The sequence below is a fragment of the Oncorhynchus tshawytscha genome, linkage group LG33 (genome assembly GCF_018296145.1).
Source record: "Oncorhynchus tshawytscha isolate Ot180627B linkage group LG33, Otsh_v2.0, whole genome shotgun sequence".
Classification (NCBI taxonomy): Eukaryota; Metazoa; Chordata; class Actinopteri; order Salmoniformes; family Salmonidae; genus Oncorhynchus; species Oncorhynchus tshawytscha.
In genome coordinates this window covers 28,901,478-29,027,416 of record NC_056461.1, presented here as the reverse complement: position 1 = coordinate 29,027,416, position 125,939 = coordinate 28,901,478, and the positions used below count along the sequence as shown (strand labels likewise).

Here is a 125,939-nt window from a genome sequence, read left to right as displayed (position 1 = left end):
TTAGGGGTTTGAGGAGCTCTGCACAGAGTGGGTTCAGGAGAGGAATGTCTGCCATTGATGCCCTGGTGACAGTACAGAGATAGCCAAGGCCCTGATAATAAAAGAGGTGATGAGTGTTGTGTATTTTGACATTGAGAAAGCTTACGATGCCATGTGGAGGGAAGAGTTGTTGATCAAGTTGAGTGCATTGGACATTGGAGGACATCTGTATAACTGGATCATGAACTTCGATCGAGTCATATGGGTGAGGGTGGGGTCAGAATTGTCAATGCAGTTTGAAGTGGATAATGTTACTCCTCAGGGAAGTGTGGTTAATCAGGTCTTGTTCACCCTGATGATAGATGACAGATGTCCTTGTATGCTGATGATGGGGCTGTATGGAAGAGAGGTGGGAATGTGAAATGTGTGATGAGGAAAATGCAAGTTGTGGGAGTTGTGGAAGATTGGTCTCTAACATGGGGGTTTAGGATGTCTGTGGCCAAGTCCTACTTTATGGTGTTTTCTAGGAGGAAGGTTAAAGATATTAGGCTGCCAATATACAGTATAGGCAGGGTGTCTGAGTTTAAGTATTTAGGTATGTGGTTTGATGAGTGGATTACATGGACATGTTGAGCATATTGAAAATAAGTGTAGGAAGGTGCTGAACCTCATGGAAACAGTGGCAGATATGATTGGGGGTCGGATAGACTAACACTGTTGTATATGTACAATGCATTGATCAGATCATTTTTGGATTGTGGGTGCTTTGTGTATGGATCGGCAGCCGAAACGGTGCTACAGTGCCTGGATAGGATACAGTCAAGGGCCCTGAGATTGTGTATGGGTGCCTTCAGGACAACGCCTGTTGAGGCATTGCAGGTGGATAGTGAGGAACTGCACTGAGGATAAGGCAGGATAAACTTGCATTAGCGTACTGGGCAAGGTTGAAAGGGAGTTCAGAAGGACCTCCTGCTGTCACGGCAACTGGGGAATGAACGGAGCGAGGAGGGCGTTAGCATAGGGCATACAGGTGGACAATCGAGCAGAAGGTGGTAGAATATGGACTTTGGGAGAGAGAGATAGGGCCAGCAATTGCATTGGGGAACATTCCTACATGGCTGTTTCCCGAAACCAAATGTCGATGTGGACATGCCTGAGGACAGGAGAGAATGGGGTGAGGACCTGAGAGGAGAGATATATAGATACTAATTTTTAGTTGTTTTTAAGGACAGATGGTTCAAAGGATCCAGTCAGTAGAAAGGTGGGGGCTGGGATGTATATCCCAGATTTCAATGACAGAGTATGTAAGCGGTTAACTGATTATGTGTCAGTGTATGTGGCAGAGTTGATGGCCATGATTATAGGTCTGAGATGGGTGGAGGAGGTGAAACCACTCAGAATGGTGATCTGCTCTGATTTGGCTGCAGTGTTGAGTAGTGTGAAGACAGGCAGGTTGGGTAGGGTAGACTTGTTTGTGGAGAGGTGTGGAGGGTAAGAGTACTGTGAGGAGAGAGGGGTAGATATGCAGGTCCCACTGGGCCCAAGGGAAGTCAAGTCCTGATCTGGGCAAAAGGGCTCGATCTTCGGCAAAGGGAGTGGGATGCTAGTAGTAAGGGGAGGCAATTTTATCATGTAGATCGGTCAATAAAGGAAGAGGTGAGGAGTATGGGATGTAGGACAGAGGAAGTTGTGTGGAGTAGATTACGGTTTGGGCACACAGGTATGAATACCATGTGGATTATTGGGGCAGCAGGGTAGCCTAGTGGTTAGAGCGTTGGACTAGTAACCGGAAGGTTGCAAGTTCAAACCCCCGAGCTGACAAGGTCGTTCTGCCCCTGAACAGGCAGTTAACCCACTGTTCCTAGGCTGTCATTGAAAATAAGAATTTGTTCTTAACTGACTTGCCTGGTTAAATAAAGGTAACATGAAACAGGTCTGAGTGTTTAGTGGTGGAGCATGTGTTGATATTTTGGGAATTGTATGATGTAGATAGGTAGAGATTATGTGAAAGGGCTAGAGAGGCTGGATGGGATTGGGGTTTGGGTGGTGTAGTGGGGGAGAGGAATTGATGTCTAGGGCTCTAGTTCACTTTCTTAGAGGAATAGGACTAATGAAGATAATTGAATGTACAATGAACAAAAATATAAACGCAACAGTGTTGGTCCCATGCTTCATGAGCTAAAACAAAAAATCCCAGAGATGTTACATATGCACAAATTGGTTTACATCCCTGTAAGTGAGTATTTCTCCTTTGCCAAGATAATCCATCCACCTGACAAGTGTGGCATATCAAGAAGCTGATTAAACAGCATGATCATTACACGGGTGCACCATGTGCTGGGGACAATAAAATGCCAGGGAGTGTACGATTGGCATGCTGACGGAAGGAATGCCCACAAGAGCTGTTGCCAGAGAATTGAATGTTAATTTCTCTAGCATAAACCAAATCCAACATTGTTTTAAAGAATTTGGCAGTACGTCCAACAGCCTCACAACCGCAAACCACGTGTATGGCATTGTGTGGGCGAGCGGTTTGCTGATGTCAACATTGTGAATAGAATGCACTATGGTGGAGTTGGGGTTATGGTATGGGCAGGCATAAACTGCTTCTTCCATGGTCTGCATACTCACCAGACATATCACCCGTTGAGCATGTCTGGGATGCTCTGGATCGACATGTATGACAGCGTGTTCCAGTTATCATCAATATCCAGCAACGTCGCACAGCCATTGAAGAGGAGTGGGACAACATTCCACAGGCCACAATCAACACTCTGAGGAACTCTACGCAAAGGAGATGTGTCGCACTACATGAAGCAAATGGTGGTCACACCAGATGATGACTGATTTTCTGATCCACACCCCTACCTTTTATTTTAAAGTATCTGTGACCAGAAGATGCATATCTGTGATCTGAAGATGCATATCTGTGATCTGAAGATGCATATCTGTATTCCCAGTCATGTGAAATCCATAGATTACATCCTAATGAATTCATTTCAATTGACTGATTTCCTTATATGAACTGTAACTCAGTAAAATCTTTGAAATCATTGCATGTTGCGTTCTTATTTTTGTTCAGTATAGTTAGGCTGTGACTGGCCTCACACTCCAGCACAGTAGGTGTCGATGTATGCGCATTGAAAGCTGGATCTGATCCACTAACCCAATCCTGAAGAAGAAGAACTAGTGATGACCAGTCCCGTTTTGTGTGCAGGAAACATGGCTTAAACCGACTGTGGAGTTTATTATACAGGGATATGTATTGGTTTGTAGGGACAGAAATGTGGTGGTGGGAGGGGTGCTAGGCAAGGTATTGAAGAGGAATATGTGGTGGTGGATGTTGAGGGGAGGGGTTCTAGTGAACTAATATAATCCTTGTCGGATATTGGACTTGGAAGTGCTGGAGAGGGTGTGATTGGCCAGGATAGAAGTATAGTATTGTGGTGTGGGGATTTTAATGCCCACAACATGCTCTGGGGGGAACAGATGGGTGGAAATTGTGATCTGATAGAAATGAAAGAGCTGGTGTACCTGAGTGATGGCCGAGGGACCAGGATTGATGTAGCCACAAGGAAAGAGTCTGCCTTGGACCTCAATCTGTCACGCCCTGATCTGTTTCACCTGTCCTTGTAATAGTCTCCACCCCCTCCAGGTGTCGCTTATTTCCCCAGTGTATTTATCCCTGTGTTTCCTGTCTCTCTGTGCTATTTTGTCTTGTATGTTCAAGTCAACCAGTGTGTTTTTCCCGTGCTTCTGCTTTTTCTATTCTCTTTTTACTAGTCCTCTTGGTTTTGACCCTTGCCTGTTTCTGGACTCTGTACCCGCCTGCCTGACCATTCTGCCTGCCTTGACCTCGAGTGTGCCTGCCACTCTGTACCTGCTGGACTCAGAACTGGTTTTGACCTTTTGCCTGTCCACGACCATTCTGTTGCCTACCCGTTTGGATTATAATAAATATCAAAGACTCAATCCATATGCCTCCTAGGTCTGCATCTGGGTCTCACCTTGTGCCCTTATACAATCTGGCATCCAGTACGATGGGAGGAATCAACAGTATTTTTTTAAATATTTTTTATTTTTTTATTTTAATTTTATTTAATTGACCCTTTATTTACCCAGGTAAACTAGTTGAGAACAAGTTCTCATTCACAACTGCGACCTGGCCAAAATAAAGCAAATCAGTGCGACACAAACAACACAGAGTTACACATGGAATAAACAAGCGTACAGTCAATAACACAGTAGAAAAAAAGAAAGTCTATACACAGTGTGTGCAAATGGCATGAGGTGGTAAGGCAATAAATTGGCCATAGTAGCAAAGTAATTACAATTTAGCAGATTAACACTGGAGTGATAGATGTGCAAGTAGTGATACTGGTGTGCAAAAGAGCAGAAAAGTAAATAAAAACAATATGGGGTTGAGGTACAGATGGACTATGTACAGAAGCAGCAATAGGTTAGCGGATGTTTAAAGTTAGTCAGGGAAATATAAGTCTCCAGCTTCAGCGATTTTTGTTATTCGTTCCAGTCACTGGCAGCAGAGAACTGGAAGGAAAGGCGGCCAAAAGAGGTGTTGGCTTTGGGGATGACCAGTGAGATATACCTGCTGGAGCGCGTGCTATGGGTGGGTGTTGTTATCGTGACCAGTGAGCTGAGATAAGGCGGGGCTTTACCTAGCATAGACTTATAGATGACCCTTAAGCCAGTGGGTCTGGCGACGAATATGTAGCGAGAGCCAGCCGACAAGAGCATACAGGTCACAGCGGTGGGTGGTTTAAGGGGCTTTGGTAACAAAACGGATGGCACTGTGATAGACTGCATCCAGTTTGCTGAGTAGAGTAATAGAAATAGAAAGACGATTCTAGATTGGAGATGTTTAATATGAGTCTGGAAGGAGAGTTTACAGTCTAGCCAGACTCCTAGGTATTTGTAGTTGTCCACATATTCTAGGTCAGAACCGTCCAGAGTAGTGATGCTAGTCGGGCGGGCAGGTGCGGGCAGCAAACGGTTGAAAAGCATGCATTTGGTTTTACTCGTGTTTAAGAGCCGTTGGAGGCCATGGAAGGAGTGTTGTATGGCATTGAAGCTCGTTTGGAGGTTAGTTAACACAGTGTCCAAAGAAGGGCTAGATGTATACAGAATGGTGTCGTCTGCGTAGAGGTGGATCAGGGAATCACCCGCAGCAAGCGCTACATTGTTGATATATACAGAGAAAAGAGTCGGCCCGAGTATTGAACCCTGTGGTACCCCCATAGAGACTGCCAGAGGTCCGGACAACATGCCCTCCGATTTGACACACTGAACTCTGTCTGCAAAGTAGTTGGTGAACCAGGCAAGGCAGTCATTAGAGAAACCAAGGCTATTTCCAATCTTTAGGGATCTCGGACGATACGAGAGGTTGAACAGACTGGTAATAAGGGTTGCAACAATGGTGGCAGATAATTTTTTAGAAAGAGAGGGTCCAGATTGTCTAGCCCAGCTGATTTGTACAGGTCCAGGTTTTGCAGCTCTTTCAGAACATCTGCAAGTAGCTGCGGGGGGTGTGGAGCTGTTGCCCAGGGTTGGGATAGCCAGGAGGAAAGCATGGCCAGCCGTAGAGAAATGCTTCTTGAAATGTTCGATTATCATGGATTTATCGGTGGTGACCGTGTTACCTAGCCTCAGTGCAGTTGGCAGCTGGGAGGAGGTGCTCTTGTTCTCCATGGACTTTACAGTAGAGAGTGATCATTACCCCATAGTATGCACAGTAGACCGGAGGGAGGAGGAGGTGTCAGTGGATGGAATAGGCAGGTGAGCGTTTGGAAGGGCAAAGTGGGATGAGTTTCAGAAGCTAAGAGAGCAGGTGATGGCTCGGGTGGATATGAGAGGGGATGTGGATAGTATGAATAACTGGGTGAGAACAGCTTTAGTGGGGCAGCTACTGAGTCTATTGTTGTAACTCTAATGGCTTACAGAGTTAATGTTTAAAGTTTTATCTTTAGATACAGCTCAATTAATTTTCTTTACAGTTATTTACATAATTAATTGTGTTGGAATTCGTGTGTTGGAGATTGAGAGAACTACATACATATTTCTGTTGTATTGGATTACGCTATTTTCTTTCCACCTTTATTTAACCAGGTAGGCTAGTTGAGAACAAGTTCTCATTTCAGCTGCGACCTGGCCAAGATAAAGCGTAGCAATTCGACACATACAACAACACAGAGTTACACATGGAATAAACAAAACATACAGTCAATAATACAGTAGAACAAAATAAAACAAAAAGTCTATAATACAGTGAGTGCAAATGAGGTAAGTTAAGGAAATAAATAGGCCATGGTGGCGAAGGAATTACAATATAGCAATTAAAACACTGGAATGGTAGATCGGCAGAAGATGAATGTGCAGGTAGAGATACTGGGGTGCAAAGGAGCAAAATAAATAAATAAATACCAGTATGGGGATGAGGTAGGTGGATAGATGGGCTGTTTACAGATAGGCTAAGTACAGGTGCAGTGATCTGTAAACTGCTCTGACAGCTGGTGCTTAAAGCTAGTGAGGGAGATGTGAGTCTCCAGCTTCAGAGATTTTTGCAATTCGTTCCAGTCATGGGTGGCAGAAAACTGTAAGGAAAGATGACCAAAGGAGGAATTGGCTTTGGGTGTGACCAGTGAGATATACCTGCTGGAGTGCGTGCTACGAGTGGGTGCTGCTATGGTGACCAGTGAGCTGAGATAAGGCGGGGCTATTGACTTCAAGTTCCAGAACGCCTTGCGAAAGGAGGTAGGGAGAGAGAGGAGAAGTGGTGTAGAGGGTAAAACATATGACATAATTAAATTAATGTATACTGGCAATATGCGCAGCATTAAAATTGGTAAGAAAATAACAAAATTCTTTAACCAGGGGCGGGGCCTTCGCCAGGGTTGCAATCTGAGCCCTGCACTCTTCAATAATTGCATTAACGAATTGGCCACTATTCTAGAAAAATCCTCAGCCCCTGGTGTTAGTCTCCACAATTCAGAAGTTAAATGCCTACTCTTCGCAGATGATCTATGCCTGCTGTCACCCACAGCACATGGCTTACAGCAGAGCCTGGACCTGCTAGAACAGTACTGCCAGACCTGGGCCCTGGCAGTAAACCCCAAAAATACTAAAATAATGATTTTCCAGAGAAGATCCAGATCTCAGGGAATTATACCAAAGTTCTCAATTGGTACAAAATATATAGAGTACTTGTCACGCCCTGGTCTTAGTATTTTGTGTTTTCTTTATTTATTTGGTCAGGCCAGGGTGTGACATGGGTTTATTTTGTGTTGTGTTTATGTATGGGGGTTTTTCGTAGGTTTTGGGATTGTGGCTTGGTGGGGTTTTCTAGCATAGTCTATGGTTGCCTGAGGCAGTTCTCAATCAGAGGCAGGTGATTCTCGTTGTCTCTGATTGGGAACCATATTTAGGCAGCCATATTCTTTGAGTGTTTCGTGGGTGATTGTTCCTGTCTCTGTGTTTGTTTTTCACCAGATAGGCTGTATAGGTTTTCACATTCTGTTTGTTGTTTTTGTATTGTTTGTGTTTCATCTTTATTAAACATGTATATTATTAACCATGCTGCATTTTGGTCTGACTCTCCTTCGACAGAAGAAAACAGTACTGTACACCCTGCAATTACTTAGGTTTAAAAATATGCTCAACTGGACACCTTAATGAGTGTGGAAGGAGAGATTGTTAATCAAGCTTGATATTATGGGGGTATGAGCAGTAGCGATGCGTAGGTAAAATCACTGGGGAAGCTAGGAAAAAAGCCATTTTACAACCTATGTGTTGTGATAATTCTGTTTTCTCTATAACTTGTTAGTTCATATGCCTTGCCACTGTGATTATAGGCCTAAAGGCAGAGACAATAAGAAGACAGTGGCAGAATAAATTCAACCAGTATACTGTCTAACACTCTGTCATAGAGTAAATGGTCTATCACTATGTCATGCAGTACACTGTCTATCACTCTGTTATACAGTACACAGTTTCATTTTTGTTGTCCTAGGCTACCTGGCTAAAATACTTGCTTGCTAGCCTAACTTCCTTTCATGCGCAACACTAGCTAGTTAACATTAGCCTACTACATCTAGCTACATATTGAACTTCCATCCTCTCAGGCAAGTAGCACAACAATGTATGAATCAATGGTTGGATCAGAATCACCGTTAGAATCATTGCCAGTATGTAAAATCACAAGTCCATATCCCTATTTTCATTCTTGGCTAATTAATTGAAAGGGACAATTTTAACTAGTTCGCTAGCCACCGAGGACAACAACACAACCACAACGAGATGCAACAACTCAAGTTGTTTCTGCCAATGACATATGCCCTCAATGCGATTTGATAGGAGTGATGCCAAATCCAAATGGGCTACCCTAGATAATTTTTTTGGGTGCGCCAAGACCATTCACAGTTGAGCTCAATCAGTTTAGCTCAATGCTGATTGGCTATTATGTTATACTTTTTTTATCAAGGGAGGCCAAATGCTCGCTGGCTTCCCTTGCAATCAATGCTACGGGCGGCAACAATGTCATACTCTTTTGGACCAGACAGCATCAGATAGTTGTTGTCAATCATGATCAGTGACGTTTACTCTCAGACATTGGGCGGTCATTATTTGCAGATGATGGGGCCTTATGGGAGAGGGGAAGAACTGCCGTACATAGTCAGGAAGGTACAGGAAGTAATTGATGAGGTAGAGCTGTGGGGATTCAGGTTCTCTGCCGAGAAAACTCAGACAGTGTTCTCTACCAGGAGGAGGGTGTGAGATGAGGTACGCTTGAGGTTATATGGGAGAAACTTGTAGAAGGTGGGGTCCTTCAGGTTCCTTGGGGTATACTTTAACACTGGACTAAGTGGTGGGAAAGTGTAAGAAGGTGCTAAATGTGACGGGAAAGGAGTGGGGGGCTGGGCGTTCCTCATTGAGGACCATGCAAAGTGCATTCAGGAAAATATTCAGACCCCTTGACCTTTTCCACATTTTGTTACGTTACAGCCTTATTCTAAAATTGAATAAATTGTTTTTTCCCTCACCAATCTACACACAATACAGCATAATGATAAAGTATAAACATGTTTTTAGAAATGTTTGCTAATTTATCAAATTTAAAAAACTGAAATATCACATTTACAAAAGTATTCAGACCCTTTACTCAGTACTATGTTGAAGCTTCTTTGGCAGCGATTAAAGCAGTGAGTCTTCTTAGGTATGATGCTACAAGCTTGACACACCTGTATTTGGGGAGTTTCTCCCATTTTTCTCTGCAGATCCTCTCAAGCTCTGTCAGGTTGTATGGGGAGCGTTGCTGCACACTTATTTTCAGGTCTCTCCAGAAAATTTCCAGAAGTCCGGGCTTTGGCTTTGCCACTCAAGGATGTTCAGAGACTTGTCCTGAAGACACACCTGAGACTTTAAATGTGATAGGAAAGCATCCAACAGGAAAGTGTGATTATTTCCAGGAAACAGAGACTGTGGAGCATGTATTGCTACAGTGTGGGTAGTATCAGAGGGAAAGAGAGAGACTGAGATCTAGTATGAAAAAGAACGGGATACAGGAAATTAGTTTAAAGAGTATATTGAGTGGAACGTCGTTAGATATAGTCTCAAATATTGTATTATCTTTTTTAAGAGTAACGGGGCTGGCAGGTAGGATTCATTATCTCCCTGTCTTTGTCCCACACTCCAGTGCTATAGGTGGCGGTAATGCACCATAGCGTTGTATGCCAACTGCCGATAAACCCCCACATCGAACAAGAAGAAGACCGTCCCTTTCAGTTAGGTCCGCCTTCGTTTAAAACCAGGCCAGCTGCGCGTGCTTGAATAGAAAGAAGAACATTCTGTGAAGACCAGACATTGAAATGGCATCAGCAGCAGGTAAGGATTGCGAAACTGTATTAATTCGTCTACATATCAGTTTATCAATTTCAATATTAGGTATTAAACATGTAGGCAGCAGTTAAGTACGGTTGTGTGCAGTGCGAGCCATTTAGCTACATTACCTTGTATGGGGGAGGGGTTCTTTCGCTAGCTTTTAATGCTAGCTAACTAGCTATAACTGCTATTGCATTTTTGGAATTACATTTTCAAAACCCCAAGCCTATAACTGTTTTTGAACAGGTTGGGAGTTATTTTCCCGTGAAACTTGCATCTCATTCCTCTAGTTTGCTAGTTCTAACTATAGTATTGTCCGATTGCTCTTACTAGTTAACGTTAGCTAGCTAGCTTTTTCGTTAGCTGAGCGAATGCGCGCCTGTTCTAACGTTAGTTGGTATGGACACTGTAAAACAAGCTGATAAAAGGCGGCCATTTCTTGAATTGAGCTTTGTTTGTCAACTAATAGCCAGGTTTTGGAGACTGCATTTTCCACAAACAATTAGTAAGTTAGACATGGTAAAGAATTAAAGAAGCATGTTCATGATGCCATTTATTATCAAAATGGAACTGTCCTCATGGTTGTTGTATTTTGCAGACTACAGCTCCTATGGACAGGCAGGAGGCCAACCGGGGTAAGTGTATTCTTGCACTGAAAAACGAATGTATATAATTTAACTGTTTATCGCGTTGATAGTAGTCCCCGAACAGTTGTCTGACTCGACGACAATTGTTGTATTGACGAGTCAATGAAGATGGTGGGGGGTGGAGTAGAGCACTAAGGCTGTTTTATTTTTGTAGGTATGGCTCCTATGTGGCTCCGCCCTCTCAGGCTGGCTATGGACAAAACACACAGGTAGGCTACTTTTGTTCTGACCAAAGCCCCTTTCCTTAGCCCCTAGCTTTTTAGGGTTCAATGATCTGAACGGACTCAATGAATTAACACAATCTGAAGCTTCTCTCCTGAATTTGGGAGGGCAGTTTTCAGAAACAGTTTTTTTTCTGAAGAAACAACTGATCTGTAATGGTGTTGGATTATCAATAGTTGACATCTGTTGTTTTTCAGCCGAGTTATGGCCAACCGCAGGGATATGGGTCATACAGCCAGCCGACTGAGTCAACCTATCCCCAAGGTGGTAGCACCTCAAGTGGCTACGCTCAACAGGGTTACAGTCAGCAGCCACCCGCTGCAGGTGGTAACTTCTATCTATTCCAATAAAAACATGGTCCACTAACTGAAATGCATTGTATTCAAAAGCTATACAACTTTTTGTGAGCCCAGCACGCATTGAAATGTACAGTTCTATGCCACTAGCCAAGGGTTGGGCAACTCCAGTCCCCGAGGGCCTGGCTTTCTCCATCCCTAGCAAACACAGCTGATATTCAAATGGTATTCTAAACTGAAGGTCATGATTAGGTGATTTTTGGAGTCAGATGTGTTAGCTGGGGCAAAACTGACACCAATCAGGCCCTCGGACTGGAATTGCCCACCCCCTGCATTAGCCCCTAGTTTGTTGTGGGGCAGCTGGGGCTTGTGTACGCAGTTTAACACTGACTTTTGTTTTTCTCCTCTCAGCTGGTTATGCCACCACTCCTGCTGCCCCCCAGGGTTACAGCCAGCCAACCCAGGGGTATGGAGCTGCAGGGTATGCTGCAGCCCCTGCTGCTGCCACCACCGCCAGCAGCAGCCAGGGCTCTTATGGGGTCCAGGGTGGCTATGGAGCCCAGACTGCATACCAGGGATATGGGCAGCAGCCGGCCGCTGGAGCACCACCCAGGTGTGTCTTTGAGCCCTCAAATTTCACTCTTAAACATTTGCTTAACTGTCAGCTCAAGCTCCTTTATCATATTAACCAGTGTTCTGGTATGTGCCATTTGGCAGGTACTTTAATCCAAAGTAACTTAGTCACGCATGTACTGGGAATCTAACTTACGAGCCTTGGTAGTATCCCACCCATCAAATAAGATGCTATTGATCATACACATTTAGCAGATGTTATTACGAGTGAAGCCAAATGCCATGTATTTGCTAATCTGAGAAAGACCAAGCTGCATTATGCCATCTGGAGGTTTGACCCAATTTCTCTTGGCCTCATCTCTTGTCCCCACAGCTACAGCACCAGCAGCCAGCCACCCACCAGCTATGAGCAGAACTCCTACTCTCAGGCACCCCAGCAGGGCTCATACTCCCAGCCGCCACAAGGTGGTGGATACCAGAGCCAGCAGAGTGGCTACACCCAACAGGGTGCCGGTTACCAGGCACCTCAGGCCCCTCCACCCCAGCAACAGGCCCCACCTTCCAGCTATGCTCCCACATCCGGGGGGTCCTACAGTCAGCCACCTGCCAGCCAGTATGGACAACAGGGTGGACCAGGAGGCAGCTATGGTCAGCAGGGTGAATATAGAACACCTAGCCAGTACAGTAAGTCTTATGGCATTGTATGATTTTTATACTGGTTTATCTTCATAGTTCTTAATTGTGGTGGGTCCTAACTGTCTGCTCTCTCCCCAGGCAACTACAGGCAGGATCATTCCAACGGACGGGGCTACTCGGGGCCAGAGTCGGGTGGATATAGGGGCCGCGGTGAGGGCCGAGGCATGGGTGGGGGGGAGAGCCGGGGCCGCGGCCGTGGAGGGTTTGACCGCGGCGGGATGATGCGTGGTGCCGGCATGCGTGGTGGAATGAGCAGAGGCATGGGGTAAGTGCTCGCCCATCCTCTCACTTCATCAAATCTTTTCTCCTACAGGAGCAGAGTGAGGCCTGCACAGGGCTGAGAGTGGCACATCACCCCTCACTGGATAGGGCAGTTAGTCAAATTAAGCTCGGCAGAAAGGCATGATACACACGATTTCTGCAGTTGGAATTATGTGGGGAGTTGAGGCATAGGATAGGATGTAGGTTACATTTTATACTATACTGAACAAAAATATAAATGCTGCATGTAAAGTGATGGTCCCACATTTCATGAGTTACTATAAAAGATCCCAGAAATGTTCCATATGTACAAACAGCTTATTTCTTTCAAATGTGTGTACGTTTGTTAACATCCCTATTTAGCATTTCTCCATTGCCATGCAATTGGCTTGCTGACTGCAGGAATGTCCACGAGCTGTTGCCAAATAATTTAATGTTTATGTCCATGTTAAGAGTGCCCCATAATGGGGTGATGGTATGGGCAGGCATAAGCTGTGGACAACAAACACTAAGTTCTGAGACCAACAGATGCATATCTGTATTCCCAGTCATGTGAAATCCATACATTAGGGCTTAACACTTATTTCAATTGACTAATTTCCTTATGAACTGTAACTGCTTTTGACATTTGTGCGTGTTATTTTTATTCAGTATAGCTTGATGACCACATCCTTTAAAATATTATGTGAAATCAGTCATCACCCTTGTAGATGTATGTTGTGCCACTGCTTGCTGCTCTCAGCCCTCCTACTGTATGGCCAAAGGTAAGAAGGTATCCACGAGCTAAAGACTATCAGCAAATATCTCCCCTTTGGCCCCCTAGTCTAGGGGTGTCACTCATTCCACGGAGGACATAGTATCTGCTGGTTTTAATTTTTTCCTTCAATAAGACTGAGACAACCAGGTGAGGGGAGTTCCTTACTAATTGGTGACCTTAATTCTTCAATTGAGTTAAAAGGAGTGTAAATCCGCTGACACTCGGCCATCCGTGGAATTAGTTTGAGATGTGACCTAGACCCTCCCAACTGAACTTTGTCAAGCAAGTACCAGTTGGCCATCTTCTGGGTAGCCAATGTTGAGAGATTTTTCTGTGGAAATTATTTTCAATCACAGGAGCACACAAGAGCCAAAGTCAGTTGGGATAATAAGTGGCAGGCATGTTTATTCTACAAGGATGCCAGTAGGCCTTTTTGAATGAGGGCACTTCTGGTCACATTCAAATAAATGGTCATGAAGGAGTGCATTTTGGATAGGCTATTCAACCACATGTTATTATAATGGGACTATGAGTGAAATTAATTAAATCTTTCTGGTCTTTATTTTTTTGAATTCAGGAAATAATTTTCTATAGATTTATCCATTTCTCATTTTGAAGGTATTTAGTTTGTGTGTAGACTTGTGGCACTCCTTTAGGTATACCATGCTACAATTGTGTGAGCTGGACATGCACTTGGGAACTTATACAGTCGGGCAAAAAAGTATTTAGTCAGCCACCAATTGTGCAAGTTCTCCCACTTAATAAGATGAGAGAGAGGCCTGTAATTTTCATCATAGGTACACTTCAACTATGAGAGACATGATGAGAAAAATCCAGAAAATCACATTGTAGCATTTTTAATGAATTTATTTGCAAATTATGGTGGAAAATAAGTATTTGGTCACCTACAAACAAGCAAGATTTCTGGCTCTCACAGACCTGTGACTTCTTCTTTAAGAGGCTCCTCTGTCCTCCACTTGTTATCAGTATAAAAGACACCTGTCCACAACCTCAAACAGTCACACTCCAAACTCTACTATGGCCAAGACCAAAGAGCTGTCAAAGGACACCAGAAACAAAATTGTAGACCTGCACCAGGCTGGGAAGACTGAATCTGCAATAGGTAGGCAGCTTGGTTTGAAGAAATCAACTGTGGGAGCAATTATTAGGAAATGGAAGACATACAAGACCACTGATAATCTCCATCGATCTGGGGCTCCACGCAAGATCTCACCCCGTGGGGTCAAAATGATCACCTGAACGGTGCGCAAAAATCCCAGGTGAATGACCTGTAGAGAGCTGGGACCAAAGTAACAAGGTCTACCATCAGTAACACACTACGCCGCCAGGGACTCAAATCCTGCAGTGCCTGACGTGTCCCCCTGCTTAAGCCAGTACATGTCCAGGCCCGTCTGAAGTTTGCTAGAGAGCATTTGGATGATCCAGAAGAAAATTGGGAGAATGTCATATGGTCAGATGAAACCAAAATATAACTTTTTGGTAACTCAACTCGTTGTGTTTGGAGGACAAAGAATGCTGAGTTTCATCCAAAGAACACCATACCAACTGAAGCATGGGGGTGGAAACATCATGCTTTGGGGCTGTTTTTCTGCAAAGGGACCAGGGCTACTGATCTGTGTAAAGGAAAGAATTAATGGGGCCATGTATTGTGAGATTTTGAGTGAAAACCTCCTTCCATCAGCAAGGGCATTGAAGATGTAACGTGGCTGGGTCTTTCAGCATGACAATGATCCCAAACACACCGCCCGAGCAACGGAGTGGCGGCTTCGTAAGAAGCATTTCAAGGTCCTGGAGTGGCATAGCCAGTCTCCAGATCTCAACCCCGTAGAAAATCTTTGGAGGGAGTTGAAAGTCCGTGTTGCCCAGCAACAGCCCCAAAACATCATTGCCAACAAAGGGTACATAACAAAGTATTGAGAAACTTTTGTTATTGACCAAATACTTATTTTCCACCATAAATTGCAAATAAATTCATTAAAAATCCTACAATGTGATTTTTATGGAAAAAATTCTCATTTTGTCTCTTAGTTGCAGTGTACCTATGATGAAAATTACAGGCCTCATCTTTTTAAGTGGGAGAACTTGCACAATTGGTGGCTGACTAAATACTTTTTTGCCCCACTGTAGCTCAACCTGTATACATAAAGTACAGTTATGCATTTAGCCATGTTAGGTTTTGATGTTAGTCGTTCAGTATGTCAACATTTTAGTGAAATGGTCTAAAGCATACACCTCTGAATATTTGTTCAGAGTTGGTGTTGGGGGCGGGGGGGGTTGTATTTGTTTTAAAAAAAAAAAAAGGTGAATGCATTGCTTTGTCACGTCAAGGCTATCTATTTATATCACTATCGTCTACCAGTGCTTATTGTATTGGTCAAATCAAAAGGTTTAAAATCAGAGGCACCTTTACCTTAGTTTGCACTGAACATACTTAATGTTTAATTACCCCAATAATCACAAATGCAATTCATTCACCTTTCTTACACACAGGTAAGAAACAAATAAGTGTAAAAATGGTATAACTTCAAATGTATTGCTGAAGTGCACTTTTCTTTAACATGCTTTGTCGCATTTATATGCTACAGGTAACAAAGTGAGATCCATGTAAACACACCAATACTTTTACAGTACCACAACTCAGTTCTGGGTCTGTGCCAGCAGCCTTTTGAAAAGGGGACAATATCGGTGGTGTCAACAAGAGGTGGCCAAAAATGTCCCCCAAAAAAGTCAATGTCATCAAGGGGGGGAAAAACGTTTTTAGAAAGCAAAATGTTATTTAGTGACAATTATTGGTTGCATTTTTTTTGCTTTGTAATCAAAAAATATTGTGTAAAACAATGTGTTTATTGGCTGAAATTTTACTTGAAATGATTGAATGTACCATAAGTTATTTGTAACAATTGTCTCAGGTACAGCTCTGAATAGTAAAGGCTGAATAGTAAAGGCTCCCATGTTATGGAATTTTGTGAGGGGGGGGGGGTAGTTTTTATAATGACCTTATCCTCTAAGCCTGAAGTCTATGGTCAAATTATGGTTGTATAGTACTTTTCAAATCCAACTAGATCACTGGTCTGTAACTTGAGCTGCATCTGAAACAATTCAAATATATCCTGTTGTGTAAAATACAAGGGTTTTCTACCCCAGAGGTAATAAAGATTAAAGCCGCCCCATTATGCCAAACATTGATACTCGTAGAAAGTTATTGAGTTCATATATTGTATTCAGCAAGGGAACCCATAGATCACAAACGTTGTATAGACCCCTACCCCTGTCAAGATTCTATAGTTCCTTTAAAGATTCAAAGTGTCTTTTGGGGGGTTAATGGCTAAGTTAGTTTCTTGGGCATTTTATAAATAAGAGCTAGTCAGGACTGTGCCAAATCTCCCCCATCCCTATGTGGTACAAAGTGGCTGTTAAAGGGATATCGTCTTCATATCTCCGCTTATTCCCCCAGCATCACTGGAGACAGAGGTGGCTTCAGTAAGCCTGGTGGTAAGTTTAATGACAATTACAAGACGATAATACACTAGACCACCTAACACATGTATACATTTGTATCTACTTGTTGTGTTGTATTTTCTAGCCAAAGGGGAAAACAAAAAAATATATGGCTGGTTCATTAGGGTTTTTCTCACACACTGCTTTGAGGGTATTTTCAATATCAAGCGTCCACTTGATTACTATTTTTAAAGTGTTCCCACTGATATTTTTTTATATGCTGCCCCAAGCCAATGAAGCCATTAGGCTTTTCACCACTTTTCTAAATATTTATTTTGTGAATGTGGTCTTTTGATTATTTAACTTTCAAAGTAGGTTAATTTTCAGCCTTAGGTGTTTTGGGTGTTCAGTTCATTTGAAAACACTTTTTATATATTTGCCCAAATTTGGGTTTCAAGAATCTAATTTCTAAGGTTGCAACACCATGTTTATTTTTATACAAAGGGGAATGCTCAGAGGAGCATGTGTGCCAGGGTAAAGTCAACCTGCAGCATGTGGGATAGATCAGGCAAATGTGCTTACTAACGTTTGGTCTCTTGTCTTCTCTCTTTGTGGATGGGCAATAGGACCAGACTCAGACACAGGTGAGTTCATCATGCCATGTATCAAACCCAGCAATGTTTGTGTGCGTCAATTTATTAATGTTTCTTTTTAAACAGGCCTTACTCTGTCCACAGGACGCCCAGAGGAACAGGATGACTCTGAGAACAACACTATTTACATCACTGGCCTGACGGAGAATGCAACGCTGCCCGAAGTCGCTGACTTTTTCAAGCACAGTGGAATAATCAGGGTTGGTACTGGACTCTGTTGCAGTTTGGAGGCTTTTGAAAAGTATTGACTGAAGAATTGGGTGATATAACTTAACCCCATTTGGTAAAAGACCAATTCCATGTTATGGCAAGTTTTCCATCTTTCAGATCAACAAGCGCACAGGTCTGCCTGCTATCAACATTTACACCGACAAAGATTCAGGGAAACCAAAGGGTGATTGTACTTTGTCTTATGATGAGCCCCCATGTGCCAAAGCTGCAGTTGAGTGGTTTGATGGTGAGTGTCTTTTTGGGGGGGTACTAACTAATTGCCCTTTGGTAATTTTTAGGGCTTCATGCATAATCTTAGCAGAGTTCTTTCAGTAAATGTTGGTATTGAATATGTACCCCTCTTCCCCCTTCTACCTAGGCAAAGACTTTCAGGGGAAGAAGCTAAAGGTGTCGATGGCTCGCCGTAAGCCCATGATGGGGATGATGCGAGGAGGCATGTCCATGAGGGGTGACCGGGGAGGCATGATGAACCGTGGAGGTATGTTCTGCCAAATCCTGTTCCACACATCTGGAATGGACATCTCCAAATGGTTATGTATATGTTTCACTTGTAGCGTTTTAGGATATCTTTAGGGATGTAACGGTGATTGCCAAAAAGCAATCTGTTTTTATCTCAATGGACCATTCACGCGAATCATGCCTATGGACTGAGCACAAAGTTAAACGTGGTGAACTTATTACAAAAGTAGTTATTGATTAGTTTAAAAATGTAGGAAAATAATGCATCAGTGATTCATGTTTCCTGCCACTTTCAGAAGTAATACACATTTCTGTGCACCTGTGTTGTGTAGCCACTTAGCATGCCTAAACAGTAATTTTTAAAGGTTATTCCCAATAATCTTCCCTATGAAATATTGACTGCAAAGTAGGCCTACCTGGCAGAATGATATGATTTGTATCAATCGGGTGGGCATTTGCTTTACAAACTCTCCCATCACATGAAACACTGTTAGCCACCCTGGAAAAAATAATGGGGAAACTCAAAACCAGGAAACTAAAGATTATCTTAATGAACCTTAAACCCAGAACGAGCCTGACTTCCCCACCCCAGGGCACTATTTGCTGTTTGTGCTTTAGAAAGTTGGGAGTATTGAGATTAATCATGTTTAATATACTTGTTCTCTGAAAGTAGACTTTCTTGACTTGCTTTTCTGTTTCCGTGTGAATTGTTGGGCCCTTACCAATTTGCATCTTGGTAGATTGTTACACTGAGTTTTCTTTCTGAACACTGACTGTTTGTTATCCATTGGTCACTCTTAGGGCCAGGAATGATGAGCCATGGTGGTCCAATGGGACGTGGTGGGGAGCGTGGTGGATTTATCCCCAGGGGTGGTCCCCGTGGCATGGGCAGTCCTCATGGCATGGGTAGAGGTGGTCCCTCAGGGGGCAACATGCAGCAGAGAGCAGGAGACTGGGAGTGCCCTAAAGAGTGAGTACTAACAAAAAAGTACATTGTTCAGTCTTTAACTGCCTTTCTCTGTGGTTTGGGGTAGTCCTGACTGAGGCTTGTGATTGCAGGGGCTGCGGTAACCAGAACTTTGCCTGGAGAATGGAGTGTAACCAGTGCAAATCACCCAAACCAGAAGGCTTTGGACCACCTTTCTCCCCTTCAGGTAATGCTTTGCTTAAAAATATCTACTTCATGAAGTATACATTTTAGTAGGGGAAAGCTATACATAGTCTTCCTTCCAACCAACACATTGTCTTGTTTCTAGGTGGCGATCGTGGTAGGGGTGGCCCAGGCATGCGTGGGCGTGGAGGGATGGACCGTGGCGGTCCAGGGGGCCCTGGAGGCTTCCGTGGAGGCAGGGGTGGTGATCGTGGATTCAGAGGACGTGGTGGCATGGAAAGAGGAAGTTTCGGCGGCAGGGGCCGTGGTGGCCCTCCCATGGATGACATGGGGGGCCGAGGCAGGAGGGGTATGGGCCCCCCCGGCAAGATGATGGAAATGAAGTGAGTAAAGTATTATTCACATTCAGCCAGCTCCCATCAAACAAGCTTCTAATGCCCACTTGGGGTGCTCACATTTAAACCCCCACATAGTTTCACATTTTGGCAACAGAAGTTACTTGATTGCATTGTAAGCCTGAATTAATGGAAAGGGAAAGTCCAAAAGAAATTCCGAAGCTGTTTTGAATAAATCTGTCAAGGTTGTTTAACGGAAATGTTTATTCCCTCCAGGGGAGACCATCGCCAGGACCGCAGAGGTCGTCCCTACTGAAGGATACAACGCTTGAATAAATTCCCATGTTATACAGGATTTATTTTTAAATGAACATTTTAAACTTATCTCCATATTTATAAATGGTTAATGGTGGGAATTTGTGGTTCAATATTTGGCTTCGGTGACATTTTTAATTTTTATTTTTCCAGTGTTATTTTTTAATTTTTTTTGTTCCTGTCTGGTTGAACATTTGTGAACCTGTGGCAAACACATGCTGTTGTGTACAGATAAATTGTGAGATTGTATTTGTGAAACCTTGTGATAAGCAAAACATTTTTTTTTACCTATTCTGCCCTCTCTGACCATGTTGAATTAAAAAATGTGAAAATGTAGTCTCTTTTTCCTGTAAAAGGGGTTTGTCTACTGATTCAGTAATGGAATGATCATCGTTTCACTACAGATTTAAGGAAATGTTGACGTATCATTGTGGACGGCTGGATAGTTACGCAGACTGTCTAGCTTACCATGACATTCGAGAGATGGGGCCCAAGATGTATGCTTGCTCAAAGGAGTTGTACATATTGCTTATGCTTATCCTATGGTGACATCATGCTTCAAGTGATGGAATTACAATGCCCCTGGTTAATTTCACCAGTAAGCCTATGGGCTCATGAGTCTTCTCAAGTACAGAAGCTAGTGTGGTCAATTTCCTGCCAAGAAACCACTATTAAACACCAATAATAATAAGAGACATGCTTTGGCCAAGAAACACAAGTAGTTGACTGGTGGAAATATGTCCTTTGGTCTAAGCCAAAATTTGAGATTTTTGTCTTAGTGAGATGCAGAGTAGGAGAATGGATGATCTATGCGTGTGATTCCAACCATGAAGCATGGAGGTGTGACGGTGTGGGGATGCTTTGCTGGTGACGCTGATGTATTGAGAATTCAAGGCACACTTAACCAGCATGTACCACAGCATTCTGCAGTGATACGCCATCCCATCTGCTTTGTGCATAGTGGGATGATCATTTGTTTTTCAACAGAACAATGACCCAACACATCTCCAGGTTGTGTAAGGGCTATTTGACCAAGAAAGAGTGGAGTGCTGCATCAGATGACCTGGCCTCCACAATCACCAGACCACATCCCAATTGAGATGGTTTGGGATGAGTTGGACTGCAGAGTGAAGGAAAAGCAGCCAACAAGTGCTCAGCATGTGTGGGAGCTCCTTCAAGACTGCTGGAAAAGCATTCCAGGTGAAGCTGGTTGAGAGTGCAAAGCTGTTATCAAGGCAAAGGGAGGCAAATGATTAATCTAAAATAGAAAATATACACTACTGTTCAACTTTGGGATCACTTAGATGTCCTTTTCCATGAAAGCATACATGAAATTAGTTGCAAAACGAATAGGAAATATAGTCAAGACATTGACAAGGTTATAATGATTTTTAATTTAAATCCATTTGCAGCAGTTACAGCCTTGCAGACCTAATGCCTAAGCATTCTAGTTGTCAATTTGTTGAGGTAATCTGAAGAGATTTCACCCCATACATCCTGAAGCACCTCCCACAAATTGGATTGGCTTGATGGGCACTTCTTACGTACCATACCATACGGTCAAGCTGCTCCCACAACAACTCAATAGGGTTGCGATCCGGCGACTGTGCTGGCCACTCCATTATAGACGGAATACCAGCCGACTGCATCTTCCCTAAATAGTTATTGCATAGTTTAGAGCTGTGCTTTGGGACATTGTCCTGTTGTAGGAGAAAATTGGCTCCAATTAAGCACCATCCACAGGGTATGGCGTTGCAAAATGGAGTGATAGCCTTCTTTAAGATCCCTTTTACCCTGTACAAATCTCCCACTTTCCCACCACCAAAGCACTCCCGGACCATCACATTGCCTCCACCATGCTTGACAGATGGCGTCAAGCACTCCTCCAGCATCTTTTCATTTTTTCTGTGTCTCACAAATGTTCTTCTTTGTGATCCGAACACCTCAAACTTAGATTTGTCTGTCCATAACACTTTTTTCCAATCTTCCTCTGTCCAGTGTCTGTGTTCATTTGCCCATCTTCATCTTTTCTTTTTATTGACCAGTCTGAGATAGGGCTTTTTCTTTGCAACTCTGCCTAGAAGGCCAGCATCCCAGAGTCGCCTCTTCACTGTTGATGTTGAGACTGGTGTTTTGCGGTACTATTTAATGAAGCTGCCAGTTGAGGACTTGTGAGCCATCTGTTTCTCAAACTAGACACTAATGTACTTGTCCACTTGCTCAGTTGTGCACCGGGGCCTCCCACTCCTCTTTCTATTCTGGTTAGCGCCAGTTTGTGCTGTTCTGTGAAAAGAGTAGTACACAGCATTGTACGAGATCTTCAGTTTCTTGGCAATTTCTCTCATGGAATAGCCTTCATTTCTCAGAACAAGAATAGACTGACGAGTTTCAGAAGGAAGTTATTTGTTTCTGGTCATTTTGAGCCTGTAATCTAACCCACAAATGCTGATGCTCCAGATACTCAACTAGTCTAAAGAAGGCCATTTTTATTGCTTCTTTAATCGGGGCAACAGTTTTCAGCTGTGCTGATGTAACAGTATAGCTTCCGTCCCTCTCCTCGCTCCTACCTGGGCTCTAAACCAGGGACCCTTTTGCACACATAGACAACAACCATCCTCGAAGCATCATTACCCATCGCTCCACAAAAGCCGTGGCCCTTCAGAGCAAGGGGAACAACTACTTCAAGGTCTCAGAGTGAGTGACTTCACCGATTGAAACGCTATTAGCGCGCACCCCGCTAAGCATTTCACATCGGTTACACTGACATAATTGCAAAAGTGTTTTCTATTGATCAATTAGGTTTTTAAAATGATAAACTTGGATTAGCTACCACAACGTGCCATTGGAACACAGAAGTGATGGTTGCTGATAATGGGCCTCTGTACGCATATGTAGATATTCCATTAAAAATCAGCCATTTCCAGCTACAATAGTCATTTACAACATTAACAATGTCTACACTGTATTTCTGATACATTTTATGTCATCTTAGTGGACAAAAAACAAGCTTTCCTTTCAAAACAAGGACATTCCTTAAGTGACCCAAACTTTTAAACAGTAGTGGATTTTGATTTGTTAAACACTTTTTTTGGTTACTACATGATTTCATATGTGTTATTTCATAGTGTTGATGTCTTCACCATTATTTTACAATGTAGAAAAATAGCAAAAATGAAGAAAAACCCTTGAATGAGTAGGTTGTGTCCAAACCTTTGACTGGTACTGTATATATATTTTTTATCGTGCTAAAAAATGATTTTGCCTGACTTTCCTGAAAATGTAGCTTTGTTGTTTAAATTTGACACTTCGCGGCCACCATTGTTTGACAGGTGACTGCAGTTTGGATTGAATTGTGGGTCTTATCAACCCCACAAGTGATCAAAGTTCTTCACTCGCTCCCTCGAGCTAAATCAAAGGCCGAGGGGGTAACTTTATTTTTATTTTTTATTAACAATACATTAAGCACATGGGGGAACACAAGAATACATAGATTACAAACAATGGACAATCGAGCTAGGGGGTACAATATCACATTACAATTACACAAGGACCTTAAGGGACATATATATATACTTACAATTCTAACAGCTTTTTTGTTAGTAGAGCATTTAACCGTCTTAAAATAAAGTTAAATTTATTTTTGTAGGGTAAGAAAATGTGGTTTTCTGTTTGTAAATTTACATTTGTGTCTATGAAATTTGGCCAAAAGAATAATTAAATTAATTACATAAAAATGTTTCAGCTTATTTCTAACGTATGTTAAGAATCCAAACAGTACATCTCTCCACAATAGTGTAAAATCTTCATAAATGTGTTAAATTATAAACCTACTGATGTCTTGCCACAGTTTTCTTACATGCATACAATGCCAAAAAAAATGCAACACTGTTTCTGGGTGGTCATTACAAAAGGAGCAATTTGAGTTGATGTTTTCCTTAAACTTCTTCATATAGTGGTTGGCAGGATAATATTTATGAATAATTTTAAAGGAAACTTCCTTAATTTTGCTAACAAGTAGGTATGTGTGTGGCAACATCCAAACTTTTTTCCAACAGATATTATCAAAAAATCCATTCCAATAAGGCATGGCATAAGGTATAGATACAACATCCTGCTGAAACAAGGTTCGTATCACTCTGTTGTTGAATGGACCAAAAGAGAAACAAATCTTTCCTACTGATGAGTCAACAGGGTCAATAGAAGGTAGGCTCTGAGGGTCAGGTCTTGACACGTTCCTGAATAACATAGCAACACCTGAGGGAATGGCATCTAAAACAATTGCAAAATCTTTAGGTGTTACAGGGACCTTGTAAAGTGATAAGAATTCCTTATAACTGAGTAAAAGACCCTCTGCATTTACCAGTTGGCTCACCAATAGGATATTATTTCGGAACCAATATTCTAAAAACAAAGAAGTATTTTTATACAATATATCCCGATTATTCCATATATAATAACTGTGTGGAGAAAAATTGTGTTTATAAATTAAGGACCATGATAAGAAAACCTGCCGATGAAAAGCAGAAAGTTTCACTGGAACTTTGTCAATATTATAATTGAAAAACAACATGAAGTTAAGGCCACCAAAAGTAGAGAAGACATGATGAGGAATAACATTCCAGATAGAAGTGGGTCTTCTTAGGAATTGTTTTATCCAATTGATCTTAAAAGTATTATTTAAAGTAGTAAAGTCCAGAAAATTCAGTCCACCATTCTCATAAGTGTTCATTACAACAGTTTTCCTAATGTAATGGGTACGGTTTCTCCAAAGAAAGTTGAAAAGCATCTGGTCAATTTCCTTGCTTATTTTACTCTGAAGATATAAAGATAGAGCACCATATGTTAGTCTAGAGATACCTTCAGCCTTGGTTATTAGGACTCTACCTTTTAAAGATAAGTCCCTCTGTAGCCCTTGATTTAGCTTCTTCTGTGGTTTTTTAATAAGAGGGTTAATAATTTAGTAAGCCTCTAGACTTCTGATCCTTTTTAATGGTTATGCCTAAATATGTAAGTTCTTCTTTTACTGGAATACCGTAATATGAAGGTGTCACACAATCTTTGACAGCTATGAGTTCACATTTATTAATGTAAAGATATAGACCAGACGCTTTGGGGGTAACGTTCGTGAATTGGACCTCCACTTAAAATGGCAATTAAACTGCATCCGGTTTCGACGGGAATTCCCGGAGGGAAAGTGGCGAGTGTTGAGGGGTAAAAAATAACGTGTTTGGACCGCAGACTGATCTCGCTTCCTCCCATCTTTGAGGACATGTATTTCCTTTGCTAAATCGGTTACTCGAATATCTTGTCAATATAATAGACAGTCTTTGTCATAAACCAGTGTTGGACTTGGCCGAGCATCTACGCCACACACGTTTCTTCCCCTATTCGCACCAGGATCAGTGCTGAACGCTCCGCTCGGGAGAATCATCGAGCTAAACACGGCTTCCATTGCCGTGGTAGCCCCACTCCGTCTAGCTGAACTACTAGTAAATAACTACAGTGGGTTACCTCTTCGGCGTTACTTCATGGGTACGGTGTCGCGGTCGTTCATAGGCAAGCTAGCTAGCAGTATCATCCCTCCAGCGCTAGCTAGTAGCCTGCTAACGTTAGCAGCTCAGTGTTGATTCCTTTGACTCCATCTACCGCTGACACTGGTGCAAATGAGTGAACCGGGGAAGAGTTTGCTTTCTTCCCCTACTTCTTCAGGGGGGCAACCTGTGGGGTCTGACACCTACAAAGGCTGGCTGTATAAATGGACTAACTACTTGAAGGGCTACCAACGTCGGTGGTTTGTCCTTAGCAACGGCCTTCTGTCATATTACAGGTAATTGCTAGCAGCTAGCTATGCTACCCTTAGAAAGCTAGTTAGATAGCTAGCTGCGTTAATGCAAGCAAAGTCAAGTGCAGTTTAGAACCAATCCCATAGTGAATGTAATTTCAGATGAATCATGTAGTTGAGTCTATAGACTGCTTGGCGTGCATAATTAATACAAATGCAGCAACGTTAACAGGTGACTTTAGAACTGCTGTAGTTGGACCAATATTACTCACCAAAACAAGTCTGTTAAGATATTTGGCAATTGAGAATAGCATGCCATGATGAGCATCATCCCACAGTAAGGCGTTTCTCTAGTCAGTCAATGACTGGGCATAAATGCAGAATGTGTGGGAGATAATTAGGCAAAAGCAGAAAAAAATAAACGTATCAGACTCTAAATGAATGAATATACACTCAGTGGACAATTTATTAGGTACACCCATCTAGTACTTGGCCAAACCCCCCTTTGCCCCGAATAATTCAGGCTGTTATGGAGGCAATGTTCAGGTGCACTGTGACGTTCAAACGTTGCTCAATTGGTATCAAGGGACTCCCCCACACCATTACACCACCACCACCAGCCTGTACTGTTGACACTAGGCAGGATGGTGCCATCGACTCATGCTGCTAATTCCAAATCCTGACTCTACCATCAGCATGAGGCAGTAGGGACCGGGATTCGTCGGACCAGGCAATGTTTTTCCACTCCTCAATTGTCCAATGTTGGTGATCACATGCCCACTGGAGCCATGTCTTCTTGTTTTTAGCTGATAGGAGTGGAACTTGGTGTGGTCATCTGCTCCAATAACCCATCCATGATAAGGACCGACGAGTTGTGTGTTCCGAGATGCCGTTCTGCACACCAGTGTTGTACTGCGCCGTTATTTGCCTGTTTGTGGCCAGCCTATTAGCTTGCCCAATTCTTGCAATTCTTTCTCAACAGCTGTTTTCGCCCACAGGACTGCCGCTGACTGGATGACGTTTGTTTGTCGCACACTGCCGTGCGTGAAAAGCACAGGAGCCCGGCCATTTTTGAGATACTGGAATCAGCGCGCATGGCACCGACGATCATACCACGCTCTGTCGCTTAGGTCACTCGTTTTGCCCATTCTAGCCATACTGGTCAACAGGATGGTGTAACTAATAAACTGACCAATGAGTCTATATTTATGGTTGCATATATGATGACATTTGCACATTTCATGTAGATAATTGTTATAGATGAAGCTGTGAATAATATTTTAGGTGAGATTCATATTGGAATAGCTTTTTTTGTGGGTGGGGGGTTATTTTACAGGAATGATTGTCAGCGTGTACGACACTGCATATCTATGTAGCAACCTACGAGACCCACCTAGGTCGTTACATTTCTTTATGATGTATAAGATGTCTGACATGTTTTATCTGATGCTTTTAGAACGTGTGGTCCTCTAATTCAGTAACGGCCTTCACAGTTGTTAGGCACAGTTCCCTAAAACCAGTTAAGAGTGATGTCAGCCAGACTGTTATGCACTCATTGTGAGGTATTTGTCAGAGGTGTGTGTAGACACACTTGGACATCACCACTTTCCCCGGCTGCCCTACAGTGTTTGATGGGAATGCATGACTGCTCTGCCATGTGTGTTTGTCACTGAACTCTTGAGTACCAGCACAGAATAAAGAGTTAAATGCCCTGGCATAACCAACGCATGCTCATTGCACTGACATGCACACACAAATACACTGCCTAGCACTCACATCGGCTATGCTCAAGTAGGTGCAGGTGTAACAAACCATGAGATACTGTACTCCTATGAAATATAAATAATTGCATGTGTGTGTGGCTGGATTTGTGTGGTGTGCATGTGTGTGTGCCGTGTTGTGACATTTCTGTCTCTGTAGAACTAGATTTAGTCAGCAGACTCTTCCCTTGTCTCTGTGTGTGTACGTGTGTTGGTGTGTGTGCGTCTCTGTGCATTAGGACTCAGGCAGAGATGGCCCACACTTGCCGTGGCACCATCTCCCTGACCACGGCACACATTGAAGTGGGTGACGCGTGCCACCTGGTGCTAACCAGCGGAGGGCGGAGCTACCACCTGAAGGCCACCTCAGATGGGGAGAGTCAGCGCTGGGTCTCTGCCCTCCAACAGGCTAAGGCCAACGCCAGTCACATGATGCACCAATCAGGTGAGAGACAATGGAAAATTATATGTTTGAGTGGATTGGGATGTTTTTAAATGGTAGAGTGGGTGAAGAATGTTTAGCTTACATTCAAAATAAATTATGACAACACTGTATGATTTGTGGCTTTACTGCTGTACATGACACAGTGATTTGTGACCCTTTTGAAAGGAATTAGAATTTACATTATGAAAAAGTTATGCCGAAGTATTGAGACTAGGATATTTGACCTTTTACCTTACCTTTACCTTGTCTCATTGGAGGTGAAAATGTATATTGGGACATTAACTGCAGGTTCTGTTTTTGGAATTTAAGGTTAGGCACCCGAGGTAAACAAATCTTATAATGTAGCGTTCCGTGTCAAGGTTACCAGCATCATTCATGCAATCAACCACAAGGTGGCTTGCTCAATAAATGTTGACCGTTTGGGACAAGTGTTCCTGTTTTCTCAATTTTTTAATTTACCTTTATTTAACTAGGCAAGTCAGTTAAGAACAAATTCTTATTTTCAATGATGGCCTAGGAACAGTGGGTTAACTGCCTTGTTCAGGGGCAGAACAACAGATTTGTACCGCGTCAGCTCAGGGATTCGAACTTGCAACCTTTCAGTTACTACTACAACGCTCTAACCAACCACTAGGCTACCCTGCCGCCCCACTAGGCTACCTTGCCGCCCCACTAGGCTACCTTGCCGCCCCACTAGGCTACCCTGCCGTATAATGCAACATTTGAATATAATTATTGTGGTGGTTGGTTCTGTTCCATTAAAAACCTCCAATGGAGACTGTCACTTATCAGTCATTTCAACAAGCTATCGTGTGGCTTTTTTGCTAATTGCATTGCTAAGAGTGGGCACTGCTCTGGTGTCCTTGAGAATTAACTTTCTTGATTGAACTGTAGTTTTAAGCTGTCTCCACCGATTGCTGGTTTAAGTCCAGTTCTCTGATATGCACTTAGTGAGCTTGTGGGAAAGAGGGTGACTGCGAAGGATGGTGCAAGGGCACAGCTTGTAATGACATCTCTCTCTCTCTTTCTCTTCTCTCTCGGCTCTACATCTAATTTCTATCTTCCCTCACACACTTGCTCTCTCTTTCTCTCCATACCCCTCCCTTTTTGAGTATGACGACAGCCGGAGTTGAATGAAGTGACCTTCCAGCATTTATACTCCTCCTCCCACTGCTATGGGGAGAGAGATGCTTCATATTTCCATTAAGACTATTTTCTCTCTATCTGCACTGTAGAGAAAGAGATTCAGTGCAGCCTCCTAATGAGTTTTCCTCTGTAAGTATTTATTACCTGCAATAACTATATTGAGGAAATAATTGTCAAGTTAGCTATAGTGGAGGGGTTGGTGTGTGTATTTGTGAGTGGATTCATTCCCTGTGTGGTACTGTGTCCTCATGGTAATTCGCTTTGACAGTCAGTGGGGTAGACTTCATTTATCAGCTGCACACTGGAACAAATGTGAGTACCTGATTATTAAATGTTATTTGGCATCTTTAATGTGTCCGCTTCTCTTTGAGGCAATGCTCAGTCAGAGATCTATCTTTAGCTCCTTACTGATTTGAACTGACCTAGATATGACAGATGGTGGTAATACATGTAATGCACGTTTTTCTACAGATTGGATTTATGACTGATTTTCTCAGGGATCTGCATTCATTCATAGGAGAGGGGTTGTGCCTCGGCTTCGTTCCACAGTACTCTTAGCCTCTGAAGGGTTTGTCTGTGTATGCTTGTTTTTATGGACATGGGTTTAAACTTTAAAGTCATCTGTTTGTTTACTTAACCTTTATTTAATGGGTCAGTTAAGAACAAATTCTTACATCCTGGTGAGTCAGGGAAGTCAGTTGAGAAAATATTCTTATTTACAATAACAACCTGGCAAGTGGCTATGGTCAATGCGGCCAAACAGATGTAGCAAATGAAGCTACGCTAAGTCACTGAACAGCATTTGTAGGATCTGAACCCATTTAGATGATTCTCCATTTGCCCATGGCCCAGAAACTGCTGAAACTTCAGTAATATAGGACAATGGACACTTGTGGTGCAATAATAGTAAACATCATTCCTCTCGCATAGCTGTGGATTTTAATTGGATATTAGCCTCATGATCTCTGCTTTAATTCCCTGGTCACTGAGATTGGGCACCGTTGAAGAGTTGCCCCCATATTTAGGAGCTGTTATTGTTGTTGTGGTATTGTTTTGTACCAGGGGAAGTTAATCCGATTGGTGTTTACTGAAGGTGTGTGTGTGTGTGATCTGATGATTATAACAGAGGTCTTCACTAATTAGATTCTAGATGATGATAGATGGACACACCAGTTGTCTTAGATGATTGCAGCAGAGCAAGAGCTTTTGCTGGCAACTTTAACATGCCGCCAGGTTTTTGCCAACTTTCCTTTATATCTGAAAGGTATTGCCGGCAACAAAGCCTGTACTTTTATTTCCACCAACCGACCTGGTCATAATTTTGGTAAGATGTTTAAAAGTCCCGCCAACCCATCAATATAAAGTATTCATACCCCTTGATTTACAGTGCCTTCAGAAAGTATTCATACCCCTTGATTTATGCAAATCTATTAAATTAAATACAGATATCTAATTTACATAAGTATTCACACTGCTGAATCAATACTTTGTAGTAGCACCTTTGGCAGTGATTACAGCTCTGAGTCTTTTAGGGTAAGTCTCTTTCCACACCTGGATTGTGTAACATTTGCCAATTACTATTTTCAGATTTCTTCAAGCTCTGTCGAATTGGTTGTTGATCATTGCTACACTACCATTTTCAGGTCTTGCCATATATTTTCAATTAGATTCAGTGGTGGGAAAAGTACAGAATTGTCATATTGAGTAAAAGTAAAGATGCCTTTATAAGAAAATGACTCAAGTAAAAGTCACCCAGTAAAATACTACTTCAGTAAGTAATATACAAGTATTTGGATTTAAATATACTTAAGTATCAAAAGTAAAAGTAATTGCTAAACTATACTATAAGTATAAATAATTTCAAATGTCTTATATTAAGCAAACCAAACTATTCTATTTTTTAAAATGTATTTATGGATAGCCAGGGTCACACTCCAACGCTCAGACTATAGGTCGACCGATTAATCGGAATGGCCGATTTAATTAGGGCCAATTTCGGCCTCCCGGGTGGCGCAGTGGTCTAAGGCACTGTAGTGCTAGCTGTGCCACCAGAGACTCTGGGTTCGAGCCCAGGCTCTGTCGCAGCCGGCCACGACCGGGAGGTCCATGGGGCGACGCACAATTGGCCTAGCGTCGTCCGAGTTATAGAGGGTTTAGCCGGTAGGGATATCCTTGTCTCATCACGCACTAGCGACTCCTGTGGCGGGCCGGGTGCAGTGTACGCTGACCAGGTCGCTAGGGGCACGGTGTTTCCTCCGACACATTGGTGTGGCTGGCTTCCGGGCTGGATGTGCGCTGTGTTAAGAAGCAGTGCGGCATTTGTGTTTAGTGAGTCCGCAAGATCCGAGCCAGTAGAGATGACCAGGGATGTTCTCATGATAAGTGTGTGAATTGGACCATTTTCATGTCCTGCTAAGTCTTAAAAATGTACTTTTGGGTGTCAGGGATAATATTTGGAGTAAAAAGTAAATAATTGTCTTTAGAAAGTTGTCATAAATAGTAAAGTACAGATACAAAAACTATTTAAGTAGTACTTTTTGAAGTATTTTTACTTAAGTACTTTACAGCACTGAGTAAATTTAAGGCAGACCTATAACTCGGCCACTCAGGAACATTCACTGCCTTCTTGGTAAGCAACTCCAGTGTAGATTTGGCCTTATGTTTTAGGTTATTGTCCTGCTGAAAGGTGAATTAATCTCCCAGTGTCTGGTGGAAAGCATACTAAATCAGGTTTTCCTCTAGGATTTTGCCCGTGTTTAGCTCCATTCTGTTTCTTTTTTCATCCTGACAAACTCCCCAGTCCTTAATGATTACAAGCATACCCATAACATGATGCAGCCACCACTATGCTTGAAAATATGGAGACCCAAGGCGTCCTTCTTTTCACTCTGTCAATTAGGTTAGTATTGTGGAGTAACTACAATGTTGTTGATCCATCTTCAGTTTCCTCATCACAACCATTAAACTCTGTAACTGTTTTAAAATTACCATTGGCCTAATGGTGAAATCCCTGAGCAGTTTCCTTCTTCTCCTGAAACTGAGTTAGGAAGGACGCCTGACTGGGTGCGTTGATACACCATCCAAAGCCTAATTAATAACATTATGGGGTATTGTGTGTAGATCAATGATACAGAATCTCAATTTAATCCATTTGAAATTGAGGCTGTAACACAACAACATTTGGTAAAGTGAAGGGGTGGGAATACTTTCTGAAGGCACTGTAAGTGTCCACCCAAAACACCTTACAGTAGCTCACACCACCTGTCTCTCCTCTTTCCTTACTCCTTCTCCTGGCATCTTTCCTTTGCCCATCCCCATTGTGGTTTCCCTCTCCATCACCTGTAGGGGCGGATCACTGTCACACATGAGTCATTCAGATGTATGAGTCATGGCCATCTCTATCAATTATCTGCTGACATGTTTTCCTCTGACTCCCACACATGACAGATGATGATGTGTACTTAACGATCGCACAGACATACCATGCAGCCCTCCTCATCTCCTTCTACTGTGTAGCAGATATTACTCACAGTTAATTTAGACTACATTATCATAATCCATTTAGACTACATTATCACAGTGCATTTAGGCTACATTATCACAGACATTTCCTAGGATGGGTGTGCTTCTATTCAGAGTCACAGGTTTGGTGACTATGCTAAGACAATTGTGCACTGGTAGAGCAGCTGTCAGAGGAGAGAGAGAGATCTATCTCTCTCTCCTGGGTGCTCTTATCTGTCTCTCTCCCCATGTGTTGTATATGTTTCATCAGACCACTGCAGATGTCTGAAGGAGTTTTCACTCTCATTTTAATCTTCCCCTGAGAGCTCATAAATCCACTTTCCATTATTTTGTTTTTTCTCTAATAACAGCATGGGAGTCCTTCACTGTTGTCTGGCGCTCCAAGGATGCTCTGCCTGACACTGGCCTTGAGTCAGACAACCTGCCTGGGAGATGGTAGCTTATATATGCATGCATGTCACATGAAGCAGGCAAATGCAGAAGCTGATGGATTTGGCCCAGATCTGTGTTTTTACGGTAGGATCTATTGTAGGTATTTGTGATATTTACATGGTTTATTCTGACATTTACTTACAACCACTGGATTCACGCTACAGTAGTGTTTGAGTTTGGCAAAGTTCTGTCGATATGGAGATGAGTAGCCTAGCTTTTATTTCTAGACAGCAAGGGTTGTTTATAATTTGAGTTGTTCTGATTTGGGGCTTTTTGATGCCTCTGGCACCATGTAAAGTGTAAGGGTCTTACAATGTTGTTTTCTCTAGCGTTCCATCTTGTCCAATGTCCTAGACTACCAGTGAACAGTAGGATTCAAGTTATGAGGTGTCAATAATCTAGTCTACAGGGTAGTACTCCAGATTACTTTATTGTTGTAGGATGCAGATGGCAGAGTTGTGGAGATCTAGGTGACCGTGGCGGGTGTCTCAGACACCAGGCTCCAGCAGCTCTGAGATGTCTGTAACACTGCTGCTCTCACTGAGAGACTTGTCTGTCTGTTCCGCCTGTCCTTTCTCTCTGAGCTCATTAAAATCCACAATGATTGCACCCCAGGAATATGTCTGCCTCTGCTGGTACTGGTCGATTTATTTCCTCTTGCTGCCTGTGACTGATGGTACCAACACGGGGGAGGAGCGGAGGGAAGTGAAGTGCGTCATCGTTTTTCTCCCTCCACTGCTAAAAATAACTCAGTCCTCCAATTGCTTGGGCCTGTGTTTCCACAGCGACCATAGAAATGTAATTCATAGCTTCCTGTCGGGGGGGGGGGTCACAACGGTTGATCTCTCTTTCCGTCTCACACTCTCAATCTATTCCCATACATAACTTCACATCTCTGTAGAATCTCTCCATCTTTGTTTCCATATCTCTTTGTCAGTGATAAGTTATTTTATCTCTGCCTGCATCAAAACTATAATTGTCTACAGTATCTCTACCTCATCTTCTCGTCCATAATGGAAACTGTATGACAGTATGAAAGGAAAGAACACATTCCGCCCTTCAAATCAATCATCATGTCTTCTCCACTTGCAGATTTATAGAGTCAATGCTATTTTAAGAATATGGCTTTGTAAGCAAATGCCTGAATGAATGGAACAAATTCAGTGCTGCTCCCTCTAACCATCCCTACCACCCTCTGTCTGTACAGATGACTCTGGAGACGAGGCCCCTGTGCCCCAGCCTGACCGAGCCCTGACACAAGGGGCTCTGAAGACCCTTGCCAGTAAGCTGGACGACCTGAGCACCTGCAACGAGCTAATCGGCAAGCACGGCGCCGCCCTGCAGCGATCCCTCAGCGAGCTCGAGGACCTGCGCACGGCCACTGACGGCACCGACAAACTCAAGACTGTCAACGAGCGTGCCACACTCTTCCGCATCACCTCCAATGCTATGATCAATGTGAGGACCGACTCACTTTGCTAACACTTTGCCAACATTTCAGTACAGCACCTACTGGCTACTTCAATCGATTTTTCAGTATAACCAATGCTAGTAGTCATCCTACTGCTTTGATCAATGCAACAATAAGAACTCTTAATGCCATGATCAATAGGAGTGTTTATTATATTGGACTGTGTGTTGTACCTATGCTCTGTAACTTTAGAGGTGTCATTGATATATTGTCACCTCTGTGGCTGCCTTCTCCTCTGTATGGTCTCAGGCCTGTAGGGACTTCCTGGACGTAGCAGAGACACACAGCCGGAGGTGGCAGAGAGCCCTGCAGTATGAGAGAGAACAGCGCCACCACCTGGAGGAGACTATTGAACAGCTAGCCAAGCAGCACAACAGCCTGGAGAGGGCCTGGAGAGAGGCTCCCAGCACACACCCAGGTCAGAGGTGCGCGCACACACACACACACACCAGTCTGTTCTCTCATATTTGATTAAGATTAGAAAACACTCAATGGTTTAAGCTCCTACCGTGAAGGTAGTTTGGTGCAGTTTATTGCTTGGTATGGATTGGAATCTCACAAGAAACTGTCCCTCCTCTGGTCATCCCTGGCACTGCATTCATAGTGGGATGTCGCTGGTTTATCTTTCAGAATTTCATTTATTGTAGCATAAATGCACTCCGGTTTGAGAAATAAGATCTACACAAACAAAACACCCTAACTCAAACTGTAATTATCCTGTGTACCTGGCAGACGTAGGTGAGAGAACGCAGGAGGGTGACGCCAGTGATGAGAATGAAGACACAGAGTTCTTTGATGCCATGGAGGACTCCCCTGCCTTCATCACAGTGACCGCCTCTGACCACACCCAGCACAGGTCAGTCAGGGTCACTGGGATGAAACCCTGATGAAGGAAGCTTGCTGTTGAAACATTAGTTATTACATGTGTTGCATTGGATTCAGAACCAGTCCGGGTCACTGACCTGATCTCTACTGATCATGGGGCCAAGTAGAATTCATTCATATAGCTATGTAATACGACGATGCTAGCATAATTCATTAGGCTTTAAAATGTATAATGAATTCATTTGACTGTGTTTTGTGTATATGGTAGTTGTAGTGTGTTTGTGTTTCAGACGCTCCGGCAGTAACCAGAGTATCATGAGTGGAGGATTACCCAATAGTGAATGGAGCCACAATGAGAATGTGAGTCTGCAGTCTTATGCTTTACCACCTCTTTACATACAGAGGTTTAGTAAATCATAGGCAAGGTTATCTTACCTTAGGGCAGGGATCATCAACTAGATTCAGCTGCGGGCCAATTTGTTTTTCATGAGTATATGGTCGGGGGGCCGGAACCTAATTACAAATGATTTGTATTATTGTAAATTAACTGCAAATTAACCACAAGAAATGAAAACCTATTACATTTAAACCTTGCTTACATTTGTATACGGTCATGTGTCTCTATTATGTGTGGGAATACGTTTTTTTCTCAGAAAACTTGGGGGGCCAAATAAAAGTGCCCACCAGTTGGGGAACCCTGCCTCAGGGATTGTATGATACAATACTTTAGGGTGAAATAATATTTGTTGAGGTCTATCCTGTAATACCTCTGCTTACCTGATTAACTGTGGTTGACCATGCATGTGTTCCTCAGGACTCTGGCTCCAACAACGTCCAGCTGCGTAGAGTTAGACGGAGCCGCATCCCAAACAAACCCAACTACTCCCTTAACCTGTGGAGCATCATGAAGAACTGCATCGGCAAGGAGCTGTCCAAGATCCCCATGCCTGTAAGAGAAACGAGAAGTGATTATACGGTCTGTACTAGTGTTTGTGTATTAAACGCAGGACGCAACTCCAATGTGTGTCTGCCTGCAATTGTGACTTCAGGTAAACTTCAACGAGCCCCTGTCGATGCTGCAGCGTCTAACTGAGGATCTAGAGTACAGTGACCTGCTGGACCGGGCGTCTCGCTGCGAATCGTCCCTGGAGCAGATGTGCCTGGTGGCAGCCTTCTCTGTGTCCTCCTACTCCACCACCATCCACCGCACTGCCAAGCCCTTCAACCCCCTGCTGGGGGAGACCTACGAGCTGGACCGGCTGGATGACTTCGGCTACCGCTCCATCTGCGAACAGGTCAGACACAACGAACACCCCGGGCACGCTCTCGCTCTGAAGCATGTCTAAGATGCACAGAGACAAACAGAATGGCCCACGCACTACTGACAATGTCACCCTCCTCCTCCTGCTCTCTCAGGTCAGTCACCACCCCCCAGCCGCCGCCCACCATGTGACGTCACAACGAGGCTGGACCCTGTGGCAGGAGATCACTATCGACAGCAAGTTCAGAGGGAAATACATCTCTGTAATGCCATTAGGTGAGCCGTGCATACCCAGTATGTACATTGTCCTCCAATATGCACTAAATACTGGTTACATATACAGAATCATGTCACATAGCTATTTCAAATCCATATTAATTAAACATTTTGTATAACGTTGTTTATTTGAATTATCTTTCTCTCTAGGCTGCATCCACCTGCAGTTCCACTCCAGTGGGAATCACTATGTGTGGGGAAAAGTCACCTCCACGGTGCACAACATCATAGTGGGCAAACTGTGGATTGACCAGGTGAGTGTCTCACATATTTAATGTGTGTTTGTATATTTGTCTGTTTGTCCCTATTGTTTATATACAGATGTAGGATGAAAAATGAAGAAAAAAAAGACTATATTGTCACAGCTATGTAATCCTGCAGCAACAGGATTTGAACATTTAGTCCTTAATGGTGCTTGATTGGTGGTTGGGCTATTGGCTGGCCAAAAGTAAGTAGGCTGCATGAAAAGTGCAATACTCTTAATGTAACTGTGGGTCTTCAGTGAATTTATGTAAAACACAAAGTTGTTCTGCATTTCCTGCGGCGCATGACAATTTTCAGCAACAAAAGAGTGATCAAATGAAGTGCGGCACAGGAGGTTGAGGCAGCTTCATTGAGGAGGACGGGGTCACAGTAATGACTGGGGTGGAATGGTATCGAATACATCAAACAAATCAAATCAAATGTATTTATAAAGCCCTCCTTACATCAGCTGATGTCTCAAAGTGCTGTACAGAAACCCAGCCTAAAACCCCAAACAACAAGCAATGCAGGTCTAGAAGCACGGTGGCCGATCATAGCCGATCATCCAGAGTATCTCTACCGCACCTGCTGTCTCGAGAGAGTTGAACACAGCAGGTCTGGGACAGGTAGCACGTCCGGTGAACAGGTCAGTGTTCCATAGCCGCAGGCAGAACAGTTGAAACTGGAGCAGCAGCACGGCCAGGTGGACTGGGGACAGCAATGAGTCATCAGGCCAGGTAGTCCTGAGGCATGGTCCTAGGGCTCAGGTCCTCCGATAGAGAGAGAAAGCAAGAAAGAGAGAAAATTAGAGAGAGCATACTTAAATTCACACACGGCACTGGATAAGACAGGAGAAATACTCCAGATATTACAGACCGGCCCTAGCCCTCCGACACAAACTACTGCAGCATTAATTCTGGAGGCTGAGACCGGAGGGGTCGGGAGACACTGTGGCCCCATCCGATGATACCCCCGGACAGGGACAAACAGGCAGGATATAACCCCACCCACTTTGCCAAAGCACAGCCCCCACACCACTAGAGGGATATCTTCAACCACCAATTTACCATCCTGAGAAAGGCAGAGTATAGCCCACAAAGATCTCCGCCACGGCACAACCCAAGGGGGGGCACCAACCCAGACAGGAAGATCACGTCAGTGACTCAACCCACTCAAGTGACGCACCTCTCCTAGGGACGGCATGGAAGAGCACCAGTAAGCCAGTGACTCAGCCCCTGTAATAGGGTTAGAGGAAAATCATCCCAGTGGAGAGAGGGGAACCGGCCAGGCAGAGACAACGACATGGTTTCCATGTGTTTGATTCCATTTTCTTCATTCAGGAAATTATTATGAGCTGTCCTCCCCTCAGTAGCCTCCTGTGGTGGGTGGTGTTGTAGAGAATCTGCCTCACTCTGCTCTCTCTCATTATGTCTGCATGAATCATCAGGTCTCCATGTTTGCCAAAAACACAATCCAATCTGTTTTTTCCCATCTATCCATCCCTCCCTGTCCTGCTTTGCTGTCCTCACTCTCAACATTGTCTCTCATGATTAATGACACCAATAGTAATGATTTTGATATATTGCTAACATTGATAAACCAGAAGTATTTTGTAATAATATTGTTGACCATGTGTCGATAATGCTGAAGCTAATTTCCACCAGGAGAATCATCAGCCTGTGGCATGGGATAAATAGCCTGTGTTTTTCTCTTTGTAGTCTGGGGACATTGAAATAGTCAACCACAGGACCAAGGACACCTGCCACCTCAAGTTTGTCCCTTACAGTTATTTCTCCAGAGACCTCTCACGCAAGGTAAATCTATGGTTTTAGAAACAGAGGCAGTCCTTCCCACATCCTCAATGTCTCCTCCCTCCCTCTGATGTTGTGACTCCAGGTGACAGGTGTGGTAGCAGATAGCGAGGGCACGGCCCATCACATTATGTCTGGTACCTGGGACGACAAGATGGAGAGTGCCAAGATAGTGGAGAGTAGCCGGGGATGTGGAGGGTCAGAGGGCAAACAGAAGACCCTCTATCAGACCCTCCAGCCCAAAGTGCTGTGGAAGAAATACACTCTCCCGTAAGATCAGCCTGCCTGCATATTATCAAGTCAGCCTTAAGCACGTAAACCTATTCATACAACCATTTTGATTCCTCTCCTCTTGCATCCTTGCGACACTTCTTACTCCCACATCACTACCCGCCGCTCCTCGCCCTCTCACTCTCTGTCCATCCTATCTATCTGTTTCACCTCAGTATTTTCTCTCCACTCCCCAGGGAAAATTCTGAGAACATGCACTTCTTCTCCTCCCTGGCCCTGACACTGAACGAGCCTGAGGAGGGCGTGGCTCCGACTGACAGCCGCCTGAGGCCCGACCAACGGCTGATGGAGGCGGGGCTTTGGGACGAGGCCAACGCCCACAAACAGCGTCTGGAGGAACGACAAAGGCTGGAGAGGAGGAAGAGGGAGGCACAAGCAACACAGGTCCTGGAAGAAGGTGAGGAGGGTAGTGGAAGGACTTGATAAAGGACATCTCAAGAGAGATTACAGTATAGAAACTAGGAAGCAAAAGTGTGACAATTGCAATACAGTGTATGTCAGCAAGATGTTACCCATATTGAGTTACATATGTGTATGTTTGTGTCTCTGACTCCTTAGGCCAAGACATCGAGGGCTTCCAGCCACTGTGGTTTGAGAGGAGGACAGATGATTCAACGGGGGAGAGCACTTACGTGTACAGGGGTGGATACTGGGAGGCCAAAGACAAACAGGACTGGAGCCAATGCCCTGAGATCTTCTAAGGCTCCACCCCTGGGACTGTGACATCACTGGAGGGCAGAGCTGAGGGACTGATGGACAAGCAGAGGGAGGGGTCCACATGCTGCAAACACATTGACATGTGGCCAACTCTTTGTCCATGTGTGTGTATTTGTGTGTGTTCCAGAAAGACGGAGCCCTCCATGCCAAACTTCAAGAACATTCTCTGTCCCCATCACTGACCAGTGTGTTTCGCAAGCATGGCCTCGTGTGTGTGTGTGTGTGTGTGTGTGTGTGTGTGTGTGTGTGTGTGCGTGCGTGCGTGGCGCAACAGAGTAAGTTAGAGAGACAACCTATTTGAGATATTTTGATTAAGAGTTACAAAATAGAGCTATTGCATGGAAACCCATACTTATTTGAGGTGGTATGTCTAGTGGTGCCTGGTGCCCCATTGATCTGGTAATAAGGTAATAACTACCGTAAGTGTATAATATTATAGAATAATATTGGGACAATTGTATGGATAAGTAGGGGGGAAAGTGAAAGAGGTTGTGTTTTGGTTCTAGGATGTCCTGTTCCAGTCTGAGCAACTATCTCCAATATATACCAAGGGTACAAAACATTAGGAACACCTTCTTAATATTGAGTTGCACCACCTGCTGCCCTCAGAACAGCGTCAATTCGTTGGGGCATGGACTACAATGTGTCAAGCGTTCCGCAGGGATGCTGGCTCATGTTGACTCCAATGCTTCCCACAGTTAAGTCAAGTTGGCTGGATGTCCTTTGGGTGGTGGACCATTATTGATACACACAGGAAACTGTTAAGCATGAAAAACCCAGCAGCATTGCAGTTCTTGACACACGCAAACCGGTGTGACTGGCACCTACTACCATACCCTGTTCAAAGACGCTTACATATTTTGTCTTGCACAATCACCCTCTGAATGGCACACATACACAAACCGTGTCTCAAGGCTTGAAAAACCTGTCTCCTCTCTTCCAGCTACACTGATTTGAAGCAGATTTTTTTTAGGTGACAGCAATAAGGGATCAAAGCTTTCACCTGGATGCCGTGTCATAGAAAGAGCAGGTGTTCCTAATGTTTTGAATACTTTACATATCTATATGTAACTATGCATATCTATATGTAACTATGCATATCTATATGTAACATTGTGCAGTGCCAGTGTTTCCTTCCGTTGCAACAGCAAGGCACTCCCCAGATTTGTAACTTAACAGTGCATTTCTGCAGTGCATGAAAACACCCATGTAGTGGACGCTGATATCACTGAATACTTTTGATCTGTACAGACCTCATCTCAGAAACCAAGAACTAAAGTCTTTACAAGTTATGTTACATGCATCTTTCCATGAGCAATTAGTACAGACCAAAAACTGTAGGGGAATTTTGAGTATGTAAGAAGCTACCCATGATTATGATCATTCGTAAACGATATCGATTGTGTTCTAATGTCTTGATTTCTCAAATGTTGATGAGGGTGCATTATGAACAGACAAAATGTTAAATCTTAACAAATGATTCCACCCTGTGCAATGAAATGTTTCAATGTCTTATATATTTTTTTAAATATTAAGAAATCGTCTGAATTATACTATAGGACGTGTAATGTTGAGTTGCACAGTGCAAAGGAGGTGTGTACTCCAATTATTACACATCTTTGTGTTTGACTGCAGGCATTTAAACATGCACCATCAATGAACTCAGACCAGTGTTGTGGCACCACTTGTAGCTAATGCATGGTTTAATGTGCTCATGCACTGCTGCCTAGTATTAATTAGGCATTAGCCTCAATAGCTGTTTCTAGACTTCACTCACAGAAGAACATCGTGTGAATTCACCTCTTGTGCCCTAGGTCTTCGAAAATTGACTTTTTTTTGCTTGAACAAACAAACTGTCTCAATGTGGTCTTTGTAAACATCCACAGTGTTATCAGAAATGGTCTATAATGTAGTAACCAGCTTTGGTGTCATGCAGTTCTCAACTCAAGACATAGATGAAAAATAAATTGGACAAGTTGAAGACTCAAGCCAAGAGGAGATTTCCCCTGGGACAGTCTGTCTGATCTGGGCTAGCCGGTCTGATGGGGCTGCACACTCCACATTACTCGTTTGACGTTATCTTGACTCTAGCACACATGTATTCAAGGTACCACTCAATAAAAGCAATTCAATCTAATTATGTGCACTTTATTGGCTTGCCAGGTTTGTAATCATGATAAATGTTCGTCTTCAACAATACTTTTTCTGTTTTTAATGTTGCTGCAGTTGCACTTACATCCAGCAGGTGGCACTATAGCCTACATTTTTATATTGCTGATGTAATGCCATGTTCACTTAAAGTTTAAAAAAAGCTTCATTCTGACATCGGGCTTGAATTGTAAAATGCCATGTAAGTATTCAAGCATAGTATGGCTTGAAAGCTGATTGGTGTGGCTACAAGTGGTATTCAGGTGGTCTAATAATTCAAATACAATTGTTCATGTGTTAGGCTATAGATATGATTAGAAAAATGCAATTGCATTGCAAACAGTGAATAGGTAATTGCCTTGTTCACATGATACCATGATTTGAAATATCCTGGATGTACATACACAACCATAAGATGTTATATGCTTAATATGGCACAGAATTTAGGATTACATAACCTAGGATAACCTTAGAGAATGGAATATCCTAGTGTTCCTGTGTCTTCTTATAAAATATGATTTTGTAATTAAGCATTACAGTAATTATATCTGAACAAATGTGAAAGTTTGGACAGTTTGTTGCTGATCAGTCAACATAGTCCTTTTGGCTGTTTTAAGGCGGTGGTGTAGTGCTCACTGGCTAGATAACATCTGTATTGTATTCTACACTGAGAACAGAATGTTCCAAACTAAGGCAGAGTATCATGCATTCTGTTTTTCACATACAACTCCGCACTAGGGGTGGGAATGCAAGGTGGTGTGGTAAAGGGGGGAACAATCTCACTGCGATTTCTGTCCCATGTGCTATATTTGCATTGGTGGATTGTTTGTTTTTTAATACAGTCAGTAGATCAACATTTGTTCACTGTGCACATTGAGTGCTCTGTTTAGGTTCATTCATATTTGTGCAGATATGTTTTAAGTGTTATATAAAAACGCCTTTAGAGGAAGTGTGCTGTATATGCTGACACTGCATAATAAAGTGACGCTTCTTATTCCTCTCAGTTGCATTTCAGTATGTGTTTCACTCTGCAGCTCCTCCGTACTTCTCTATCGGCAGGTTTCTAGGTGAGGCCTATTTCTATCTAGACATGTAGCCATATGGCCATAGACTGATATTTTATACTGTTCAGGGACCATCGTGGGCAACGCATAAGTGTCAAAGATAGAAGTTGGATATCCCTAAGAGGCAAGCAAAGCAAGTAAGCTGTGAGTGTGTGATGTTTTCTGTAGTTTTTACTTAAGCTTAGCCCACTGTAAAAGTTATAGGCATGAGCTCTTGTCCCGAATCCGTTACGGTGTTTTAGGTGTCAAGCTTATGGTCATGTGGCAGCAGTGGGAGGAGGGAGATTCCTAGATGTGAGTGCAGGAGGACAGGAGACAAAGGAGTGTGTAGTATTGGTGGAAAATGTGTTTGTAAACTAGGGGTACCCATGGTACTGGAGATCAGAGGTGTCCAGTGAGAGAAAACCCTGTGAGTAGGTCAAGGCTAATAGAGAGTGATAGGAATAACATGTGCTTCATTAAGGTTGTTTTTTGGTGTTCATGGCCATGGTTGTCAATTGTACAGCAGGAATGGAACGTTAATCAGAGGATAGATGTTGTGGTGGCAGCTGCAGAGAAGTACTTGGGCATATGAGATTTTACTGCAAAATAGTTACCAGACATTTTGAACTATAGTGTCCCATCCTCCCAGGCTGCAGGCCTGGAGTAGGATCAGATAGGGCCAAAGTAGTGGAATAGTGGTGAGGTTGTAATGGGTGCAGGGGTAGTTGGTAGGGCAATTTTTTCACAAAGTGTAATGAATTCACACTACAGAATAGTAGGCTGATGCACAGTCAATACTGTAGGTGGCAGCAGAAGATTTTTTTTTTAACCTTTATTTAACAAGGCAAGTCAGTTAAGAACAAATTCGTATTTACAATGACGGCCTACCAAAAGGTAAAAAACCTCCTGCGGGTTGGGGGCTGGGATTAAAAATGTAAATATTGGACAAAATACACATCACGACAAGAGTTACTCCACAAAACTACATAAAGAGAAACCTAAGACAACAACATAGCATGGCAGCAACACATGACAACACAGCATGGTAGCAACACAACATGGCAGCAGCACAAGATAGTAGCAGCACAAAGCACAGACAACAGCACAAAGCAAGAAGGTAGAAATAACAATACATCACGCGAAGCAGCCACAACTGTCAGTAAGTGTCCAGGATTAAGTCTTTGAATGAAGAGATGGAGATAAAACTGTCCAGTTTGTGTTTTTTGCAGCTTGTTCCAGTCGCTAGCTGCAGCGAACTGAAAAGAGAATCGACCCAGGGATGTGTGTACTTTGGGGACCTTTAACAGAATGTGACTGGCAGAACAGGTGTTGTCTGTGGAGGATGAGGGCTGCAGTAGGTATCTCAGATAGGGGGAAGTGAGGCATACGTTTTTTTTAAATAAATAAGCATCAACCAGTGGGTCTTGTGACAGGTATACAGAGATGACCAGTTTACAGAGGAGTATAGAGTGCAGTGATGTGTCCTATAAGGAGCATTGGTGGCAAATCTGAAGGCCGAATGGTAAAGAACATCTAGCCGCTCGAGAGCACTTACCTGCCGATCTATAAATTACGTCTCCGTAATCTAGCATGGGTAGGATGGTCATCTGAATCAGGTTTAGTTTGGCAGCTGGGGTGAAAGAGGAGCGATTACGTTAGAGGAAACCAAGTCTAGATTTAACTTTAGCCTGCAGCTTTGATATGTGCTGAGAGAAGGAAAGTGTACCCTCTAGCCATACTCCCAAATACTTGCATGAGGTGACAACCTCAAGCTCTGAACCTTCAGAGGTAGTAATCACACCGGTGGGGAGAGGGACATTCTTCTTACCAAACCACATGACCTTTGTCTTGGAGGTGTTCAGAACAAGGTTAAGGGCAGAAAAAGCTTCTTGGACACTAAGAAAGCTTTGTTGTAGCGTTTAACACAAAACCCGGAGAAGGGCCAGCTGAGTATAAGACTGTATCATATGAATATAAATGGATAAGAGAGTGTCCTACTGCCTGAGCTATTGTTTATGTAAACTGAGAAGAGCGTGGGGACTAGGATCGAGCCTTGAAGTACTTCCTTGGTGACAGGCAGAGGCTGAGACAGCAGATGTTCTGACTATACACTGCACTCTTTCAGAGAGGTAATTAGCAAACCAGCTCAGACACCTCAGAAAAACCAATACTCATCAACCAGCCCACAAGAATGGAATGGTCTACCGTATCAAAAGCTTTGGCCAAAAGCTTTGGCCAAGTCAATAAAAATAGCAGCACCAGATTGCATACCAGAGAATACTAGACATCAAGAAAGCCAGTCAGTTGATTATTGAGAAGTTTTTCCAACACTTTTGATAATTAGGGCAAAATAAAAAATAATAATAATAAGAGGGTGATTGCAGCAGAAATACTTTTGAGGAGATGAGAAACTCCATTGGAATCGTATTTATGCCCGTCGTGTGTAAATTTGCCCATACGTATCAATTGGCCGCGCTGTGCATTCTGGGTGATTCCGGGACAGGGAGATCGCTCCATCAAGGAGTAAATGGGAGTTATTTGGGCGTTAGCTCAAAAAAACAACATTAGCATGACTTACGTGAACAAGAGGTACAACGTTACAAATCTTTTCCAATATATGTGATAATGAACTTGTTCTCTGCAATATCGTATAGCTTTGAAATCGTGACATTGCGTTCTTTCGAAGAAAATAAGCACGTTTCTCGACTCATACCCTGGCTTTTAGAAGGGATTGCTTGACGATTAGTTTAGCAACCGCGTGACACAGCATGGTAACGTGAACGCGATTGGTCAACAGTCTGCTGGGCGGAGCGTTATGTTTCTCCATTCATTTCCCGCAGGGATTCTTATCTCTTCCTTTAATTAAGAAATATATATGCAATTCAAGAGGCTTTATTGGCATGGTTTATATGTTAACATTGCCAAGGCAAGTGAAATTGATAAACAAAGTGAACAGTAAATATTACACTCACACAAGTTCCAAAAGAATAAAGACATTTCATATGTCATATTATGTCTATATACAGTGTTGTAATATCTCTGATTGCAGAGTTGTAACAATATCTATTGGTTGCAGTTAGAGAGCGGTGACGTGAGCGGTACAGCTGATCGGGCGATAACGGGGCACTGAGGCAGACGAGCAGTCAGCTCAGCTCGTTCGCCTGGGATGTTTTTTGTGATGTTACCAAGACAAAGATACACAACTACAGAGGTAAATGTAACCAAAAGGCACAACTAATAGTCATTAATGCCGTTATGCTGCCGCGTGATGTTACATTTCGGGAACATGGTTCACGTTCGCTATTTTAGCTGGTCAATTGTTGCAGTGGGCAACATTAGCTGGCGATTCTGTGCTCGTTTATCAGGCCTTTCTGGTCTGACAAGTCCGATTCAAACGTACTGTTTAGGTATACGGGTAGTTTATATAATAAATTAAGCTGATAGAATAGGCACAGAGTTTCTAAACCCAGAGACGCAACATCGCGAGACTTCCTGGAACGCTTGTCAAGCAGACCAGACCGGGGTTTGAGAAGTTTAAAAATATATATCATTAGCTGTTCATTTTCGCAATCTAAAGGCACAACCTCGATTGGAGCCAATGTCTTAAGTAGTTGAACATGTTATTACTCCAACCTCGTGAAAGTTACACCTTTGTGTTGATGCCGTGCACATGCGCAGTTCGGCGCTAGACGACCGTTTGACCCGATGACTTATTTCTGCGCATGAGTTTAGCTAGCCAACATCGCCACGACATATTCGATATTTGGTGGATATTGATTTTCTCATCAATACCTATTGAACCAAGCATGCCATTGCTATGAAGATGGTATATTCTGAATCAGGGGTGGATGGAGAGAAATCATCACCTTTTTATTTACTTTTATTGTTATTTTTAAATAATACGATTTTGGATTTCAATCTTCAATACCTCTTACACCTAGTGTGCCATGACCATGATAATTATATATTTATTGTAAAAAGGTATTAGGAAAAAAATGTGTCCATCCTTCCCGGATTCAGAATATATCATTTTAATAGTCAGGGCACGCTTTGTGTAAGTGCTATTGAAGCTTGAAAGCAAATAAAAAATAAATACATTTCAACAACAACAATCGACGGTGGATTTTTTTTGTCCACTCCCTCACTCAGAATATATCATTTGAATTGTCATGGCACGCTTGGTGTAAGAGATGTTACATTGAAAGATATATATATATATACATATATAAAAAATACATTTTAAAAAGTGTGGATTTTCTCCATCCATCCTATTCAGAATATACCATCTTCATAGTCATCGCATGCTTTGACGAGAGAACCTAATATCCAGTATAAACTAGTTTTACCTCCGTACTTCACGGATGACGCAAAGCAAGTGAAATAGGGCGTCATGATGACGCTAGGTCCGTGCACTCATTTCGCTGTGTAGGACCTTGCCGGGCCCTCATCTTTTCAATGTGTGAACAATGTATGTATAGGAATTGTCGTAGTTCTGCTGATAGGACGAGACCCCTCGCATGAAGTAAGTTTCTATCTATGGGCATTACTTGCAACTGTAGCCGCTGCAAGAGCGAGTGACCGTTTGATTTCCGGGCCGGCGACGTAATTCATGGCAAACAACGGTAGGATAAATATAGCCAGCTGAATGTAGCCAATATAATACTATTTGAAAACTTTTCTGTGTCATCATTTGGGGATTTTAAATTGTAACCAATCACGGACGCACCAGTAGAGGATGTAGGAGAGTCCGCAGTTCTCCAAGGAAGAACAATCTCCTGCTACCCACCACTTCGCACTTGTCTTGCTCTCTAGCTAGCATCTGTCACTACTATTTGGTTACACAACCATCTCCTATGCAAAACAGTAACACGTGCCTCAGCGTGGTGTAAAAAAGCCGTGTTTACCTCAGCAAAACAACACAGAAAACTATGGATATGTAATCGACAGAATAGTCTCAAGTGAGTTAGTTAGCTAAGGTTAGATCTATTTTGTGAGACGATTATCAGGATGAGAGACATTTTATACAGCTGAAAACGGCTAGCTTAACGCCGACCATATCGAAAAGGGTTACGCAATCGGGACAGTTTGTGCAGACACGAATGTGATGTTCTTGCATTACGAAGTCAAGATGTGTTTGTCTTACAGAAAAGAGGATGAAAATAACATGATTAGCACCGATGGCCTCTCTAAATGCGAGGCGACACGGCGCAAGACGGGGAAAAGGCCACTGGGGGAGATGCTGCACCTTCTGTCCGCTGTCATTGTCTGGCTTGTGACGGGGACAACTATCTCCAGTCTTAACAAATGGATATTTGCAGTGTACAACTTCAGGTACCCCTTACTGCTATCGGCCCTGCACATGTTGACAGCAATAGTGGTGGACTTTTGGCTTATTAAACTTCGAATGCTCCAGCACAAAGGCGGTGTTGACAAGCATAAGGACCTTACCAACAGCGCCAAATGGAAGGTGTTTCTATTGAGCTTGACGTTTTGTGCCAGCATTGCGTTTGGCAACGTGGGTCTGAACTATGTCCAGCTGTCATTTGCCCAAATTATCTACACCACCACGCCAATCTTCACCCTGGCGATTTCCACCCTTATCTTGGGCAAGCAGCATCACATCCTCAAATACACGGCCATGATGCCCATCTGTCTGGGAGCCTCGTTCAGCATCATGGGCGAGGTCCAGTATGACCAGACCGGTTGCTTCTTCGTTTTCGCTGCGACAATGTTGAGAGGTGTCAAAACCATCCAGCAAAGTGAGTAAAGTCCCAGCTGCTACCTTTTTATTATGCTTTTATAATAGTTATTATGTTGCATTTCTGATGGGTGTTGACACATTGTCTGTATAACTGTGGTAGGCCTAAGCAATTAACGTATGGGTGTTATGTTGGAATAAAACAGAATGGCCCTGTGTACTTTAATAGTTTCCCTTCAAGAGAGTGGAAAATAATGCCCCTAACTGAAATACTCTATCAGTGTAGTTTTGGTGTTCCCTTCAATCCTATGTTTATATTAAACTTCCCACACTGCAGTTAGGATTGGAACATTTCACTGATTCTCTGAGTCACTCCTCAAGTGACACACCCAGTCTAGCTAGAGATGTTGTGTTGCCTGTTGCTAAGGAAACTTTCAAAACTACTGACAAGAGTTTACCCATGGAAAATGTATGAAAAAGGACTAGTCCCTGCCTGGTAAACCGGTTCGAGCCTATGTTTCCTCTAATTCTTTTCACCACTGAGCAAATTTCAGGTCTGCTGAGTGCAAACTTTCTGTGCAACTTCCGGCTCACGTTTACTGTGAACACTGAGGCTGTTCTCGCTTTAAGTTAGTTTTAACGGTGGTCAAGTAGTCTACTGTGGCTATTTGATCATAATGTAGGCCTACCATCAAAAACTATGGAGACATTAACATTTTAACATGGAAATAGCTGTTCTATCGTTCAACCTACAGTAGCAACCAATGTGTGGTGTTCAATGTAGGCCTACATTCCATGAGACTTTTGAAGAAAAAAACATGCAGGGCTTGACATTAACCTGTTTATCCACTTGTCCATCAGACAAGGAGGTGACTGAAAATGTTGTTGTGGTGTTTGATGCAAGAAACTACTTTACAAAATAAAATGTATAATTATTCCCATATAACTGCCCCTTTAGGACAAAACAAATCTATTTACCTGACTGGCTTTTCAAGGATGTCTAGAAATGCACAAGTTTGGTGCTCTTGTAGGAACCAATCACTCTCCCATTGCTGCCTACAAATGATCTATAACTGGGCTAATAACTTACTAACTAGCAAAGGATATAAACAACAGTTCAGGATATATGTAACAGTTCAGTAAGAGCACCTCCTCCCAGCTGCCCACTGCACTGAGGCTAGGAAACACTGTCACCACCAATAAATCCACGATAATTGAGAATTTCATTAAGCAATTCTCTGGCCATGCTTTCCACCTGGCTACCCCTATCCCGGTCAACAGCCCTGCACCCCGCAAACAACCCCCCCCATTTCTCCTTCACCCAAATCCAGATAGCTGATGTTTGTCGTGGAGAATCGTTACAAGATAGAACACTTACAAGAACTTGTGAATTCAATATAGGCTTTTAATACAAACATATCAGAAGCCTAGATGGTCTGCGGAACACACCCTTTTCCAGAGCACTGGCTCTGTATTTATACACATACAACATATGAGTCCATCCCACATGCAAATGAAGTTACTTCCCTCAGTCCATCTACCACCATTATCTTTCAATCTGTGCTTCCTGCTTGTTCACGCTCAATAACGCTCATATCTGCTTTCAGTTAAGTTATAATGGTGGCAGGACCTCTTCATATCCCCAAAATAATACATGCCCATCTTATCCTATGGGCCCCTTATGTTTAGCTTGGTGTGTTCTTTGGTATGTCTGTCCTTTATTAGGACTAGTAGACTATGTCTCTTCTCTTCATGTCCTAAAAATATATGTCCTATGTCTATAGTCCATCTGTTGGTCATTTGGCTGACCCCCTCCTTTGTGTGTCCCTCTGACCTTGGTATGTCCAGCTGTCCTATGCTCTCATGGCCTTACTTTGGTTTCCTGTCCTATACAATAGACAATGCATTTTACCCTAAACATTTATGCATTTTATGGCTTTGGCCATTACGTCTGTTATTTCTTGGTTTCCTGTTTTTACCAGAATGGCAAATGCACTCTAAGTGTATCTTCCTCATGTGGTCTAATGTACACCTTTGCTCTACAATATTATGTTTGTCCCTATATGTACAGCTTGCTTCCCCCACATGTTCTGAAAGAGCGGCAAAATCTGGACCCCTATAAATCAGCCGGGCTAGACAATCTGGGCCCTCTCTTTCTAAAATGCCCCTATTACTAGCATGTTCAACCTCTCTTTCGTATCGTCTGAGATCCCTAAAGATTGGAAAGCTGCCGCGGTTATCCCCCTCTTCAAAGGGGGAGATACTCTAGACCCAAACTGCTACAGACCTATATCTATCCTACCCTGCCTTTTCTAAGGTCTTCGAAAGTTAACAGATCACTGACCATTTCGAATCCCACCGTACCATCTCCGCTATGCAATCTGGTTTCCGAGCTGGTCATGGGTGCACCACAGCCACGCTCAAGGTCCTAAACGATATCATAACCGCCATCGATAAGAGCCGATACTGTGCAGCTTTATTCATCAACCTGGCCAAGGCTTTCGACTCTGTCAATCACTACATTCTTATCGCCAGACTCAACTGCCTTGGTTTCTCAAATGACTGCCTCGCCTGGTTCATCTACTTCTCAGACAGAGTTCAGTGTGTCAAATCAGAGGGCCTGTAGTCCGGACCTCTGGCAGTCTCTATGGGGGGTGCCACAGGGTTCAATTCTCGGGCCGACTCACTTCTCTGTATACATCAATAATGTTTCTCTTGCTGCTGGTGATTCTCTGATCCACCTCTATGCAGACGACACCATTCTGGATACTTCTGGCCCTTCTTTGGACACTGTGTTAACTAACCTCCAGATGAGCTTCAATGCCATACAACTCTCCTTCCGTGGCCTCCAACTGCTCTTAAATGCAAGTAAAACTAAATGCATGCTCTTCAACCGATCACTGCCCACGCCTTGCCGCCCGTCCAGTATCACTACTCTGGAAGGTTCTGACTTAGAATATGTGGACCACTACAAATACCTAGGTGTCTGGTTAGACTGTAAACTCTCCTTTCAGACTCACATTAAGCATCTCCAATCCAAAATCAAATCTAGACTTGGCTTCCTATTTCGCAACAAAGCATCCTTCACTCATGCTGCCAAACATACCCTCGTAAAACTGATTATTCTACCGATCCTTGACTTCGGCAATGTAATTTACAAAATAGCCTCCAACACTCTTCTCGGCAAAGTAGATGTAGTCTATCACAGTGCCATCCGTTTTGTCACCAAAGCCCCATATACTACCCACCACTGTGACCTGTATGCTCTTGTTGGCTGGGCCTCGCTTCATATTAATCGCCAAACCCACTGGCTCCAGGTCATCTAGAAGTCTTTGCTAGGTAAAGCCCTGCCTTATCTCAGCTCACTGGTCACCATAGCAGCACCCACCGGTAGCACACACTCCAGCAGGTATATTTCTCTTGTCACCCCCAAAGTCAATTCCCCCTTTGGCTGCCCTTCCTTCCAGTTTTCTGCTGCCAATGACTGGAACGAACTGCAAAAATCGCTGGAGCTGGAGACTCATACAGTGCCTTGTGAAAGTATTCGGCCCCCTTGAACTTTGCGACCTTTTGCCACATTTCAGGCTTCAAACATAAAGATATAAAACTGTATTTTTTTGTGAAGAATCAACAACAAGTGGGACACAATCATGAAGTGGAACGACATTTATTGGATATTTCAAACTTTTTTAACAAATCAAAAACTGAAAGATTGGGCGTGCAAAATTATTCAGCCCCCTTAAGTTAATACTTTGTAGCGCCACCTTTTGCTGCGATTACAGCTGTAAGTCGCTTGGGGTATGTCTCTATCAGTTTTGCACATCGAGAGACTGAAATGTTTTCCCATTCCTCCTTTCAAAACAGCTCGGGCTCAGTGAGGTTGGATGGAGAGCATTTGTGAACAGCAGTTTTCAGTTCTTTCCACAGATTCTCGATTGGATTCAGGTCTGGACTTTGACTTGGCCATTCTAACACCTGGATATGTTTATTTTTGAACCATTCCATTGTAGATTTTGCTTTATGTTTTGGATCATTGTCTTGTTGGAAGACACATCTCCGTCCCAGTCTCAGGTCTTTTGCAGACTCCATCAGGTTTTCTTCCAGAATGGTCCTGTATTTGGCTCCATCCATCTTCCCATCAATTTGAACCATCTTCCCTGTCCCTGCTGAAGAAAAGCAGGCCCAAACCATGATGCTGCCACCACCATGTTTGACAGTGGGGATGGTGTGTTCAGGGTGATGAGCTGTGTTGCTTTTACGCCAAACATAACGTTTTGCATTGTTGCCAAAAAGTTCAATTTTGGTTTCATCTGACCAGAGAACCTTCTTCCACATGTTTGGTGTGTCTCCCAGGTGGCTTGTGGCAAACTTTAAACAACACTTTTTATGGATATCTTTAAGAAATGGCTTTCTTCTTGCCACTCTTCCATAAAGGCCAGATTTGTGCAATATACGACTGATTGTTGTCCTATGGACAGAGTCTCCCACCTCAGCTGTAGATCTCTGCAGTTCATCCAGAGTGATCATGGGCCTCTTGGCTGCATCTCTGATCAGTCTTCTCCTTGTATGAGCTGAAAGTTTAGAGGGACGGCCAGGTCTTGGTAGATTTGCAGTGGTCTGATACTCCTTCCATTTCAATATTATCGCTTGCACAGTGCTCCTTGGGATGTTTAAAGCTTGGAAAATCTTTTTGTATCCAAATCCGGCTTTGAACTTCTTCACAACAGTATCTCGGACCTGCCTGGTGTGTTCCTTGTTCTTCATGATGCTCTCTGCGCTTTTAACGGACCTCTGAGACTATCACAGTGCAGGTGCATTTATACGGAGACTTGATTACACACAGGTGGATTGTATTTATCATCATTAGTCATTTAGGTCAACATTGGATCATTCAGAGATCCTCACTGAACTTCTGGAGAGAGTTTGCTGCACTGAAAGTAAAGGGGCTGAATAATTTTGCACGCCCTATTTTTCAGTTTTTGATTTGTTAAAAAAGTTTGAAATATCCAATAAATGTCGTTCCACTTCATGATTGTGTCCCACTTGTTGTTGATTCTTCACAAAAAAATACAGTTTTATATCTTTATGTTTGAAGCCTGAAATGTGGCAAAAGGTCGCAAAGTTCAAGGGGGCCAAATACTTTCGCAAGGCACTGTATCTCCCTCACTAACTTTAAGCACCAGCTGTCAGAGCAGCTCACAGATCACTGCACCTGTACACAGCCCATCTGTAAATAGCCCATCCAACGAACTCATCCCCATAATGTATTTATTTATTTTGCTCCTTTGCACCCCAGTATCTCTACTTGCACATTCATCTTCTGCACATATCACTCCAGTGTTCAATTGCTATATTGTAATTATTTCGCCACTATGGCCTATTTATTGCCTCAACTCTCTTATCCTACCTCATTTGCACACACTGTATATATATACTTTTTTTCTATTGTATTATTGACTGTATGTTTGTTTATTCCATGTGTAACTAACTCTGTGTTGCTGTTTGTGTCGCTTTGCTTTATCTTGGCCAGGTCGCAGTTGTAAATGAGAAATTGTTCTCAACTAGCCTACCTGGTTAAATAAAGGTGAAATTAATTTTAAAAAATAAGTGAATGGCACAGATCTATATATGGTCTGTTTTGGATATAGGCCTACTACAGCTCTGATTGCTTATGGTGCACCGGTCTGTGTAGAATACGGGCCTGAGTACTGCCTGTCAATCGAATAGTCCTACTCCAATGCATTCTGCCTACAACAAAATCTCTTTCATAGTTATTTTTGCATGCTAAGTACTGCATAGTTCATTTTGTATTGGCCTGTTGCATTGAAAGTGGCTAGTATTGCATTGATTCGATCACAATTCCCACAGTAAAGTGAAACGTTGATAGTGTTAACAGGGGAAACTCTAGCTTCTCTCCGCGCGCTTATTTCTTCTGTGCGCAGTCCTGGGGGTAGCTGCACACACACTCGCAGGCCCGCAACTTAGAGGGAACATTGGTTGGAGCACTCAAAAAAACAGGCAGAGAGCTCTAACCTGTTTACTGTAATTAAGTCCTATCACTACATTACACACTGTCAAGTGCAGAATGTCCATCCACTTATGAATACCAAACGTAGGTAAGGAATCATGGATGTGTTCTGTTTCCCCTAGGAATTGATGTCAGCTGGAGGTTTATGTTGGCTTAAGTGGTGTCCTAGTTAAAATCATCTGACCAATGTGTCATTTGAATCCTGGTTCTGTATTTGACCAGTATGAACTTGTTCATATATTTGCTGTTGACCTACTTGTTTTGTCAGTGTACAGCGTGTACTGTACAGAGCTGTAATGATAATGAGCTTGCTCGTCTCATGATGTCAAATCCACTCCCGAGTTAACAAACCTTTGACATTTTGATGTTCTGAACATGGCAGATGTGGCAGACTTTGCATTTGACCACTGCGTGTTAAGCCTACTTTTGTGTGTGTGTTCTGTCTCTATGTAGGTTATATTTAAATGGTTTTCTTTGTGTGTCTCTCTCTCAGGTATCTTGCTCCAGGAGGAGAAGATCAACTCTGTGTTCCTGCTCTACCTGATGTCCATCCCCAGTTTCTGCATCCTGGCCGTAGCTGCTCTGGCCCTGGAGAACTGGGCCGTGCTAGAGTCTCCAATGCATTATGACCACAACTTGTGGCTCTTCATCCTGCTCAGCTGCCTGGGCTCTGTCATGTACAACCTGGCCAGCTGCTGCGTCATAACCCTCACCTCCGCCGTCACCCTGCACATCCTCGGCAACCTGAGCGTGGTGGGCAACCTGCTGCTCTCCCAGCTGCTGTTCGGCAACGAGATGTCAGCGCTCAGCTGCGTCGGCGTGGCACTCACACTCTCCGGCATGCTCATCTACCAGAACTCTGAATTTATCTCAGACTACATGAACGCACGGCGAGACAAAGCCAGGGCGCTCATTCGTGGGAGGGAGGAGGACATCGCTGGCCCATCACAACCCCCCCAAGACCAGCAGGGAAGCAGGGATGCCGATGGCAAGCGAGAGGACAAGATAGACTGAGAGAGAAGGAGGATAGGAGTTGGACTGTTTACAGCAACCCTGTTGCTTAGTTAGTTAAGTCAGGTGGTTCTGTGGAGAGGATCAGGAGATGGGCTTCAACCTCATGAGGTCATAGTTGGTGATGACATGAGTGACAGAACTTGTTTGTTGGGTTGTTTTTACCTCTTCACTGTGCCAATGTATTTATTTCTGCCATGGTCTCATTGAATGAGAAGTCAGTCTAGGCCAGCTGACAAAAAAATCTGATGCCTTTCTGAAAGTGACAGTTGAGTTTTCACTGTTCTAATACCCATACGTGCACACATCCTGGTATATGCATGCATGAGCACACAATGTGATCTATCTCATGAGGTGTCGCTCTCACTACTCCACTGTGAAAATGTTCAACATGAGTGAGTGCTCAATGGGATGTTGGGAGGGAAGGATTAGGAACACCTCCTATAGATGGGCACAAATAAAATAAAAATAAGCATGGTACTGTTACCTATCCTTCCCCTGGTCTTGTATCAGTGTGAATGAGGTTTCCTGGCAGCTTTTTATGTGGTGGATCTTAATATGGGGGGTGTAGCATTTGTTCTAGTGCTATAGCTTTTGTCTAGATGACGTTTACAATGGCGGAGACATGCAAGCTAACAGGGTCGGCATATCATTTCTGTTGGCTGTTTGTAGGCATGGAGGTCAGTGAGCCACACTGTTAATCTACTGCATGGCGAAGCGCAGATCTGAGGCGCGCACTTTGTCCTGCTCAGCGACCTCTTATTGCATTTCCTCTTAATAAAAGGAACCTATTATAATCAATTTAATAACCTCCAACCTGAACAGCAGTTCTCACTGCAGAAAACCTCTATTATTAGGCCCATTCACTCTAAGGAGTCTCACTCATCTTTAGTACAGTTCTTTTCTTCTGGGAGAGATCATAAAAAGGATTTCATGATCCTCCTTCCTGCCACTCCTGGGCCGAACAGAAATGTCTACTCTGCCAGGTTTCATGTCTCCACTCAGAGGGTGCCTCTATTTTTAACCTTTTACGTTTAGTCTCCCTTAACCTCTGCTGGACAGTGTTATTGTAACTCCCATTACAATACATTTGAATATTTATGAAGACATTTTAGTTTTATTGTTTATTTCTTCTGCTTTTTGAATTGGGTAAGGGACTGTTTATGGGTCTTAGAAAGGACAAAGGATGTTTTTGTTTTGCCATCTACGTTTAAAACAATATGTCATTGAAGTTTGAAAGCACTTATGGTATCTTGTCTATAGCAGGGTTTCCCAAGGTTGGTCCTGCCCCCCCCCCCGGGTGTACGGTTGATCTTTTTTATGCCTGTACCACTACACAGCTAATTCAAATAATCAAAGCTTGATGATGAGTTGGTTATTTGAATCAGCTGTGTAGTGCAAGTGCAAAAAAACAAAATGTGGGGGGGGAAGAGACAACAGAGTTTGGGAAACCCTGGTCTATAGCACTGACATATGACAGTGGTCACTCAGTAGCTGGAGGTCTAATCAACTGGTCTGTCACTTGGCAAACAGTCATGTGACTGGAGGTCTTGCATAACTCAGATCCAGGTGTAAAAATTGCATGTATGGTCTATGTACAGAAATGAGCTTATGAAGATGTTTCTAATCTTCCTTCCCCAGTCAACATAACCTTCCGGTGTGCCGAACATTGACTTCTTGGTTTAGCTTCAGTTCAGCCTCGGATAGACACTGGACAACAAAGTTGCTCTCTAATGGGAAATGGTTATATATCTTTTGTTACCCACCTGTTCTTTTTTCTCATATGTTGCCATATGCACAGCAGTAGACACAGAATGATTTGTTGCCAGCCTCGACCTGATAAATGAGACGTTGGAATGAAGATCAGATTCATGCCAGTCACCCATTTGTTTTAACATTCAGAGTTGTATCAAAAGGGTCTTGTTATTGATGTTAGTTTAAATACCTCAGTCTTCAACATGGCTTGTTAAAGACCATTTGTTTAATGACTTATGTAAGTTAGCAGTTGAAGAGAGATCAAGCAGCTGAAAGCATGTCTGCCCACAACCACGGTTTGTCAACTGTTTATAATCTGTTAAATTGCCTACTGTTTTTAAAAGCCAATTTGGTTTAGTACCTTTGGATTGACAATGGGGGCTTTTCAATCACACAGCCTATAGAATATATATATATATATATATATATGACTGTACCAGCTTCACAGATCGTGGTTTGATTTGTTCATACGGAGTTATCTTTGAGGGTGGGGCAAAGCTCATATTGCACTGACGAGTTTTGGAGATGCTGCCTTTACAGCATAGGGCTCATGTGTATGTACTGTTTTTGATGTCTGCAAAAGTTAAATCATTTTATTATATTTATGTATTTTACAATCATGGCTGGCTCAAATACATATACTGGTTCAAGAATATATGTCTCCTGTCTTATTTTAGATTAACAAAAAGCTAAAGGGCATGTCTAGGCACACTAAGCAAACACACAGAGTACAGTTTTAAAAAACTAACTGAAAACACTGGTAAAGTAGATGGCCACACTACTGGTATGGTGAAGGTAAGGGTAGGGATGTCCCAAGGTTCCCGGATAGCACTAACCTATGTACTACTCTGTATGTATTTAGTTGAGCTCACCACGTGGTGGAGGTATTTCCCAGTTACTGATATGTTTGACCTCAAAATCCCCCAGTCTCAACTCGGGCTGGGAGTTGCCAGTGAGCTCACGATACGATATTACCATGATACTTCGGTACCAACATGCGATATAGCGATTCAATGTTCCAAATGTATTGCTCACCAAATCTCTACTGTAGAGGGACATGGAAATAAAAGTGCTCCTTATTTAAGAGGATTTAGAACAAGCTATGAAGGAGAAATACTGGAGTTGTGGTGCAGGTACAGCTGACTAGCGCAAAAATAATATTGTGATATTGTCAAAACGATACAGTGCATTCAGAACGTGTTCAGGCCCCTTGACTTTAACATTTTGTTACGTTACAGCCTTATTCTAAATTTGATTTAAAAAATGATTTGTCCCTCAATCTACACACTAACTCATAATGACAAAGTAAAACAGGTTTTTAGACATTTTTGCAGATTGATCTCCTGCATTGTCTTGGCAGTGTGCTTAGTGTCATTGTCCTGTTGGAAGGTGAAACTTCGCCCCCGTGTCTGAGGTCCTGAGCGCTCTGGAGCAGGTTTTCATCAAGGATCTCTATACATTGTTCTGTTAATCTTTCCCTCTCCTGACTAGTCTCCCAGTCCCTGCCTCTGGAAAAACATCCACACAGTTTGATACTGCCACCACCATGCTTCAATGTAGGGATGTTGCCAGGTTTCCTCCAGATGTGATTCTTGGCATTCAGGCCAAAGACTTCAATCTTGGTTTTATTAGACCAGAGAATCTTGTTTCTCATGGTTTGAGAGTCCTTTAGGTGCCTTTTGGCAAACTCCAAGTGGGCTGTCATGCCTTTTACTGAGGAGTTGCTTCCATCTGGCCACTACCATAAAGGCCTGATTGGTGGAGTGCTGCAGAGATGGTTGTCTTTCTGGAAGTTTCTGCCATCTCCACAGAGGAACTCTTGAGCTCTGTTAGAGGGACCATTGTGTTCTTGGTCACAAACTTTTTCCATTTAAGAATGATGGAGGCCACTGTGTTCATGGAGACCTTCAACGCTGCAGAAATCTTTTGCAACCCTTCCTCAGATCTGTGCCTTGACATAACCCTTTCTCTGAGCTCGACGGACAATTCTTTGTCCTCGTGGCTTGGTTTTTTTCTGACATGCACTGTCACAGTGGGGCCTTATATAGACAGCTGTGTGCCAATCCAATTCATGTTCAATCAATTGAATTTACCACAGGTGGACTCCAATCAAGGATAATCAATGGAAACAGGATGCACCTGAGCTCAATTTTGAGTCTCATGGCAAAGGGTCTGAATACTTATGTAAATAAGGTATTTCTGTTTGTTTTTTAAAATACATTTGCTAAAATGTCTACAAACATGTTTTTGCTTTTCATTGTATGTAGATTGATGAGGATGTTTTTTTATTTCATCCATTTTAGAATAAGGCTGTAAAGTAACAATGTGGAAAAAGGGAAGGGGTCTGAATCATTTCCGAATGCACTGTTTATCGTCAAATATCTCTATGTAATTGTATCCCCCCCCCATCACCAGTCACTAGTCTCAACCTTAAGAAAATAACATAATGAGTGTAGATTGGATTTGCTATCCATCTTCTGCCAAATGTGTGTGTGTTCTTTCTTTCCATACAGGGATGTCTTGGCTCTCTGTAAACAGTGAACAGTCGCTTTTTTGCCTGAATAAGGCAGTGTTGTTGCTCCCCTTCTTCCCTTGTATTTAACCCTTTCACTTCCTTTCCAATTATTTGTATATAGGGCTCTCTAAACAACTCTTCACTCACCCGCTGAGTTGATTAAGAGCTTTTTGTCAAAATGGTGTCATTACAAAGACATGGTACTTTCTCTAGTTATGCCTCTTAAAGTTTTTGCATGACATAAGAGTCAATTGAGGAGAAGAGTTTTGAAGGAAGTAGTGAGGGCGGAGAGGACCGACAGTCCCATGATTCATTCTGTTCTTCCTCCTCCTCCATCCTGGTCCAACTCTGAGGCAGGGAGTGTGGTGTTAAAGGGCTGAGCACTCTCCTGTGCAAGTCTGCGGAAGAGGAGAAAGTGGGACAGGGGTACTGAACTGAACATCACGGTAAAACTGAAGTCTCCATCCCCTGTCGCAAACAGCTGCTGCGTTGTCCCCCAAGACACAGACAGAACCCACAAAACAGGTAGGTGTGTGACTATCACTCTGACTCTCCTGTTGTCTCAATTCCTATAAAAGCTTTTAGCTTCCTCTATATGAATTGATGTTACCCTTCATGTACTGTATGTTTAGTTACTGTGTGTGTAGTAATATCAGTCTGTCTGTCATCTGTCTTTCTATCCATCTATTGTCCTCTGTGCAAATTTCATGGATGATTGGTGTTACAATGTGCGAAGCTAGATTACTATATTTGTACATGTTTTATACTGTTTGTGTGCTGGTCTAGGCTGGTTGCAGAGAGAAATAAGGGCACTTCAGCGTTAACACAAACAGTTCTCTAGAGCAGCATGGTTTATGTCAGTTTAGACCCACTCACTGTTTATATTCAGATTACTGGACAGACTACAAGTCGAACAGATGGTGTTATGCGTTTACATTATGAGACGCTGCTATCTGCACATCACTGGGTGTTGAAACTTAAATCGAGAGTTTAGGACTATAAGGTTCCATTTGCAAAAAGATGATTCTTAGATAATTGTCTTTTAAATTTCCGAACCCTAATTGGTATGAATGGTGTCAGCAATTTGTTTTGTATCTAGTATTCTTTTGACCTTAATATAAATTGTGGTATTTCTAGTGCTATAGAGGTAGAGAGCCTTGAACAGAACAAGGCTACATCAATAACTTGATTTAGACAAAAGTGCAGATAGAACCTTATAGTCCCAAGCGCTCTAAATGTCAATGCTGCCTAACCCTGTTAGCTTTATGGACGTAATTATATAACTAGCTTAAATTAATGATGGTGTGTACTTATAATGATTCATGTAGACAGGGCTAGTCCTCTCAACTCCACACACCAAAAACATTATTTTATCTCTAGCACGCAAATACTGTACACACACACACACTTTATCCTCAACCTCTGACCACTTGTCTTGCTCTGTCAGTCTGCCTTTCTTCAGATGTCCCTCTGGTTCAGGGAAAAGAGAGAGATGGTTGAAGATGATCATATGTTTAATGTAGGCCTATGTGCAGGTAACTGCCAAAATAAATGAAACCCCAACATAGTGTCTTAATGGGGCATCAACAGGACGTTGGGTCTTGGCATAGATTCTACAAGTGTCTGGAGTGATGCGACACCAATTCTCCATCATTTGGTGTTTTGTTGGTGGTGGAGGAAAATGCTGTCTCAGGCACCGCTCCAGAATCTCCCATAAATGTTCAATAGTGAAGGTGCATAAAGACGGCGACCCCCATGTACTTACCACAAATGCCTCGTTTGCTAAATTCTACGTATGGTACATTGTCCTCCGTTACTCTTCTTTTGTATCGGCATTAACACAGTATACATGATCCCAATTCTAGTTCAATGACTGCGGCAATTAGACAAAACTAAAAAGTTGTTTGTGCTGATTTACTGGCACGTTGGACCATGTTGCGCGCCGTAGTTTAAGAACTCTGTGGGTAGTGCTAATAACAATGACGTCATATTTGAATTCTTCCACCTTTATGCACCTTCACCATTGGGTTAAGATCTGGTGAACGAGACACACACACTTTAAACCCCCTATGCACACTTGAGACCCCTCTTCAAATTCACTGAGATCTCTTCAAGCCATGGTAGCTAAAATAATGGGCAACTGGGCATTTTTATACATGTTGTTGCTTAGGGAATTAATGTTATTTATAATACGGGTTACATGGAGAAAATTGGACCTCTTTGAAATGAAAGTGGATGGCCCTCCCTTCAGCAAAGTATACTTTACCTAAACCCTCCCTGAACCCTTCACTATACCCAAAAATATAATTACAACAAAGTGGATAGCAGAGAACATGTCTACCATTTACCCTCACTTCTTGGACAGACCAGAGCCTTAGATATGCAGTTATAGAAACTGTTCTTTGTCCTGTCAGCATTACATGGCAACTCGAATTTGCCTACTTTCAGCACAATGAGCTTCCATTTCTGATTGATTGTGCCGTGGCTGCTGCTTCAAGTTTCAGCACAACAATGTTACTCAAATCTGGTTTATTGTGAGGTCAATAACTCTGATAAATACATCATGGGAAAGAAACATATTGTTTTTAATAAATTAAATTACAGTAGTAGCAAGCTATCAAAGTTGACCTCTGGTCCTCTTTATCTTCACGCTCTCCTTCTCAAACTGAACAGAACACAGGCTATAGGCTAGTCCGTGCGTAAGATAAAGCATTTTTGGACTAGGCCTAATCCAAAACTATTTACAGAAGGAACCTTTGACTCTCCTCCTGAACTCCCACTGTAGGACTACACAGCAAAGCTATTGGTTAGGCAGTACACTAAAATGTTTTTGATCAGCAAGATCACAGAGCAGGCCGGGGCTCAGGGTTGGAATTTCCCTTGCAGTGTGCAATGCAGCCTAGATATATTTACACCATCCCTGCAGCTATCTTAGAAATATAACTTTGCTCTGTGCTTCTCTGAGCATGCACTTTATAGGCTATGGATAATTTGATTGAGACCACGCTAAATAGCCTATAGGCACACTTGATATAGCCCCAGCTGAGAATCAGAGATGAGGGGTGGCATCGGGCACACATCGATATATAGGCTAATAAGCAACTAATTATAAAACACTGAGAAATATTGAAATTTCATCCATTACAAATTACATGACCCTCCCCTGGACTAGATACAAAAAATGACTAAAACCTCCCCTTGACTGAAATTGAAAAAGCATGACCCTCCCCCATTTTCCTTCAGATACCCATTATGTAAATGTTGATCTGTCCCTTAATTAACTCAGGAACCACATCTGCGTGGAAGCACCAGCTTACAATATATTTCGTATCCCTCATTTAGTCAAGTGTTTCCTTTATTTTGGCAGTTACCTGTTTGTCTGCTAGCTATGCAACTGCTTGCCATGGATCCATCAACGACATATAATATTAAAATGCATGTCAATCTCTCCTTGCTCAAAGTAGAGGCGAGATTGCCTTCATCACTACTTGTATTTGTGAGAACTATTGATATGTTGAATGCACCGAGCTGTCTGTTCAAACTACTAGCACGCAGATCAGACACCATGCACACCCCACAAGACATGCCACCAGTATCTTCACAGTCCCCAGGTCAAAAACACACTATGGGAGGTGCACAGTACTACATAGAGCCATGACTACATGGAACTCTATTCCACATCAAGTAACTTGTGAAAGTGGTCAAATCTGATAAAAATACACCTTGGGGAACAGCAGGGACTGTGAAGGGTCACAGGCTCAGACACATGCATACACACCCACATGTACACATGGATGTTGTGTTGTAGATATGTGGTAGTAGAGTAGTGGCCTGAGGGCACACACTTAATGTGTTGTGAAATCTGTTTTGAAATGTAATAGTTTTAAATAATGTATATAACTGCCTTCATTTTGCTGGACCCCAGGAAGATGTCCTTGGCAGCAACTAATGGGGATCCATAATACATACAAATTCAAACTAATGATGTTATTTGTTCTGGCTCTTTGGATATTTGTGTAGGAGTTCTTGCCATTGGAGCCCCCTTATCTCTGTTCTTTACCTTATTTAGAAGTCCCATACAGTACGTTGGACATGGAGGCGGGACCTGATGAGGGAGTGGCGGGGGCTGTGTTTGCAAACGAGACCTCCGAGACGAACCCCAGTGACACACCGTCAGGCATACTGAACAGTCAGCAGTTATCTGCTATTGAGGATGAAGAAGTCCTGAATAAACTGGTGAGGCAGTAGTAGTGCATACTTCACATAAACTGTTTCCATTATCTTGTCCAATTACTTTTTTGTCGACGTTTATAAAATAGATGTGACAATTGCCTGCTAGGGTATGTTTCCATTTATCTTGGGTTGATAAAAACAGCTGGACGTAATGACATTACACACACACACACACACACACACACACACACACACACACACACACACACAGAGACATATATATACAGTGGGGAGAACAAGTATTTGATACACTGCCGATTTTGCAGCTTTTCCTACTTACAAAGCATGTAGAGGTCTGTATTTTTTTTAAATCATAGGTACACTTCAACTGTGAGAGACGGAATCTAAAACAAAAATCCAGAAAATCACATTGTATGATTTTTAAGTAATTAATTTGCATTTTATTACATGACATAAGTATTTGATACATCAGAAAAGCAGAACTTAATATTTTGGTACAGAAACATTTGTTTGCAATTATAGAGATCATACGTTTCCTGTCGTTCTTGACCAGGTTTGCACACACTGCAGCAGGGATTTTGGCCCACTCCTCCATACAGACCTTCTCTAGATCCTTCAGGTTTCGGGGCTGTCGCTGGGCAATACGGACTTTCAGCTCCCTCCAAAGATTTTCTATTGGGTTCAGGTCTGGAGACTGGCTAGGCCGCTCCAGGACCTTGAGATGCTTCTTACGGAGCCACTCCTTAGTTGCCCTGGCTGTGTGTTTCGGGTCGTTGTCATGCTGGAAGACCCAGCCACGACCCATCTTCAATGCTCTTACTGAGGGAAGGGGGGGAAGATCTTGCGATACATGGCCCCATCCATCCTCCCCTCAATACGGTGCAGTCGTCCTGTCCGCTTTGCAGAAAAGCTTTCCCAAAGAATGATGTTTCTACCTCCATGCTTCACAGTTGGGATGGTGTTCTTGGGGTTGTACTCATCCTTCTTCTTCCTCCAAACATGGCGAGTGGAGTTTAGACCAAAAAGCTCTATTTTTGTCTCATCAGACCACATGACCTTCTCCCATTCCTCCTCTGGATCCAGATGGTCATTGGCAAACTTCAGACAGGCCTGGACATGCGTTGGCTTGAGCAGGGGGACCTTGCGTGCGCTGCAGGATTTTAATGCATGACGGCGTAGTATGTTAGTTTTCTTTGAGACTGTGGTCCCAGCTCTCTTCAGGTCATTGACCAGGTCCTGCCGTGTAGTTCTGGGCTGATCCTTCACCTTCATCATGATCATTGATGCCCCACGAGGTGAGATCTTGCATGGAGCCCCAGACCGAGGGTGATTGACCGTCATCTTGAACTTCTTTCATTTTCTAATAATTGCGCCAACAGTTGTTGCCTTCTCACCAAGCTGCTTGCCTATTGTCATGTAGCCCATCCCAGCCTTGTGCAGGTCTACAATTTTATCCCTGATGTCCTTACACAGCTCTCTGGTCTTGGCCATTGTGGAGAGGTTGGAGTCTGTTTGATTGAGTGTGTGGACAGGTGTCTTTTATACAGGTAATGAGTGGAGAACAGGAGGGCTTCTTAAAGAAAAACTAACAGGTCTGTGAGAGCCGGAATTCTTACTGGTTGGTAGGTGATCAAATACTTATGTCATGCAATAAAATGCAAATGAATTACTTAAAAATCATACAATGTGATTTTCTGGATTTTTGTTTTAGATTCAGTCTCTTACAGTTGAAGTGTACCTATGATTAAAAAAATTACAGACCTCTACATGCTTTGTAAGTAGGAAAACCTGCAAAATCGGCAGTGTATCAAATACTTGTTTTCCCCACTGTATATACAGTCATGGGCAACATTTTTGAGAATGACACAAATATGAATTTTCAAGTCTGCTGCCTCAGTTTGTATGATGGCAATTTGCATATACTCCAGAATGTTATGAAGAGTGATCAGATGAATTGCAATTAATTGCAAAGTCCCTCTTTGCCATACCAAATGAACTGAATCCCCAAAAAACATTTCCACTGCATTTCAGCCCTGCCACAAAAGGACCAGCTGACATCATGTCAGTGATTCTCTCGTTAACACAGGTGTGAGTGATGACGAGGACAAGGCTGGAGATCACTCTGTCATGCTGATTGAGTTTGAATAACAAACTGAAGCTTCAAAAGGAGGATGGTGCTTGGAATCATTGTTCTTCCTCTGTCAACCATGGTTACCTGCAAGGAAACACGTGCCGTCATCATTGCTTTGCACAAAAAGTGCTTCATAGACAAGGATATTGCTGCCAGTAAGATTGCACCTAAATCAACCATTTATCGGATCATCAAGAACTTCAAGGAGAGCGGTTCAATTGTTGTGAAGAAGGCTTCAGGGCGACCAAGATAGTTCAGCAAGTCCAGGACCGTCTTCTAAAGTTGATTCAGCTGCGGGATCGGGGCACCACCAGTACAGAGCTTGCTCAGGAATGGCAGCAGGCAGGTGTGAGTGCATCTACATGCACAGTGAAGCGAAGACTTTTGGAGGATGGCCTGGTGTCAAGAAGGGCAGCAAAGAAGCCACTTCTCCAGGAAAAACATCAGGGACAGACTAATATTCTGCAAAGGGTACAGGGATTGGACTGCTGAGGACTGGGGTAAAGTCATTCTCTCTGATGAATCCCCTTTCCAATTGTTTGGGGCATCCAGAAAAAAGCTTGTCCAGAGAAGACAAGGTGAGTGCTACCATCAGTCCTGTGTCATGCCAACAGTAAAGCATCCTGAGACCATTTATGTGTGGGGTTGCTTCTCAGCCAAGGGAGTGGGCTCACTCACAATTTTGCCTAAGAACACAGCCATGAATAAAGAATGGTATCAACACATCCTCCGAGAACTTCTCCCAACCATCCAGGAACAGTTTGGTGACAAACAATGCCTTTCCCAGCATGATGGAGTACCTTGCCATAAGGCAAAAGTGATAATTAAGTGGCTCGGGGAACAAAACATTGATATTTTGTGTCCATGGCCAGGAAACTCCCCAGACCTTAATCCCATTGTGAACTTGTGGTCAATCCTCAAGAGGCGGGTGGACAAACAAAAACCCACAAATTCTGACAAACTCCGAGCATTGATTATGCAAGAATGGGCTGCCATCAGTCAGGATGTGGCCCAGAAGTTAATTGACAGCATGCCAGGGTGGATTGCAGAAGTCTTGAAAAAGAACGGTCAACACTGCAAATATTGACTCTTTGCATCAACTTCATGTAATTGTCAATAAATTTAATTGTCAATTGTCAATAAATTTGACACTTATGAAATGCTTGTAATTATACTTCAGTATTCCATAGTAACATCTGACAAAAATATCTAAAGACACTGAAGCAGCAAACTTTGTGGAAATTAATATTTGTGTCATTCTCAAAACTTCTGGCCACGACTGTACACTACCGTTCAAAAGTTTGGGGTCACTTAGAAATGTCCTTGTTTTTGAAAGAAAAGCAAATTTTTTGTCCATTAAAATAACATCAAATTGATCAGAAATACAGTGTAAACATTGTTAATGTTGTAAATGACTATTGTACCTGGAAACGGCAGATTTTTTTAATGAAATATCTACATAGGCGTACAGAGGCCCATTATCAGCAACCATCACTCCTGTGTTCTGATGGCACATTGTGTTAGCTCATCCAAGTTTAGAATTTGAAAAGGCTAATTGATCATTAGAAAACCCTTTTACAATTATGTTAGCACAGCTGAAAACTGTTGTCCTGATTAAAGAAGCAATACAACTGGCCTTCTTTAGACTAGTTGAGTATCTGGAGCATCAGCATTTGTGGGTTCGATTACAGGCTCAAAATGGCCAGAAACAAAGGACTTTCTTCTGAAACTCGTCAGTCTATTCTTGTTCTGAGAAATTAAGGCTATTCCTTTCAAGAAATTGCCAAGAAACTGAAGATCTCGTACAATGCTGTGTACTACTCCCTTCACAGAACAGCGCAAACTGGCTCAACAAGTCCTCAACTGGCAGCTTCATTAAATAGTACCTGCAAAACACCAGTCTCAATGTCAACAGTGAAGAGGCGACCGTGAAGATGCTGACCGTGAAGAGGCAACAGTGAAGATGCTGACCTTTTTGTGTATTTGCAAAAATCTACAGTGTCTTATAAAAATGTAGTGGTTGAAGTGTTTCCATTACCCTTTTAGGAAAATTGCGAATTAATAAATTGGCGAAAGCCTGTGTGCCCTTCCACCTATCTGTTTTATGTCTCAGGTGGCCCGCGCAAGCCAACATGGATAGAATACAATCATTTACTAATATTTGCCATATTCTAATAATTATCATGTGCCAATGTATCGCCACGGTCCGTGCCATGGTGAGACTTGCACTCCTGTAGATCTGTAATAATTGGATGGTGAAACTTGCATCCAGCCAACCAGAAAAGCAAGGTGAAACAATTCAGGCATTCTTGAAAGTCAGGGCAATCCTTGTCCTGCAAAGAAGCATTATTTGTTTATAGTTGAAAAAAAAAAATTGCAAGCAGTAGGCATTTAGAATGAAATGTGGAGTGAAGGGTATAGTAAGGCCACATGATGACATCACGTGCTCTGCATACCTGCAAGAGTATTCGCCAATGATTTCCTATTCGGAAAAACACTGTTTCCATCAACATTTGTCGTAATAAAGAAAATCCACTGTAGGCTATCTTTAGATAATTTATCCTATATCTGCCATTTCCATGACATATTTTGTAGAGTAAAGCTGGGTCAATGACACCTGCCAATAGACAGCAGGTGACCTTTTTTTGTTGTTTCGCACACCAAGTAAGGAGTTTTTAGTATGGAGGTTAATGAGTGTCGAATTTGGTCGACAACCCCTTTTCGAATATTCAATTCAAAGGATTACAATAACGAGATGTATCCTCCAATCCAAAGAAAGGTGAGAGATAGACAGCCTGCCATGCCGCTTTGTACACAACGACTCCCATTGTTAGGGCGGTGAGACATGTGTCTTGTCAGTATTTCCATAAACTTTGCTATAAATCTCGCCAGCTTGTAGTCCTAAAAATGGAAATGATTGACCTCTAGTTCGTTCAGCCATTCCGATGGGCAAAATGAATGGAGAAAGGATAGGCTTATGAGATCTTATACGTTTTGATCTACGAGATGATACGGTATCAGTCAGTTAACATGACCTTTATGAATTAGGAAGCCTGTATGTGCGTTATGGGTTTTTTAATGACATAAATGCTTCAAAATTCACAAAAAGTGACATTAGCTGATGTAATTGTATAAGATCTCCTATGCCTTGGTTTACCACAGACCTTATTTTCTGCATTTATCCAAAAACCCTACAAAAACCATGCTGAAGAGGAAGGAAACCGCTTAGGGATTTCACCATGAGGCCAATAGTGACTTTAAAACAGAGTTTAATGGCTGGGAGAGGAGAAAACTGAGGATGGGTCAACAACATTGTAGTTACTCCACAATACTAACATAATTGACAGGGTTAAAAGAAGGAAGCCTGTACAAAATATAAATATTCCAAAACATGTATCCTGTTTACTAAAGTAACACAGTGAAATATTTGGCAAAGCAATTCACTTTTTGTCCTGAATACAAAGTGGTATGTTTGGGGCAAATCCAATACAACACATTACTGAGTACCACTCTCCATATTTCAAGCATAATGGTGGCTGCATCATGCTATGGGTATGTTTGTAATTATTAAGGACTGGGGAGTTTTTCAGGATAAAAAAGAAACAAAGCTAATCACAGACAAAATCCTACAGGAAGACCTTGTTCAGTCTGCTTTCCAATAGACACTGGGAGATGAATTCACCTTTCAGCAGGACAATAAACTAAAACACAATCAATCATATTTCAATCAAATTTATTTATATTTACATCAGCCTATGTCACAAGGTGCTATACAGAAACCCAGCCTACAATCCCAAACAGCAAGCAATGCAGATGTAGAGGCATGGTGGCTAGGAACAACTCTCTAGAAAGGCCAGAACCTAGGAAGAAACCTAGAGAGGAACCAGGCTATGAGGGGTGGCCAGTCCTCTTCTGGCTGTGCCGGGTGGAGATTATAACAGTACATGGCCAAGATGTTCAAGCGTTCATAGATGACCAACAGGGTCAAATAATAATAATAATAATAATAATAATAATAAGCGGTTGTAGAGGGTGCAACAGGTCAGTACCTCAGGAGTAAATGTCAGTTGGCTTTTCATAGCCGAGCATTCAGAGTTATTCAAGGCTAAATCTACATTGGAGTTGCTTACCAAGCAGACAGTAAATGTTCCTGAGTGGCTCAGTTACAGTTTTGACCTAAATCTACTTGGAAATATATTGCAAGACCTGAAAATGGTTGTCTAGCAATGACCAACAGCCAATTTGACAGAGCTTGAAGAATTGTTTTAATAATAATGGCCAAATGTTGCACAATCCAGATGTGGAAAGCTCTTAAAGACTTATACAGAAAGACTCCCAGCTGTAATCGCTGGCAAAGGTGATTCTAAAAAGTATTGACTCAGGGGTGTGAATACTTATGTAAATAAGATATTTCTGTATTTATTTTCAATAAATTTGCTAACATTTTTAAAAACAACAATATTGAGGTACTGTATGTAGATGGGTGAGAAAATATATTTAATAATTTAGAATCCAGGCTATAACACAACAAACCATGGTGGAGTTATTGCCTACAAAAGACGCCATTACTATTGAGTTTGGCCTTGGTCTCCTCATCTTTTGGTTTCTACATGGGTTTATCTCTGACAGTTGGATAAAGCTGTGGATTTTGATGAAAGGCGAATGATCCGCGCTGCATTGAGGGACTTGCTCAAGAAGAAGAGAGGTAAGATCAGAGAGCTTCAACGTGAAATGTGACAGGATTGCATCTCTGCTATCACTCCTGACAACCCCTTTGAATGTCTACTCGCTGACCTACTTCCAATTTTAATACTACAATTCTCTTTTTCTCCCTCTACTACTCTCTAAAGAGAAGCGAGAGAAAGAGCGGGGGTCCAGGCAAGATGACCTGAGGCAGCAGGCTTTGAGTAAAGCAGGCACAGGACGGATGGGAATGAACAGAGGCCAGACCAGCAACCACCAGCAAAGATCCCACAGTTAGTATCATATCCCTGCGAAGGACACAACACACACATATTTTTACATTTTAGTCATTTGGTAGATGCTCTTAACTAGAGCGAATTACAGTTAGTGCATTCATCTGAAGATAGATAGGTGGGATAACCACATCACATATCAGGCATAGAAAGTAAAGTTTTTCCTCAATAAAGTAGCTATCAGTAGAGGCAGACCAAGTGCTGGTTCTCTCTCTCTCTCTCTCTCGCTCTCTCTCTCTCGCTCTCTCTCGCTCTCACACTCTCTATCTCTCTCCAAGCTTTCAAATCAAAGTGGGATTGTGAGAGATGACCTGCTTCCCTACTCAAAATCACTACATGCCCCCTTCTGTTTCTCTCCAGTGCACAGCCAACTCTCTGCATCAACCACCAACTCCTTCACTAAAACAACTGGCAGGTGAGTCATTGAGCTAACAGCCAGCCATGCTTCACGTGTGATTGATCAAATTCTGCATGTCTAAGTTGTGATACTAGGAGTGTGTTAAATAACGTGTTTATCCTCTCTCCCCAGCATGGCCAACCCAGCTATGGCACCAGCCCATCAGTGTTCCCCTGTCGTTGCAGAACCCAACATGAAAAATGTCAAGCAGATGTTACTGGATTGGTGCAGGGCCAAAACCGAACCATATGAGGTAAGCATTTGAGGACTCACTTTCTTATATCTACATGAATATGTTCTTGTTTTATACCCACAGTGTCCCCAGCATACCAATAACCTTACTTCACTTGATCAATGTCTTTGTAAATCCACTTCCTCTCCTCTCTCTCTTTGGTGTTCCCTTTTATGTCCCCTCCTCCCTTACCATGTGCAGGGGGTGGACATCCGCAACTTCTCCTCCAGTTGGAGTGATGGCATAGCATTCTGTGCACTGGTGCACAGGTTCTTCCCAGATGCATTTGAGTACTCCATACTCAACCCCAACGCACGCAAAGACAACTTTGAGCTGGCCTTCAGCACTGCAGAGTGAGTTTCCTATGTATTTATTCTAAACAAACATTGAAACACACACACACACACACACACACACACACACACACACACACACACCCTCAGCCACAGAAAGAAAACCTACTCTGACAAAATGCACTTTCTACTCATAGATGCACAAGAAGGCCCCAAGGGCTGTGCAGTGATCGATTGAACTTGACAAAAATACCTTCTCTCAGGAAGAGAAAAAAAAATCTGTATTGTCCACTAGCTCAGCTGCCAGTGGATCCTGCCTGGGGACAATGATTGTGATTGCTCAGGCATGTGTCTCTCTCCTCTCCTCTCTCTTGGCTGTAGAAGGCTGGCAGATTGCCCCCCTCTGCTGGACGTTGAAGACTTGCTGCGGATGCGTGAGCCTGACTGGAAGTGTGTGTACACATACATCCAGGAGTTCTACCGATGCCTGGTGGAGAAAGGCCTAGTTAAAACCAAAAAGAAACTCTAGAGACGGATGTTTCACAATATGGGGATGGGGAGGGCATATAAGAGTTTGTAGTTTGCTGCAGTGCCTTTTAAGCACATAGCTGGGATTTTGTATTAACTGTGTGTATCTTTGTATTGGTTTGTGTGTATTAGCTGACACTTTCTGTTTATGTGTTGAGAGGACAGCTGGCACGTAGGATCAGTACATTCCACTGAGATTACACATCTGATATAATTTCAGTCAGAGCCATGGAGAATCTGGGAATGGCTTTTTATGGTGCTGCTGTGCCCTGACTACAATGCCTTTTTGTGGGTAGGCTATGTATGGGTTAAAGATACATGAGGTCAAATGTAATGTGAATGGTGTGGTTTGATTTGTGAACATGTATTTTGTTCTGATCACATTATAGAGTACTACTACATTTATATTACGGGGAACCCACACCATTTTCAGCCTGAATGAGGATTGTTGCCAAGTCATTACTGTATTTGGTCACTATTTAAAAATGGAAAATATCCCTGAAGTCTACTCCATCAAAGTTTAGACCCAAAGGCATCTTGGTCCAGGGCAAATAAAATGCAGTGACTGGCTCGCAGTAACACTGACTTATTATTGGCTGAGCTACTCAGGACCACCATGTGCTCAGAGACAGACTATAATCATACTATATAAACACAGAGTTGCCATACCTTGTCCTGCATTTGTATTTTCATCTTGAATGGTTTGGACGTTTTTCCCTCCACTATTGATAGTGCACTATGTTAGTCACATAGCCTACATCATGTAGCCTAAATGCATACAGTTTGGAAGCGATTCTTCAAAATATTGGCACTCTACTCTAGCTCACCAGACTGTGAAGGCTAATGTATATCAGTGAATAACAGTTAAATAAACAAACCAAGCCTACTCATCCAATAGAGTGCACTGTATGTGTGTCAATTTGGACTGATAAATAGACAATAAAATAACATAACATAGCTTGCACCTCTGACAAGGTGGGGTGTCTTCTTCTTGCCCATGTGCATGATTGACAGATGGTCACATCATCAATCGATCAATCAATCAAATGCATGTATAAAGCCCTTTTTACATCAGCTGTGTCACAAAGTGCTATACAGAAACCGAGCCTAAAACCATTAATAGCAAGAAATGCAGATGTAGAAGCATTGTGGCTAGGAAAACTCCCTAGAAAGGCAGGAACCTAGGAAGAAACCTAGAGAGGAACCAGGCTCTGAGGGGTGGCCAGTCCTCTTCTGGCTGTGCTGGTGGAGATTATAACAGTACATGGCCAAGATGTTCAAACGTTCATAGACAATAATAATAATAATCACAGTGGTTGTCCAGGGTGCAACAGGTCAGCACCTTATGAGTAAACATCAGTTGGCTTTTCATAGCCAAGCATTCAGACTTAGAGACAGCAGGTGCGGGCATCTTTCACTACATTTTACGCTTTCAACGGACAATCATAGTTCGCATAACGGTTAAAGCAATAATTTCACAAGTAAGATAACTCTGACAGCAGAGATAACATCATTTAAATGCACTCAAGCGTAGTGGTCACGCGGGGCCCCAACTCCGGGTGCTCTTGCGCAGTGTCCTGTAGAATAACAGCTAGGCTATAGGCTACACGGCTGTGCACGTTAAGATAGCCTACCAGCCTGACATTTTCATTCTGCGCAGTTCATTTATAGAAACCTAGTCACAACGCCTGCTGAATTTGGAGGTTGTGATTTCTTGGGTGCATTTATTACGGTCTCACTCTGACTCTATTCTCAATCAGATATTATTAGGGCGCTGTGTGAGTGATGAGAGAGTGGGTTCCTCTCTAGGAAAACAGTTGCACCGGTCAGGCAGCAGGTAAGCAGGATCGAGACGCAGGCAGCTGTCCCGTTAACTGGGCAGTCTGCATCACACGTACAGATGCTCTTCTAGTAGCCTATTCATGTAAATGAGCTAAACACACATCTCAAGGATATGTTTACTGGAAATAAGGCTCTAGGTTACTGTGTTTTCACATTTTATGCCACTAAACTCGCGTACCGGGACCGGCGCCAGGTTTATTACCTTTGACAGCTCGCGCAAGCGTCACTGACTGCTGTCATTCTCCACGGTATGTACTTGTCTCTCTACGGTATCTATTTGTCATTCCCCGAGGCGTAGTATATATTTCAGACGCGTCGAAGAAAACCGTATACCGTGAAGTCCTGTCTTTTTGAGGATTGAAAGAAAGCGTAGATGTTTCTGTCCGTATCCTGGACCGATTCAATTGGATAAGTCTATTTTACCATGCCCTGCCTTGCGCCAGTTTGAGACCGATTCCTTGTACACCTTTCAGATAAAAGGTAATGTATTTGTCTGTGTGCGCAACCATACAGCAGGCATCTGTCTATAGGCTATGTGATTATTATTGTATGTTGGTTGATGATCATACATTCTTGTTTTGTATTTTCTATGATGTCAGTGTGCCCCAGCAGAGCGGTGCATGGCTGAGGAGAGCTGTATTAAGTGATGTTATAGATCTGTTATAAACTTTGATGTGTGACAGATGGGTAGAATAGAATCCCCAGGCCATTACACTCTTAATCCACCTATTTGACTCCACCTCTGCTGAAATAGCCATTATCAACAACATTTGTGGTGGCTTTTCACTTTCCAATATATTGATGTATTGACACACCTTCAATGACCACAACCACAATATATTATGTTTAGGCTACCCTTGCACAAGCAAGTGGTCACATGTGCCCTTCAATTTTCAGAGCCACTCTGAATGTCATAAATAAATTAAGGGGGTCAGGGCCAGCTCTAGCATTTTGGGGGCCCTAAGCGAGATTTGGTTGTGACTGTCAGTGACTGACAAAACAAAACAATTTTGCCTGGAACCGGCCCTGAGGAGGGTATTTTTTCTTCTTCTGTAGGTCAGAGGACAAACAATGTGGTTGGTAAGTGAGCTGTCACACCTGCCACTGGCCTATAGGCTACTTCTCATAGAGAGGGGGACTATGTAGACCACTATGTGGCTCATCTGTTGACATTTGTGTTGTGCGCTGTGTCCCTCTATATCTGCTGCTGCAGTGGGTTAGTGTTGCATCTCTAAACACACATTCTCGCTGCCACAGAACATGTGTGTGTTAGAGGTTATTAGAAAGAGACCTAGCTAGTTCTACCTGAGGCAGAGGAGCATGATATATTGGTTTCATGCACAGAAAGCCAATCTTCCCCCCTCCATCTCCAAAACATACAGTAGTTGAAAGGGAAGACACAAGGAGGGAATGGGGTAGAAAGGGGGTTGGGGGACTGAAATATGTTGCTAAGCAACAGGGAAGTAGACCAGGATGGGGGAGAAAGATGGTACCCACCAGCTTGCCTGTGGTTCAGTATGGTGATGTCAGCAGTGGTGTCGGAGGACTAGGGGGCAGGAGGTGGACAGGTACTCAATGTGAGCCAGCTCCCCCCACTCGATTCTGGCTCCATGCCAATCCCCCCTCTTCTCGGGCCACAGGGCTCTGTGATAGATGGAGAGATGGTCTGTGACCAGAGGGAGGACGAGGGAGGGGGTTGTGAAGGACAAACAAACACAGGTCACTCATCTTCTCATTCTACATTGGTATCAGTTACACAACAGAGGACTCTGGTGGGAGGAGCTATAGGAGGACAGGCTCATTGTAATGGCTGGAATGGATTCAATGGAACAGAGTTAAACACGTTGTTTCCATGTGTTGGATGTGTTTGGTACCATTCCATTGATTCATTTTCAGCCATTAAAATGAACCTGTCCTTCCATAGCTTGTCTCACCAGCCTCCTCTATTACACACCCAGCCCAGCAGACTGCACATTCCTCTCTCTATCTCACAATCGCTCTCCCATCCCTTCACCATGATTTGTGGTTACTAACCAGGTTGATGGATCAAATGCAGCATAAACAAAGCAGCACAGATCCAGCCAGACCTTCTGGACAACCTGGGAGGAATACTTTTCCAGCACCTGCTCTACCCCGGCGACCAACAGCTCAGGACACCTCTATCCCCAGTCCCACAGGGGGGTCTGGGAAACTCCCAGGACTGGCCTCAGGTGTACGTCAGATGCCAGACCAGGTGAGGCTGGAGCATGTACAACCTGGGTCCAGTCCTGCAGTTCCAGTCTATTTCAGCCGTCCCAGACCTACTGCACTAAATTCCTCCAGAGATTCAGAGGCTGATATGAAGGATAAGGCCTCTATTCTAAACCGCATTCCTGGACCACACAGCTCCATCTCCCTGTCCCAGTCCCCTACAGAGTCTTCCCTGTTGTCCCACAGCCCTCAGAGTCCTCACAGCACTCAGCCTTACACCGGCCAGCCTTACCTCAGCCCCCAGCCTAACCTGCCTCAGCCCTGCCTCACCCCACCATCCAGCCTCAGCCCAAAACCAGGCTCCAGTCCACAGTCCCAGAGGACCAGCTCCCCTCTGGGCGCTATGGAAAATCAGCCACAGACTGAAGGAGAAACGGATCACGGTTTCAGGTGAGACAGATCACGACTGATGATGCCAAGTACTATTTTAGTAGCATGCCCACTGTATGACATTTGTTCTAAAGTTTCTACTCCCTAACTAAATATAGTAACATGTTGTCTCCATGGAGATAGTTTTCTCTTTCTTGGCAGACCAGCTAGGCAGAACTCAGCCTCAGTGATTGAAGCCATTTGCAACATGATGGGTTGATTTGAGCCAGTGTGTCACATGAATCAAATGTCATACATCTCAGTAAGAGCTGTCTGAAGTGGACAGAATGGATGCAGGCTGTACATTTCCTTGACAGAGGTCCCAGAACCCCCACTGGTCACTGTACAGTATGGGTTCAACACTTAACATTGAGCTATACATTATTACATAATAATTACATTGTGACTACACAGTTATGATTGCAAATCACTGTAACGGGAAAGTAATGTATGTGTTTGCATAACTAGTGATAATGTAGGATGTGCATGCCCACCTGTGTTGTCCTCTAATAGGGTGCACATTGTCACATGGAATGTGGGCTCTGCTGTTCCCCCTGATGACGTCACATCTCTGTTTGGGCCGCATGCTGGCGATGGGAGTACAGACATGTTTATCATTGGGTGAGCTTCTGCTCCAATCACAACGGTGCCAGGGAGACAGCCTTGAATGTCTCTCCTCCATCATATCTCTATCACTGTTCTGATCTCTCCTCTACTACCTCATCTATCCATCCAAACATTTTCTCATTGCTCTTCTGCTCCCACTGAGTTATGAGTTGTTCTTCCTCTCTTCCTCCCCACTCAGGCTTCAGGAAATGAATTCTATGATCAACAAGCGGCTGAAGGACGCTCTCTTCCACGACCAGTGGAGTGAGCTTTGCATGGACACACTCAGTCGCTTTGGATATGTGCTGGTCAGTAAGGAGTTAGCGCGCTATGATGTCACTGTCTCAATCTCTATAGGGACAGTTACTCACGACAGTCGTGACAGACAGAGTATAATGTCAAACATCTTATCTAATGGTTTGTCTTCTTAATGTAAGATTATTTCTTCTTTCTCCTCTCTCTTTATCTCTCTATCTCTCTCTTTATCTCTCTCTCTCTCTCTCTCTCTCTCTCTCTCTCTCTCTCTACCCTTCTCTTCTCATCCTCCTTAATCACTATAGGTGGCGTCCCAGCGTATGCAGGGGGTTCTGTTGCTGGTGTTCTCTAAATTCTGCCATCTTCCATTCCTGAGGGGGGTGCAGACAGAGAAAACACGCACAGGCCTCGGGGGCTACTGGGTGAGTGTCACCCATGGCAACCCCTGCTCTAAAATAGGAGCTTGTCAGTAAATGCACAGTCCAAAAACCCTTGTACACAAATAGTTTTTAGATTGCATAAAAATATGTTAATATGCCAGGGAGAGAGAGTGTGTGTGTGTGTGTGTGTGTGTGTGTGTGTGTGTGTGTGTGTGTGTGTGTGTGTGTGTGTGTGTGTGTGTGTGTGTGTGTGTGTGTGTGTGTGTGTGTGTGTGTGTGTGTGTGTGTGTGTGTTCCTGTGCATGTTGATGTCAGCATGACTACTGGCTGCTGGTGCAGTCTCCTTTTATCTGAGGTCAGTGCAGCAGGACTGTCAGGCTGTCTGGTTCTCTGATACCATGCCATCTGTCCTTTCATGCTTATCACAGTGGATGTTTGATTACAGAGACCTGGAGAGCATCCATGTTTAATCCATCAATGTGTGTGACATTTTCACATTCTCTCTCTATCGCTCTCTTCCCTGCCCCCAGGGTAATAAAGGGGGTGTAAGTGCGAGGATGACGATGTTCGGCCACCCGGTGTGTTTCCTGAACTGTCACCTGCCGGCTCACATGCGGAACCTGGAGCAGCGCATGGAGGACTTTGAGAGCATCCTGCAGCAACAGCAGTTTGATGGCGCGACCGCCTCGGGTGTGCTGGACCACGAGTGGGTCATTTGGATGGGGGAGGGCTGATGTAAACAGTATGTGTAGGGCCACAAGTTTTTCCCACCTGTCCACCGGGCGGCAGTTAGCCTAGTGGTTAGATCCTTGGACCAGTAACCGAAAGTTTGCTAGTTCGAATCCCTGAACCGACTAAGTAAAACAAAACTGTCGCTCGGTACTTGATAAAGGCACTTAACCCTAATTTCTCCCGGGTTGCTGTCAATAATGGCTGATACCATGCCGTGACTCCACTCTCTGAGGTAGTTGGGATATGTAAAAAACACAATTCCATTTCACCACACATGTACATGTGTGAAACATAACAAATATAAGACCCCCTTATTTGACCTTTGGGAGTTTTTCCTTGGTCATATGGTCACGAAATACTCCTAATTATGTGGTCTAATGATCAGTCGTTGGCTCATGGAGTGGTCGATGAAATGGTTATTTGTTCTTCTCCCAGCGTGGTGTTCTGGTTTGGGGATCTTAACTTCCGCATCGAGAACTATGACATCCATGTGGTGAAGAGTGCCATTGACAGCAATAAGCTCCCTTTGCTGTGGGAGCGAGACCAGGTGAGAAAGCTGTAGAATCTACTTATTTGACATTAAAAAAAGTCCAAATGGAATTTTCTGGAAGTCATGATTAACTTTGGAAACAAAGACTGTTGATTCATTACCAATAGAGGGAGCTATAGCACCACAAAAATTAACCTACGCCCAATAATATTTATTCACTCAGTGACTACATCAAGTCAAACGAGCTACTTTGATGATTCATTGGTATATATATATTTTTTTCTCTCTCTCTCCCTTTCTCTCTCTATTTCCATCTCTCTCTCTTTTCTCTTTCTCTCTCTCATTTGTTTTGCAGCTCAACATAGCTAAAAACAGTGAGTCCATCTTAGATGGCTTCTTAGAAGGCCCTCTAAAATTCCCCCCCACATATAAGTTTGATGTGGGGACACACACATACGACACCAGGTATGTGATTCTGTGTAGAGAAATACACGGTTTGTGATTGATGTGATGCTCCCTCCATTAACTGATTCACTGACCTCCAGTTCCCACTATTATCTCTCTCTTTGTACCTCTCACAGCAGTAAAAAGCGAAAGCCAGCATGGACAGACCGTATCTTGTGGCGTCTGCGTTGTACGGGCTCTCCTGTTCCTACCCACAATGCCGCTCTGCAGCGTGGCCTAACCTCGTGGCTGGGTGGGGCAACCAAGGTGGTGCAACACTCCTACCGCAGTCACATGGGCTACACCTGCAGTGACCACAAACCGGTCTCTGCTGTCTTCTCATTACATGTAAGTCCAACCTCCCTGTGACCCCTGAACTCTCACCCCAGCAGTCACACTGTTTGATGTTTATCCAGATATGGTGAAAACCTTCACAGTTACTGACACATTATAACACTAGTATGACCTCACATCGTTAGAATCAGCCTCAGAAACGATCTTCCTTTCCATCTGTCTCTGTGTCTGTTTTCACTATCATACTTTCTCCCCCAGTTCCCATTCAAAGTGGACCTTCCTCTTGTAACGTTAGAGTATGAGAAGGAGTGGACTAAAGTTTCTGACGCTACAGTCAGATTCACTGTGAGGTCCAACTTCCAGCGCAGCTCATGGGACTGGGTTGCAATATACAAGGTAACTGTGACTTCAACTTTAAACCAGTGAGAGTTCATATTTGCTCTCACACATACCTACAGTACATTGCCTTCAGAAAGTATTCACACTTTACTTTTTCAAACAATGTTATAGCCTGAATTTTTTGGTTGATAAAATATCGATTTTTTTTATCACTGGCTTCCACAATATACCCCAAAATGCCAAAATGGAATTGTGTTTTTAGAGATTTTTATAAATTAATCAAAAAAAATGAAAAGCTGAAATGTCTTGAGTCAGTAAGGAAAAGAGAAAGGGGATACCTAGTCAGTTGTACAACTAAATGCTTTCAACTGAAATGTGTCTTCTGCGTTTAACCCAACCCCTCTGAATCAGAGAGGTGCGGGGGGTTGCCTTAATCGATATCCACGTCTTCGGCACCCGAGGAACAGTGGGTTAACTGCTTTGCTCAGGGGCAGAATGACAGATTTTTACCTTGTCAGCTCTGGGATTTTATCCGGCATCCTTTCGATTACGTGCCAAATCAGTATTCAACGCCTTTGTTATAGTAAGCCTAAATAAATTCAGGAGTAAAAAGGTGCTGAACAAGTCACATAATAAGTTGCATGGACTCACATGAGTACTCTGTGTGCAATAATAACAATAACATAATTTTTAAATCTACCTCATCTCTGTACCCCACACATACAATCTCTGTACCCCACACATACAATTATCTGTATGGTCCCTGAGACCATGGAGATTTTCCAATGCCTTGTAAAGAAGGGCAACTATTGGTAGTTGAGTAAAAAAAATTAAAAGCAGACATTGAATATTCCTTTGAGCATGGTGAAGTTATTAATTATACTTTGGATGGTGTGTCAATACACCCAGTCACTACAAAGATGCAGGCGTCCTTCCTAACTCAGTTGTCGGAGAGGAAGGAAACCGCTCATGGATTTCACCATAAGGCCAATGGTGACTTTAAAACAGAGTTTAATGGCTGGGATTTCACCATAAGGCCAATGGTGACTTTAAAACAGTAACAGAGTTTAATGGCTGGGAGAGGAGAAAACTGAGGATGGGTCAACAACATTGTAGTTACTCCACAATACTAACAGAATTGACAGGGTTAAAAGAAGGAAACCTGTTCAGAATAAAAAATATTAGAAAACATGCATCCATTTGGCAAAGCAATTCACTTTTTGTCCTGAATGCAAGGTGTTATGTTTGGGGCAAATCCAATACAACACATTACTGAGTACCACTCTCCATATTTTCAAGCATAGTGGTAACTGTATCATGGTATGGGTATGGGACTGGGGAGTTTTTCAGGATAAAAAAGAAACGTAAAGGAGCTAATCACAGGCAAAAACCTTGTTCAGTCTGCCCTCCACCAGACACTGGGAGATGAATTCACCTTTCAGCAGGACTGTAACCTAAAACAGGCCAAATCTACACTGGAGTTGCTTACCAAGAAGACTGTGAATGTTCCTGAGTGGCTGAGTTACAGTTTTGACTTAAATCTACTTGAAAATCTAAGACCTGAAAACAGTTGTCAAGCAATGAACAACAGCCAATTTGACAGAGCTTGAAACATTTTGAAAAGAATAATGGCCAAATGTTGCACAATCCAGATGTGGAAAGCTCTTAAAGACTTATACAGAAAGACTCCCAGCTGTAATCGCTGTCAAAGGTGCTTCTACAAATTATTGACTCAGGGGTGTGAATACTTATGGAAATTAGATATTTGTGTATTTCAGTTTCAATACATTTCTAACATTTCTAAAAACATGGTTCCACTTTGTCAATATGGGCTTAATTGATATCTGTGGTTTTTCTTCACAGGTTGGGTTCAAACATCACAAGGACTATGTAGCATATGTGTGGGCCAAGGCAGATCATGGGTCACAGGTATGATACAAAGCCTGACAAACATACTCTCACAACCAACCTCAAGAGATCCATTGAGATAATAACATTACACACACACACACACACACTCACTTGCTATCTTTCCATTTTCTCTATTTTGTTCTTCTCTCTCTTTTTCCTTTTCTCTTCTCAGGTGACATTTACAGAGGAGGATTTACCCAGGGATGCAGGGGAATACATTTTGGGTTTCTATAGCAACAACATGAATACTATTATCGGAGTGACATTGCCCTTTCAGGTCAGGACCCTTCCTGCAGTTTTCATTCCTGTGTTGTTCAATGAACAGAGAATAAAGCAACTGCTTCCCACCCTTTCCTCTACTCTCTTCAACAACCCTCCATCTCCCATAGATCCATGTTCCTGTGCGCAGCCCGACAGCCCCACCAGTATGCCGCTCAGACAGTTCTGACGTCAGCTCGGAGGATGACAGCACACTGGTCCTGCTGGCACCTGCTAGCTCCCGCAGCCCAAGCCCTGGAAAAAGCAAACACCACCATCGTCACCGCCGCAGCCGCAGTCCTGCTCACTCCAACACCCCCATGCCCTCCCTGCAGGGCCTCAGCTTGCACCCTCGTCCCCTAGAGGGCCTACCAAGCAGCCGCTCGCCCTGCTCTGCAGCTAAGAAGGAGCGCCTGGTCTCCCCCCAGGACACACTGCCGTCGCCCATCAGCCCACTCACGCCCCGCAGCCCTGTGTCACCCGGGGGTGGGGTCTCAGCCCCAGAGGCTCTGATTGCTGCCATCCTGGGGGAACACAGGCCAACTCAGGTCACCCCGACAGGGGGCAGGTCACCAGGCAAGACTGGAGAGACAAGTTTATGAGAAGCCCAAGCAACAATCTCTGTGGGGTCATGAATGTGCACAAACATTAAGATAAGACTGTTGAAATGAGGCCAGTAAAGACTATATGATAGAATCTAGGGCTGATATGGTCCATTATTCTGATGCTGATCTGACCCCACACTGTCACTGCGCTCATAAAAGCAGTGCATTGTATGACTTGTAGTTTGCAACATTCCACATGGTAGTGAACCAGTTGTCTCTGTTTCTTAATCTACTTATCAGTGACTTCATCCCATACATACACTGTGTGTCCTTTGGAGTCAGGAGCTAGTCCAAACCGATAACAGTCTAAGTCTTACCCCAAGAAGTGCTTTTGCAGACTCATATCGATACTCTATGTACACAATAAATGTAAAGCCAAAGCAAGAGTAAATCTGCAATGTACAGTACTGTTGTTGTTATGGTAAGTTTAAAGGATGTCTATATGCCCTACCCATATGGGCCGGATCACTTGGTGTGGTAATGATATCCATCTTTCCATGCCCCTAAGCGCCAACTGATATTAAACCACTTCAACCGGTTTCTGAATCTCCCCATCTTGTGTATATGTGTGTAGAATTGTACATGTTTGAGAGAAAAAAACATTCCTGTCTTATTTTCAGAGTGATAAGGATTCTAATGATTTTGTGGTTTGTTTTGGTTGTGGACATATTGGTTGTGTGTGGAAAATAAAATGATAATCCTGAGAAAAATACTTTTGATTTTTGATATCATGCACAGAACATTCAATGGGACAGCTCGTAATTAAAACGTGCAGAGTCCACACAGGCTAATGACCAATCCTCAAACAGGGCTTTAGTTTTTTGAGATATCCCTACCCAAGTTAGAACAAAACATAGCCATGTTTTTTCACATCTCTTGTCTCCATTTATGAAATGGATGGGTGTGTAAAAATATTTTACTGCAAAAGCAGTTAAATTGATAGAAAAAATGACACACATCCTAAACTCCAAAAGTGCAGAATAATGCCGGGCTGGAGAGGGGATCGGCTGCATAAGTTCACAGAACCCAATATTGCACGTTTTAATACTGATAAAATGTGGAATACACATAGTCTGTTCGCTGCCCTACATACACAAACATCATAAGGATATCTTGAAGCATTTTGGAAGTATAGACCTTTAAACATTACCAACTAAAAATATTTATGATGAATGGAAGCTTTAGTTTTTGGGTAGCTGATTAATAGACAACTTTCCAAGTAAAATAAGCTCTTATTCAGTTCTATATGGTCCTGCCTGAAAGAAATATATGAAGTGCCTTCATAAAGTATTCATACCTCTTGGCTTGTTCCACATTTTGTTGTGTTACAGCCTAAATTCAAAACAGATTAATTGAAAGTAAAAACATATTTTTAGAATTTCTTTCAATTCCCCCCCAAAAGAAATATCACACCATTGGCAGCGATTACAGCTTTGAGTCTTTCTGGGTAAGACTCTAAGAGCTTTGCACATCTGGATTGTACAATATTTGCACATGATTATTTTGTACAATTCTTCAAGTCTTGCTGTAGATTTTACAGCCGATTTAAGTCAAAACTCTAACTAGGCCACTCAGGAACATCCAATGTCATCTTGGTTGGCAACTCCAGTGTGAATTTGGCCTTGTGTTTCAGGTAATTGCCCTGCTGAAAGCTAAATTTGTGTGTTGTGAAGCAGACTAAACCAGGTTTTTGTCTAGGATTTTGCTTGTGCTTAGCTTTATTCAGTTTCTGCATTATCCTAAAAAACGCCCTAGTCCTTGCCGATGACAAGCACACCCATAACATGACTGTCACGTCCTGACCATAGAGAGTCCTTATTTTCTATGGTGGAGTAGGTCAGGGCGTGACTGGGGGGTTAGTCTAGTTTATTAATTCTATGTGGGTGTTCTAGTTTTCATGTTTCTATGTTGGTGATTTGTATGATTCCCAATTAGAGCTGGTAATCGTTGTCTCTAATTGGGGATCATATTTAAGTAGTGTTTGTTCCCACCTGTGTTTGTGGGATATTGTATTTTGAGTAAGTGTATGTAGCACCTCTGTAGTCACAGTTCGTTGTTAGTTAATTGTTTTTATTAATAAATGATGTGGAACTCAACATTCGCTGCGCCTTGGTCCGTTTCTACAAATGATTGTGACAATGACGCAGTCACCACCATGCTTGAAAATATGAAGAGTGGTACTCAGTGATGTGTTGTGTTGTATTTGCCCCAAACATAACGCTTTCTATTCAGGACATAAAGTTACTTTCTTTGTCAAATTTTTACTTTAGTGCCTTATTGCAAACAGAATGCATGTTTCTTTTCACTGTCATTTAGGTTAGCATTAGAATGTTGGAGTAACTAGAATGTTGTGGATCCATCCTCAGTTTTCTCCTATCACAGCCAATAAACTCTGTAACTGTTTTAAAGTCACCATTGGCTTCATGGTGAAATCCCTGAGCGGTTTCCTTCCTTTCCTGCAACTGAGTTAGGAAGGACGCCTGCATCTTTGTAGTGACTGGGTGTACTGATAAACCACCCAAAGTGTAATTAATAACACCATGCTCAAAGGGATATTCAATGCCTACTTTTTTATTTTTACCTATCTAACAATAGGTGCCCTTCTTTGCGAGGCATTGGAAAACCTCCCTGGTCTTGTGGTTGACTGTGTTTGAAATTCACTGCTTAACTGAGGAATCTTACAGATAATTGCATGTGTGGGGTACAGAGACGAGGTAGTGATTTAAAAATAATGTTTTATTATACACAGAATGAGTCCATGCAATTTATTATGTGACTTGTTAAGCAAATGTGTACTCCTACACTTATTTAGTGTAGGAGTACACATTTGGTCATTCAGTCATTGAGGATCAATGAGACAACTCAGAGGGTCCAACGAAAGGAAAGAGAATCCAACTCTGGACTCTTGACACCCTCTCCCTAACTTGCCATAACAAAGGGGTTGAATACTTATTGATTCAAGACATTTCAGCTTTTCATTTTTTTAATTAAGAATGTCTAAAAACTGAATTCCACTTTGACATTGTGGGGTATTGTGTGTAGGCCAGTGACACAAAATCTCAATGTAATCCATTTTAAATTCAGGCTGTAACACAACAACATGTGGGAGAAGTCAACAGGTGTGAATACTTTCTGAAGGCCCTGTACAGTTTACATGTTTCTTTTTTTCAAATGTTGTGGCTATTGTAATCTGCTCTGAAGAAAACACCCCTTGAACTCAAAAAGTGCTGAATAATTCCACATAAGCTCATGTAACTCAATATTGAAGCTCTGATGTTGCTAGACCTTGATATACACGTAGTCAGTTGTCTGCGCTACATACACAAATAAACAGCGTCAGGATATCTTCATGCATCTTGGAATTACAGTCCTGTAGACACAGAGAGACAATAGGTAGAAATGTCAACTATGAATATTTATGATGAATGCAAGCTTTACTTTTTGGTAGCTGATTAATAGACAACTTTCCAAGTCAAATGTGCTCTCATTCAGTGCTGTATGGTCCTGTCTGACAAGAATACATACAGTTACATATGTTTTTTGATGTTGTGGCTATTGTAATCTAATCGGCTCTAAGACAAACAAGTTGGGTCAGACACTAAAAAACAGTTTCCTCTGTGGATTTTGTTTGTTCAACCCCTACTCTTGCAATTACATTAGGAGGCCCAACTAAATTTGACTCTAAATCCAATATGGCATCCAAAATCCGACACGGCTGCCACAATACCATTAAATTGTGGTTAAATCACATGTAAATCTTTCAGATGTGTGTACTTGAAAAAGCGCCCCTGGCCTTTTCTACAGTACTGTTCTTATGACCTGTACTCAATACTATTTTTGTGCAATTCAACTTTGTTCCAATATACCTGCCATAATTACATTTGTCTGGATATAGAAAAGGCAGCAGACTGCTTGACATGGCAACACTAAGTAGTCATTGAGGATCAATGAGACAACTCAGAGGGTCCAACGAAAGGAAAGAGAATCTAACTCTGGACTCTTGACACCCTCTCCCTAACTCTACATCTTGCACTCACTGTGGTATAACTTGTGCCTCCGGGATTGGGCTCTTAAGTCACCTTGCTATCATTTAGAAATTAACTTTGTTTCATGGCTAGTCCAATACGACTACCAACATGACCTTCCTCTGGCTCACTAAATTGTGATGCGCATTGGGATATTCCGGTGAACTCCTATGCTGTTCAGGTTGAGCTAACACTACTTTTTCCATAAAACCATGTCTACCATCCTGGCTGTCTGTCCTGGAGATCCCATAGATGTTGACTTGGTGACATGATGGTGTATGGGTAGGATGCAACCACACATAATTACAAGCGCATAAGGCAGGTATGTGTTCACTACAATGAACCAACACAACCTGACAATCATTGACAAGAAATGCCATCAACTTACTGGGCCTTCGCATATGATAAGAATTTAACCTCTCCAATGTCAATGCCATCCCGAATCTCCCAGAACTGTCCTCAATAGGCCCAATCCGACCATCAGTCCTCCACTCGGGCAGTTACTACAACCAGAGACATTTTAAAACTGGACTGCCACAGGTCAGAGGGCCATTCAACAGCCAAAATACCATCTAGAAAGTGCTGGCGTGCGTTGCCCTCTTATGTACCTATTTTGCTACCAACCATAGCTGGCCAACCCATGTGAAACCTGAACTGGACTCACATGTAAATAATGACTTCTCATGTTGGGGTGACTCATGCATTGGTCTGGGGAACTGTGCAGTAATCCCTTTAATAAATGGATCACTAGTCACTTAAAAAAATGGCACTTTAATAATGTTTACATATCTTACATTACTCATCTCATATGTATACTGTATTTTATACCATCTATTGCATCTTGCCCATGCCGCTCGGCCATTGCTCATCCATATATTCATATGTACATATTCTTATTCCATCACTTTACATGTGCGTGTATTAGGTAGTTGTTGTGAAATTGTTAGATTTCTTGTTAGATATTGCTGCACTGTGGTAACTAGACTGGGAGACCAGTCAGGATCGAGAGAAAGCTGAACAGAGCAAAGTACAGACAAGAAAATCTGCTCCAGTGCTCATGACCTCAGACTGGGGCGAAGGTTCACCTTCCAACAGGACAATGACCCTAAGCACACAGCAAAGACAACACAGGAGTGGCTTCAGGACAAATCTCTGAATGTCTTTGAATGGCCCAGCCAGAACCTGGACTTGAACCCGATCGAACATCTCTAGAGAGACCTGAAATAGCTGTGCAGCTACGCACCCCTTCCAACCTGATAGAGCTGAGAGGATCTGCAGAGAATAATGTGAGAAACTCCCCAAATACAGGTGTGCCAAGCTTGTAGCGTCATACCCAAGAAGACTCGAGGCTGTAATCGCTGCCAGAGGTGCTTCAACAAAGTACTTTTGACGTAAAATATTTTTACACAACTATTTCTTTCATGAATGGTAGACATTATGAATGTGAAACAACATGGTTGTGTTTGTTCTACCTCGGGTAGAGTTATCTAAAAAATGTGGGGGCCTTGCCACTAGCTTAACAGGTTTTGTAACAAAGATGTGCACATACCTGACATTTCCCCTCAAGGAGGCCATTAAATATTTACATATTGTGTATATTGGTACTTGTAGTATGGTGATTGGACTGTTTTGAGATTACCTGCTTGTTATAGTGATGAAGACAGGACTAGAACAAGAGAATCAAGCGCACCTGAGGCCTAACAGAAAGCCATGGAATTTATGCTATGTGGATTACAAGATGTAGTTTGCTACATGGATGATGTTGTTGTCTTCGCTGAAAGAGAAAGTGAACCAAAAATTCCAAGACAGAGGGCTGACACTTAACAACATCCTTGGACTAAAGCAGATTGAAATCATTGAACTTGTAGTCACAGTAAAAGGGATAAAACCAGACACACAGAGTGGTTGAGTTGAGTGATCGAGTGGTTCTCAATCAGAGGCAGCTGTCTATCGTTGTCTCTGATTGAGAACCATACTTAGGTAGCCCTTTCCTACCTGTGTTTTGTGGGTAGTTATTTTCTGTTTTGTGTGTCTGCACTAGACAGAACTGTTTTGTTTGTTCCTCTTTGTTATGTTTTGTTCTGGTGTTCAGTTTTATTAAAAATCATGAACACGTACTACGCTGCACCTTGGTCCTCTTCTTTAAACAGCTGTTACACAGCCTGAATTCAAAATGGGAAAAAAATATTTGTTTTCTCATCAACACACAATAACTCCATAATGACAAAGTTAAAACATGTTTTTAGAAAAGTTTGCTAATGTTTTGAAAATGAAATATAGAAATAAGTATTCACACTCCTGAGTCAATACTTTGTAGAAGTAGCTTTGGCAGTGACTACAGCTGTGAGTCTTTCTGGGTATGTCTCTTAGAGCTTTCCACAGCTGGACTGTGCAACATTTGACTACTATTTAAAAATTATTCAAGCTCTGTCAAATTGGATGTTGGTCATTGATAGACAACCATTTGCAGGTCTTGCCATCAATTTCAAAGTAGATTTAAGTCAAAACTGTAACTTGGCCACTCAGGAACAGTCGATGTCTTCTTGGTAAGCAACTCCAGTGTAGATTTGGGATTTTCTTGGTGCTTAGCTCCATTCTGTTTATTTTTTATCATGAAAAAGTCCCTAGTCCTTAACGATACAAGCATCCCCATAACATGATGTAGCCACCACAGAGTGATACTCAGTAATGTGTTGTTCTGGATTTGCCCCAAACATAACACTTTGTATTCAGGACAAAAAGTTCATTGCTTTTCCACATTTTTTGCAGTATTACTTCAGTGCCTTGTTGCAACCAGGATGCATGTTTTGGAATATTTGTATTATGTACAGTCTTCATTTTTTTCACTCTGTCAAATAGGTTGTCAAATAGGTTAGTATTGTGGAGTAACTACAATGTTGATCCACAGCCATTAAACTTGGTAACTGTTTTAAATTCACCATCGGCCTCATGGTGAAATCCCTGAGAGGTTTCCTTCCTTTCTGGCAACTGAGTTAGGAAGGACACCTGTATCTTTGTAGTGACTGGGTGTATTGATACACCATCCAAAGTGTAATTAATAACTTCACTATGCTCAAAAGGATATTTAATGTCTGCTTTATTAAAATGTTTTGCCTATCTACCAATAGGTGCCCTTTTTTGCGAGGCATTGGAAAACCTCCCTGGTCTTTGTGGTTCAATCTGTGTTTGAAATTCAATGATCGACTAAGGGACCTTAAAGATACTTGTATGTGTGGGGTACAGAGATGAGTTAGTAAATGATTTTTTTTTAAACATTACTATTGCACAAAGACTGAGTCCATGCAACTTATTGTGTGAGTTGTTAAGCACATTTTTACTCCTGGACGTATTTAGGCTTGCTATAACAAAAGTGTTGAATACTTATTGACTCAAGACATTTCAGCTTTTCATGTCTAATTCATTAGTAAAAAAAATTGACATTATGGGGTATTGTATGTAGGCCAGTGACCAAAGAAATCTAAATTTAATCCATTTTAAATTCAGGCTGTAACACAACAAAATGTGGGAAAAGTCAAGGGTTGAAAATACTTTCTGAAGGCTCTGTATGTTAAAAATTGTTCAAAAGTTATTTGGATTTATCGGGTGCCTTATCTCCTTGCCTGCGTCATGAGTAATACTTGGACTTATAAGTATCAAGTTTGACTCTGTCTCCATCCTGGGAGTTTTGTGCATTGTGTGCATCTCATGGTCTTGAATCATCTTATAAAACAATGAAAGAAACTGGTGTCTGTCAACTCAAATGAATAAAACTAAAGAATGGAATCAAGAACTGTGATAGAGAACAATAGAACTGGGGAAAAACACCAAATATTTCATTTAGATCAGTAGCCTTTACGTGTCACTCGGTTCAAGTCACTGTATCCAATTGAATGATTTGTTTCAATTATAAGAGGATTGCCTTTTGTATCTGTCTAATGCTGTTAGACACATATACATGTATACGTGTGTGTGTGTGTGTGTGTGCGTGCATTGAGAGTGTTGTGAGGCAAGGAAAGGGGTATTTAGATCTGTCAGTGAGAGGGGGCTTTGAGACAGAGGCTAATGGAAAGCAGCTTATCCTGTCGTAAATCCCTGAATATGCTGAGAAGTCTCCTCACACAAACACACACACTTTCTCCCAATACAAAAGCTACTGTAGGCAGCACAGTCACACCTTGGCATGGCAGACACTCAAAATGAATCTGACAGTTGATTTAAGCAGCCCCAGCTGTTGTGGTGTAGCAAAGATAGGAGTCACTGCCATGACTTCATGACTGAGAGAAACATGCACACATGTTGTGTGGTAGCTGTAGTCTCCCCTGTTCTTTAGCAATCAGAATAATTACTCTAAGGATTAGAAAGGGGATAATCTGAGACTAAAGCTCTGTAGCAGCATGAGACATCACAGGGTGTACAGTACAGAGTCACATGGGGTACCACAACTTGAGGAATTTGTGTGTTTGTGTGACTTTTCAAGTGTTTGCCCATAAGCTCATCTTGGTTTGTGTGTGTGTGTGTGTGTGTGTGTGTGTGTGTGTGTGTGTGTGAGAGAGAGAGAGAGAGAGAGGAGATAGAGAAGGGGAGAAGAAGAGAGCTATTTAGCCTACATTTTGTTACATTTACAAAGTAAAGCATTATTGATATATAAAGATGTGATAAAACACATTTTCATACTCTGATGTTACAAACCTCACTATAGATTAGTACTGGATTATAAATCCTGTCCTGGGCAACTACAGTATAACATTGTAAAACAATGTTTCTGTAAAAATGACATTGGTTTTAATTTTATAAGTAAAAAATACAAAACATATCTAAATATATTCATAGCTACAGTCGTTGTCGGAAGTTTACATGCACTTAGGTTGGAGTCATTAAAACTCGTTTTTCAACCACTCCACAAATGTCTTGTTAACAAACTCTAGTTTTGGCAATTCTGTTAGGACATCTACTTTTTGCATGACACAAGTCATTTTGTTTACAGACAGATTGTTTACAGACAGATTATTTCACTTATAATTCACTGTATCACAATTCCAGTGGGTCAGAAGTTTACATACACTAAGTTGACTGTGCTTATAAACAGCTTGGAAAATTCCAGAAAATGATGTCATGGCTTTAGAAGCTTCCAATGGGCTAATTGACATAATTTGAGTCAACTGGAGGTGTACCTGTGGATGTATTTCAAGGCCTACCTTCAAACCCACTGCCGCTTTGCTTGACATCATGGGAATATCAAAAGAACTCAGCCAAGACTTCAGAAAAAAATTGCAGACCTCCACAAGTCTGGTTCATCCTTGGGAGCAATTTCCAAATGCCTGAAGGTACCACGTTCATCTGTACAAACAATCGTACGCAAGTATAAACACCATGGGACCATGCAGCCGTCATACCACTCAGGAAGGAAACACATTCTGTCTCCAAGAGATGAACATACTTTGGTGAGAAACGTGCAAATCAATCGCAGAACAACAACAGAGGACCTTGTGAAGATACTGGAGGAAACAGGTACAAAGGTATCTATATCCACAGTAAAACGAGTCCTATATCGACATAACCTGAAAGGCCGCTCAGCAAGGAAGAAGCCATTGCTCCAAAACCACCATAAAAAAAGCCAGACTATTGTTTGCAACTGCACATGGGGACAAAGATCGTACTTTTTGGAGAAATGTCCTCTGGTCTGATGAAACAAAAATAGAATTGTTTGGACATAATGACCATCGTTATGATTGGAGGAAAAAGGGGGAGGCTTGCAAGCCAAAGAACACCATCCCAACCATGAAGCACGGGGGTGGCAGCATCATTTTGTGGAGGTGCTTTGCTGCAGGAGGGACTGGTACACTTCACAAAATTGATGGCATTATGAGGCAGGAAAAGTATGTGGATATACTGAAGCAACATCTCAAGACATCAGTCAGGAAGTTAGAGCTTGGTCGCAAATGGGTCTTCCAAATGGACAATGACTCGAAGCATACTTCCAAAGTTGTGGCAAAATGGCTTAAAGACAACAAAGTCAAGGTATTGGAGTGGCCATCACAAAGCCCTGACCTCAATCTAATAGAAAATTTGTGGGCAGAACTGAAAAAGCGTGTGCGAGCAAGGAGGCCTACAAACCTTGCTCAGTTACACCAGCTCTGTCATGAGGAATGGGCCAAAAGTCACCCTACTTATCGTGGGAAGGTTGTGGAAGGCTACCTGAAATGTTTGACCCAAGTTAAACAATTTAAAGGCAATGCTACCAAATACTAAATACCAAATACTTGAGTGTATGTAAACTTCTGACCCACTGGGAATGTGATGAATGTGACATTTCACATTCTTAAAATAAAGTGGTGATCCTAACTGACCTAAGACAGGGAAGTTTTAGTAGGATTAAATGTCAGGAATTGTGAAAAACTGAGTTGAAATGTATTTGGCTCAGGTGTATGTAAACTTCCGACTTCAACTGTATATAATCTTTAAAATGGTCTGCTACAAAAATAAGCACATTCTTCAGTATAAATAGAGCATGAACAGTATGTCCTCAAACTCTAAATATTTATAGTGCCACTAGATTTGATTTGAGGCCAAGCCTGTTCTTGAATGCAGGCCAGAACTACACTATATGTACAAAAGTATGTTGACACCACTTCAAATGAGTGGATTCCTCTATTTTGAGCAACAACAAAAAAAATAGAGCACACAGCCATGCAATCTCCATAGACAAACAGTGGCAGTAGAATTGCCTTAGTGAAAAGCTCAGTGACTTTCAAAGTGGCACCGTCATAGGATGCCACCTTTCCAACAAGTCAGTTAGTCATATTTCTTCCCTGCTAAAGCTGCCCTAATCAACTGTAAGTGCTATTATTGTGAAGTGGAAAGGTGTAGGAGCAAAAAGTGGTAGGCCACACAAGCTCACAGAACGGGACCGCCGAGTGCTGAAGAGCAACACTCACTACCGAGTTCTAAACTGCTTCTGGAAGCAATGTCAGCACAATAACTGTTCGTCGGGAGCTTCATTAAATGGGTTTCCATGGCCCCACACAAGCCTAAGATCACCATGCGCAATGCCAAGCATTGGCTGGAGTGGTGTAAACCTCGCCGCCATTGGACTCTGGAGCAGTGGAAATACGTTCTCTGGAGTGATGAATCACACTTCACAATCTGGCAGTCCGACAGAAGAATCTGGGTTTGGCAGATGCCAGAAGAACACTACCTGCCCCAATTGATAGTGCCAACTGTAAAGTGTGGTGGAGGAGGAATCATGGTTTGGGGCTGTTTTTCATGGTTCAGGCTAGGATCCTTAGCTCCAGTGAAGGGAAATCTTAACGCTACAGCATACAACGACATTCTAGACGATTCCGTGCTTCCAACTTTGTGGCAACAGTTTGGGGAAGGCCCTTTCCTGTTTCAGCATGATAATGCCCCTGTGCATAATGCGAGGTCCATACAGAAATGGTTTGTTGAGATCGGTGTGGAAAAACTTGACTTGTCTGCACAGAGCCCTGACCTCAACCCCATCTTTGGGTTGAATTGGAACTCCGACTGCAAGCCAGGACTAATCGCCCAACATCAGTGCCCGACCTCATTAATTCTCTTGTGGCTGAATGGAATCAAGTCCCTGTAGCAATGTTCCAAAATCTAGTGGAAAGCCTTCCCCGACGAGCGGAGGCTGTTATAGCAGCAATGTTTTAACATCTAGTGGAAAGCCTTCCTAGAAGACTGGAGGCCTTTATAGCAGCACAGGGGGGACCAACTCCATATTAATGCCCCTGATTTTGGCATGAGATTTTCGACGAGCAGGTGTCCACATACTTTTGGTCATGTATTGTATTGTATGTTTGACTAAATACATGAAAGCCTCTGTTTCTCCATGCCACAGCAATCTTCTGAGTGTGCGCCAGACAGTGGAATTAACGGCAACACACTGCGGCATTAGTTTGTTGTCATCTTATAAAATGCCCTCCCTGGCACTCAATGACCTCTTTCATTCTTTTTTTTATTTGCATGTATTGTTAGGTATTACTGCACTGTTGGAGCTAGGAGCATAAGCACGTCGCTACACCCACAATAACATCTGTGTATGCGACCAATACAATTTTATTTGGCTAGCACAGTAAACATCTTAAAGGAAGGGCATCAGAAGATATTGATGAAAACAGGATGATTGATTATGACGCACAATAACAAAGGTTATGGAGGACTAGGCAAAACAACACCACAGTTTTATGTAGGCCTTCTACCCCAGCCAATTGGTGTCTGGACTCTGGACTTTTATAGCACAGGACAGGAGGTAGTGCTCCCTCTCATTCAGTGCATTAGAGGCTTTCCTCAATTGGCCTAGACAAGGCTGCATGTAACTGGTTTAAAAATGACTTGACAGATAGAATTCAATGTGTATCAACTGATGGTGTCCTGCAAGGGTCGATCGGGCCCTCGGAGTGTGGTGTCAGGAAAATAACCTCACACTCAACGTCAACAAAACTAAGGAGATGATTGTGGACTTCAGGAAACAGCAGAGGGAACACCCCCCCATCCACATCGATGGAACAGTAGTGGAGAGGGTAGCAAGTTTTAAGTTCCTCGGCATACACATCACAGACAAACTGAATTGGTCCACTCACACAGACAGCATCGTGAGGAAGGCGCAGCAGCGCCTCTTCAACCTCAGGAGGCTGAAGAAATTCGGCTTGTCACCAAAAGCACTCACAAACTTCTACAGATGCACAATCGAGAGCATCCTGGCGGGCTGTATCACCGCCTGGTATGGCAACTGCACCGCCCTCAACCGTAAGGCTCTCCAGAGGGTAGTGAGGTCTGCACAACGCATCACCGGGGGCAAACTACCTGCCCTCCAGGACACCTACACCACCCGATGCTACAGGAAGGCCATAAAGATCATCAAGGACATCAACCACCCGAGCCACTGCCTGTTCACCCCGCTGTCATCCAGAAGGCGAGGTCAGTACAGGTGCATCAAAGCTGGGACCGAGAGACTGAAAAACAGCTTCTATCTCAAGGCCATCAGACTGTTAAACAGCCACCACTAACATTGAGTGGCTACTGCCAACACACTGTCAATGACACTGACTCCACTCCAGCCACTTTAATCATGGGAATTGATGGGAAATGATGTAAATATATCACTAGCCACTTTAAACAATGCTACCTTATATAATGTTACTTACCCTACATTGTTCATCTCATATGCATACGTTGATACTGTACTCTATATCATCGACTGCATCCTTATGTAATACATGTATCACTAGCCACTTTAACTATGCCACTTGGTTTACATACTTATCTCATATGTATATACTGTACTCGATATCATCTACTGTATCTTGCCTATGCTGCTCTGTACCATCACTCATTCATTCATATATCCTTATGTACATATTCTTTATCCCCTTACACTGTGTATAAGACAGTAGTTTTTTTGGAATTGTTAGTTAGATTACTTGTTCGTTATTACTGCATTGTCGGAACTAGAAGCACAAGCATTTCGCTACACTCGCATTAACATCTGCTAACCATGTGTATGTGACAAATAAAATTTGATTTGATTTGATTCTGGGTCCTGTACTTTTGACTGTTTACATTAACAATATCTACTTGCCTGTAAAAAATTGTAACCTGCACTTGTATGCCAATGATACTGTTGTGTATGCTATTTCCCCAACGGTTAACCAGGCTCTAGCTGAACTACAGTCTGCCTTCATTGTATTACAGAAACAGATTATTGATCTGAAATTATTGTTGAATGCAGGTAAAACTAAATATATGTTGTTCTCTAGACTGCATTAAACTAACTCTGGTGATTTAAGCTTATGTCCATATTGATCGTGTCTAGCTTATAAATATCTGGGCATCTGGATATATGAAAAACTGTCTTAAAAAGTGGGCTTATTCTATAGAAATAGGTCCTCCCTCTGGCTAAGTAGTAGAAAGCAGATTATTCAGTCGAAGTTCCTATCGGTCCTAGACTATGGCGACATCATCTATTGAAAGCAGCTGCCACCTCATTAAAGCCGTTAGAGGCACTTTATCGTAGCGCTCTGCGCTTTATTACGGGCTTCAATTTTAGTGCATATCACTACGTTCTCGACCAGAAAGTTGGTTGGCCATCTTTGATGTCCTGTCGGTTGATACATTGCTATTTTCACTTATAAAGTACATTGACAAAAAGTCCCAATGTACAGTGCCTTTGAAAGGTATTCAGACTCCTTGACTTTTTCCACATTTTGTTATGTTACAGCCTTATTCTAAAATGGATGAAATAAAAAAATTGTCCGTAGAGCTCCAAGACAGGATTGTGTCAAGGCACAGATCTAGGGAAGCGTACCAAAAAAAACGCTGCAGCATTGAAGGTCCACAAAAACACAGTGGCCTTCATCATTCTTAAATGGAAGACGTTTGGAACCACCAAGACTCTTCCTAGAGCTGACCCACCAGCCAAACTGAACAATCGGGGAGGTGACAAGAACCGGATGGTCACTCTAACAGAGCTCTAGAGTTCCTCTGTGGAGATGGGAGAACCTTCCATACGGACAATCATCTCTGCAGCACTCCACCAATCAGTCTTTTATGATAGAGTGGCCAGACAGAAGCCATTCCTCAGTAAAAGACATGACAGCCCGCTTGGAGTTTTCCAAAAGGCACCTAAAGACTCTCAGACCATGAGAAACAAGATTCTCTGTTCTGATGAAACCAAGATTAAACTCTGTGGCCTGAATGCCAAGCATCACATCTGGAGGAAACCTGGCACCATCCCTACGGTGAAGCATGGTGGTGGCAGCATCATGCTGTGGGGATGATTTTCAGCATCAGGGACTGGGAGACTAGTCAGGATCGAGGAAAAGATGAACGGAGCAAAGTACAGAGATCCTTGATGAAAACCTGCTCCAGAGAGCTCAGGACCTCAGACTAGGGCGAAGGTTCATCTTCCAAAAGGACACCGATCCTAGCACACAGCCAAGACAACACAGGAGTGGCTTGGGGACAAGTCTCTGAATGTCCTTGAGTGGCCCCAGCCAGAGCCTGGACTTGAACCTGATCTAACATCTCTGGAGAGACCTGAAAATAGCTGTTCAGCAACGCTCCCCATCCAACCTGACAGAGCTTGAGAGGATGTACAGAGAAGAATGGGAGAAACTCTCCAAATACAGATGTGCCAAGCTTGTAGTGTCACACCCAATAAGACTAGAGGCTGTAATCACTGCCAAAGGTGCTTCAACAAAGTACTGAGTAAAGGGTCTGAATACTTACGCAAATGTAATATTTCAGCTTTACATATACCATACATTTGCTAAAATTTCTACAAACCTGTTTTTGCATTGGCATTATGGGGTATTGTGTGTAGATTGATGAGGGGAAAAAAACAATTTAATCCATTTTAGAATAAGGCTGAAATGTAACAAAATGTGGGAAAAGTCAAGGGGTCTGAATACATTCCAAATGCACTCTACCTAACATCTTTACTAAACTTTAGAAGAGAACTCATCTGTAAAAGAGACCTTGGTCTCAGTATGACTCCCTGATAAAATAAAGGTTCAATTTAAAAAAAATATTAGGGCATTATTTCCACTAAGTTCAAGTCAATTCAATTAGACATCTTTAGACTTAATCATCTCAAGGGACATTTATACATTATCACTCATCCAGCATTACATAAGCCCATTACATACAGTACCAGAGAAAAGTTTGGACACACCTACCCATTTAAGGGTTTTTCTTTATTTTCACTATTTTCTACATTGCAGAATAATAGGGAAGACATCAAAACTATGAAATAACACATATGGAATCATGTAATAACCAAACAAGTGTTAAACTAATCAAAATATAGCCACTGGGATCTTTGCCCATTCTTCAAGGCAAAACTGCTTCAGCTCCTTCAAGTTGGATGGGTTCTGCTGGTGTACAGCAATCTTTAAGTCATACCACAGATTCTCAATTGGATTGAGGTCTGGGCTTTGACTAGGCCAATCCAAGACATTTAAATGTTTCCCCCTAAACCACTCGAGTGTTGCTTTAGCAGTATGCTTAGGGTCATTGTCCTGCTGAAAGGTGAAGCTCTGTCCCAGTCTCAAATCTCTGGAAGAGTGAAACAGGTTTTCCTCAAGAATTTCCCTGTATTTAGAGCCATCCATCATTCCTTCAATTCTGACCAGTTTCCCAGTCCCTGCCGATGAAACACATCCCCACAGCATGATGCTGCCACCACCATGCTTCACTGTGGGGATGGTGCTCTCGGGGTGATGAGAGGTGTTGGGTTTGCGCCAGACATATTGTTTTCCTTGATGCCAAAAAGCCCAATTTTAGTCTCATCTGACCAGAGGACCTTCTTCCATATGTTTGGGGAGTCCCCGACATGCCTTTTGGCAAACACCAAACATGTTTGCTTATTTTTTTCTTTAAGCAATGGCTTTTTTTCTGGACACTCTTCTGTAAAGCCCAGCTCTGTGGAGTGTACGGCTTAAAGTGGTCCTATGGACAGATACTCCAATCTGCAAGCAAACGTATGATCTCCATACAATTTTTTGTTTCCAAAACCAGAATCTGTAACAGAGTGGACTGCGTTTTGTAGACTTTGCCAAAGTTTTAAAAAATTGTGTTATTTAGGAGTGCAAGACCGAATTTAGTTTGTGCACACTTATCCTGTACTACTAAGAAAATTAAAAGAGACCTACTAACTTCTATCAAACCCTACCCCAGCCCCTCCATCGCCTTACAACCTCAATAACCCTATACGCCAATCTTTCCCTCTCTTCCACATACTGGTACTTACAACATAAATCAACACATGCTTCACCGTGGTACTACTGTTGTACTGTGTTGTTGTATGTGTCGAACTGCTTTGCTTTATCTAGGCCAGGTCGCAGTTGCAAATGAGAACTTGTTCTCAACTAGCCTACCTGGTTAAATAAAGGTGAAATAAAAAATACATTTAAAAAAAACTACCTGGTGGGCGCAGTGTGTACTCGATCGTCACTACCCCCCGAAAAAAGACTACCTGGAACGTGTCCTTAGTCAACAGCCCCTCCTATACGTGGCAATTGGCTAAACAGACAGGACACAGGGACGCCCCTCACTGACGCGATTGAAGGATAAATATCAACGCCACCAAATTGTTTCAAGAACACCGGTGAAATAGCTAAGTCTACAGAAACACTCATTTTTAAATTGGGCAATATACTTAGTATCAGATACATCATATTTTGTAAACTACAGTTGACTGAGTTTAGCTAGATATACTCTGCAAATAACAATTCCTTTAAAATGAACGGGCAATTGAACGGTTTCCATAACTCACTCATTGATGAAGACTGCTTTTTGTTCACCTCTGAATCTGTTGGAGAAGGACACCCAGGTGAGTTTGCGTCTGTCTTATTTTAGCTAGCTACTTTCCAACATAAGGAAAGGTTATGTGGTAGATTCAGCGAACTAGCAGCAAAGTCCTGCCAAATGCCTGCCAGTTCTTTTTACGAACACGCATAAACGTTAGCTAACATATTGTTCGTATGCCCCAGCCAGCTAGCTATTTGACTATTTTTCCACATATGCTGATCTTTGTGTCAGCCGATATTATGAATGGGGAACACGAGCCACAGACAGGCCACGCGGGTTGCCTTCGCCATGGGATCGGGTGCTAGCTAACGTTAGCTAGAAGCTCATGCTAATCCAGTAAAGTGTGAAACTAAAATACTTGTCTGGATGGTCAAGTCGCCACCTGTGTTACGTGGTGCGTTTATTTAAAAACGTAACATATATGCCATATTTTTATATATTCGTTTTTCCTTTCATTTAATTTATTAGCACATTTTGGGCGAGTCGAACAACGGTATTACATCAGTAGACTGCGAGCTCGTGCACGTAATGCAACTGCGAGCGCGGACCAAGTAGGTTTTGTTGTTATCTGGTCAACGGAGTTCTCTAGCAGTGGTGTATTTTAGTTAATTTCAATGCGTGTATAGTAACAATTGTCGGTGATTTATTTTGATTTGACTGAAGCATGAGACCACAGTGTACTCATTTCACCTCAAATCACCATTGTTTCATGAGCTGAAATAAAAGATCCCAGAAATGTTCCATACGCACGACGAGTTTATTTCTCTTAGATGTTGTGCACAAATTTGTTTACATCACCGTTAGTGAGCATTTCTCCTTTACCAAGATAATCCATCCAGGTGATGATTAAACAGCATGTTCATTACAGGGGACAATTAAAAAGCCACTCGAAAATGTGCTGTTTTGTCACACAATACAATGCCACAGATGTCTCACGTTCGAATGTGCAATTGGCATTGTGACTGCAGGAATGTCGACCAGAGCTGTTGCCAGAGAATTGTTGTTAATTTCTCTACCATAAGCCACCTCCAATGTCTTTTTAGAGTTTGTCAGTAAGTCCAACTGGCCTCGACCGCAGACCACATGTATGCCATCGTGTGGGCGACCGGTTTGCTGATGTCAACATTGTGAACAGAATGCCCCACCTCTACCGACAACAAACAATTGCATTTTATCGATGGCAATTTGAATGCACAGAGAGTGTGACGAGATCCTGAGTTCTATTGTCGTGCCATTCATCCACCGCCATCACCTCATGTTTCAGCATGTTAATGCACAGCCCCATAATGCACAGTCCCAAGGATGTGTACACGATTCCTGGAAGCTGAAAATGTCCCAGTTGTTCCATGGCCCGCATACCCACCAGACATGTCATGCATTGAGCATGTTTGGGATGCTCTGGATCAATGTTTATGACAGCTGTTTCCAGTTCCCCCCAATACCCAGCTTCTTTGTACAGCCATTGATGAGTGGGACAATATTCCACTGGCCACAATCAACGCCCTGATCAACTCTGCGAAGGTGATGTCGAGCTACATGAGGCAAAAGGTGGTCACACCAAATACTTACTGGTGTTCTGATCCAAGCCCCTACCTTTTTAAAGAGGTATCTGTGACCAACAGATGCATGTCTGTATTCCCAGTCATGTGAAATTCATAGATTAGATTAATTGATTTCCTTATGAGGTAAAATCTTTAAAATTGTTTCATGTTTTTATATTTTTGTTCACAGTTACATTACAGTAGCTAGCCAGGTTTTCTGGCTACAGTCCTCATGTACAGGTTTAAGTGCAATGCTCACTTGACATTTGGGGGAGGGAGACAGCTCCATTGCAGCTGATTATCTAGGCTTACCTCCACCCTAAATATAGGCCTAGGCCTCTTCTCCAGGGACTGCAGTGCAACTGTTGGCAGCCTGTCGCATTATGTACCTTTTGTCACAAGATGCTGCTTTAAGCAAGTAGTCACTGTTGTAACAATTCAGTGCATATGATAATCTTTTGAATTAAAAGCCAACATGGTGCTATTGGTGAGAGTCTTGTAGAGACTGGTTCCAAAGACTGACCCCCTCATTGCAGGGCTGGGGGGTGCCAGCCATGGTATGAATGGGCTGTGGTTAGGAATGTGGCTACTGTGGTGCTTTGCAGCTGTCGCTCATGTACATGGCAATGGCCGCTGAGTGGCTTGTTGCAAGTTTGGTCCATTAAAGGTTATTGGTTTTGTATTTGCAGGGATAAACTGCCTGGGGGAAGTGTTCAGCGGGGTCTTTAAAAAAATAAAATTAAGCAGGATACACCCCATAACTCCCATTTCTTGTTTGACAGATAAGATTTGTGACCAGATCAGCGACGCTGTGCTTGATGCCCATCTCAAGCAGGACCCTGATGCCAAAGTGGCATGTGGTAATGATCAAGCACCCATTAAAAACATTTCTATAGATTTATCCATTTTGCACTAACATGACCGTGCTTCTGTCCCCCCTTTATCAACCTGAATAGCTAATGCTCATGTTTACCTCACTCTCTCACTTTCCTTCACTTGATTTTCTTCTGTTTGTCCCCGTCTTTCTCTCACATGCTTTCTCTTTCTGTCTGCATTTTCTTCAGAGACTGTAGCTAAGACTGGGATGATCCTGCTGGCAGGGGAGGTCACCTCCAGGGCCAACGTCGATTACCAGAAGGTCGTCAGGGACACGATCAAGTACATTGGCTATGACGACTCCTCCAAGGGTATTATAGCGAATTTGCTCTGATGAGAGATTAAATCGCTCACTTCCATTGAAAACATGGTTTTAAGAGGTCACAGGGTTTGCTTTAGTAGGTACAGAAAGTAACACTGAGGTTTGACTATTCCCTTCCTACAGGCTTTGACTATAAGACCTGCAATGTCCTGGTGGCTCTGGAGCAGCAATCCCCTGACATTGCTCAGGGTGTTCACCTGGACCGCAAAGAGGAAGATGTGGGAGCTGGAGACCAGGTTAGAAGGTTCCTGTCTTTGAGTGTTTGTGTGAGGAAGTGACTGGGCCTTGACAGTATGCTAGTGTTTGTTTTTGTCCCCGCTCCAAGTGTTTGACTGTGTTTTTTGTGTTACAGGGTCTGATGTTTGGTTATGCCACTGATGAGACTGAGGAGTGTATGCCCCTCACCATCGTCCTCGCCCACAAGCTCAATGCCAAGATGGCTGAATTGCGCCGCAACGGAACCCTCCCCTGGCTGAGGCCAGACTCCAAAACTCAGGTTAGATTCAGCACTATAGCCCATGAACACCCATGCACCAAATATGGCAATGAAGTCATGTAAATCCCTTGTCCAGATCTTCGTAATGAAGCCGGCTTTTCAGATGCACTCCAATCACATGCAGGTATCCTAGTACCTTGCCTTACCTTGTCAGATGTGTGTACTCATTGAATGACACTTAATACCTTGTCTCCCTCTCTAGGTGACTGTTCAGTACAGGCAGGACCGTGGGGCCATGCTCCCAGTGCGTGTGCACACTGTTGTGGTGTCCGTGCAGCATGATGAAGTAATTTGCCTGGATGAGATGCGTGATGCGCTGAAGGAGCAGGTTGTGAAGGCTGTGGTGCCCACCGTGTACCTGGACGACGACACCATCTACCACCTGCAGCCCAGCGGCCGCTTTGTCATCGGAGGTCCTCAGGTGAGACTGAGATGTATTGTACACCACTGTCCTCAATAGACTCTAGAAAATAACCATCCAGAGAGATGTGATCAAGTATCTACATAGTCAGTCAGATTTGTTTTTTAAAGTAGGCTCTTGTCAACACGTGACATTTCTAACACTGTCCTGGGCTCCTTGGCTGACTCTCCCCCTCGCAGGGTGATGCTGGCCTGACCGGACGTAAGATCATTGTGGACACCTACGGAGGCTGGGGGGCCCACGGTGGAGGGGCCTTTTCAGGGAAAGACTACACTAAGGTGGACCGCTCTGCTGCCTACGCTGCCCGCTGGGTGGCCAAGTCCCTGGTGAAGGCTGAGCTCTGCAAGCGTGTGCTGGTCCAGGTCAGGATTGCGCTAATGGCTGCAACCTAACAATTTTATTTGTCTTTTGTGGTCGTTTTCAGGTTTTAATTTGCTATAAGAGTCATTCACTTAGAACTGTTATGTATAACAATGAGATGAAAAGTATAAAAAATAGCATATTTTACAACCTGTCATGTGAGTCTTGATCATGTGTGTGTTGTCAGGTAGCCTATGCCATTGGAGTTGCCCATCCCCTATCCATCTCCATCTTCCACTATGGGACTTCTCAGAAGAGCGAGAGGGAGCTGCTGGACATCGTCAAGAAGAACTTTGACCTCCGCCCTGGTGTCATTGTTAGGTAGTGTGGAACAATGGTGGCTGCCAGTAACATATTTTGTTATCAGGGGTCCCATAGGGTCGGAGCTGGTCTAGGGGTTCTACATTTGAATGGCGACGGCTTGGTTTGCCCTCTAGTAATCTGTGCATTTATTTACCCAGTTCAACACTATTGTGCTTTCTGTGTTCCAGGGAGCTTGACTTGAAGAAGCCTATCTACCAGCGGACTGCTGCCTATGGCCACTTTGGGCGGGAGGCCTTCCCCTGGGAGGTCCCCAAAAAGCTCAAATACTGAATCCCTCACCCTGAGCTATGGGTGTACTACAGAAAAACCTACAAGCTCTTGGGAGAGATGAATGTCCACAATCACCCCCAAACTCTCATCCCTAAAGGAAACATTTTACACTCCTGTACCCTCTCTACCCATCTGCAATTGCTTGCACACCCCCTGAAATCCATTTCCTGTCTTTCCCTCTGACAGTTGTTTTATCTTCACAGAAATGTATTTTTTCTCTTCTCCCTCCTGTTTCCGTACCTATCCCCCACCCAATGTTTCTCTGTTTGGAGAAATAATTGATGGCACATTTTAGGGCTGAAGAATGCTAGGAGTTGCAATAGGTAATTAGGATGTCAATCTTGTCCCCTTAACTCTTTTCAATTAAAAGTTAAGTATTTGTCAGATGTAACCAAAAACCCATTTGTCAAAGTGGAACTGCAGAACTTGAGTTTTCTTGAACTATAGTACCTTGTTTGGAACAGTCATCCCTTCAGACCATGTTTTCTGACGTGTTACAGAGAAGTCAGAAACTTCTAATGAACTCTGGTTCTGTTGGGATGTACGTTGTATCTCTCTTCCCTTTGTCAAATTAAGATTACATGTGAAAGTTCTAGAATGGTCTGATAGACTTAAGGTAAAGGCAAGGCACTTCCCCTCTAGACAGTGACCACTTGGTGTCGCTAGAGAAACTGCTTCAGTCTGCTCTACCATTTGATAACTCAATACTTGAAAACAAACGTGAGTGCTTCATTTTTGACTGCCTTTGGGGAACTTTTTAACATGGATGCTGACAAGTGAGGAAGGTTAACTTTAAAAAATAAACAACAATTAAAAATCATTAGCATTGTTTTACCCTCTGGTTCCTAAAGTGGTTCACAGAAAACTTTGGGTTGCAGCCACTAGGTGGTGCTCTAAGCAGTTGCCAGTGTTATATTTTAGCGACAAGGGTTTTGGAGATGACTGACTTTGCAGAAGTATTTTAACCTTTTTTTTTCTTCCCACATGCCCACTGATAAAAGCAAAAGTCTGGCGGGTGTTGTACAGAGAAACCGGCCTTGTTTACAATGCTCTCTGTTGGGTATGTGCGGACTGCAGCATTTGCATTCTCTACATTTGTTTTAAATCTTTCTTTTTTTACATTTTTGGTGGTGAGGCTCAGTCTGGTTACTGAAGGTGTAAAAGTGCCTTTTTAATGTTTTTACCTCACTACACACACCCTGCCTGCTCCTGCTACTATCTCCAACCCCTCACCTGTGATGCTTACAGACTCCTCCCCTTGGCTCAAATGTTCCATTTCCTAAAGACTTGAAATGCTCCATGTGAAACCTTTGAATAAAAGTCTACCCTGATGTTCTGTACATAATTCCTTAATTTATTTTTAATTCTCAATATTCAACTTGCAGCACTAACCTCCATTGTTACTGAAACAAATACATTAATTGGGAGAGGTAGACTCATGTCCCTAATGAGGACACAATCTAATGTACAATGTTTGGAATTTCACTACACAATTGCTTCGGTTTGTAGAAATGATTTCCATGAAAGGGTTAGTCAATGGGAAAAGTAATTTTATTCATGATTTGATTTTGATAATGTCAGGAACCATAAAAGAATGAGCATGAAGAACACAACTAATATTCATATGGGGATTGAGGTCACATGTAAAGCTAAAATCACAAGCGAGGTAATATGAACATTTTCCTAGTACATTTAGCTTTGTAGACCACCTTTACTGCTAATATAATGTCTCTAAATAGTTTCAATGTCTATCATGTTCTCTTAATCCCTAGCTCGCAGGAATGCATTCATTTAATACTGACTGCTGCCCGCAAGGAAAAGTACAGAAGAGTTTAATAAAATCATATCCATTGGCAAAATATTCAGTGCAATGTTCATGTGTTAAAGAAGTGTTATCATCTAGAAAAACATATATTTGAATATTTGTAATTTGATGTTGAAAGCTTTGGGATCTTCCATTGCTGCAAAGGCCTCAGGCTCAAAATCTTGGATTATCAATCTGAAAAGAGAGTGGGCGGAACATTGATTTACAACCCGAGTCGTTTGCGTGTATGACAACCAGTTGATCTGAAACCTAAATAGCATGCCTATCATAAGATTTATTCATATTTGTGTTACTAGGGTCGGTTTAACAAATCATAGGCCCTGTGTCTTTGTTTTATATAACCCCCCCTTCCTGACACATCCAAATGTTTTGTAAACCCAATCCGTGCACAAAAATGCAATTAGCTGTGTGATAAATGTACCCTTGAAGAAAAAGCCCCTTTGTAATAAAGCATAGGCTACAATTGAGTAGATTTTCACTTTTTATTGTTTTGCTGTGTCTGGAAAATGTGCCTTTTCATGCAATTCTACAAAACATTACCAGAATCTCTTAATGCCAAGCAAATGACTGTGAGAGTGGCTACTCTGACAGTGTCAAATTTATCAATAAAAACAATCTGGCCTTGTGGCCAATGAAGCCTACAATATTAGGAGGAAATACACTGAGTATACAAAACATTATCAACACCTGCTCTTTCCATGACAGCCTGACCAGGTTAAATTTACAGTATATTATAGGCTACAGTTGGCTACTAAATAAGTGGCACACTGACTCACCCAATGATGAAGAAGCCTAGGCTAGTACTCACCGGTGATGGCTGATGCGCTGTTCGTGGCAATATCATATCTCAAGATAAACTACTTTGAAAAATAGTTATACTGTTCGCTCAACAAACAAAAAAAATCTACAAACAGATTATTCTTCTCTTTTCAGCAGTAGGCATTTGCTTTCCAAACTGTTTTTCCTGTGATCGTATTTTAACATTTGCAAAAGGCAAATTAACAGCCAACAACAGAAATATAATCCATAGATGGCTGTTCCATTCAAATCAGGACTGGCAGCCATTTCTAGTGTAGCCATGAGTTTAACAGTCAAATTTCTAGGGTAAGAGGCTTCAAAACCCTTTTGTGGAAATGTGTCTATGGCCATAATGCAACAAACTGTTCTATATTTGGCGAGCATGCTGCCCAAATTGTAAGGCATACCTGTAACTGCCAAAATAAAATAAAACACTTGAGGAAATTAGGGATACAAAGTATATGGTATGGTGTGTGGGGTGCATTATCCTGGCATGGTTTAGATCCACTAGTAGGATCTATGCAAAGGTGGATTTAAGCTGTTCTGGCAGCTCGTGGTGGCCCAACACCCTATTAAAACACTTTATGTCGGTGTTTCCTTTATTTTGGCAGTTACCTGTATGTGCTTGAGATAACATTTAATCCACACTTATTCTCTGTGGCTACATTATGCTCTCTGGTGTATTGTGAACATTGAGAGTGGGCTCCTGTAAGCCCCTGCATTAAACCGTCCCTGTGTGTTAAAATGTGGAATTAAAATGGATTTAATTGTAATAATGAGAACTTGTTCTCAACTAGCCTACCTGGTTAAAGAAAGGTGAAATAAAATAAAAAATAAAATATATATATTTTGTCAGCGATTTACACAAAATACATAAAAATATAAACCAGCTGAAATTAAAGATCCCAGAAACTTTCCATATGTGTTAAAATAAAAATTTTTTGCACACATTTGTTTCTATCCCTGTTAGTGAACATTTCTTCTTTGCCAAGATAATCCATCCACCTGACAGGTGTGGCATATCAATAATCTGATTAAACAGCATGATCATTACACAGGTGCACCTTGTGCAGGGGACAATAAAAGGCCAGTCTTAAAATGTGCACAAACGCAGACCACATGTATGGCGTTGTGGGCGAGCGGTTTGCTGATGTCACTGTTGTGAACAGAATGCCCCATGGTGGCGGTGTGGTTATGGTATGGAGAGGCATAAACTATGGACAACAAACATAATTGCATTTTATCGATGGCGATTTAATGCACAGAGATACTGTGACGAGATCCTGAGGCCCATTGTCGTGCCATTCATCCACCTCCATCACCTCATGTTTCAGCATGATAATGCACAGCCCCATTTTGCAAGAATCTGTACACATGTCCTGGAAGCTGAAAATATCCTAGTTCCTCCACGTTACCCATTGAGCATGTTTTGGATGCTCTGGATCGACGTCTACTACAGCGTGTTCCAGTTCCGGCCAATATCCAGCTTCTTCGCACAGCCATTGAAGAGGAGTGGGACAACATTCCACAGGCCACAATCAACAGCCTGATCAACTCTATGTGAAGATGTGTCATGCTGTATGAGGTAAATGGTGGTCACACCAGATACTGACTGGTTGTCTGATCCACGCCCGTATCTTTTAAGGTATCTGTGACCAACAGATGCATATCTGTATTCCCAGTCATGTGAAATTCATAGATTAGGGCCTAATAAATGAATTTAAAATGACTGTTTTTTTTATATGAACTGTAACTCAGTAAAATCTTAGAAATGGTTGCATGTTGCGTTGATATTTTTGTTCAGTGTATGTTGAATTTCATATTTGATTAGACATATATAATTTTACCCTGTTTCAATGTTGATAGTAAAATGGTATGTTTGAATGCCAAGAGTGTGCAAAGCTGTCATCAACTCAAAGGGTGGCTATTTTGAAGAATATAAAATATATTTTGATTTGTTTAACACTTTTTGGGTTACTACATGATTCCATATGTGTTATTTCAAAGTACAAAGTTGAAAATAGTAAAAATAAAGAAAAACCCTTGAATGAGTAAATGTGTCCAAACTTTTGACTGGTACTGTATGTATACACTATCCAAGCAGAAGATACATCTCCTTCAAATGTTGATATGTGGTTGTGTTCATATTTCAATGTTCACAATTCAATATCCAGTTTGTCTACAAAATAATGATTGATATGTTGGATTTACGTCTCTCAGTTAATGAATAGCACTAAATCAAATCCAACTTAAATGTACTTCAAATATAGTTTTATTTGATTTAGTCCTATTCTTCAACTTTGAGATGGAGACATAAATCCAACATATTACTAACTTGTAGATCAACCCACCGTCCTTCATGAAAAATAAAATATCCAACGGTAAAAGTGTATTATTAATATCACTAAGCTACTTCTACACTTCCAAAGATCCATTCAACCATGAATGAATGATAATACTGTATGAAAAGATGATCTCTTCCTAAATATTTAGTCAAATTATACATTTTGTGTATGGTTTCTTAGAAACAAGGGGTGGCTTAACTAACTCTTTCCCTCAATTTACCCCTCTCCCTTACTGGTTGATGACCCTTTTCAAATCCAATGTATTTCCATGTTGATTCTACGTCACAATACGTTGACAAATTACGTTGAAACAACAATTAAACCAGTGTGTGTGTCCAGTGGGTTGTCATTCAAGTCATGTCAACCCCTATTAATTAATGTGATTTGTTAGGCCAATTTGTACTCCTGAACTAATGTAGGCTTGCCAAAACAAAGGGGATGAATATTTATGCAACAACTGTATTTTAGTTATTTAATTTGCATACATTTGTAAAAATGTACAGGATTTATTTTTCACTTTGACATTATGGAGTATTTTGTGTAGATCAATGGCAAAATGTCATAGTTAAATCCATTTCAATCCCACTTTGTAAAGCAACAAATGTGAAAAAAATCCAAGACGGGTGAATACTTTTCATAGGCGCTGTATGTACATCAAGAGTCAACTTACCGTCCACTTTGAGAGTAGGTACTGGGCAGAGGTTCTTACTTCCACGCAAACTTCTGGCAGATTGACACCATCTATATAAGACAAATTGCATGCAAAGATTTAAACACCTTTGTTCTGTCATGAAATGTCTACTATACTTTTTTGTATTTTCTTGATGTATTTCCTATTGTGTCATTTCTTGTGTGATTGTGTGATGCAAGGCTCCCTTAGTCTTAAGAGACATTAGTCTCAATGGGACTCCCTGATAAAATAAAGGTCAAATAAAATAAAACTTTGTTGGTGCATTCAGTGGCCTTACCCCGCATTCCAGGGCAGTCTTGAGGTCTCTGCAACTGTAACTGGTGCCCAGAGTGCATGGGTCCCCTCCCTGTTCTCCTGCCTCTATCACTCCCCCACACAGGCCCACTCTCTGAGAAACAAACAAACTTAAAGTACATCCCCACCCCATAGAAATTTGGATTTAACCTCTACGGGATCGGTGTCCCCCGCGGGACGGTTGAGCTAATGTAGGCTAATGCAAGTAACAAAAGAAATTCCCAGGATATAGACATGTCTGATATGGGCAGAAAGCTTAAATTCCTGTTAATCTAACCGCATTGTCCAATTCACAGTACCTATTATAGTGAAATAATATTATGCTATTGTTTGAGGTCGAGTGCACAATTATGAACTTGAAAATGTATTAATAAACCAATTAGTCACATTTGAGCATTCTTGATACAACATTTTGAACAGATATGCAAAGGTTCAATTCCTTTTTGATACTGTCGCAAAGCTAACTAAAAAGCAGCATTCCCCAAGAGAGGATGGCTTTCACTTCAGCAGTGATAAATTCATGAACTTCTTTGAGGAAAAGATCATGATTATTAGAAAGCAAATTACGGACTCCTCTTTAAATCTGCGTAGTCCTTCAAAGCTCAGTTGTCCTGAGTCTGCACAACTCTGCCAGGACCTAGGATCAAGAGAGACGCTCAAGTGTTTTAGTACTATATCTCTTGACACAATGATGAAAATAATCATGGCCTCTAAACCTTCAAGCTGCATACTGGACCCTATTCCAACTAAACTACTGAAAGAGCTGCTTCCTGTGCTTGGCCCTCCTATGTTGAACATAATAAATGACTCTCTATCCACCGGATGTGTACCAAACTCACTAAAAGTGGCAGTAATAAAGCCTCTCTTGAAAAAGCCAAACCTTGACCCAGAAAATATAAAAAACTATTGGCCTATATCAAATCTTCCATTCCTCTCAAAAATTTTAGAAAAGGCTGTTGCGCAGCAACTCACTGCCTTCCTGAAGACAAACAATGTATACGAAATGCTTCAGTCTGGTTTTAGACCCCATCATAGCACTGAGACTGCACTTGTGAAGGTGGTAAATTACCTTTTAATGGCATCAGACCGAGGCTCTGCATCTGTCCTCGTGCTCCTAGAGCTTAGTGCTGCTTTTATTACCATCGATCACCACATTCTTTTGGCGAGATTGGAAACCCAAATTGGTCTACACGGACAAGTTCTGGCCTGGTTTAGATCTTATCTGTCGGAAAGATATCAGTTTGTCTCTGTGAATGGTTTGTCTTCTGACAAATCAACTGTAAATCTCGGTGTTCCTCAAGGTTCCGTTTTAGGACCACTATTGTTTTCACTATATATTTTACCTCTTGGGGATGTCATTCGAAAACATAATGTTAACTTTCACTGCTATGCGGATGACACAGCTGTACATTTCAATGAAACATGGTGAAGCCCCAAAATTGCCCTCGCTAGAAGCATGTGTTTCAGACATAAGGAAGTGGATGGCTGCAAACTTTCTACTTTTAAACTCGGACAAAACAGATATGCTTTTTCTAGGTCCCAAGAAACAAAGAGATCTTCTGTTGAATCTGACAATTAATCTTAATGGTTGTACAGTCGTCTCAAATAAAACTGTGAAGGACCTCTACGTTACTCTGGATCCTGATCTCTCTTTTGAAGAACATATCAAGACATATCAAGTTTCAAGGACAGCTTTTTTCCATCTACGTAACATTGCAAAAATCAGAAACTTTCTGTCCAAAAATGATGCAGAAAAATTAATCCATGCTTTTGTCACTTCTAGGTTAGACTACTGCAATGCTCTACTTTCCGGCTACCCGGATAAAGCACTAAATAAACTTCAGTTAGTCCTAAATACGGCTGCTAGAATCCTGACTAGAACCAAAAAATGTGATCATATTACTCCAGTGCTAGCCTCCCTACACTGGCTTCCTGTCAAGGCAAGGGCTGATTTAAAGGTTTTACTGCTAACCTACAAAGCATTACATGGGCTTGCTCCTACCTATCTCTCTGATTTGGTCCTGCCGTACATACCTACACGTACGCTACGGTCACAAGACGCAGGCCTCCTAATTGTCCCTAGAATTTCTAAGCAAACAGCTGGAGGCAGGGCTTTCTCCTATAGAGCTCCATTTTTATGGAATGGTCTGCCTACCCATGTGAGAGACGCAAACTCGGTCTCAACCTTTAAGTCTTTACTGAAGACTCATCTCTTCAGTGGGTCATATGATTGAGTGTAGTCTGGCCCAGGAGTGTGAAGGTGAACGGAAAGGCTCTGGAGCAACGAACTGCACTTGCTGTCTCTGCCTGGCCGGTTCCCCTCTTTCCACTGGGATTCTCTGCCTCTAACCCTATTACAGGGGCTGAGTCACTGGCTTACTAGGGCTCTTTCATACCGTCCCTAGGAGGGGTGCGTCACTTGAGTGGGTTGAGTCACTGATGTGATCTTCCTGTCTGGGGTGTCCTCGGATGGGGCCACAGTGTCTGGAGTACTTCTCCTGTCCTATCCGGTGTCCTGTGTGAATTTAAGTACGCTCTCTCTAATTCTCTCTTTCTTTCTCTCTCTCGGAGGACCTGAGCCCTAGGACCATGCCTCAGGACTACCTGACATGATGACTCCTTGCTGTCCCCAGTCCACCTGGCTGTGCTGCTGCTCCAGTTTCAACTGTTCTGCCTGTGATTATTATTACTTGACCATGCTGGTCATTTATGAATATTTGAACATCTTGGCCATGTTCTGTTATAATCTCCACCCGGCACAGCCAGAAGAGGACTGGCCACCCCACATAACCTGGTTCCTCTCTAGGTTTCTTCCTAGGTTTTGGCCTTTCTAGGGAGTTTTTCCTAGCCACCGTGCCTCTACACCTGCATTGCTTGCTGTTTGGGGTTTTAGGCTGGGTTTCTGTACAGCACTTTGAGATATCAGCTGATGTACGAAGGGCTATATGAATACATTTGATTTGATTTGATTTTGATGATTTGATTTGATTTGATCAGTCTAAAACTTTGCACATACACTGTTGCCAACTAGTGGCCAAAATATTAATAGCGCCTGGGCTGGAATAATACATTATTGCCTTTCTCTTGCATTTCAAAGATGATGGTATAAAAAAATTTTAAAAAAAACGCATGTTTTGTTCTTTGTATGATCTTTTACCAGATCTAATGTGTTATATTCTCTTTCATTCATTTCACATTTCCACAAACTTCAAAGTGTTTCCTTTCAAAATGGTATCAAAAATATGCATATCCTTGCTTCAGGTCCTGAGCTACAGACAGTTAGATTTGGGTATGTCTTTTTAGGCGATAATTGAAAAAAGGGTCAGATCCTTAGTGACTTTCATGTTACGTTACAGTGTGTAGTCGAGTGAATCTAAACATGCCATACCTCACACACATCAAGGGCTGACTCTGGTTTACCCAGAACCCCCTTCAGCTGGTGCCCATGACGCTGGGTAAAGCCATCACACTGAAAAGAGAGAAATAAGACATGAGCCCAGAGGCTCCTATAAGGCTTCTATGTGAGATGAGGGACATGTAGACCAGGGGGCAGGGCTGACCTTGGGCAGGGCCTTGGGGTGGAGCTGGCAGACAGAGGCCAGGAAGGAGGAGGTCTGGGACTCTGAAGCATTGGAGCCCAGCTGTAGATGAGTCAGAACCGCCAGGGTCAGACAGGAGTCACAGTCAGACAGAGGAGCACTCTCTGAGAGGGAGAGAAAGAGGGAGAGGAGAGAAGGAAAGAAGAGAGAGACATTTCAAAACAGAGGATAATATAGAAGAGGAAATGATAGAGAGACAAGTGATTATATGGTGGTGATGCAAAGCAGGGCAGGAGGGATGAACGATGAAGTGGTCATGAACTCACCCAGGACAGGCGTATCCATGCCATGACAGGCTTCGACGAGGGTGCATATGACCTCAGGGGTGGCGTAGGTCAGGAGCATGTCCATCAGCATCTTACCATACTTCTCTATCAGGTTCTCACACTGCTTCCTGTAGGACATGGGTAGAATACCACACACCTTCCCCAGCAGATCAATCACAGCCATCTGGGAGGGGAAACAGATACAGGGCATTAGGAAAAGGATTGTTTGTGTGTACGCACATGTAGGGTGGCAGGTAGCCTAGCAGTTAAGTGTGTTAGGTCAGTAACCAAAAGGTTGCTTGGTTCAAATCCCCAAGCTGTCTAGATGAAAAATCTGTCAATGTGATCTTGAGCAAGGCACTTAACCCTAGTTGCTTTGGATACAAATGTGTGTGTTAGTGCACAGCAAACTCTGATTGGTAAGCTTAACACTGTGGGTGTACAATTGAATGCTTTTTAAGTGTTTACATGAGAACCACCAGAATGTATTTTTATAAAGACTTTTCAAAGTGTTGCCCTTTTAACAGTGTTACAGTGTATATTTCCTAACACCAGCGATGTAGGTATTGAACACTATATTGGGTGACGACAACACTTTTTTAGTGTGTTCCAACTGATAGTTTCTAACACCAGTGGCATTAAAATGTTACACTAACTCAGTGTGTAAGGTACTCCCCTATGGTTTTCACTGATACAGTGTATTTTGGAATTTGAATTTTACTCTAACAGTTAACTAGTTTATAAACTGGCTACATCACATTATGCTGGCTTGCAAAATGATGTGTAAATCCTATTGAATTCTAGCCAGATTGAGGATATCCAACAATTTTTACTTTTCACCTGCAACCTGCATTTAGAATGACTGCCAAGGTAGGGCTCGAAAAACTGGAACGACCATCTCAGCAACGGGTGCAATAAATCTAACTACTAACAGATTGGATTAGTTTAGAAAAATGTCATGTTATTTACATTTGTGTAGCATAAAATCAATGTCCATGCAAAAAAAATCAAAGAATCTACCTGCAATTTTTACAACTATTAGTAAAAAAACATCAAAAAGGCAGTTGTTTCAAAACTCCAAACACATTTTCAAATGACTAATTACAAAACACAAAATCATACAGTCACCTTTTCATCAAACTTAATCATCTAGAAATACATTTCACATTGCAATACATGTTCATATAAAAGTAATTGCTTTTCACAATGCAATGCTCACATGACTTTGATAAGATTCTCTCCTCTTTTGTTAAAATGCATTTACTATAACTTAATCCGACTGCTCTGAATTGATGATCACTTAAACGTTTGGTAAACCTATAGATTTGACATGTCAACTGTTTTGTCTACTACAGATTTTGAGAACTACATACTTAAAATATGTCTGTAAAGTAGAAACATAAAAAGTACGATTTCCTGTATACTCAAATGTACTACTATGATGATGACTATGATGATTTTACTTCACAGTACATAAAAAGAATCTGACATTGACAAGATCAGATATATACTGTACGTAACAAATCAAAGTTTATTGGTCTCATCCACAGATTAGCAGATGATACAGCAGGTGCAGTGAAATGCTTGTATTTGTAACTCTAACAGTGCAGTGATAGAATATCAATACAATACCAATTTGCAAATCATCCAGAAAGTCCAAAACAAGAAAGAAATGCATCCCCCAGTACAGTAATACATGCCATTTACATAGCAGACACTTTAATCCAAAGTGACAACAGTCTACATATTTTGGTATGTGACCCTAGTGGGAATCAAACCCACAACTCTGGTGTTGCTAGTGCTGTGTTCTAATGAACTAAGCCACGTACAGGACCAGTACAATACAGAAGTACAATACAATACTGTAAAATACAATACATGATTACAATACAGGTGGAAGATGTATGATTGCCATCCCGTAAGCGTACCACCCTCCTTCAGGCCATGGATGAGGCATGCAATGATTTCAAACCAGACCTAAATCAGACTTTGATTTGCTATTCTAAAAGGTGCATGAACAATAAGGATATTTATTTTGATATCGATGAGAACCTATGTCCAAATGCTCAATACAGGCTTGATGCAATTTAGTGCCTGCTAAACAATGTTTCCTTCATTTGATCACACCTTTAATCACACATGGGATAGTGTACCTAATATGAAAACAGTTTAATGTACTGTAATTTACAAGTGTTACCAGTGTGGAGTTCTGTACTAAGAGTTTTAAAAATTCACCACATTTTCACCATAATACAGTAAAAAACGATTACATTTTTCTTAGCACTTTGGTACAATTTTCACAAGTATGTGTTACATTTTCACAATACTAAACACAAAAATCATCAAAATGACTAAAGTTTTTAAAACTCTAAGCACATTTGTAATTGACTGAGAACTACAAATAAATTCACAAGGTCACTTGTTCATCACTCTTTCAATTTTGATGCATAATCAACCTAAGTATCTGCTTTTCAAAATGCAACTTTCACTTGACTTTTGATTTGATTTTATTATTTGTTGTTAACAATACAAAACATTTGACAATCACTTAATCAAACTGTTCAAAACTGGTAACTACTGAACCAAAATGATGTAGTGCTTGTAGTTAGCATATACAGTATAGTTTGATAACTGCTGAACACTGTAAATGTATATATGTTTGCCTCATAAATGTATCAATCTGACATCAATTTATGATGGAAGGTAAACCAAATCATATATGTATGTGCCAGTGTGCTTCAATAGGAAGTGGAAAGAGTCACTCTATGTGCTACCATTTGGAACGATAGTGTACTGTACAATGATCTGATGAAAGACCTGCGTTATATACAACAATATAGTCCACTCATTATCTGAATTTCATTGATACACTGTAAGCTGATGAATTTCAAGCAGATATAGACAGGCGATACTGTATCATTTGACAAATCCCGTAGATAAGGTGATCTTGTAAAATGTAGCATGGGGCATAAATAACATACAACACCGCGCTACGTTTCTACAGTAGCCAACTCCTTTACAATACCCCAATTTCTGATGATTTGTCCACCTATTTACAATATAAGAATAATAAAATGTAAATCTGACAGACATATTTCTCAACATGCTCACAATCTGCCATTGGATACAAATTATATATTTTTTTGCAAGTTATAGTCAAATACTGTATGTAAAATGATATTTACCATCTACTATTCTTTCTATTCAGCATTTCAAAAAGAACAGCTTTGAAATGCGTGTCTTGTATTTTTTGGTATTGGACTAAATGGTAGTTACAATGACTAAATGGTGAGCCTGTCATTACCTGATATATTGGTGACTAAATTGTATGTTCTCATGGCATTTCATTAATTTTGCATGAATGACTCAGGGGTGAACCCTAACCCTAACCCTAACCTCTATGAATACACAATCAAAGGTTCTGAACATAACAAGTATTAGTTTATAGTTTTCTTCTAAGAGTTTTGAAAATATACAACTTACATCTGAAAAATGTGCCAAAGTGATTGAAAAAAAGATAACACTAACACAGGCAACCCCTCGATTGAATAACAGTATTTTTAAGATATGAACAACAGCTGGGGTGTGTGTGTTCCTGTGTGCATGCCTTGGCTGAATCTAGTTGATGATCCCTGCACTAATTATATTTCTATGGCATGCCTTACCTCAGTCCTTATTTTCGGCAGCATACTCTCCAGTGACTTGATAAGATAAATGCAGAAGGTACATTCTGGCGAGAACTGCACCTAGTAGACAAAACAGAAAGAAAACAGAGGGAGAAAGAGAACAAGATAAAGACAGACAAACAGTCAGGTACAGACAAACAAAAAAAGTCAGCGGGACACAGAGTAGAGGTCAGAGAGATAGTGCATTAGTCCTGTTCTTTCTGTCTCACCTTTGTCATTGTCATGGCTGACTTCAGACCCGCTTGAATGTGATCGGTCAGCAGGCTCTGCTGCTGGCTGTCTGACTGGGAGCCACACAGTCCCAACACGGTACACACCTCAGTGGGTTTCTGTGGGAGAGGAGAGAGGCTCAATTCAGGCTCATTCAGTCAGAATTATATAACAATTTACAAACCAGGATCTTTCTCAACCTCCCATCAGCACGTACGAAGAAGCTGGTCAAGAAGGTGATGACCAGGGGGAGGTTCTTATCCACTTGCTCCCGGCACAGTTTGGGGGACGCAGGACCTGGCATGAGGTCACATAGTTTCTCCAATTCGCCCCTGATCTCGATCTGGGGATGGAGGAGTGGGAGGCATCAGTTGAAATCATTTTGAGGCATATTAAGTAAATGATGTGTTTTACAATCATTAAGACATATTAGAATATGTATTAAAAGCTACAGTGAAGTACATTTCTTTTTGCATACCACTGGTTTGTTGGGCCACTGATTGTGTTTAAGAAGAATGAACTATTCAGGGGTGAGATTACACCGTCCGAAGTGCCTGACCAGCCTCAGAGGAAAGGGGAACTTAGAAGTCAGAAATACACTGTGAACTGCTTTTATAGTTATTTTTATATAGAAAAGAGGAAGTGGCTTTCTAACTCTCCAAAACAGCAACGTAGAACAGAAACACAAACTGTACCACTTGTGTTGAGTGAGGGTTTGTGGGAAAAAAACAGGTGAAAACCATTTCAGGAACTGAAAGTGTCTGTTGTTTTTCATTGTTTGCAGAAAAGAAACCTGAATGCTCTATCTGTAGCCACAAATAGGAAGAAAAAATGACCCAGGTGAAGGAGCATCATATGCACATACAAGTAGTACTGATGTGATGGTTATACATGTATGTTTCTAGGTGTTATTATGAATGATTCAAATGTATGGTATGTATGGTTCAGGGGTGCATGTTCTGTCGATGCATTCACCTGTATGTCCGGGTTGGAGATAAGGTCTTTAAGGAGTTCAATTATTTGGGTACAGTCCTGGCAGCTGTCCCCTTTCTGAGAGGAAAAGAGGGAAAGAGAAGAATGCCAACTCAAAGCTGTGGCGGGATACTGAGGCAAAGACATCCATTTATTCTACTTAGTATATAAGTGGAAGTTGACATTATTCCTGAAGGTACTCCCTGAAAAGCAGTGCTGGATTTCTGTGAAATATTATTTTGTGTTGCAAAACATGTCTCCTCTCATTTATACCTGCTTCTATAGTCTATAGACTGAAAATCTGTTTTAAAGAAAACAGAAGTGAAAATTAATTATTTGAGAAAAGGCTTGGAAACGAGTTTATGTGCAAATATTGAAATAATAACCATCATATCGAAGTAAACTTGGAATCACACGATGACATGTTGTGTGGTCCTCCCACTACTATGCCTACTCGGGAAACCATGCAGTTTTTAAACTACATATGAAATAGTTTATGATGAACTTCAGAGGGTGGTGAAAGTGCACGGCGATGAGTTTGGTGCTCCTTTCCAATAACTATTTAGGGTCTTAATCTGGTGACATGATGATCAATGCTTGACTGCCGTTTGACAAATACAAATATTCTGGCTGTTATCCATAATAATCTCATAATGTGGCTAGCCTACCCGCACAGTCTACCCGCTCTGTATTTGCGTGTTTTTGGCTAGAGCGCACGTGCCAAGCACAGAGTAGGCACATTTGCTATTTTACGCAATCATTGAACATGCGATTGAAACCCACTGAACTCTAGATTTGTATTTGATACATGAAAACTTGAGCGAAAAAACACACTTCATTCAACTTGAAATACTGTCAAAGGTATTGTCAGACTGATTTGTAATAGACTGCCATAGCCCCAATTAAAATATTAAAGAAAAATTGGCCGTTGATTACGTCACCTTTGGTGAGAACACAACAAAAATGTATTAATTCATCAAAATGGGATCATGGGCCAAAAAAGTTTGGGAACCCCTGGGAACTAATCTGATTGATAATGCTATTGATATTTATACTTTATTTGATTTATATACTGTAGTAATTATATTAATTATGGAGCTCATTATCTGGTAATTTTCTCTTAGTAAAACACAATAATATTTCTCTATTTTTTCTCTATATTTCTTTGCTTTTTGAATCCTGCCAGGTGGTTGTTAGTATGCAGCACAATGTTGCATACACTGGTATTCCTATATTTTGTGGGTTAAAGGGGGGAATCATTGTTTTCAAAATAAAAATAGCTCTTACTTTCAGCTTGTCCCAGGCGTTTTGTGTTCCCTCCACACCGACAACCCTTGCCAAAGCTGTGGGAAAGATAAAAATATGAAGAAAAAGAAAATCTGTTCTAAAAATGTGTCTCCATAAACACCTTTTTCCATTTGTGGTTCTAAATGTCTCATGAACAAGATTATATATTGTAATTACATGTTTAATTAAAACATGAATGTATATGTCAATGTACAACCCTAACCCAATGTATATGTCAATAATGTACATTGAATTAAATATACTATAACATCATATTCGTATGTTATAGTATTAACCGAAACTGTGTGCAATTGTATAGCATACCTGTGGTCTGGTAAGAAATTAAGATAACGAGAGCAAGCTTGAAAGAGGCCATCATAAGTCAGTCTCTTTCAAAGACTACTTGGAAAATGAATAACCACTCAATGTAGGATTGGGGTATAGACAGGGGCCAGCTGCCGCAGAAAGCCCTCGCCAATCAGAGCTTGACAGAAAACCACAGGTTGAAGTGTGATAAGCTATTTGTATTCTCTTTGGTATTGCGGAACTGAGTTGTACAAAAGTAATGAGGGTCCCAATTCAATATAAGCTGTAACTTTAGTTTCAGTATCTTCGATGCTATAACAAAACCCATGTTTTATTTATTTTATTTCACCTTTATTTAACCAGGTAGGCTAGTTGAGAACAAGTTCTCATTTACAACTGCGACCTGGTAAAGATAAAGCAAAGCAGTGTGTCACAAACAATAACACAGAGTTACACATGGAATAAACAAACATACAGTCAATAAGACAATAGAGAAAGTCTATATACAGCGTGGGCAAATGAGGTGAGATAAGGGGGGTGTGGCAATAAATAGGCCATAGTGGTGAAATTATTACAGTATGGCAAATTAAAAGTTTGGGGTGATTGATGTGCAGAAGATGAGTGCAAGTAGCGGTACTGGGGTGCAAAGGAGCAAAATAAATCAAATAAATAACAATATGGTGATGAGGTAGTTGGATGGGCTATGTACAGGTGCAGTGATCTGTGAGCTGCTCTGACAGCTGGTGCTTAAAGCTAGTGAGGGAGATATGAGTCTCCAGCTTCAGTGATTTTTGCAGTTCGTTCCAGTCATTGGCAGCAGAGAACTGGAAGGAAAGGCGGCCAAACGAGGAATTGGCTTTGGGGGTGACCAGTGAAATATACCTGCTGGAGCGCGTGCTACTGGTGGGTGCTGCTATGGTGACCAGTGAGCTGAGATAAGGTGGGGCTTTACCTAGCAAAGACTTATAGATGACCTGGAGCCAGTGGATTTGGTGACGAATATGAAGCGAGGGCCAGCCAACAAGAGCATACAGGTCGCAGTGGTGGGTAGTATATGGGGCTTTGGTGACAAAACGGATGGCACTGTGATAGACTGCATCCAATTTGCTGAGTAGAGTGTTGGAGGCTATTTTGTAATAGCCTCCATAAACTGCATGCTTTCCCAACGATTAGTAGTGGGAGGACCACACATCACATGACTACAAATTTACTTGATATGATGGTAATATTTGCACATAAAAGGGTTTCCACTGAAATTTCGCACATAATTCATTTTACCAACACAAAAAGATCTCACCTTGTCTAGGTATTTTGTTTTGTGGACATTTGGAAAGTTGAAATTTCTTATCCAACATGTACTTTATTGCATAAAAAGGTTGGATGGAAACATGGTTTGAATCATGGAAAGAGCAGGTGTGCCTAATGTTTTGTACACTCAGTGTATATACTGTGTTATAATCCGGGTGGTTCGAGCGCTGAATAATGGGATGAAAGCCGTGGTATAGCCTGTACTTTATACTTTGTGTTTGACAAAACATTTATTTTTACTGTTCTTGTGTTTGCAAGAAAGGCATTTCACTGCACTTGTGCATGTGACATTAAAATTTGAAACGTCTAATTCCGTTGGTAACCATTTTATAATAGCAATAAGGAACCTCAGGGGTTTGTGGTATATGGCCAATATACCACAGCTAAGGGATGTATCCAGACACTCCTCATTACGTCAAGCGTAAGAACAGCCCTTAGCCCTGGTATGTTGGCCATATACTACACCTTATCGGGCCTTACTGCTTAATTCTAGTCAAGGTTGATCCTATAACTTACTGCTGAATACACCTTTTCTGTTCAATAATATAAAATAAAATTGTATATGTCACATACGCCGAATACAACTGAGGTAGACTTTACAGTGAAATGCTTGCTCACGAGCCCTTCCCAACAAAGCATACTTTAAAAATACAAATAAATACAAATATATTGAACAAAAATATAAATGTAACATGTAACATTTTTAAAGATTTGACTGAGTTACATTTCATATATGGAAATTGAAATCAATTCATTAGGCCCTAATCTGAGTATTTCACGACTGGGAAGAGAGATATGCATCTGTTGGTCACAGATACCCACTCCTCTTCAATGGCTGTGTGAAGTTGCTGGATATTGGCGGGAACTGGAAGACACTGTCGTACACGTCGACCCAGAACATCGCGAACATGCTCAATTGGTGACATGTCTGGTGAGTACGCAGGCCATAGAAAACTGGGACATTTACAACTTCCAGGGGCCGTGCTTTATCATGCTGAAACATAGGGTGATACTGCTGAACTAATGGTACGACAATGAACCTCAGGATCTCGTCACGGTATTTCTGTGCATTCAAATTGCCATCGATAAAATGCAATTGTGTTCGTTGTACGTAGCTTATGCCTGCCCATACCATAAATCCACTGCCACCATGAGGCAGTCCGTTCACAACGTTGACATCAGCAAACCGCTAGCCCACATGATGCCATACACGTGGTCTGCGGTTGTGAGGCCGCATGGACATACTGCCAAATTCTCTAGAATGACGTTGGAAGTGGAGATGGTGGTAGAGAAATGAACATTCAATTCCCTTGCAACAGCTTTCATGGACATTCCTGCAGTCAGCATGCCAATTGCATGCCCTCACAACTTGAGACATCTGTGGCACATTTTCAAGGGGCATTTTATTGTCCCCAGCACAAGGTGCACCCGTGTAATGATAATGCTGTTTAATCAGCTTCTTGATATGCCACACCTGTCAGGTGGATGGATTAACATGGCAAAGTGGAAATGCTCACAAAATATGAGAGAAATAAATAAAAATTGCATATGGATGTCAGGGTGTGATTTGGGTCATAAAAATCATGAACACTTACGACGCTGTGCTTTGGTCCGATCCTTCTTCGTCAGACGACCGTGTCACGGCTGTTTGAAGAACTGGACCAAGGTGCAGCATGGTGAGCATACATTTTCTTTAATGAATCAAAATGACGCCGACAAAACAATAAACAATACCAAAACAAACCGTGAAGCTTCGTGCCATATCTCGCCACTGGCGGCTTCTTGCCATGCATCATCACTGGAGGCTTCGTGCCATGCATCATCACTGGAGGCTTCGTGCCATGCATCATCACTGGAGGCTTCGTGCCATGCATCATCACTGGAGGCTTCGTGCCATGCATCATCACTGGAGTGGAGAGACACACAGGAGGCCTGGCTCTGGGAGCAGGCACAGGACTCACCAGGCTAGGGAGACATATAGGAGGGTTAGTTCTAGGCGCAGGCACAGGACTCACCAGGCTGGGGAGACATATAGGAGGGTTAGTTCTAGGCGCAGGCACAGGACTCACCAGGCTGGGGAGACATATAGGAGGGTTAGTTCTAGGCGCAGGCACAGGACTCACCAGGCTGGGGAGACATGCAGGAGGCCTTGTCCTTAACTGAGGCACTGGATACACTGGGCTGTGGAGGCGCACTGGAGGTCTCGAGCTAAGAGCCTGCACAACCAGTCCTGGCTGGATGGTGACTTTCGCCCGGCACATGCGGGGCGCAGGCACAGGATGCACTGGGCTGTGCAGACGCACTGGGGACACAGAGTGCAGAGCCAGCGCAGGATATCCTGGCCTGAGGAGGCGCACTGGAGGTCTGGAGAGCAGGGCTGGCACAATCTGTCCTGGCTGGATGCTCACCCTAGCCCGGCAGATGCGGGGAACTGGGATGTAGCGCACCGGGCTGGGAAAGCGTACTGGAGACACCGTGCGCTCCACCGCATAACATGGTGCCTGATTAGTACAACGCCCGCCACGGTAGGCACGGGGAGTTGGCTCAGGTCTCCTATCTGACTCTGCCACACTTCCCGTGTGCCCCCCAGAAAAAAAAACTTTTTGGGGCTGCCTCTCGGGCTTCCTTGCCAGCCGTATTCGTGTCGCCATCCCTCCTCGCACTGTTCTAGAGAATCCCAGGCGGGCTCCGGCACTCTCCCTGGGTCGACCAACCACCTCTCTATCTCCTCCCAGGTTGTCTCATACTCCAGATAGCGCTGCTCCCATGTCCAGGAGTCCCTTTCACGCTG

At 42.4% G+C, this 125,939-nt stretch overlaps 7 protein-coding genes across 19 annotated transcripts; 6 read left to right on the top strand and 1 right to left on the bottom strand.

Moving 5' to 3' along the window:
• Positions 1-9,739: 9,739 nt before the first annotated feature.
• ewsr1a (EWS RNA-binding protein 1a) lies at positions 9,740-20,221 on the top strand. Of its 2 annotated transcripts, none has more exons than XM_024397650.2 (16): positions 9,740-9,873; positions 10,469-10,505; positions 10,672-10,726; positions 10,937-11,063; positions 11,447-11,648; positions 11,982-12,265; positions 12,383-12,569; positions 16,798-16,835; positions 17,408-17,425; positions 17,519-17,634; positions 17,762-17,891; positions 18,024-18,143; positions 18,926-19,094; positions 19,184-19,278; positions 19,381-19,618; positions 19,847-20,221. In XM_024397650.2, exons 1-16 carry the CDS (start codon positions 9,858-9,860, stop codon positions 19,884-19,886), a joined length of 1,872 nt encoding a protein of 623 aa, XP_024253418.1. In that variant the 5' UTR covers positions 9,740-9,857; the 3' UTR covers positions 19,887-20,221. The 2 variants fall into 2 exon arrangements, with proteins under 2 accessions (XP_024253418.1, XP_024253417.1); XM_024397649.2 differs by having other exon boundaries at positions 11,982-12,292.
• A 4,840-nt stretch (positions 20,222-25,061) lies between these two features.
• On the top strand, positions 25,062-40,536 carry LOC112231100 (oxysterol-binding protein 2). Of its 6 annotated transcripts, XM_024397645.2 has the most exons (15): positions 25,576-25,712; positions 26,666-26,797; positions 27,004-27,872; positions 34,180-34,430; positions 34,693-34,861; positions 35,176-35,299; positions 35,559-35,628; positions 36,083-36,217; positions 36,318-36,563; positions 36,685-36,805; positions 36,956-37,059; positions 38,767-38,862; positions 38,945-39,129; positions 39,327-39,547; positions 39,709-40,535. In XM_024397645.2, exons 3-15 carry the CDS (start codon positions 27,518-27,520, stop codon positions 39,849-39,851), a joined length of 2,220 nt encoding a protein of 739 aa, XP_024253413.1. In that variant the 5' UTR covers positions 25,576-25,712; positions 26,666-26,797; positions 27,004-27,517; the 3' UTR covers positions 39,852-40,535. The 6 variants fall into 6 exon arrangements, with proteins under 6 accessions (XP_024253411.1, XP_024253413.1, XP_024253412.1 ...); XM_024397643.2 differs by lacking the exon at positions 26,666-26,797 and having other exon boundaries at positions 25,062-25,712; positions 27,667-27,872; positions 39,709-40,536; XM_024397644.2 differs by having other exon boundaries at positions 26,666-27,872.
• Positions 40,537-45,543: 5,007 nt separating this feature from the next.
• Positions 45,544-58,206, top strand: LOC112231098 (solute carrier family 35 member E4). 4 transcript variants are annotated; one of them, XM_024397642.2, is made up of 4 exons: positions 45,545-45,650; positions 46,138-46,272; positions 48,207-48,820; positions 55,281-58,206. In XM_024397642.2, exons 3-4 carry the CDS (start codon positions 48,226-48,228, stop codon positions 55,799-55,801), a joined length of 1,116 nt encoding a protein of 371 aa, XP_024253410.1. In that variant the 5' UTR covers positions 45,545-45,650; positions 46,138-46,272; positions 48,207-48,225; the 3' UTR covers positions 55,802-58,206. The 4 variants fall into 4 exon arrangements, with proteins under 4 accessions (XP_042167047.1, XP_024253410.1, XP_024253408.1 ...); XM_042311113.1 differs by lacking the exon at positions 46,138-46,272 and having other exon boundaries at positions 45,544-45,650; XM_024397640.2 differs by lacking the exons at positions 45,545-45,650; positions 46,138-46,272 and adding an exon at positions 46,318-47,583.
• Positions 58,207-60,314: 2,108 nt separating this feature from the next.
• LOC112231097 (smoothelin) lies at positions 60,315-73,487 on the top strand. 3 transcript variants are annotated; one of them, XM_042311112.1, is made up of 8 exons: positions 60,316-60,597; positions 64,138-64,304; positions 71,023-71,098; positions 71,244-71,369; positions 71,730-71,784; positions 71,899-72,019; positions 72,200-72,351; positions 72,673-73,487. In XM_042311112.1, the coding sequence occupies exons 2-8, from the start codon at positions 64,161-64,163 to the stop codon at positions 72,818-72,820; spliced, it is 822 nt and encodes a 273-aa protein (XP_042167046.1). In that variant the 5' UTR covers positions 60,316-60,597; positions 64,138-64,160; the 3' UTR covers positions 72,821-73,487. The 3 variants fall into 3 exon arrangements, with proteins under 3 accessions (XP_024253406.1, XP_042167046.1, XP_024253405.1); XM_024397637.2 differs by having other exon boundaries at positions 60,323-60,593; XM_024397638.2 differs by lacking the exon at positions 71,244-71,369 and having other exon boundaries at positions 60,315-60,593.
• Positions 73,488-74,368: 881 nt separating this feature from the next.
• LOC112231096 (inositol polyphosphate 5-phosphatase K) lies at positions 74,369-84,306 on the top strand. Of its 2 annotated transcripts, none has more exons than XM_042311463.1 (13): positions 74,369-74,656; positions 76,699-77,301; positions 77,794-77,901; positions 78,086-78,194; positions 78,447-78,563; positions 79,052-79,227; positions 79,689-79,800; positions 80,099-80,208; positions 80,325-80,535; positions 80,740-80,877; positions 82,684-82,749; positions 82,904-83,008; positions 83,121-84,306. In XM_042311463.1, the coding sequence occupies exons 2-13, from the start codon at positions 76,703-76,705 to the stop codon at positions 83,589-83,591; spliced, it is 2,322 nt and encodes a 773-aa protein (XP_042167397.1). In that variant the 5' UTR covers positions 74,369-74,656; positions 76,699-76,702; the 3' UTR covers positions 83,592-84,306. The 2 variants fall into 2 exon arrangements, with proteins under 2 accessions (XP_042167397.1, XP_024253404.2); XM_024397636.2 differs by having other exon boundaries at positions 74,369-75,141.
• Positions 84,307-100,675: 16,369 nt separating this feature from the next.
• mat2aa (methionine adenosyltransferase II, alpha a) lies at positions 100,676-106,892 on the top strand. Its single transcript, XM_024397634.2, has 9 exons — positions 100,676-100,973; positions 103,275-103,352; positions 103,557-103,679; positions 103,814-103,926; positions 104,043-104,186; positions 104,389-104,607; positions 104,787-104,969; positions 105,155-105,288; positions 105,459-106,892. Exons 1-9 carry the CDS (start codon positions 100,883-100,885, stop codon positions 105,559-105,561), a joined length of 1,188 nt encoding a protein of 395 aa, XP_024253402.1. The 5' UTR covers positions 100,676-100,882; the 3' UTR covers positions 105,562-106,892.
• A 202-nt stretch (positions 106,893-107,094) lies between these two features.
• sftpba (surfactant protein Ba) lies at positions 107,095-122,013 on the bottom strand. The gene is made up of 12 exons (XM_024397635.2): positions 121,859-122,013; positions 121,535-121,590; positions 120,251-120,325; positions 119,493-119,618; positions 119,275-119,394; positions 119,045-119,125; positions 115,380-115,563; positions 115,075-115,217; positions 114,903-114,983; positions 111,498-111,608; positions 111,200-111,270; positions 107,095-107,560 (listed from the first exon to the last, which is right to left on the bottom strand). Exons 1-11 carry the CDS (start codon positions 121,911-121,913, stop codon positions 111,235-111,237), a joined length of 1,068 nt encoding a protein of 355 aa, XP_024253403.1. The 5' UTR covers positions 121,914-122,013; the 3' UTR covers positions 107,095-107,560; positions 111,200-111,234.
• Positions 122,014-125,939: the final 3,926 nt, after the last annotated feature.

What these genes read in the sequence shown, in the direction of transcription:
- LOC112231096 (XM_042311463.1), top strand. Translation starts at nt 76,703, where the DNA reads ATGGATCAAATGCAGCATAAACAAAGCAGCACAGATCCAGCCAGACCT. An exon ending in TCGGGTGTGCTGGACCACGA is followed by an intron (nt 79,228 to 79,688) that starts GTGGGTCATTTG and finishes TTCTTCTCCCAG; the next exon opens with CGTGGTGTTCTGGTTTGGGG. An exon ending in AGGCAGATCATGGGTCACAG is followed by an intron (nt 82,750 to 82,903) that starts GTATGATACAAA and finishes TTCTCTTCTCAG; the next exon opens with GTGACATTTACAGAGGAGGA.
- mat2aa (XM_024397634.2), top strand. Translation starts at nt 100,883, where the DNA reads ATGAACGGGCAATTGAACGGTTTCCATAACTCACTCATTGATGAAGAC. An exon ending in ATGTGGGAGCTGGAGACCAG is followed by an intron (nt 103,927 to 104,042) that starts GTTAGAAGGTTC and finishes TTTGTGTTACAG; the next exon opens with GGTCTGATGTTTGGTTATGC. An exon ending in CGCCCTGGTGTCATTGTTAG is followed by an intron (nt 105,289 to 105,458) that starts GTAGTGTGGAAC and finishes TCTGTGTTCCAG; the next exon opens with GGAGCTTGACTTGAAGAAGC.
- LOC112231100 (XM_024397643.2), top strand. Translation starts at nt 25,549, where the DNA reads ATGAGTGAACCGGGGAAGAGTTTGCTTTCTTCCCCTACTTCTTCAGGG. An exon ending in GGCCTTCTGTCATATTACAG is followed by an intron (nt 25,713 to 27,666) that starts GTAATTGCTAGC and finishes TCTGTGCATTAG; the next exon opens with GACTCAGGCAGAGATGGCCC. An exon ending in GGCTCCCAGCACACACCCAG is followed by an intron (nt 34,862 to 35,175) that starts GTCAGAGGTGCG and finishes TGTACCTGGCAG; the next exon opens with ACGTAGGTGAGAGAACGCAG.
- LOC112231097 (XM_042311112.1), top strand. Translation starts at nt 64,161, where the DNA reads ATGGAGGCGGGACCTGATGAGGGAGTGGCGGGGGCTGTGTTTGCAAAC. An exon ending in AAGAAGTCCTGAATAAACTG is followed by an intron (nt 64,305 to 71,022) that starts GTGAGGCAGTAG and finishes TATCTCTGACAG; the next exon opens with TTGGATAAAGCTGTGGATTT. An exon ending in CTTGCTCAAGAAGAAGAGAG is followed by an intron (nt 71,099 to 71,243) that starts GTAAGATCAGAG and finishes TACTCTCTAAAG; the next exon opens with AGAAGCGAGAGAAAGAGCGG.
- LOC112231098 (XM_042311113.1), top strand. Translation starts at nt 45,589, where the DNA reads ATGGGAGTTATTTGGGCGTTAGCTCAAAAAAACAACATTAGCATGACT. An exon ending in ATGACTTACGTGAACAAGAG is followed by an intron (nt 45,651 to 48,206) that starts GTACAACGTTAC and finishes TTTGTCTTACAG; the next exon opens with AAAAGAGGATGAAAATAACA. An exon ending in TGTCAAAACCATCCAGCAAA is followed by an intron (nt 48,821 to 55,280) that starts GTGAGTAAAGTC and finishes TCTCTCTCTCAG; the next exon opens with GTATCTTGCTCCAGGAGGAG.
- sftpba (XM_024397635.2), bottom strand. Translation starts at nt 121,913, where the DNA reads ATGATGGCCTCTTTCAAGCTTGCTCTCGTTATCTTAATTTCTTACCAG. An exon ending in TCTCCAACCCGGACATACAG is followed by an intron (nt 119,619 to 120,250) that starts GTGAATGCATCG and finishes CTCCATCCCCAG; the next exon opens with ATCGAGATCAGGGGCGAATT. An exon ending in ACCCCAAGGCCCTGCCCAAG is followed by an intron (nt 114,984 to 115,074) that starts GTCAGCCCTGCC and finishes CTCTCTTTTCAG; the next exon opens with TGTGATGGCTTTACCCAGCG.
- ewsr1a (XM_024397649.2), top strand. An exon ending in TCAGCAGCCACCCGCTGCAG is followed by an intron (nt 11,064 to 11,446) that starts GTGGTAACTTCT and finishes TTCTCCTCTCAG; the next exon opens with CTGGTTATGCCACCACTCCT. An exon ending in AGGCATGATGAACCGTGGAG is followed by an intron (nt 18,144 to 18,925) that starts GTATGTTCTGCC and finishes GGTCACTCTTAG; the next exon opens with GGCCAGGAATGATGAGCCAT.